The following is a 139,121-nucleotide window of genomic DNA, read 5'->3' as shown; positions in this document are numbered from 1 at the left end:
TATAGCGTTTTTTGAGTGAGAACTGATCAATCTCCTCATAAGAAAATATCATATTATAGCTTGAATGAAGCATCCTTCCTAATTCTCTAACCCATCCCTATTGCCAGTCTGTCAATTTTAAAGTGTTTCCATTGTTCAGTAAATCTTAACACGAAATCAATAAAAGTTGAGTTTTAATACCTAACCCTGGTGGCCAAAGGGTATTTATAGTCGCTGGCCGTGCGATTTTTTGGAATTTGAATTGAGTAGTTTATTTACCCAGCCACCACTGGAGTGCACACTACGGGGTCCACACAGATATATTCCCCCTCCCTAGCGGAAGGGGATACCTTGTTGTAATATAAATATTAAGTGAACACGGACTAAGTGTCATTTTGTGGATCCAGCACTACAGAAAGAACTAAACTGCTGGCTGTTTTCTGTGTGCCGATTCTGGTGCAGGAGGCTACCAGAATGAGATAATCAAATCACAAACCTGGAAAATCTATTGAATGAATGGAATACATTTATTAACATAAAATGTTTAAAATAGATAATACAGATATAAATAATACACATGTAGAAAATGTCTTGCAGGGCCCTTGCAAGAAAACTAAAAACTTAGAATATAATGTATCATAATACATGATATTGGGTACCTCACATTAAACAATATATCACAGATAGGTACATGTAAATAGATTAATGTCCTTACAAAAGACAATATGATTTCAAATGTATGTATGTAGAATATTAGCACAAGATTAGGACGGAGTATATACTCATGGTTAGAGCTTGTATTGTTAGAGCTTAAATTCACAATTGGAGCTCTTATTGTTTGTATATATTTGAATTTATACACACAGTAATGTCCATAAAAGGTACAAGAACCATCTAAACACGTATTGCTGTAGTAACACAAGTAGATCGGACCCCCGGAGCAAGTGAAGAAAGCCGGCTATGTTACTGATTGCGCGCATGCGCAGTGTGGTTCCAAGACGGACCTCAAGTTCCAGCCTGTGTAGTTTAACTGCAGATGATGTCGGAGCCTGTTTAAATGAATGGACGTCTTCCCAAATGAAGACTCTTCATACTGAGATGTAAGATATCTTGACAAATGAAGAGAGGCCCTTGCTTCTCCGTGATGGTTTATATTTATCAGCAATGCCTATGATTGGCAGCAGAGTTTGTTCAACCAGTGTCATCACGGTATTTGGCACTGCATCTTTTATAAACAACAGTGTTGCAATAAAGGCTGGATGGGAAAAGGTAGTGGCTAATAGCTAGACACGTTTCCTCAGTAGCTGTAAAACTTATGAACACACCTAGACCTATTTATTGACTAGTTGCTCTAGGTTGTATATAAAACCCGGACCAGATCTACCTACATCAATCTTAAGAACTTTGCAAATATATGACAAATAAATACATCAATCATAGTTTTAAAAATAAATAATAGGCTTATCAACACATATTATTTACTAAAAACAATAAACAGATATAATTTTCCAAAAGTGGTAGACATGTATCTCTTGATTTTATGGAATAGTAGTGAGGTTTTATGCAATAGAGAGTGCAATGGGTGCTGGATACAGCCATAACAATCTTGGATGCATCAGATCTCATATTTTTACAGAAAACCTCATATCTCAAAATTTGCATTAAAACCTTTTGGAACCAGGGACTCAAATTTATACATTTGGCCATAGACATATGATGAATATAATTTCCCCCTCGCCAGTCATTGGCAACATTATGTATTGCCAAAAAGATAAGTTTGCTTAGATCACAGTTATGTAAAATGTTTTATACAGGTTATGGGTCATTGTACCTTTTTTGATATTACAGATATGTTCACTCTGTCTTTATTTAAACGGTCAGATTGTACAGCCTATATATTGTTTATGACAGGGACACTATAACAAATAAATAACTCCTTTGGTGTCACAAGTCATAGTCTATTTAATATTAAATTGAAAAGAATTTACAGTAGACGTTAAAGTCAATGTTCTTCTTGTGAAGGTTGTAATGGAACACACCATGCAACGACCTCATCTAAAGAAGCCCTTCATGTCCATCCAAGTACCCATAAGCCTAGACATGCAGGGCTTCATTAGATGTGGTTGTTGCATGCGCACAATCAGTAACATAGCCGGCTTTCTTCACTTGCTCCAGGACACCGGAGCTACGTGTGTTACTGCAGCTGCACGTGTAAAATGTACACGTGTCAGTTCAAATATATACAAACAATAAGATCTCCAATTGTGAATATAAGCTCTAACAATACAAGATCTAACCATGAGTATATACTCTGTCCTAATCTTGGACTAATATTATACATAAATACATTTGAAATCATATTGTCTTTTATAAGGACATTAATCTATCTGCCTATATTATTGCATACAATTACATGTACTTATCTGATATATATTGTTTAATGTAAGGTATCCGATATGATGTATTATATGATAAAATATATTCAAAGTTTTTAGTTTCCATGCAAGGGCCCTACAAGATATTTTCTACAGCTGTATTATTTATATCTGTATTAACTACCGTATATACTCGAGTATAAGCCGACACGAGCAGAGGTACCTAATTTTGAAACAAAAAACTAGAAAAAACAATTCACTTCTGTATAAGCCGAGGGTAGGAAATGCATTGCTCCCAGCCTGCCCCCAGTATACAGCCAGCCAGTGCATACCCCCCAGTATAGAGCCTGCAGCCCCTGCCCCCCTAGTATACAGCCTGCAGCCCCGGCCCCCCAGTATACAGCCTGCAGCCCCTGCCCCCCCAGTATACAGCCTGCAGCCCCTGCCCCCCAGTATACACCCTGCAGCCCCGGCCCCCCAGTATACAGCCTGCAGCCCCTGCCCCCCCAGTATACAGCCTGCAGCCCCTGTCTCTAGTATACAGCCTGCAGCCTCCTGTCCCTAGTATACAGCCCCTCACCCAGTATACAGCCACTGCACAGCCTTCTGCCCCCCCCCCCTCTCCTCGGGAGGTCCCCTTCTGTCCAACCGCACGGAAAGAGGGAGCCAAAGCCAGAACATCGATGGACAGAAGAGGACCTCCCGGGGGTTGTTGGAAGGTGTGTACACTTTGTTTTTTATAGACTCGAGTATAAGCCGGGTTAGGGTTTTTCAGCACATTTTTTGTGCTGAAAAACTCGGCTCATACTCAAGTATATATGGTATTTTAAACATTTTATGTTAATAAATGTATTCTGTTGTTTAAATATTGCACAGTTCTGTCTACGGTGCCAGTTATCGGTTTTATTTGTATGTTTTTTTTTAGTTGGTGCTACCACAACACTCAAAAAAGGTGCATGTTTTTGTGTGTCTATAGTGGTAGTGCATCCCCAAGTTCTTTTTATTTAATGAATGGCACTGAGCTATGATTGTTGTATATGTTAGGTGATTTATTGAAAATTAAGAATTCCTATTTAAAAAAAACAACAATTTTTAAATTCCAATAAAATTAAACATGTTTGACATTGCAGCTTCAATTAACTACCAAAGTGTTCATTCCCCTCAAGGTAAATAACTACTGGCTGCAGCAGCACCTCCAACGTCTGTTGTGATTCTTTGTGTTGTGGCCTGGTCACCTTTTGTGTCCAGATCACTGCTGAGGGCAGTGATTTATCAAACAGCCCATCACAGCTGAGGGCTGTCATATGGAAGTCATGGCTGAAGCCCATTAAAGGTATCTGCACATGTTGTTCAATGGCTGCAGGATTTACTATAGTTCTACTCCCACATCCATTCTGCAAGCATCAGAAACAAGTCAGTGCTTGATTAGGATGATTTCCGCACCATGATCCATAGCAATAAATTACATGGAAAAGCGTTTCCACTGCATATTTTTTTTTCCTGCAAAGTGTTTATAGGATTGTCTAAAATCCCATGCACTACAATGCTATTTTATTAAGATGCAGAAACAGTGTGTGGCAAATCCACACAATAGGGGGAATTTATTAATGCACTTGCGCCAAAAATTCGGATGGTTTTGTGCCTTGCGCCACATTTATCAAGGCTTTTAGACATTTTTTTTTACCCTTTTCTGACTTGTCCAACTAAGGGGGCTTGGTCCTCAGAACATACCTTTACTGCTCCCCAGTGATGTGTCATATTTTATAGGCAATACTGTATTACTAGTTTTTCCAAGGTATATGTTACCACCCAGCACTGCTTCTTCTGATCTAGGAGCTGTTAGGCTACATCTAAATACCAAGAACATTTAAGTGAATTGCTTACCAAGAAGTATTCTGATTTATAATAAGATTATATCTATAAAGGGTTCCAACATGTACAGCATATTGTTATTGCTTGTCATATTGTAATAAAGTTCATATGGGTACTAGGAGCATTTTGTCACCTCTGATAGCTGATAAAATTTTGAGGCAAGCATAAGCAGGAATTAAGTATTATGCACTATGATATGCTATTAATGAGAATAGGGAATGTGCATAATACATCATCTTCAGCAATTTGCCCATTTGGTGTGCAGCAGACGTTTCATACCTAATGTCAAGTCAGCAATAATTATCTTGGGGATACATGATACTAAAGCAGTAGGCACTAATAAACTGTACAAACAATACAAATAAAGTGTAATTTTGTTGTTATTTAAAATTTTGCTCCTTTTAGCAGAAAAATGCTGTGGACATACACTCTGATGGACTCTCAATAGGCCCCAACACCTACCTGGCGAGCATAGATGTGGAGTCCCTTTATTCGTCGATCCCACATAACCTAGGCCTCCAAGCAGTAGACTTCTATTTGAACACTTTAGGCAAACAGTGCAAAGCACACAATAGGTTCATTTTGCGCTTACTAGAATTCTCACTTACGCACAGTTGCTTTACCTTTGACTGTACTGTGTACCACCAGCTCAGGGGCACCGCGATGTGTAGCTCTTATGCACCCACCTATGCAAACTGGGCTGGTGGGAACATAGTGTCGTCTTCTGTGATGAGCCTTTGGGCTCGCTATATCGACGACATCTTCATCACATGGGAGGGCTCAGAGGAGCAGTTTTTGACACTCATGGGTGACCTCAATCAAAACACCCTGGGCCTTAGATTTACTCACGAAATTCACACCACAACCATACCATTTCTGGATGTGTTCATTCAGAAAAAACATAACGGTGAATTAGATACCACAGTGTACAGGAAGCCCACCTCCACCAATTCCTTCCTGCGCTGGGACTCATTTCACTCACCAGCCCTAAAGAAAGGTATCCCCTATGGACAATACCTTAGGATGTGCAGGAATTGCTCATCCATTGGTGAATTCAGATGTCAAGCTAAAGACCTGAGATCCCGTTTCCGAGCCCGTGGTTATCCGGATCACATCCTGCGTTCAGCATACCAGCGAGCATTGGGGTCAAATAGGACTGATTTACTTACGCCACGTCCTACTTCTCCTATGCCCCAACTCATCCGTTTAATTGGCACCTATGATGGTGGTGCACAGACTGTACGTCAGATCCTCAACAAGCATTGGCACATACTTAAAATGGACCCAGATTTATCGACAGTGACACAAGACTATCCCACAATTACCTTCAGAAGAGGGCGGAATATCAGGGATAGACTAGTCCATAGTCAATTTGTCAGACCTAAACAGACGGGGATCTGGCTCAAACAGGACATAGTGGGAAGCTACCGATGTAGTGGGTGTGTGGCCTGTAAGGTCATAAAGAACCACAAAGTCTTTAATAGCTCTGTCACGGGGATTGCATATACCATCAGACAGTATATTAACTGTAAATGACCTGGGGGTCATTTACCTAGCCACATGCGGGTGTGGAAAACAGTATGTGGGCAAGACCTTTAGGGAATTTCGACGTCGTGTTGGGGACCATTTAGGTGACATTAGGCACAACAGGGACAAACCCCTCTCTAGACACATAGATGACCAACATGGGAGGAGCACGCAGGGACTTTCCTTTGGTTTCCGTTGGTATTGATTTGGTGAAACCCCCAGAGAGGGGGGATTGGGATCGCATTCTCAGACAAAAAGAGACACGCTGGATTTTCAAAACTGAAACCCCAAAAGGGTTAAATGCCTGTTGTAGGGATCACTAAAAACAATTGGTCTCATTTTGGAAGAAATTCCTTGGATATACTGTATTTTGGACTTGAGTAACAATGTAGGCCATGCTTGGCCAATTATACATATGCAACCTTCTGAAGTCTAAACGACTGATTGTAATGCAAAGGATTTGTTTGTTTGTGTTAAAACTCAAAAAATAAATAAAAATAAGTTTGATTTAAAAAAAAAAAAAACAATTGGTCTGCTCAATCATAGAAGCTCATATATAACAATAGAGGCTGCATAGGTACCCAAATGGGGTACATTTCTAACTTTTAAAACTCATATAAGGCTATGCTAGCTCATGCTATTCAGGATACTGGCACTAGTATGGCAGTGCGTCCCCTTTGCACTCACAGCTCTATAAAATCTTAGCTCCGGCCATGTGAGGAAGCATTGCGTCATTGGATAACCTTTGCTCGCAGAGAAGGAAGCGGACCTCCAATCAATGCATCAATGGGAGTAAATGAGTGCCTAACTACTAGTGGAGCCACACCACCTAAAGGAGCTGCTCAATGCGGACAATTGCAGGTACCTAGGAATGAATTAGCTGATGTCCATACTGGAAACATCAATACGAGAGGAAGGAAATTTATCAGAAAGTGGACATGAATAAGTGCAAAATAAAGTTTTACTCAATGGGAGATAAAGCAAGTAAAGTACTGACAAAGAGATGACAAAATGGGATATGCAAAGGATTAAATAGAAACCCTGCAATATCCAGAGAATAAATACAGTAAAAACCCAATTGAGATGGCGGAAGCCTTCCAATTGTACCATGCCAAACTATATAATTTAAAAGATGAAAATACAGAAATACAGCTGTCCCCAGCAAAGGTGCAAAGCTTTTTAACGTCTATAAATTTACCAAATCTTGTAGGGAACAGCAATCCATGTGTGGTGGGATTATCAGAGGAAGTCTTTGAACTAATTTCCTCTATAATGGGTGAAATTGCTGAACCCTCTCCCTTACAAGCAGCACTAAATATAGGGTTAAATAAATCCCCCCCAATACAGAGAAATAATAACACATACTTTGATAGCAGCAAGACTATGGAAATGGAAATCTATAGACATACCTTATATAATAGAAGTTAAAGAAACTGTTAATATGCAAATGCATTATGACATTTGGCAAACGGACAATGGCAATGGCAAGTTAGAAAAAAGATCTGGCACCCATGGGAGATAAATACTGATTCCACCCCGTAGCAGCTCCGCGCCGTAGCTGTACTGCGCAGCTTCCGACGATTAGCGCTCAGCGCAGTACAGCTACGGCGCGAGCGCATAGGATTTTAGAATTGTCACCACGTCTCGCGACGTGGTGACATCGGGACGAGAATTGGGTGACAGAGGCAGGAGGAGTTCCTGTCTCCGTCACCCGACCAATCAAATCGGTCCCGCCCGCCGATCGCCGTGATTGGCCAGTCAAACCTGACTGGCCAATTACAGCGATTTTGGGCTGAAAAACGTGGTTTTAGCCCCTTTCTCTTCCTCCAGCGGCACCATTTTGGTTTGGTATCGCTGGAGAGAGGAAAGAGCGTTACTGTGTGCACCAAAATACACTTTTACACTATAAATAGTGTTCTGATCCTTATCTGATCCCTATTGTTCCCTACAAATTCCCATCCTATCTGTTTTTTCCTGTGTCCTGTGTGTTCCCTGTGTGATCGCCTTGTGTGATCCCACGTGTCTTCCGTTTTTCCCTGTCTGTCCCTTCTGAACCCAAACGCACTTTTCAGTGCGCTGTGTTAGCGTTGTTCTGCACTGGACGCACTTTTCAGTGCGCCGTGTGAATAGCGCTGCACAGAATCTTTAGCAGTCTTAGCGGTAGTTAGTTTGTCTTAGGGCAAGCTAGGTGCATTTGTAGCGCCTTTTTGCGCGGTGCACATAGGTTTTTTTTCGGTGCCTGGTAATATTTTTTTCCAGAGCGCCGTAGGTGTACCCGTACGTAGCTACTTTTTGTGTGTGCCATCTGTGCGGCTTGTCCGTGTGGTTTGGTGTGCATTCTCTTTTTTTTTGTGTGCTATCTGTGCGGCTTGTCCGTGTAGTTTAGTGCGCATTATTTTTTTTGTGTGCCATCTGTGCGGCTTGTCCGTGTAGTTTAGTGCGCATTATTTTTTGTGTGCCATCTGTGCGGCTGGTCCGTGTGGTTTGGTGTGCATTCTCTTTTTTTTTTTGTGTGCTATCTGTGCGGCTTGTCCGTGTAGTTTAGTGCACATTATTTTTTTTTGTGTGCTATCTGTGCGGCTTGTCCGTGTAGTTTAGTGCACATTATTTTTTTTGTGTGCTATCTGTGCGGCTTGTCCGTGTAGTTTAGTGCGCATTATTTTTTGTGTGCCATCTGTGCGGCTTGTCCGTGTGGTTTGGTGTGCATTCTCTTTTTTTTTTTGTGTGCTATCTGTGCGGCTTGTCCGTGTAGTTTAGTGCACATTATTTTTTGTGTGCCATCTGTGCGGCTTGTCCGTGTGGTTTGGTGTGCATTCTCTTTTTTTTTTTGTGTGCTATCTGTGCGGCTTGTCCGTGTAGTTTAGTGCACATTATTTTTTTTGTGTGCTATCTGTGCGGCTTGTCCGTGTAGTTTAGTGCACATTATTTTTTTTGTGTGCTATCTGTGCGGCTTGTCCGTGTAGTTTAGTGCACATTATTTTTTGTGTGTGCCATCTGTGCGGCTTGTCCGTGTAGTTTGGTGTGCATTATATATTTTTTTTTTTGTGTGCCTGCTAGACGGTTTATCCGTGTAGTTTGGTGCACATTATCTAATTTTTCTAGTTATCTATTTTTTTTGTGTGCAATGTCTCAGAAGACGTACACCGTGTTGGAGGCATATAACATGCTTGCCTCTGACACCGAGTCAGCTAGTGGGGATGATGGTCCCTTTTACTTATCATCATCCTCCTGCTCATCTTCTAGTGACCTGGAAGGACCCCCAAGAAGGCGCCGTAGGGTTCCAGGGACTTCTGCAGGAGAAGTGCCTGGGACTTCTGCAGGAGAAGTGCCTGGGACTTCTGCAGGAGAAGTGCCTGGGACTTCTGCAGGAGAAGTGCCTGGGACTTCTGCAGGAGAAGTTTCTGGGACTTCTGCAGGAGAAGCGTCTGGGGCTTCCACTGACCCCACATGGGTAGCCCCAGATAATTATACCCCTCAGGTCCCTGACTTTACGGGCCATCCTGGAATTAACTTTGACACGACAGGGCTCAGAGCTGTGGACTTTTTTAAGTTTTTTTTTGATGAGGCGCTGCTGAATATTATTATATTTCAGACAAATCTCTACGCTGCACAACATATTGCCCAAAACCCCACGTCCTTTTATGCACAACCCTACAGGTGGACCCCTGTCACTGCAGCAGAGATGCACAAGTATTGGGGCATAATACTCCTTATGGGGATAGTAAAGAAGCCTTCAATCAGGGACTACTGGAGCACAGACATACTGTACCACACCCCCATGTTCCGCATGGCAATGAGCAGGATGCGCTTTGAAGCCATCCATAAGTTTTTGCACTACACTGACAACACACAGTGCCCACCCAGAGGTGACCCCAGTTATGATCGGTTATTTAAGGTCAGGCCCATATTAGATCATTTTAGTGCCAAGTTTGCCCAGGCATATACTCCCGCCAAACATGTAAGCATAGACGAGTCCCTAGTACAATTCAAAGGGAGACTTCACTTCCGCCCGTACCTGCCCAATAAGAGGGCAAGGTATGGTGTGAAGATGTATAAGCTGTGCGAAAGTTCATCAGGGTACACATACAAGTTCAGGGTATATGAAGGGAAGGACTCAACTATAGTGCCCCCAGAATGCCCCCCCTTCCTGGGTGTTACAGGGAAGATAGTGTGGGATTTAGTGCACCCACTGCTGGACCAGGGCTACCACATCTACCTGGACAATTTCTACACCAGCACCACCCTGTTCAAGTGCCTCACTTCCAGAAATACTGCGGCATGCGGCACTGTACGCAGAAATCAGAGAGGTCTCCCTAAGTCGCTGCTTGGGCAAAAACTTAAAAGGCACGAAAGCAGGGCAATATGCAGCGACTCTGTACTGTGTGTTAAGTACAAGGACAAGAGAGAGGTCCTTGTATTAACCACAATACATGAGCACACCACCACCCCTGTCCCAGTACGAGGTGCCAGTGCAGAAGCCCCCAAGCCAGACTGTATTTTAGATTATAATAAATACATGGGAGGGGTGGACTTGTCTGACCAGGTGCTTCAGCCGTACAATGCCATGCGGAAGTCGAGGGTGTGGTACAAGAAGCTGGCCGTGCACATCATGCAGATGGCATTGTATAATGCTTATGTGCTGCATCGATATGCCGGCCAGAGGGGAACTTTCCTGGAATTTCAAGAGGTGGTAATAAAGTACTTTCTTTTTGGAGACCAGGAAGGGGAGAGTGCTAGCACATCTGGAAGTGAGGCCACATCACGTATTGTACCAGGGCAGCACTTTCCAGGAGTAGTTCCCCAAACAGCCAGCAAGGGAAGGTCACAAAAGAGGTGCAGGGTGTGCTCCAAAAATGGCATTAGGAAGGACACCATTCATCACTGTGAGACATGCCCAGAAAAACCAGGGTTATGTATGAAAGATTGCTTCCGAATTTATCATACATCCCTGGATTTTTAGAGTACCCTGTTGTTACCCTGACGCACAGCTTATACATCATGCCGCATGCCGCATCTTCCCTTCTAAGCCCTGCCATGTGCCCAGCCTGTAGATTACTGTCCCGTATGCTTTACCCGGGAAAACATGCATCATGATTTTTAGGGTGTTTGTCTCCCGTGGCAGCAGCTGGGCACAAAATGACATAATGGATATTTTTTACTATGCACTATCCATTATGCACTTTTTCAGGGGTCCACCTGTGGGGTTAAAATGCTAACTATACCCCTAGATTAATTCATGGAGGGGTGTAGTTTCCAAAATAGGGTCAGTTCTTAGGGGTTTCTACTGTACTGGCCCCTATTGCCATCTACAAATCTTTCATGATGCCAAAAAGAAAAAAAAAAGTACAATGTCTGTGCTCCAACAAGTTATTCCCTTTTGAGCCCTGTCGTGTCTCCATCCTACAGATTATTGCCTCCTATGGGGTATTGCCCTAACCGGGGTAACCCGCAGAATGATTTTTGGGGTGTTTGTCTAAAGTGGCATGAGTTGGGCAAAATACTTTTGTCACTTCAATGGCATATTTGATAAATTGCAATACAATTGTTTCTCTGCACTACTCACTTTGTATTACATTTGAGCCAGCACCTTAGTGGTTAAAATGCTCATACAAACCTACATACATTCTTTGAGGGGTGCCCTTTCCAAAATGGGTTCACTACTTGGGGGTTTCTATTGTACTGGTACCTCGGGGGTACCCCCCATTACCAATCTAGTGAAAACGAAGCTTGAAAACCTAAATTGTGCTTCTTTATTCCTGACCCCTGCCGTGTGCCCAGCCTGTAAATTATTGGCACATGTGTGGTATTGCTGTACTCGGGACAACCCGCAGAATGATTTTTGGGGTGTTTGTCTAAAGTGGCATGGGTTGGGCACAGTACATGAGGCACTAAAATGACATTTTTGAGATAAAAACACAATTTTTACTCTGCACCATTTACTTTGCACTCAATTTTGGCCAGCGTGTTGGGGGTTAAAATGCTCATACAAGCCTACATACATTCTTTGAGGGGTGCCCTTTCCAAAATAGGTTCACTACTTGGGGGTTTCTATTGTACTGGTACCTCGGGGGTACCCCCCATTACCAATCTAGTGAAAACGAAGCTTGAAAACCTAAATTGTGCTTCTTTATTCCTGACCCCTGCCGTGTGCCCAGCCTGTAAATTATTGGCACATGTGTGGTATTGCTGTACTCGGGACAACCCGCAGAATGATTTTTGGGGTGTTTGTCTAAAGTGGCATGGGTTGGGCACAGTACATGAGGCACTAAAATGACATTTTTGAGATAAAAACACAATTTTTACTCTGCACCATTTACTTTGCACTCAATTTTGGCCAGCGTGTTGGGGGTTAAAATGCTCATACAAGCCTACATACATTCTTTGAGGGGTGCCCTTTCCAAAATAGGTTCACTACTTGGGGGTTTCTATTGTACTGGTACCTCGGGGGTACCCCCCATTACCAATCTAGTGAAAACGAAGCTTGAAAACCTAAATTGTGCTTCTTTATTCCTGACCCCTGCCGTGTGCCCAGTCTGTAAATTATTGGCACATGTGTGGTATTGCTGTACTCGGGACAACCCACAGAATGATTTTTGGGGTGTTTGTCTAAAGTGGCATGGGTTGGGCACAATATATGACGCACTAAAATGACATTTTTGAGATAAAAACGCAATTTTTACTCTGCACCATTTACTTTGCATTTAATTTTGACCAGCGTGTCGGGGGTTAAAATGCTCACCACAACCACCGATAAATTCTTTGAGGGGTCTAGTTTCCGTAATGGTATCATTTTTTGGGGGTTACTATTGCACTGGCACCTCACGGGCCCTGCCAACATGACATGGCACTCCAAATCCAAACATGTGAAAACGGAGCTGGAAAATCTAAATTTCACTCCTTCCGTTTTCATCCCTTCTGTGTGCCCAGTCTGTAAATTATTGGCACATGTGTGGTATTGCTGTACTCAGGACAACCCGCAGAATGATTTTTGGGGTGTTTGTCTAAAGTGGCATGGGTTGGGCACAGTATATGAGGCACTAAAATGACATTTTTGAGATAAAAACGCAATTTTTACTCTGCACCATTTACTTTGCATTTAATTTTGACCAGCGTGTCGGGGGTTAAAATGCTCACCACAACCACCGATAAATTCTTTGAGGGGTCTAGTTTCCGTAATGGTATCATTTATTGGGGGTTTCTATTGCACTGGCACCTCACGGGCCCTGCCAACATGACATGGCACTCCAAATCCAAACATGTGAAAACGGAGCTGGAAAATCAAAATTTCATTCCTTCCGTTCTCATCCCTTTTGTGTGCCCAGTCTGTGAATTATTGGCACATGTGTGGTATTGCTGTACTCAGGACAACCCGCAGAATGATTTTTGCGGTGTTTGTCTAAAGTGGCACGGGTTGGGCACAGTATATGAGGCACTAAAATGACATTTTTGAGATAAAAACGCAATTTTTACTCTGCACCATTTACTTTGCATTTAATTTTGACCAGCGTGTCGGGGGTTAAAATGCTCACCACAACCACCGATAAATTCTTTGAGGGGTCTAGTTTCCATAATGGTATCATTTATTGGGGTTTCTATTGCACTGGCACCTCACGGGCCCTGCCAACATGACATGGCACTCCAAATCCAAACATGTGAAAACGGAGCTGGAAAATCTAAATTTCACTCCTTCCGTTTTCATCCCTTCTGTGTGCCCAGTCTGTAAATTATTGGCACATGTGTGGTATTGCTGTACTCAGGACAACCCGCAGAATGATTTTTGGGGTGTTTGTCTAAAGTGGCATGGGTTGGGCACAGTATATGAGGCACTAAAATGACATTTTTGAGATAAAAACGCAATTTTTACTCTGCACCATTTACTTTGCATTTAATTTTGACCAGCGTGTCGGGGGTTAAAATGCTCACCACAACCACCGATAAATTCTTTGAGGGGTCTAGTTTCCGTAATGGTATCATTTATTGGGGTTTCTATTGCACTGGCACCTCACGGGCCCTGCCAACATGACATGGCACTCCAAATCCAAACATGTGAAAACGGAGCTGGAAAATCAAAATTTCACTCCTTCCGTTTTCATCCCTTCTGTGTGCCCAGTCTGTAAATTATTGGCACATGTGTGGTATTGCTGTACTCGGGACAACCTGCAGAATGATTTTTGGGGTGTTTGTCTAAAGTGGCACGGGTTGGGCACAGTATATGAGGCACTAAAATGACATTTTTGAGATAAAAACGCAATTTTTACTCTGCACCATTTACTTTGCATTTAATTTTGACCAGCGTGTCGGGGGTTAAAATGCTCAGCACAACCACCGATAAATTCTTTGAGGGGTCTAGTTTCCGTAATGGTATCATTTATTGGGGTTTCTATTGCACTGGCACCTCACGGGCCCTGCCAACATGACATGGCACTCCAAATCCAAACATGTGAAAACGGAGCTGGAAAATCAAAATTTCACTCCTTCCGTTTTCATCCCTTCTGTGTGCCCAGTCTGTGAATTATTGGCACATGTGTGGTATTGCTGTACTCGGGACAACCTGCAGAATGATTTTTGGGGTGTTTGTCTAAAGTGGCATGGGTTGGGCACAGTATATGAGGCACTAAAATGACATTTTTGAGATAAAAACGCAATTTTTACTCTGCACCATTTACTTTGCATTTAATTTTGACCAGCGTGTCGGGGGTTAAAATGCTCACCACAACCACCGATATATTCTTTGAGGGGTCTAGTTTCCGTAATGGTATCATTTATTGGGGGTTTCTATTGCACTGGCACCTCACGGGTCCTGCCAACATGACATGGCACTCCAAATCCAAACATGTGAAAACGGAGCTGGAAAATCAAAATTTCACTCCTTCCGTTCTCATCCCTTCTGTGCGCCCAGTCTGTAAATTATTGGCACATGTGTGGTATTGCTGTACTCGGGACAACCCGCAGAATGATTTTTGGGGTGTTTGTCTAAAGTGGCATGGGTTGGGCACAGTATATGAGGCACTAAAATGACATTTTTGAGATAAAAACACAATTTTTACTCTGCACCATTTACTTTGCATTCAATTTTGACCAGCGTGTCGGGGGTTAAAATGCTCACCACAACCACCGATAAATTCTTTGAGGGGTCTAGTTTCCGAAATGGTGACATTTTGGGGGGTTTTCTATTGTACTTTTACTTCAGGGGCTCTTCAATTACACTGTGGCACCACAAAATATTTGCAGCCAAATTGGCCTTCCAAATTCCCGGTATCGCTAACTCTGTTCTGGACATCGATGTGCGGGGAAACAGCAGCTGACATCCACATGTCTGGTATTGCCGTACTCGGAAGAAGCAGGGCAAGAAATTAGGAATATATATTTACCTCAAATTCCTTCTGAATGTATCCGTTTTAGGGCTAAATTGGAAAGATTGAAATCAAAAATTGAAATTTCAAAATTTCCACTCCATTTTCATATGCTTCCGGAAAAATAATTAAAGGGTTAACAGACTTCTTAAATGCTGATTTGAATAGGTTGAGATGTTAGGTTCATAAAATGGTGTTACTTGTGGGGGTATATAGTACATAAGCCTTTATAGAGCACTTCCAAACTGAATTGATCACCAAAAAGTTCGCATTTTTCAAATTTCAAGAAAATCTGAGAAGTTGCTACTAAAACTTCAAACCTTCTCACATCCATAAAAATAATGGAAACGTAAAACAAATTATGGATATAAAAAGAAGACCAATGGCAAAAGGTTTCTATCAAAAAAAATTTGTGGTATCACTTTTTGTCTAAAAATTATAACATTTGAAACTTTGAAAATAGTCATTTTTTTCAAATTTTTCCTAAATTTTTGAATTTTTACCCCCCAAAAAAGGAACGGATCACTGAAATGACACTACTAACATAAACTACAATGTCTCACGAGAAAACAATCTCAAAATCACAGAGATATCTTAAAGCGTTGAAAAGTTATTACCACAGGAAGAGACACTGGTCAAATTTCCAAAAAAAGTTGCGAGCCTTAACCTGCAAACAGGCTGCGTCCTTAAGGGGTTAAAAAGTAAGCTGGGGGGGATTAAGATAAATATAAAAGGATAACAAATTCCAGGATTGGACCCGAAACAATGCCAGTTTTACACCATGAATGAATATGGGATTTATGTTTTGTAACTTGTAAGGATAATGTAATTCTATACTGTACTGTTAATATGTAAAATTAAAAAAAAAGAAAAAAAAACTTAGCAGAAAGTGTTTCATGATAACCTACACGAAAAAGAATAAATATCAAAGCAATTTAGCTGTATTTGGTTACCACACACAGTATTTGTAAAAACACCTCAAACAAATGTTTTAGTCAGATTCTGTTAGGATGTTAGGTATAGTGTGTTGTATCGGCGCCTGAATTTATACATTTCACAGATCTAGATCATCATGAAGGGGCTGCTGTGTGAGATGTAACATACACACTCCTAAGCCTGTATAGTTACATATGAACTTCTATGATTCAGCAGCCGATTAATTTTAAACATATCAATAAAAGATTGTTTTTAGTGATCCTTATTACAGACAGTAGAGTAACAAATAAAGTACCAATGGGGCTTATTTACTAAGGGTCCGCGCATGCACTTTCGTCATACTTTCCGGCATTTTTGGGATTTGCACGGCTTGGACAGGTATTTAACAGGGGTCTGCGTTAGCATTGTGTCGCACACAATCGTTTTTTGGCGCAGCTGCACTGGCTTCCATGCGACACAAATTGGACAATCCGACTGATTCGGACTGAGCACAGGATTTAACTTTCAAATTGTGTTGCAGGACAATGCACTTACATGCATCACTAAGAAGAACGTGAACTATGTCGGACATGAGCGGGGAAGCGACACATGCACAATCTTAGTGAATCGCGGCACATTGCATTATCGTCAAACAATGCACTTTCGGGGAACTTTGTCGGACAGGTAAGTAAATGTGCCCCAATGTGTCTGCTAAGAAAAATAAGGTCCAACATGTATGGCATAAACTCAAAAAGGAGTAATGACCATATAATGGGTAGTCAAAATGACACTAGTTATCACACACACAGATACAAGAAAAGGGGAAGGAATAGGGGTATAAATATGCTGTTAATATGTTAAAACTACCTCAACCTTTAAAATCAATGAGGGGGAATCACAGCAGTGCGGTCTCTTATTCCTAAGGTGCCAAGGCATCTTTTAGATTCAAAAATTATATACGGTCTATTCTGAAATCATCTTGAGATATCCGTGGTAAAAGGGCAGGAAATAGATTCACAGCAGCTTTGCAGAGGTTGGTGATGGACTACTGGAGGCCTCTAATCCGAAGATAACCTCTCTTGTTATGGCTCTCTAAATCTTCGCATTTCACCTCAAGTTGCTCCAATTAGGACTGCAGAGAGTACTGAATCCTATTTTCCAGTGTATCAACAATATAATCAGTTTTCTGTTGAAGATCCATTGTCATCTGCCAAAAGTCTTTTATCTGAGATTAAATGCTGGTGACATCTGCCGTTAGTTCTGATCTGAACATACCTCATCTGGGAGAGAGCTGCATCATCCATGGGTGCAGGTACTGTGTAATTTGAAGGCCAAGTATGGGTGACATCGATTGAGTCAGGACATCACTCAAGAAGATGGAGCTTTGTGAGACGATGATGCCCGATCAGCAATGGGAGCCCTCAGGAGTGTCTTTGCTTTCTTGGAGGATTTCCCCTTTTTTCCAGCCTTCTTTTCTCCACAGATTATATCAAAATGTGCAAAACGGGGTCTCACTAGTGCTTATTATAGCTTGTTCTGTGGAGCAATGGGCACAGGACTTATGAAAACATAACATCACCTATGTGCTCTACACTTATGTTGTTCAGAAAATGCCTAGTGACAGGGAATGGCCCTTTAAATATTGGTTGCAGGAGGGTGAGGTAGCCAAACAAAAATAAAGACCGGTCTGGAGCTGCTAATTAGGCCTTAGAGAATACAAAAGTGGCTGGTCCCAAAGAGCACAATCTAGCCAATGAAATGCCTGGGGAAGGTGAGCCAAGGGGCTGTTTCAGGGCAAGTTGAATATCCAGGAGGCCGCATCTGGCTCCAAGCAGGGGAAAAACTCCTGAAATACTTCAGTTTAGATGCAGACCACACTTCCTTGATTTGTTGTGGAGCCCTTAAAACTGCTCCAAGCCATCCAGAGTGTGATCAGGTTTGTGCTCAGGCTCCATGGATGACGGATTATTCAAGGAGTTAAGTGGAGATGGGCCAGAGAGGTCCGGCAGGCCACAATGCGTGGCAGCCTAAACAAATGGTGGTATTGCTCTGCTGGAAGTGGCCTCGGGTGCAAGGTGTTGGTGGCAGATGGGCACTCTAGGGTTCAGTTGGCACAGAATGGCCGTTGATCTGGTGCCAATGGCCACCATGCATCTAACCTGTTCAGCTGTAAGCCATGCCCATCTTGTCCATAGATTTGAACATCAGTGCAAGACATCTCACTCAGGGCAGGGAGGCAGGTGCGGTATGACGTAACACGCCGCGCCCGCGAGATGGCCCCGCCCCCCACCATGAAGAGGGTTGTCAGCTGCCACGGCCACGAGCTCCTTGACCGACTCCTCCAAGCGTGAGCCAGCACCTTGCCGCTTGAGAACTCTTTCTCCTCTGGATCGCTCCCCCTCCCCTTACGCGGTCAAGAAAGGAGCTCCCGGGTGCACTAACTGGACGCACCGACCGGCCCACAACGAGACGACCGTGGAGAACATCGGTCCAGCTGCCCTGACATAGTGCCGACAGTGCCTCCTTCGCTGATCTTCTTACCGTCTCTGGGCGGCTCACCTGCGCTAATCGAGATAGGAACAGACGGGGGCGTTTTTCGCTCTGGAGAATGTACCGCTGATTGAGAGGGAGCGCGTCTAGACTGCCTGGAGTTTGGTAATGTAGGAAACATCCTTACATCTATTTGTGGCCCAGGGCCCAGTATCTATCGCTGTTCCCTACCACGTGCCACTACGGAATTGTGTTTGCCCGGGGCAGCGGGCCGCCTTGCTTGCTGGAAGGCACTCAACGAGGCCCGAGAAAGTAGCGGAGTGACCAGATGCCCCTCAGCACTGGGGGCAATGTGGGGGAGTAATGTGTCTGCTGGTCCTGGAGTGTGGGCATAAATAAGTTGGCTGCTCACCCTGTCGGTGGTGCAGCCGTATACCCCCCCTATTGTCGGGTATTGACTTGACCTATTGCAGGAAAAAGGGACCAGAGTGACATTTGGATCTCCTGAAATCGACCTGGCTTTACATAAAGGACAGCATCCGTCCTGGCGAAGTCGATACCTTTGCTCACACTTGACTTTGGCTTTGTTCGGGTATAGTACTCTTGGGCGCCCCTCACCACGCACCACCATCGAGCTGTATACGGTGGGGGTAGCGGGCCGTCTTGTTATTTGGATGGTGGCTAAAGAGACATATATATCCGCAGGGCGAATTGCTACCCCGTCAATATTAAGATAGGGGGCGGTGTGGGAGAAGACGGCCTTGCCGGGCCGTACAGCTGGCTGCTAACCCCGCTGGTGGTGTAGTCATACCCCCCTCCCCCCTCCTACAGCCGGGACCTGTTTGAGTCACCACGGGAGAGTAGATCACAGAGCTATCAGACCCCCCTGTGGAGCAAAGCCGTTCTGGGTTTAACATCAAGGACTGCACTCCACCGGAGACTCTGTCACCCTGAGACTACGCAGTAGTTCTATTTGGCGCTGCCTATTTGGCACCTGCCGGGTAGGGGGTTTTCCTTTTTTTTTTTTTTTTTTTTTCCCTTTTCCTCCTTTTGCTATAAATGACATCTATACTAACATGGAATGTTAGGGGATTAGGGGAACGGATAAAACGACGTATCGTTTTTTGATATTATTCAGAAATATCTCCCTGCAATAGTATGTTTATTAGAGACTCACCTCAGCAAAGACACAGTGAAAACTATTAGCAAAAATTGGGCCGTAGAGGAATACCATTCAATTTTCTCCACTTTTTCTCGGGGAGTGAGTGTCTTCGTACACAAATCAGTAAAATTCTCAATTATTGCAAAACAAATTGACTCGGAAGGCAGATATGTTTTTCTTTATGGTAAGCTTGATGGGCTTACATGCATCCTTGCCTTTGTATATATTCCCCCCCCTTTCTCCCTACAAGTGCTGAAGGCATTGTTGGTCTTCAGAGACCAGAGGGATAGATGCCCTCTTTGGATCTCCGGGGACTTTAACTGTGCCATGACCCTGACCTTGATTGGGTGGGAAGCGGTAGGAGTGGTGGCTCGAGGTCTGCTACTTCGCCCCTGTACAAGTTTTGCCTGGAAACAGGATTTAGAGATGTATGGCGGGAGAAATATGGGGACAAAAAAGCTTTTTCATGTTTCTCCAGCTCTCTCAAAGTAATGTCCCGGATCGATCTTATCCTGGCCTCAGACAACGCATTCCCCCACTCTGATCACTCAGTATTGGTGCTGGAGTTAAAACTAGATAATACGTATAGAAGGAAACCACCTAAGATAAATCCCCATTGGCTATCTCTTCTTTCTAGCGATGAGAGAGCTGAGGAGGAGATTCTTACCTTTTGGAAAGACAACTTTGGGTCCACCCATATTGGAGTAGTCTGGGACGCACTGAAAGTACATATGCGATCCTGGTGGCAGTCGGAGATCCGTACCAAGAAAAAGGCCTTTCGCCAAAAAGAAAATTCATTATTAAATACAATGACCAGGGCCCAAGAGGAGTATTTTAAACACACCTCAGAGATCCAACAGGAGGCTCTGCAAAAAGCTAGAATAGCATATGAAAAATTTCTTGGAGAGAAGGCCCAACAGCAAGCCTTCTTTCAGGGACAAAAACACTACTGTGAGTTAGGACGACCAGGGAAACTGTTAGCCTCTACAGTCCAGTGCCAGAGGGAAGCTCAACATATAAACCAGATCCTTAATAAGAATAACGAATTAGTAGACTCCCCCCAGGACATTAGTAAAGCTTTTGTGGACTTCTTCTCCACACTCTACTCATCCGAACTCAAAAAAGATGGCCCCGATCTGGACCAATACCTCCCAAAAATTCCCCTCCCTTCTCTTACACAGACACAAATACAGCTACTGAACCTCCCATTGACCATCGAGGAAATAACAGAGACACTTAGATCTATTAAAGGCAATACGAGCCCCGGGTCTGACGGCCTTCCATTTGAAGTTTACAGGAGATTTAATAAAACATTGCTTCCTCTTTTGCTGGAAGTAATTAATGAGAGTAGATTGAAAGGTGAGCTTCCGGAGTCAATGCGAGAGGCCTCAATAGTCCTCATCCCAAAAAAAGGCAAGAACGCCATAGAGAGGGAGTCTTATAGACCCATATCCTTGCTCAATACTGATGCAAAGATTTTTGCTAAAACCCTGTCACGGAGACTCCAGAGGGTAATACATGATCTTATCCATCTAGATCAAACGGGATTTATCCCCGGGCGGCATATAAGTGATAATCTCGATAGATTGTTCTTGAATATGCAACTGGGGGCTGGGGTTGGGGGTCGCTCCATCCTGTCATTAGATGCAGCTAAAGCATTTGACAGGGTGGAGTGGCCCTTTCTTTGGGCTGTTATGAGGAAAGTAGGTCTTGGAGAAGATTTCATAGCTTGGGTCCAGTTGTTATATAAAGATCCAGAGGCTAGGATTATTACCAATGACGTGGTTTCAGAAAAAATTAAATTACAAAGAGGAACCCGTCAGGGATGCCCCCTATCCCCACTACTTTTTAATATCTTTATGGAACCCCTGGCTGCCTTGGTGAGATCAAACCCAGGCATAGTCGGTTGTGGCTGTAATGGAAGTTCAGATAAACTGTTACTCTATGCGGATGACATCCTGCTGTGCCTGGGAAACTCGGAACGCTCCGTCCCGAACGTAATCCAGATACTACAAGAGTACGGTAGCTATTCCGGATTAGAAATAAACTGGAAAAAAACAATACTGCTCCCCATTGATGTATTCTCAATTGAGAACACGGGGGAATTACAGATACTGGAGCCACATTCAGCATTTGAATATCTGGGGATACGGATCTCCGCTGACCTCAGTCGATACGCTGAATTGAACATCCTCCCAACGATTGTAAGAATAAGATCAAAAATATCAGTATAGGTCAAGTTGCCCTTGAGTAGAGCTGATAGAATAGGCCTCCTGAAGATGGTGGTATTGCCACAATTACTTTACGTGCTCTCAGCGTCTCCGGTTTGGGTGGAAGAGAAACTTTTTAGATTAATCGAGCGACTCTGTAATGATCTCATATGGGGGAGAAAACATGTACGAATGAAAATCGGTTATCTATACTGGACACAAGCAGAGGGAGGATTAACGATACCTAATTTTAGATTGAACTTTGTAGCAGCCAAAGTGCGCTTTATAACAAAATGGTGTAGAACATGGGCACTTACACAGATTTTCAAAAAAACTAGGAGCAATATTCCCTTTCCAGAGGTTTGTGAATCAGGTCAGTTGTCAGGGCGACTGGCACAAAACTTCCCGGTCTGTAAAATTATCAACGAATGTTGGAAGCGCCTGGGGAGGCAGGGGGCAGGGATGGGGTCATTGGAGTTTACCCCATTATGGGACAACAAAAACTTGAAGGAATTTTGGAAGTGAACAGACATACAAATTTGGAAGGAATTGGGGATCACGAGGGTGGGTCACATATTTAAAGATGGAATATTACTCTCTTACAGAGAATTGGGAACACTATATGGGGTGGGCAGAAGCACCTTTCTCCATTATTTGCAAATATGGGATGCATACAATAAGACACAAGATAAGAATCACTTTATTATTCACAGAAGTACGTTGATAGATCAGATATTCTCCAACTGGAGGGGGAAGATGTCGGTCTCGAAAATATACAAAATATTAATTAGAGAAAACACTAAGGACACAGTATTGAAGAATGTTTCACAGTGGGAGTTGGATGGTATTCACCTCACATTAGACCAATGGAAGGAGACATATCAAAACGTGGCTCTTTCGTCATTAAACATGAATCACAGGATGATCCAATTTAATTTTAGTCACAGGTTGTATTACACCCCAGTACGTCTCAAAAAGATGGGGATATATGAGGAGGCCAAATGCCGACGTTGCGGGGACCCACATGCAGATATTATTCATCTTAGCTGGGCATGCCCAAAAATAAACATCCTCTGGAAAGAGGTACACAAAATAATTGAGGACCGTCTGGGTTTTGGAATTGCTTTCTCTATGGAGGCTCTCCTATTGAACCACTTACGGGTGGGACATAAGAGGGGGCTATCAAAGACCCAAAGAGCTATTATCTGTAGAATGACACTCATCGCCAAAGTGCTAATCGCAAGGAACTGGATGAGACCACAAGCCCCAACCTTAGTACAGTGGGAAGCCCTACGGGCCAAAATTCAGCTCCATGAAAAACTTTGCTTTGGTAAGCAGAACAGAATGGATCTATGGGAGAAGATATGGGGGGAAGAAACAAGTAAAAAAAATTTTTTTTTTTCTTTTTTTTTTTTTTTCTCTCTTTTCTTTTTCTCTCTCTCGGCAGGGGAGGAAGGGCGGGATGGAGTTATAGGGTGGGGGCACCTTAGAGGCATTGAAAGGCCAAGATACTTAGGTACCAATTGGTTTCTCTTTTCTTATTTATGCCATCTTTAAGTACACTCTGGGCCAATCGGAATCTTACGAATAAGAATGGAATGGCACTGCTTTCTTTGATAATACTCTAGTAGCTGGTAACCTTTAATATCTTGGATAAGAATCTCTTTTTCTTAATGTGTTTTGTGCACCTCGTTTTTCTGGGGGGGTGGGGTGAGGGAGTAGGGGTGAAAAAAACTATGTTACTAAGTCATGTAAAGGAGTTGTACTTTACGCGTTCCTTGGATATTTATGTTTTAACTCAGTATATTGATGAAGGAAAAATTAATTTAAAAAAAAAAAAAACATCAGTGCAAGACCCCATTAGCTATTTTAAAAACAAATCTGGTCTCCTGGTTTTTCCTCAAGAAGTACTGTCCTTACACTAGCCATTCCTCCAATATATGGGAAAACCCCTACAAATGTCTAAACTGCTGGTTTTGCCATTTCGTTTGCTGTCAACAAAGATGTAAAAATAAAAAGACTATTGAAAACACTGGAGAATAAAACTCCTCCTCTGTGGAGAACTCCATACAACAAATTACACATCTCCTGAGCCCGTTCTGACATAGATGGACAGGCAGAAGACAGCCAGTGATGTGGAATACAGATTTAGCTGTGGTGAGGCAGTACAGACAGTCTATGGATAGCAAGGGTATCTTAGCTATAACTAAGATAAGTAGGATTAAACCATGGGAAAAGTTTAAGCAAAACATGCAAGCATGTACCAGAGCCACTCACCGCGTAAACGTAGAAGTTCCAGTCCAGCAAGTGCAACAACAGGGAAGCCTGATAATACAATCGAAGGTTAGGAAGACCTGCACAACCATCAGACTCGCGGAAGATCAAAAACCTCCAACCAATGCTGGGGTGACCAGTGCCCTATATGAAATGGCAGATATAGGCAGTATGGGCAGGCGACCAGGTCTTTGGCTTCCCAGGGGCCCATTCCCGGACTTTATATGAAGATTGCTTGGTTAAAAAAAAACATTATACTCACTTCCAGCTTCTCTTGCATCTTCCCCTCTTGCGGCCCGAGCACATATAGTATAACGTGGTAGGGTAGCGGTTGCGTGATGTCATAGTGTTGCGCAAGGGCTGGAAGAGGAGAAGACAGAGCCGTGGGGAGAATAAGTCTGAGGTGAGCATAGCGTTTTTTTAATTGGGCTAAATGTAAACATTTCTGTATAGGGGGCTCTGCTGTGGACATTTTTATAAAGGGGAGCTCTGCTGTGGACATTTCTTTAAAGGGGGATCTGCTGTGGACAGTTATTTAAAGGGGGTCAGTAAGGCTGCAGTGGTGTCATTTGGCGGAGTAGATTAGGCCTCTGGGCACGAGGTTGGTTTGGGCGATGGGGGGCCCTAGTCGTGTGAACAGCCCAGGGCCTATGGGACACTTATTCCGCTACTGGAAAATAAGCATGGACATTTACAAGGAGCAGATGAAAGCTTGTGGGAAAAGCAGCAGGAACTGTAAAATATATAAAGAAAACATCTATCTTCTGGTACAAGGAAAAACAAATGTTGAGATTTTCTTTTAATATATGGGAAATTCATGGTTATTGTAATTGCACAACAGATTATTATTTACCTCATTAAATCCATTTTAGCTATGATAGTACTCAAAAAATTCTGTTGATTTCACCTTGAAAGTATTGCCAGCATACGTACGTAATGTTCTCATGTGGTTTTGCATTTCGTTGTTTCATCTATGCGGGTTACAAATAGTGTCAAGGCAGTTTATTGTAAGTAGACAATGATTCAGTTTGACAGAATTAAATTACAAGTAAGCGGTTTTTATCAGCTGCCTAGATTATTGTCATGGTCTGTTAATTGTCTAAACTGATCTCAAATTCTGAAACTGGGCACAAAGGTGCACTGTCCCAAATGCCCAGGGAAGGCAGTGCTTTGATTTTAATAGTCATTGCTATGTGTTTGGTATATTCATTGCTGGAATACATTTTTGTGTTAGTTACATTTATTGCAGGTATATATTTATATTTGTGGTATATACATTTGTTGGTATTTTCACTGGAGGGACATATGTTTTTATAAGAGCAATATTTACTGCTGGTAGGACTTATTATAGATGATCCCCTAGCGGTGGGCCTCTTATATTTCATTCTTATGATTTTTAATGTGACGAGTATTTGATTTTTTTCCCTCAGGATTGGCCCTTATTCTGTTCTGTTTAGTGTTCAGTTTTACAGAGGTCTCCCAGTCCTGACCACCTCTACAGGTACACTGAAGATGCTAAATGACCTCCCCTATTGTTTCCTGTGATGTTGAAATACACCCAGTAGACCCAGTGACAGAAGAATCAGGTGGTTCCAGAGGGATGGGGTATATGAAGGTAAGTACTATGTTACTGGCTCATTGCTGTGTTTGAAATGAATCCCCTTTTTCCTAAGGTAAAAGTATTAAAGGTGTTTTCACAGAAAACAAGTTAGGCCCTACCCACAGGATAGGGCCTAACTTGCAGCATAGGGTCACAGTGATAGGACCCCCCCAAATCCCAAGAACAGGGGTCCGATGTACCCTAGTTGGACCCCTCGTAGCCCCCGAGATGACCGGAGCAGCTGGTCACGCATAATTGGACTGCCAGTTCATCTTTATGGAGCTGACTGAGATTGTTGTGCGATGGGAAAAAACATTTAACCCCTTAAGGACGGAGGGTTTTCCGGCTCTTTTCTCGCTCTCCAACTTCAAAAATCCATAACTTTTTCATTTTTCCGTGTACAGACCTGTGTGAGGGCTTATTTTGTGCGTAACAAATTTTACTTTCCCGTAATGTTATTTATTTTAACATGCCGTGTACTGCGAAGCTGAAAAAAAATTCCAAATGTGGAAAAATTGAAAAAAAACCGCACGTGCGTCACGTTCTTGTGGGCTCAGTTTTTACGACTTTCACTCTTCGCTCCAAATAATACGCCTACTTTATTCTTTGGTTCGGTGCGATCGCGGTGATACCAAATTTATATAGGTTTTATTGTGTTTTAATACATTTTCAAAAATTAAACGAATGTGTACAAAAAAGAAAAAAAAATTTTTGCCATCTTCTGACGCTAATAACTTTTTCATACTTTGGCGCACAGAGATGTGTGAGGTGTCATTTTTTGCGAAATGAGGCGACGTTTTCATTGCTACCATTTTGAGGTCTGTGCGACATTTTGATCATTTTTTATTTCATTTTTTATGTTATGTAAAAAGGTGTAAAAGTCGCATTTCGGACATTTGGGCGCCATTTCCCGCCTCGGAGGTCACCGCCGCCTGTAACCGTTTTAATATTTTGATAGATCGGGCATTTTGGGACGCGGCGATACCTAATATGTTTGTGATTTTTACTGTTTATTATGTTTTATATCCGTTCTAGGGAAAGGGGGGTGATTTGAACTTTTAATATTTTATTAATTTTTTTTATTTTTTAAACTTTTTTTTTAATGTTTTTTTTCACTATCTTTTAGACCATCTAGGGTACATTAACCCTAGATGGTCAGATCGCTCCTACCATATACTGCAATACTTCTGTATTGCAATATATGGCATTTTTGCAGCACATTTATTACAATGAGCCACTGGCTCATTGTAACGAATCTGCAGCTGCCAGATAGCCTCGTGTCAAAAGAAGACACGAGGCTACCATGGCAACCGATCGCCGCCCCCCGATGACGTTCGGGGGCGTGGCGATCGGAAAAAAGATGGCGGCGCCCGCGCGCCGCCGTCTTTTAAACGCCGCCGGCGACTTTGCCGGCGGCGTTGAAGGGGTTAATAGCCGCGATCGGTGCAAGCACCGACCGCGGTTATTAGCGGTGGGGGTTTTGTGCAATATGCAAAAACCCCCACCTTTGTATGAAGAGGACTCAGCCCGTGAGCCCTCTTCATACATCCCTTATACCTCTGCGCCGTAGAGCTACGGCGCAGAGCGTTAAGGGGTTAAGCATCCATTTTGTTGTTTTGTCTTATGCCAAAAAATAAAGACGACCGTTTTGTTCAACATTTCTCTGGAGGCTACCATTTGCGTTGAACCCCAGAGAGTATATGCATATATGCAGCAGTGCTGTGTTTTTTTTTTGTAGCAAACTTACTTTCTTACCAACCATATAACACCAAGAATAACAAGAAAGGACGCATTTTACTAAAACCCAGAAATTACTAACATCGTCAAACTGTAAAATATTAATTAGAAATACATTTTACTGTGATTTTAAGACTGTGGTACAGTTGATTATTAAAGAACCGCAACAGGGTTTTTATTTTAAAAAATGCTATGGTTTATATATAAATTATAAATTATGAGAGGGTGAATTTATGGCATGATAATCATTATAAATATTAATTATAATTAATTGTTGATTGGGCAAAGCAATGAATGAAGGGTGCCTGATGATGGCCTCTGGGTCTGCCAAGTATGGAAGCCTATTATTATTATTAGCCAGAGGATGGGTCTGAAAGGTTGAATGCCAGTGTAAAGCTGACAGAGTTATAATACACAATACTGAAGTACTGCAGTGTATTATATAGGCAATTAAGGTCTCACGTTTGTAAATCCCCTAGTGGGATAGTAAACAAAAAAATATGAAATAAAGATTTAAATACAATAATTATATTGTAAATAATAAAATTTAAAAACACTCCAAAAATTATCCTTATCACCATATGTAATTAGATTTTAGGTAAAAAAAATAATACTAAACATAAACCCCACAAAATGGATATTGCCGCATCCATTACTAACTTGGCTAAGAGAATGGTATGTTATTATACCTGTAATATGGAGGCTATAAAACACAACTCCTGGTTTCACCGCCCATATGACTAGACGTTAATAAGTGGAGCTGCATCTACCCAGTCGCATAACAGGGGCCACAACCAAATGCCCAAAGGGCTATATGTAAAACTTCACCACCCCAACCCCGTGTGCATGGGACTCTCCCCAATACATGGATAGGTCCCTGAGAAAAAACGGGACTCCAGACGCATCACACCTGCCACCATTATCTAAGCACAGCGCACGAAGGCCTCCAAGATGGTGTTGGAACCCGAGAAAGCAGTTTGATGAGGTCTTATTCCCAACCTCCAGCAGTGGCAGCATGAAGTGAATCAGAAGTAGAGGAGGTGTTGCGAGGATTGAATATAACCTGTAAGTTACTGACAAATGAGGTGGAAAAATTGTTGGCTTATATTACAGCATTGTTAAAGGTCACTATTTAACAGTACTTCATAAGATACATGCCTATGTAAAACGCCATGACACTCGTCCTTTGGCCTTATCAGTTGGTTCTCTACCACTGTGCTATGTAGCGTGATTTTTTTATACCTGTCTTCTTGTTGCTGGTGTTTCTGCATTACCTGCTGCTGTTATTAGGTATCAGCTGTGTTCATTTGTATTATCCTATGAGGAGTGGCTGGGCTCCATGTATGGCCGGTTTCATTCAGCTAGGTATTGTTGTATCTGCAGCTTATCCCTTGCTCTATTCTGTTGGAACATCTATACTTTCAAGTAGCTTGTTTTTTTGACAGTGGTGAGAGATTCTGTGAAGTTTGTCTGTTCTCTTGTATTCACTCATCACTTTCCTGTCTGTTCCCTTTGTATGTGTTTATGTAATAGCGAGTGTTTTGCGGATCTGCTCTGGTTGTTACCCAGTATTCCTTTACTCCCTATTACCGTCCTTCTTGTATTCAGTCTCGGTTGTGTGTTTGTGTGCATGCTGGGATTGCTAGTTCGCCAAGTTTTTCTTGTGGAAATCGTTTCGTTAGGGGGGCCCAAATTTAGTACACTAGACGCTAGTATCATTTAGTCCTGTTCTGGATTTTCTTCGTGTTCAGAGAAGTTGTTGGGTCTGGAACTAGCCCAGGTAAGCTGATCATCACCCGCAGGCTGGGACTACCTTAGGCTTAGAGTAAGGGACATTTTTCCTTTGCCTGTTTCCCTAGTTCTTACTGCTCTCTTTATTCGGTTCTCTGCTTCCTTATAAACCATGACACTGGGAAGTGGCCAAATGTTATGTTGATAGTAAATGCTCAACTATTTGAAAAGATTGAAGACCTGGAAAATCGTCACGCCTGCGGATTATAGGGCTGCCAGAATTTGTACCTCTGAGTCAACATGTGCAGTGGTGTGCAACAAAAATACCCAAAATGCTCCGACTTGTCACCCCTTTGAAAGTAGAGGGAGCACGTCAGGTGGGGCTCCCAGACCAACGACAAACAAAGACTAAGTGAGACCCCATCCAGCACATTCAGGAAATACACTGGTCCACTGAAATATGAGGAACTTTGCCTCCTTATTTTTGGAGATCACTCTTCAGAGTCCAGAAAGCGCAGAGCCTTCAGTCAAGTTCACACAGTGTTGGTCAGGAAAAAGGTCAGGTCAGAGAACATGCACTGAACAGGAGAGGAGGACCTAGACCGTGAGTAAACACAATGAAAAAGGAAAAGACGCGTGCCGTGTCAACGGACTGCAGCATACATAATTTGGACATTATGGCCTGCAGCATACATAGGCTACTTATGTTTTGAATGTGTTTACAATGCTTAGTTGTGTGAGCAGTACAACATGCACTCTAGAGGGGGGTAGCCGGAAGAAGGATAGTGAGACGCACATTAATACAGTCTAGGATACTGATGATTAGTTTTCAGTAGCTACATCAGCTCAAGTGTAGAAGAAGTCAGATCCAAAAGTGGATTTTTCCTGATTTGCTACTAAGTTTTATTTTCTTTTTACATGTTTCGTGCATTTCTCAATGGCGGGAAAGTTTGTTGGGTCATAGGGGAGGGAAGCCAATTGGAATAACATGTAAATAATGGTCAACTTATGAGAATGAATGGAGATCTCATCTTAAAAAATTGGAGGTAGATATAGAGTTTTTACAGGAAACGCATCTTGAGGCAGGAGACTTTGACACAATGAGGCTCATTTACTAAGGGTCTCGGAGCGCACTTTCGTTGGACTGGGCACCTTTTTTGGGGATTACATGGCTTTGACAAGTATTTAACAAGTGTCTGCGCTGGGATTTTGGCGAACGCAATAGTTTTTTGGCGCAGCTGCGCTGGCTTCCATGTTCCACAATTTTGGGGGTGTGCTGTTGCACAATCCAACTGGCTTGGACTGAGCGCGGGATTTAACTTTCAGATTGCGTCGCAAGCCAAAGTACTTACATCCACCATGAAAAAGATGGTGAACTCTGTTGGACCTAAGCGACACATGCAGGATATCGGAGGCATGATCTTTGTGAATCGCAGCACAGGCATTATCATCGGACAATGCACTTTCGGTGAATTCCAGCGCCGGCTAAGTAAATGTGCCCCAATTTATAGATTATGGGTTGGCACAATGCTGGGCTTCCCACCAATGAACGAAAAGCAAAGGGGTGCTTAATCTTCTCAGATGTAGTCTCCAATGTAAGGTGCTCTCCCAAGACCATGACAGACTAGGTAGGTACTTTCATGCACTGATTGATAGTATGGCAGGAGTTATTAGTATGCATTGTGTCTATGACCCTAATGAAAACAATAATCCCTGAATTCCATATTACAGGCGGTCCCCGACTTAAGAACACCTGACTTACACACGACCCCTAGTAACAAACGTACCTCTGGATGTTGGGAATTTACTGTACTCTCATTTACTGTACGAATCACTCTCATACTCGACCTATTTATTATTTTTTGGGAGGGAGCAATAATTATGATCAGAGGTCTATATGATCGAGCCAATTTGTTCCATGCCATATGGCTCTGCTCAAGTATGCATGAATTTTGGGAAGGCATACAAGAAATTCTGAGAAAAATTTGTAGGATAGTAATTCCTTGATGAAACTTTAGCTATAATTTTTCACTTTATACTGACAGGAGAAGGGAAGTGACCATACAGGCGGTCCCCTACATAAGGACACCATAATTGCAGATGACCCCTAGTTAAATACGGACCCTCTGCCCACTGTGACCTGTGGTGAAGCTCCTTGGATGCTTTACTATAGTCCCAGGCTGCAATGATCAGCTGTAAGGTGTCTGTAATGAAGCTTTATTGATAGTCCTTTGTCCCCATTGCAGCTAACATTTTGAAAATCCAATTGTCACTGGGGCAAAATCCAATTTGTCTGCAGCTACAGTTTCGACTTACATACAGATTCAACTTAAGAACAAACCTAAAGAACCTATCTTGTACGTTACCCAGGGAGTAGACAAAAAGTTTGTTCATCTGGTTATATTAGTAGCAGAAAAAATGGCTGAAACCAACAGTTCCTTCCAATACTGAGGTTATTAGTGCATTGAAGCAACTTCTATTACATGATTGAGAGACATAAGGAGAGGGACACAGATAAGTTCTTCAGAAAATAGAGGGGTTTTATTGAAAATTATTACACACAGGAAGAGACTTTCTCTTATGAGAATGTGTCAGTATACTTCTTGGTATAGCTATCAAGCACTTAGAGGTCGCTTGAGGAGATTGGAGTTTAGGGACAAAACACAGAAGTCACCAGAAGGGAAGAGGTTTTAAGGGTTTATTATCTTTTATTTGTGTGATGGAAAATCTATGTTATTGTAATATTTGTACAAGCATGCAAAATGACGCATGCATCTTTCATTAAAGAAGACCTGAGGACACTCCTCTGCACATTAGAAAGTGTTTATTTTGTGCTTTTGCATGATAAAGTATATGCTATTGTGTTAGAGATTTCTAATAAATTGTGCTTTAAAAATAAATAAACTATGTAAAAAAGTGCCATTTTAGTTTTTCCTACCAAAAATGTAATAAAAAAAACTCCCATTGGCTTTCCTGGCTAAAATATTCTTTTTAACATATGTTTGTCCAGAAAAGTCTGTGTGTATGTGAGGGTATACTGTAAATTATGAAATCTTGTCTGTGCAACATAGATTTGTTATACATTACACCTTGCATATTAAATTAAATGAAACAGCTTGTGTATTAAGTTTTTTTTTTAAATAAAGCTCATAATAGCGGTTACATGTACATTGAATTATGCAATGGACAATTCCAAGCAATATCAGTACACTGCAGATATTGTGCCTGGTCTTAGTTTGTTAGTATTGGGAAAAATTGCAAATTACAGGAGCTGTTGATGGAGGTCATCTAAGGATAAGCTGTACTGGTTTCTTCATATAATGAGCACGATCACAGAACTGGAGAAATAAAAGATGTATTGCAAAGCAATTTGAATGTGAGGATTTGTTATCCAATTAGGTATATATGTTCTCAAGTGGTGGTGTTTGACTTTTTTTGTAGATAAAATCCCATTATTTTAAACTTTAAAGGGAACCTGTCACTAGGAGGCCTTTTGTATTGAACATATTCTGAAAGACACAGTAAGGTACATGGTAATCACATTTTTCAATTAAGTTTGTCTGCAATGGTTGGGAAAATTAACTATATTAAATGTTACCTGGCTTCCTGCCAGCACTGAGAAGCGAGTCCCTGAGGCATGTGGGTATATGAGCAGAGTCCCCACTCTCCTCCTTTAATTCTCATCCTCCTTTTTATTCAAATGCAACAAACTCTTCTCTTTGCCTCTCTTCCCCTCATTCCCCCTTTCCTTAGCTTGGTTAGCTGCTTCCAGTAGCCATTCCTAAGTGAACTAGTTGCATATCCTGCTCACTACCTAGAAACCTGCGGTGGGGCAGCTCGACTTCATAGCTTTCTGCGCATAGCAACTAGAAACAGCTGACCATGTTAATTTTCCTATATGCCGCAGAGACTCGCTTGTCAGAGCTGGAAAGGAGCAAGGTAACCATTGCACACAAAATTAATTGAAAAACATGATGCAAAACGGATACCATTTGTGCGATGTTTGTGAGTTGCTAGGTCCGTAAGATATAACAGTGTGTGTTTCACAATGTATGGCAAACTTTATGTCAGGGCACAACTGCGAGTCACCTCTCGATCTCGCAAATCCACAGTCAATACAAGCAATTAGTACCACTGACTGAATACTTCACATTTTCTCTGCTCTCTGCAGGTAAATACTTTAATTTTGTGCAAAAAATGTTTCCATAAAACATTTTCATCTTGTGATGAGCAGAGCGTGGCAAAAAACTTTAGGGTACTCATCTTAATCCACAAGTCCATAAATGTTAAAGCGCCATACCAGACACAATAGCAGGCTGTTTCACCGAAGACTCCGCATACCGTGTGACATTTTGGAGGTCACGCCTCCTTCCTCAGATTACTGTGCCTGGTCTTTCTCAGATGTCTGTGGAAGGAGGCGTGATCTTGCTGATCGCAAGATGAAAATGTTTTTGCACAAAATTAAAGTATTTACCTGCGGAGAGCAGAGAAAATGTGAATTATTGAGTCAGTTGCATAAACTTGTGTTTATGGATGACACATGGTCCATTTTTGCCCACCTACTGCTCAGAAACTATAAAAAAATATTGACAAGAAAGCAAATACATATACAGTCATGGGTAAAAAAAAAGAATCATTATTTAAATTGTATAATTATACATACTAGAATATAATAAAACAAAACATCCGCTATTGGAAGGGCTTACACACCTATTTTCCACGATAATGCCCATGCCTTCTTCTTCAATTCTATTTATTTGATTTCATATGTAATACTGAAAAACCTTTATTAACCCTTTCGGTACAGTGCACTTAAAACTTTACATTTGTTTTTACTAATACAAATTTTCAACATTTATCATGGAACCTATATAACAATAAAAAAAAGTTTTACTCTGGGTCAATACCAAACAGCAATGCCAAATTTATAGCTTTTTTTTTTAAATGACCTTCATTTGTACAATAAAATCCTGGGAAAAATGTGTTGCGCTTTTTTTTATCTTCAAAGCGCCATAACGTTTGTAATTATTTGTCAATGTGGATGTATGATTTTTTACATAAAGACCTGTAGTTTTTGTTTGTTTTTTTTTTTGTTATATAAAACTTATCACACAGATCCTTCAGTGGTCTGCCCTGTGATGTCATCGGCACTCCTGATGGGTGACAGAGCTCATTCCCTTTGCACCCACTTAGACGGTGCAGTCCATGTTTCAGCATGGTATATAAGTTTTTATGGCTTAAATGTCTGACTCCGATTGAGTCACAAGGCAAAAAGCTTCGGGAAGTCTCTCTCTTTCGAGGGTTTGATCAGATTGACATGGAAGATCTGAAAGGGCTTCCTCTTCCCTTGCTGATGAATCCTATAGTTGACCTCCCCAACCTTTTCCACTATATCATAGGGCCCCTGCCATTTCGCTAGGAACTTGCTTTCCACAGTAGGGACTAACACCATTACGTAATCTCCTGGATTGGATTATAGGGTGTGACCTCACTTTCCCAAGTTTCTTTTGCTACATCTAGACCTCTGGGTTGCCTGCCTTAAAGTAATTCAAAAGGTGAAAACCTGATGGAGGTTTGGGGCACTTCCCTGATCGAAACCAAAAGATGAGGTAAAAGACAGTTCCAGTCTCACCCTTCCTTCTCTACCGCCTTTTTCAGCATGGCCATTAGGGTTTTGTTAAAACGCTCCATGAGACCATCTGTCTGGGTGACCTTTAACACCTTACACAGCTCCCTCATCCCCTTTGACATGAATGGGGTTCCCTGGTCTGTTAAGATCTCCTTGGGAATTCCTGTGCGGGAAAAAACATAGAATAATTCCCTGGCAATATTTCAGGAGGAGGTGTTCCTTAGGGGGACAGCCTCGGGGTAACGTGTAGCGTAATCCTCAATGCCCATGATGTACTGATGCCCCCGAGCTAACTTCAATAAGGGTCCTGGAAGAAGCTGTTCCAGGCGAAACTCGAAGTCGAGCGTGTGTTATTTATAGGCCTTTTTAATCATCACCTTTGTGAGTATTCTTAATAAAGAAGTTTTAAGAAAGATTTCCGGATCTACTGCACTATTGTGTACCTTTCTCCCTATCCCCGAGAGAAAAAACTGAAAAAGAGCCAAACAAAGCGGAACTATTGTGGAGGAGATCGAGTTCCCCGGCCGGAGGAATTTTGTGGTAACACAGGAACTCTCCACTACCGCTGGGACCTCAAGGGAGATGTCGCTTTAGAGTGGGGATACCGCAAGAGGACACAATGGTATTTTAAAATATTGGAGATACAAGATAATAAATATAAGGACTATCTTTCCATGTGTGAGTACCTTTATTGTATATTGAAATAGCATATGTCTTTTTATATTAGGAGAACGCAGAGGTAGAGGAATAACTGTATTTGTATTTGTTTCAAATGTGGTGGTCTTTCTGGACCTTTGATCATCTTATTCCTCTCAGCGCCGTTTGTCCTTTTTCGTGAGTTTTTTTCTGCGAACATAGGGAACTATTTTGTGTTTTGTAATTTCACTAAGGGTCCTACCTTGCTATGCTTTCAAATGGAACCTCAATAATTGGCAAAGAGGAGTGCGGAAATGTGCTACTGGGGATGTGACTGGGCAGGTTTGAAAGTAATCCCTGATTTCCTGGTAACATCCTGGCCAATAGAATCTTTGTAGTACCCTCTCAAGTGTTTTGTCCACCCCGAGGTGACCTCCCAATGTGTGAATGGGCCATATCCATAACCATACGCCTATATGGAACAGGGACTAGTAGCTGCTCCACTATCTCATCCCTTATCTTAGTCAGCTGATATAAAAGGTCCTGATTCAGGGCCAAATGTGGGAATCAGTTGTCTGCCCTAGGTTCTTGAAGCGCCCCATTTAACAGTGTTACATTCTCTAGGGCCCCTTTTAAGGTAAGGTCACGGAGTTGGGCCATGACAAAATTTCCCCTGGATACATTTAAGTCAGGGACAGCTGCCTCCTCTGAAGTTGGATCTTCCTCATTCTCCCCTATTAGGACATTTAGAGGAAACCCGGGGCTCTCCTCAGGATTCCCATCAACAGGGTTGACTGGGTTCTCTGGGGAACTTTGCAGAGCTGCCTTGGCCCGTAGGCACCAGAACAGGGGGCAATCACGTCCAAAAATTACCTCATACATCAGTTGCTTAACAACCCCCACATTGTGTGACACAGTACCCTGGTATGTCCCAAGAATAAGCTGAACCACTAGGGAAACCTTGCTGTATGCATGTGACATTTTTCCCAGGGACCATAATGTGAGGGAGAGTGGCCGAAATGAGAGTGACCAAACTCCCTGAGTCGAATAGTCCTGAAACAAGAGTCCCATTAATCATCAGGGTACACATCTGTGCTCCCTCTTCCTTGGCTGGTATGGCATTACATGCAGGCTGGGCAAAAAGGGAGCTGCGGCAACCCGCATAGCAATCCATGGGCTCTGTGGTTAGGAGGCACTGGGCCGCCATATGACCAAGAGGATGACATCTCCAACAGATTACCTCCTGGGGAATCCCTTTGGCCACTGATTTGCGCCCCCCTTTGTCCTTGGTGCAACCATAATGGGGGTTTTTAGGCCCCAGTCTCTGACAGTCCAAGTCTTTTTGGGGCTCCCAGTATGTGGATTTCAGATCCTCTGGATTTCCCAGAGATTTCTCCATAGTGTGGAACCTCTCCACCAATCCCACTAGATCATCTGCATTCTGGGGGTCACCCTGTGCAACCCAGCACTGTAGGGCATAGGGAAGCAAGTGAATAAATTGGTCCACAACCACTCATTCCACACCCTGTGCTGGAGAGCAGGCGTTTGCAACCACTTCTGGACTAGATGCAACAGGTGTCATCATGGCGGCTTGCCCCGGCTATCCCGGGGTACTCCTTGGCTTCCTGCATGGCCAGGTTGTAATATGCCTTTTGGGGCTCCCCAGTTAAATACGAAGCCAGTACTTCAGCCCAATGATCTGGGGGCAGTTTCTCCCGGTCAGCCACTCGGTCAAATACTGTGAGGAACACCTCAATGTCATCCTGCGGGTCATGCTTCCCTTACAGTCTTTCTGACAAGGTGACCATCATCTTGGTCTGGCAGAGCTGGACCGTCCCGCATGCGGACGGCGTCTGTCAGTACTGCCATCTGCTGGACAAGGAGCTTGTTGGTCTCCTGTTGGGCTTTCAAAGCCTCAGCATGTGTTCTCTGTTGCTGCAAGTTTGACCGTACAAGGTGCTTGATCACCTCCTCCATGGAAGTTGCTGTGTGCTAGCTCTGAGCTGAAGCCTTTGCTCTGAACAACCAGTATATCCAGGGGATTGTGCCCGCATCCGAAGCACCAATTGTAAGGCATAAACTCTAACGGCAGCTACAGTAACAATCCAGGTAACTATTTTATTTCTTTCCAAAGCAGAACAGAAGAGCTTGCTTCAGCATATAATAGAAAAAAACAGTACATAGAAACAGGCTCGACTCACAGTCCTTTTTAGGTTGTGTATCCATCCACCAGCATGAACAGACAATGGGGCTCATTTACTAAGGGCCCGAATCGCTCATTTTCGTTGGGTTTCCTGAAAATTACCGGTTTGTGGCGGATTTCTCCGGGATTTTGGCGCACGCGATCAAATTGTGTCGCATCGCGCCGGGTGGCATGCGACGGAAATCGGGGGCGTGGCCATCAGAAAGACCCACGGATTCGGAAAAACCGCTGTATTTAAAAAAAAAAAATTTGCTTGACACGCACCAGGAATAGGATGGTGAACTCCGGCGGACCTCGGTGCAGCAGCGACACCTAGTGGACATGGGCGAACGACCTTAGTGAATCGCCGGAAGACCTGAATCCTCGTCGGAGAACACGCCGCTGGATCGCGACAGGACCAGGTAAGTAAATGAGCCCCAATGTCGCTATTGCTGATCCTTGGCTGTGTTCCACCTACAGCTCTGCACGCAGTATAGCAGACTCCCAGACTGCAAAAACACACCACAGCTCACCTGAGCTTCATGGCTTTATCTGTGAGCCAAAACCTGGCCTGGATATCTGGAAGTAGTCACCCCCCCTGCTCTTTGATTACTCCAATGAAAGCTGTCCCGGACCAACTGCATTAAGCAGCATTGCTACATTAACAACTGTCAGAAACCTAAGACTTCTGACCAAACATTAACAGGCTCACTTCACTGAGGCCAGGCACCTCGGTGACATATATCTGCCATCAATAATGGCCGCTTCTCAAACTAAATATGGAAAGAGGGGCCCTACATTTAATTTAAAAATATCCCTTACTTGAGCAAATGATAGAGAGAGACAGTCAAAGATAGACAGTCAAGGACAGACAAAGAGACAATCAAAGACAGAGAGGGACATATACAGTCAGAGACAATCATAGATACAGTCAAAGGCTACATTCACACGATGTATGCCCGCTGTACCATAGTACGGCGGGCATACATCGGCGCTGCGGAGAGGAGCAGGGGATGAGCACTGCTCACCCCCGCCCCTCTCCATAGGAAGATAGGGAAAAGATAGGACGCTGCACTGTACCGCTCCCGTACAGGGCCGTGAGTCCATAGAAGTGCATGGGGGACGTATATCGGCCGCATATACGTCCCCCATACATGTGTGTGAACGTAGCCTTAGTCACATATTTGGTAGCGCTGCGTCCATAACAATCTGTATAATAAAACAGAATTGTTATTAGACCTGCACAGTGAACCCCCGTAAAAAAAAAAACCTGAAAACTTTCAGAAAAAAAATCATTTTTATCAATACCCTTGAAAAGTTATTAAAAAGTTATATGTCCCAAAATAAGACTGTTAAAAGGAACAACTCTTCTCGCAAAATATAAGCCCTTAACCAGATTTGTCAACTGGGAAAAATAAAAATCCATATATATAAAAATAAAAAGCCCTTATATATTCACATTAAAAAGAAAGAAAATTATCGCTTTTGCAATGTGACTGTGCATATCAGGTCTGGATGGTGCTCCTTCTATTCTATGCCATGTGCCCATACAGCAGTTTACCACCACACATGGGATATCGGCATATCAGAGAAATTTGGTATGAAATGTTCTGGAGCTTTTTGTCCTTTACTGCCTTTATCCATTGTGCCCCCTCCAGTCAGGGAAAATTAAGGTATTATTATACCCATGACCACAAATAGGGTGGAGGTGACACACTGGGGTCCCTGGTGGTGTTGTCACTCTCTTGGGGGATGGTTTCCCCGGGAGGGGTTAACCATTCCACCCCTGTCCTGGTCACATTGTTCGCTATATGCATCCCATATCTTATGACTGGGGTTCGGCACATTTACAATATCCTGGGCCATATGGAAGGGTACTATTATGCTCTAGTGCCTTCTAGTCACAGCTTTGGCCGAGGTACATACCTTATAGTTGGAGCGATCTACAGTGATCCACTTGCGAGTTTTGTTACTGGGTTGCCATGACTGCTGAGTGGTTTCTATGGCGCTTGTTCGGCTCCACAACGACATCGGCGCATGCGCACTGTGGACTTGATGGCGTGCGTTCCACTCAACGTTGGACTGGCCCACCGGAGTACCGGTGGGCCCTGGTGCCTGCCGGGTCCCGGTGCTCCATGTCTGCGCGGCCCCGCCGCTCTCAACTCTGTGTGGCCGCATGGTCCCGGCGCCCGATGCCTGCTTCCTGCTCCTGTGCTCGCTGGTACCTGAGATGGCGCGTTCCCGCGGCTGCTGCACATGGTAAGGCCCTCTGTGTATGTCTGTCGGTACTGGGGTGGGGAATGAGGCCCTTTTTCTATCCTGGGGTTGGGGATGAGGCCCTATTTCTATCCTGGGGTTGGGGATGAGGCCCTATTTGTATCCTGGGGTGGGGGATGAGGCCCTATTTGTATCCTGGGGTGGGGGATGAGGCCCTATTTGTATCCTGGGGTGGGGGATGAGGCCCTATTTGTATCCTGGGGTGAGGGATGAGGCCCTATTTCTATCCTGGGGTGGGGATGAGGCCCTATTTGTACCCTGGGGTGGGGGATGAGGCCCTATTTCTATCCTGGGGTGGGGGTGAGGCCCTATTTCTATCCTGGGGTGGGGGGTGAGGCCCTATTTCTATCCTGGGGTGGGGGCAGGCTCGGACTGGCCTGCCGGGATACCGGTCAAAACCCCGGTGGGCCCTTATCATAAGTCACCATCTCCTATCTGTGTCTGTGCAGGCACATTCAGCTGAGGCTTGAGGAGGGAGGTAGCAGGGGGGACTATGACGTCCTGCAGGAGGGAGAGACAGGTTCTCTGCTCTTCCCATAGCAGCGCTGGGGCAGTGAGTAAGACATTTACTCCTCACTGCACTGAGCACCTCAGCCCCTGCGTCACTGCAGGAGAACATGGCCCCTGATTCACTGGAGGAGCAGACAGTGAGCTGTCACTAATTACAGACCAGAGGACGTGGCCCCCTAGTTGTCACAGTGGGCCCCCTTCCTCCTGGTCATGCTGGAGTGTCCTCACAAGCTGCCCTCATGTGCGCAGGGGCACAGGATGGATGAGGAGCTGCTGATGGCTTCCAGCACAAGAAAAAGGTACAAAATAAAAGTACATCACATTTACACACACACAGTGCACCTTATGACATCCCTGCAATGTATATTGTTAGGGATTTTTATGCAGGGCCCCAACAGCCCTCTTGACCTTTGTAAGGTGAGTCCTAATTAACCCTTGATTGAACATAGAGACCAAGACATACGTCAATCTCTTAGTCAAGATCTTCTCCCCTTTAATAATCAAAATGCATAATATATATATCAGACAGAAGAGTCATCAAAGGGGTGTGAATAGTATACTGCAAAGCTATTGGTCATCAGCATATTCTGGGGAAAAAAAAGTGAATTAATTGTGCTCAGTTCTCAGAGACCTTGTACACAGATATTGTTTATACTAGTTTGCTGAGAAGGAGATGATAAGTGGCTCCAGAATCATATTATTATGCAGCATCGAGGACAGACTGGCTTCTCATTAAATGTCAAAGGGTATTAGCTGACAGGCGAGCACACATGTTACATAAAATGAAGTTTGAATCATGACATTAACTTGACAATGGTCAGGGAACATGGCCGCTGTATCTAAGATGGCGGACAGTAGTCAAGATGGCGTCCGAAACCAGTGCGACCTCCTTAACAATTCCCCCCTTTGAGCTTTGCTGGCCTGTAACTCCATCCTGAGCGACCTCCTCAAGCTCCAGGTACCCACAGGTAGGCTAAGCCCGTACCTGCTGGACTTGTTAACTCTTCACCAGATCCCCTGGAGGCTGGTCACTCAGGGGTTACAGGCCCGCACACTCAAATCACATCACTGAGTTCCCATAGTCCATTGGTTTGTAAACAGGCAGCATCATCCTCCGCTCCGGGCACTTCTCCTGTCCTGGTTCTTACCGCCTGGACGGCCATCTGGGACATGGTGGACTTGATGAGGGGGACCTCACGACACGCAATAAGTGACAAGAGCAAAATCACAATCCCCAATATCACCCCCACTTAAAGGAAACCCTTCCAATCCCCCAACCACAAAGTGAAGGACAAAGTGTCCACCCCAGAGTTTCTCTTGAGTTCCCTGGACAGTCCTTCAATCTTTTCACGAGCATGGGTAATGGATCCATAGGGGGCGATGTCATCCGGGATGTATATGTGACAAGCCACTCCCACCATCTTACAGACTCCTCCCTTCTCAGCAAGGTTCATGTCCAAAGCCATGCGGTTCTGGGAAGCATCTCCGATATAATTCACAAATCTCTGTTGATTACAATAAAAACCAGTTACCCAACTAACATCTTTACTCATAGCTCTCTGGGGAATAATGGACTCTAGTCCTGCCCATATCTGATTGTGGGCCTTGTACTCACAGTGGGAGCACCAAGGGGGGTCCCAGATATCTATATAAACGTTGTCATCTAGGTGCTTCTCTCAGACCTCCAGAATCCTTTGGGATTCTCTACCTTTTCTTATGTGTCTGATCAACCTTATCCCTGGGGATCACGAGGAAGGAATGCACAGGTTTTATCACAGCACACTCACCTTCCCAGCCTCTAGGCCTGACCTGACTCTCCTATCCCCACAAATCCAGTACATCAGCCACTGCTAATACAGGGTTACCTGTGCTGTCAATGTTAAAGAAGGTCATTGTCTTGTTGCACCAACCGTAGGTAAAGTCTCCTACCCTGGGGGCATCCTGGTCAGCCCTATAGTTACAGTGATAGTCATGGTTGGGGTGTCCCTGAGCATACAGTCGGTCAGACGAGACCAGCTAGCAAGAAGAATAAGTAAGCATGGAATAGAAAGCATGGAAGCGTGCTGACTTCCCTCTAGCTTCACAGACGTGGCACTGGTCAGCAGGACTTGGAAAGGACCATCGTAGCGAGGCTCCAGACTCTCTCTTTGGTGTCTCTTCACCACCCGTAGTCTCCAGGCTTCAGGTTATGCGTCCTGAGGTCTCTGTCTGCATCTGAAAAAGGAATCAGAAACACTTTTGCCGACCTTTTTCAAGGCCTGGCTCAAATGTGTGGCATGTTCCACCTGGTTTCCTGCCATCATCTCTAGGGTCTGTGGGAAGTAGGGGCCTAGTCTGGGTGCACAGCCAAAAAGTACTTCAAAGGGGGACAATCCCATCTTTCTGTTGGGGGTGGTCCTAACTGAATGGTGGGCAGCAGGAAGGCACTCGCACCATGGTTTCTCTGTTACTTCCATGGCCTCCCACATCTCTAACTTAAGAGTGCCATATAAAGTATCTCAAACGCACCACCAACTTGGGAAGGGCAAGGGGTGTGCAGGGCGTGTTCTATACCCAGGAGGGACAAGGTTTCAGGTCTTTACCTGTCCAGTGAAGTGGGTTCTGCGACCGGACTCTATGGTCTCTGGAAGGCCAAACCTGCAGAAAAATCTCACTCACCAACTTCTTGGCTGCAGCTCTGGCAGTAGCCTTGGTCATGGGAGAAGCTTCTGGCCACCCTGGAAAGAGATCAATGCACACAAGCACGTACTCCTACGTACCACTTTTTGGTAGCTGGATAAACTCCATCTGCAGTCTTTGGAAGGGATACAGCAGCTTGGGTGTCACCTTCCGTGGGGTCTTTACCACCTTACCCGGGTTGTGGCGGGCACAGACTATACAGGCTTTCACTAGTCTAGTGACAGGGGTAGTAATGCCCGGGGCAAACCACTTGCGGTTTATGTGCACTAGCATGGCCATTTTGGATATGTGTGTGTGTCCGTGGGCTACTTGACTTACTGTCGGGTGCAGGGCTCTGGGCAGGCACACTCTCTCTCCCAGCATCCAGGTCCCATCGGCATCTGGGCTCCAGCTCTCCTCCACACCTCCTTCACTTCTGATGACTCTCGGGCCACCAGGGACTGGAACACCTGTGGATCAAACTTTTAGCTCAGAACTCACCGGTGAGACTTCAGGACAGTTTCCGGGCTCCATCTGTGCAGCTGCCTTAGCCATCCCGTCAGCCACATACTTGCCCTTGGCTTGTGGAGTTACCAAATTGTGTGTGCTTTTCCTTTTATTATCCCCACCTCTTTTGGAAGTAAGAGAGCATCCATGAGCTCTTTAACCAGCGTGCCATGCTTAAAGGGGGTCCCTGCAGAGGTGAGGAAATCTCTAGCCTTCCATATGGGTTCATAGTCGTGTTTAGACCCCAGGACTATACCTTGAGTATAGATGTTTGCCCTTTTACCTTCCACCAGCTGTAGCACTTCCCTGAGTACCATCACTTCACCTCCTGCGCTGACCTGTGTGGAGGGAGTGGTTCTGCTTGTACTACCTCATGTGCGCCACTGACCACTGTATATCCAGTGTAGAACCGTCTGTCTTCTCCTGCAGACCTGGAGCCATCTATGAGAAAAAACTCAACATCTGGGTCAATCACCCTTCTCTCCCCCCTCTCTGAATCCTGGCAGACTGGCGATAGAATGAAGGATTCAGAGCTGTGCACCTTATCAGTGTATCCTGGGGCATCAGGAGTGCACACTGGAGTCTGAGCATTCTGCCCTTTGCTCAGATGCTTGGGCTGTAATTGGGTGAGGACACTGTGCAAGGTATGTGGGGTTTGCACTGTAACTGAGTGATCTGGGATCTAGGATCAACTCACTGGCCTTGCTGAGCAGATTGCTGGCTGCAGCTACTGACACATGAGGGGCTCCCCACACGACTGAGTCTAACAGGGCCTAATAGTGGGCCACTGGGGAGGCCACCACGTTCCTGGGCTAAGACACCTGTCTCCTAGATACTCCGTGCAAAATAAAATAAAAGGTCTGGTTCAGTGGCATGTGCCTAGGGCCGGGGCAGACAGGACTTACCAGCTTAGGGCTATGGAATGCATCAATTGCCTCCTGACTAAGGGCAAATGGGGAAGAGGCAATGCAGTCAGAAAGGGGCAGCATCAGGCTGGAGGCAGCAGACCTTATCCCAGGCCTGCAGGAGCTGGCCAGTCCTAGAAAGATGTGAAGAGGCTTAGGGCCTCAGGGCAGGGGCACATTCTGGACTGCCAGCTTTCTTCCCTCGGTCAGGTGTCTGCCTGGGGCTGAGAAGCAGTGGCCTAGGAAGACCTCCTTCTCCTGGCAGTACCGGAGTTTGTCTCTGGGAACTTTGCAACCCTTCTGGAACAGAAAACACATAAGGTCAATAAATGCATCCTGGCAAACAAAAACAGTAGGTCCTCCGCATACTGAAAAGGAGAACATCCAGTAAGGGGCTAGTCTGCCAGTCTACTCCCTGTAGGGCCATGGGGTACTGGCTGGGTGAGTTTTACCCCCCTTGTGGGAATCTACATCAGATATACTGGAATACTGAACTGGTAAAGGCAAATAGGTACTGGCAATCTTCATGCAGGGGCACAGAGAGGAAAACATTTGCCAAATCAATAACAGTGAATAATATGTCACTCTCAGGGACTGCTGCCAGTTTGGGCTAGGGACCACTGGGCTTCAGTACACTCATTGGCAGCTTGGAGGTCATGGACCATCCTACATGTATCCGGCTGTTCTTTCTGAGTCTTTTCTTGACCGGGAATGGGCTAAAATCATCATCGGACTAGCAGGGGAGAGTTCTACAATGAAAGGCGATAACTCTGTTTGGGGGGGGCTGTTCTCGCTGACATCCTTGTCCGTAACCACCCCCCCTTGTCTTGCCCTGTGGGGGCCGTCTCCGCCACTCACTACAGTAATGTCTCCTCCCCGCAACGCCCACTTGGGTCGGTCGGTTGAGACTTCCAGAGATGTTGTCAATCTCACTTTGGTGTGGTCTGTGAAACATCCTCTATTCCCTCTGAACGTCAATGTCAGAGTCCCTCCACCACATCTCCAGCCCAGTGTTCTGTGCTACCTATAAAGTTCTGGCCAGACTCCAACGTCTCAATAAAATCCAGGTACACTTAAGATGGTTTTTAATCAAAAAGGAACAAAAGTCAGTCATAGGCTCTGTAATACAGTTGGGGGGCTCATTCTTGCTTAGTCTGTTCATGGGGTACACAGGAGGACATCACATCATACTGTATTCTTGTTCCACAATCAAATAAATTCCTTCAAGTCTTTTTTTAGATTGTCAGGGAGAAGTCTAAACACAGCGATCTACCCCTCCCAAATGTAAATGTTCTCACTAGCCTGTAAACCACGAGATAACAGAACACAGATTCCAAGCAACTCAATATAGAGAAATTCAGTTTTCCACTGAACATCAAGGTCACAGTCTCTCTCGTAGATAAGACAGACACAGCACATGTCAGTTCTTCACAAAACAAAATGCAGCTCCAACAGCCCCCACCCTTTTGTTAACCCCTTTAATGCCAGAAAGCAGGTACCGGAGACATTGTAACACTTTTTCATAGTAATTTTTCTCTAATTGTCGGGATCAATAAATTTTAGTAATACTCAAACAACCTCCCACACTCCAAGACCCAAGCAGACGCCCCAAGCATGGTCAGCTGTTATCCTACAAAGCCCCACAACAGCTTTTATGGCTGCCAACAGCAATCAACTTCCATCGACTTGAAGGGAATATAACTTAAAATGGCCGCCACTGAAAAATAAACTGACTTAAGATGGCTGCCACTGAAGAATGGTAGGGCGTGTCATCTTCTCTAACCACCAGATACGGGGGTGGAGTCTGGATTACAGGGGCCATTTTTCACTCCAAGGAAAATATAATTAAATCTCTTTTTCCTCAAATTCTTTCCACATCAAAAACTTTGAAATGTCCCTTATCGCCCGTCTCTTTCTTCATTGGGCACTCTGAAGGATTCCTGTCACTCTGTCCTGGTCCGTCCGTCAGTCAGAGGCTCTAAGTGTCTGTTTCCTAATCTGATCAAGTTTTCTCACTTGTACAATCATCAGATCATCTAACACATCCCAAAACCTTCAATACTACTTTTCATTTCAACACAAAACTACTAGCCTTATGTCCGATCATGTCAACTTGCACTTTTCCATCAGTCCTACTTAACTCAACAACCTTCTATCTCTGTGCATCTTTCCCCTTCATGTGGGACACAATCTGAGTAGCTTTTCTAGGTCAGCACCCTTGGCTTACTTTACTTTGCTTACTTCCCATTACAAATGTCTACAACTGCAACACTGCCCCCACAGATACAACGAATCCGACACCTTGTGTGACCGACCCCAAAGAAACTAGATACCAGACTTCCACAGAGGACTCTTTACCAAGTCTCCCTTATTGACTCTTAACCAAATCAACTCTCTTTACTGAACTACTCTCTCCTTGACTCTTTACCAAGTCAACTCTCTTACTGACTCTTTACCAAGTCACTACTAGTTCTTACAGTCATCCACAGTCGTTCAGACTCCAAAATGAAGCTAAACGCCCACTTGATCAGAGTGGGTCTCCGCTGCACGTGCACAAATTGAGCTCTCTACCTCTATGGGCAACCCTATTGACACTAGTCAAACAGTACTATAGACACTATGATAATCTGACAATCACAACAAAGTATCTCCTACTTTAGCAGTGCGGACCTCTAAGGGTTACTCCCTCCCGTCCCACAGTTTCAGCTAACACCACAGACTGTCTGACCATCCGTCACTGTCCAGTCTCTGTCAAGTCTCTGTCCATCACCTTACAAAGTGGTTCTTTGCCAAAAACTATGAGCTTAGGTTACAGTGAACAACAGTGGCAAATACATAACACAGAGACAGTCTTACCTGGTCCGTCCAACCAGTGAACCAGAAGTGACATATCAAGGTAGACAAGAAAAAATTAATATCTTACCCTGAGAGCTCTCTGGTCAGTTCTGTTCACCAAGCCGGCGGGGACTCTTCACGGAGGCTGTCTCGGTGTTGTTGTTGTTTACTTCTAAGCCCACCCAGGAAAGGACGCCAAATATTGTTAGGGATTTTTATGCAGGGCCCCAACAGCCCTCTTGACCTTTGTAAGGTGAGTCCTAATTAACCCTTGATTGAACATAGAGACCAAGACATACGTCAATCTCTTAGTCAAGATCTTCTCCCCTTTAATAATCAAAATGCATAATATATATCAGACAGAAGAGTCATCAAAGGGGTGTGAATAGTATACTGCAAAGCTATTGGTCATCAGCATATTCTGGGAAAAAAAAAGTGAATTAATTGTGCTCAGTTCTCAGAGACCTTGTACACAGATATTGTTTATACTAGTTTGCTGAGAAGGAGATGATAAGTGGCTCCAGAATCATACTATTATGCAGCATCGAGGACAGACTGGCTTCTCATTAAATGTCAAAGGGTATTAGCTGACAGGCGAGCACACATGTTACATAAAATGAAGTTTGAATCATAACATTAACTTGACAATGGTCAGGGAACATGGCTGCTGTATCTAAGATGGCGGACAGTAGTCAAGATGGCGTCCGAAACCAGTGCGACCTCCTTAACAATACATACATATAGAATAACAGTGGACTCAAGAACTGCAACTCCCAGCAGTTGAATGAGATGCTGAAAGTTGTAGTACTTTGATTGACTGTATTAAGTATTGCTGTAGAATAAGGAGTGATGTCACACGTAACACTGACTGTGTTTAGAATTGGAATCAAAGCGCACGGGGGCAGGATGGGCTTCTATGCAAACGCATGTGATGGATAACCCGCACCCAGTGTCCTGTATTGTCCAAATGCAAGGGCTGGAGAAAGCGTTACGTGTGACCGCAGCCTCAGTATTACCAGTACACTCCGTGTTACGTGTGACCGCAGCCTCAGTATTACCAGCATTCTCCGTGTTACGTGTGACTGCAGCCTCAGTATTACCAGTATACTCCGTGTTACGTATGACCGCAGCCTCAGTATTACCAGCATACCCCGCGTTACGCGTGACCGCAGCCTCAGTATTACCAGTATACTCCGTGTTATGTGTGACCACAGCCTCAGTATTACCAGCATTCCCCGTGTTACGTGTGACGGCAGCCTCAGTATTACCAGCATACCCCGCGTTACGTGTGACTGCAGCCTCAGTATTACCACCATTCCCCGTGTTACGTGTGACCGCAGCCTCAGTATTACCACCATTCCCCGTGTTACGTGTGACCGCAGCCTCAGTATTACCAGCATACCCCGCGTTACGTGTGACCGCAGCCTCAGTATTACCAGCATACCCCGTGTTACGTATGACCGCAGCCTCAGTATTACCAGCATACCCCGCGTTACATGTGACCGCAGCCTCAGTATTTCCAGTATACTACGTGTTACGGGTGACCACAGCCTCAGTATTACCAGTGTACTCCTTGTTACATGTGACCACAGCCTCAGTATTACCAGCATACCCCGCGTTACATGTGACCGCAGCCTTAGTATTACCAGCATTCCCCACATTACGTGTGACCGCAGCCTCAGTATTACCAGTATACTCCGTGTTATGTGTGACCACAGCCTCAGTATTACCAGCATACCCCGCGTTACATGTGACTGCAGCCTCAGTATTACCAGCATACCCCGCATTACGTGTGACCGCAGCCTCAGTATTACCAGCATACCCCACACACAAAATTTTTTTTTGTTGCAGAAACTTAAAGTTTGTGTGCTGAATGGCAAAAAGACCTGCATTCAAATGGAAGAGGAACAGATAGTCTTTCCAAAGCGTTGAAAACGCAACAAAGAACGCAATGTGTGAACATGGCCACAGGCTGCATTCACACCTTGCATTTCCAGCACTTTCAGAAACGCAATGAAAATATACATGGGGGTGGCTCGCATATATCAATGAAGCAGCTGGTGGGCCCCCAGAATTAATTTCACTGGTGGGCCCTTGGCACCCCAGTCCGACCCTGGGTGGGGGTGAGGCCCTATTTCTATCTTGGGGTGGGGGGTGAGGCCCTACTTCTATACTGGCGGGGGGCTGTCTTTATAGTAAGGTGGGGGGAGGCCCTGTCTCTATGCAGCCACAGTACACAGCCATACATGGAGCTACAGCCACAGTACACAGCCAAACATGGAGCTACAGCCGCAGTACACAGCCATACATGGAGCTACAGCCGCAGTACACAGCCATACATGGAGCTACAGCCACAGTACACAGCCATACAGGGAGCTACAGCCACAGTACACAGCCATACATGGAGCTACAGCCGCAGTACACAGCCATACATGGAGCTACAGCCACAGTACACAGCCATACATGGAGCTACAGCCACAGTAAACAGCCGTACATGGAGCTACAGCCACAGTACACAGCCGTACATGGAGCTACAGCCACTGTACACAGCCATACATGGAGCTACAGCCGCAGTACACAGCCATACATGGAGCTACAGCCACAGTACACAGCCATACATGGAGCTACAGCCACTGTACACAGCCATACATGGAGCTACAGCCGCAGTACACAGCCATACATGGAGCTACTGCCGCAGTACACAGCCATACATGGAGCTACAGCCTCTGTACACAGCCACAGATGGAGCTACAGCCACAGTACACAGCCATACATGTAGCTACAGCCGCAGTACACAGCCATACATGGAGCTACAGCTGCAGTACACAGCCATACATGGAGCTACAGCCGCAGTACACAGCCATACATGGAGCTACAGCTGCAGTACACAGCCATACATGGAGCTACAGCCACAATACACAGCCATATATGGAGCTACAGCCACCATACACAGCCATACATGGAGCTACAGCCGCAGTGCACAGCCATACATGGAGCTACAGCCGCAGTGCACAGCCATACATGGAGCTACAGCCGCAGTACACAGCCATACATGGAGCTACAGCCACAGTACACAGCCATACATGGAGCTACAGCCGCAGTACACAGCCGTACATGGAGCTACAGCCACAGTACACAGCCAGACATGGAGAGACAGCTATTGTACACCGCATATATGGAGCTACAGCCGCAGTATACAGCCATACATGAAGCTACAGGAGCAGTACACAGCCATACATGGAGCTACAGCCGCAGTACAAGCCATACATGGAGCTACAGCCGCAGTACACAGCCATACATGGAGCTACAGCTGCAGTACACAGCAATACATGGAGCTACAGCCACAGTACACAGCCATACATGGAGCTACAGCCGCAGTACACAGCCATACATGGAGCTACAGCCGCAGTACACAGCCATACATGGAGCTACAGCCACAGTACACAGCCATACATGGAGCTACAGTCACAGTACACAGCCATACATGGAGCTACAGTCACAGTACACAGCCATACATGGAGCTACAGCCGCAGTACACAGTCATACATAGAGCTACAGCCGCAGTACACAGCCATACATGGAGCTACAGCCGCAGTACACAGCCATACATGGAGCTACAGCCGCAGTACACAGCCATACATGGAGCTACAGCCGCAGTGCACAGCCATACATGGAGCTACAGCCACAGTACACAGCCATATATGGAGCTACAGCCACAGTACACAGCCATACATGGAGCTACAGCCACAGTACACAGCCATACAGGGAGCTACAGCCACAGTACACAGCCATACTTGGAGAGACAGCCATTGTACACCGCATATATGGAGCTACAGCCGCAGTATACAGCCATACATGAAGCTACAGGAGCAGTACACAGCCATACATGGAGCTACAGCCGCAGTACACAGCCATACATGGAGCTACAGGAGCAGTACACAGCCATACATGGAGCTACAGCTGCAGCACACAGCAATACATGGAGCTACAGCCACAGTACACAGCCATACATGGAGCTACAGCCGCAGTACACAGCCATACATGGAGCTACAGCCACAGTACACAGCCATACATGGAGCTACAGCCACTGTACACAGCCATACATGGAGCTACAGCCGCAGTACACAGCCATACATGGAGCTACTGCCGCAGTACACAGCCATACATGGAGCTACAGCCTCTGTACACAGCCACAGATGGAGCTACAGCCACAGTACACAGCCATACATGTAGCTACAGCCGCAGTACACAGCCATACATGGAGCTACAGCTGCAGTACACAGCCATACATGGAGCTACAGCCGCAGTACACAGCCATACATGGAGCTACAGCTGCAGTACACAGCCATACATGGAGCTACAGCCACAATACACAGCCATATATGGAGCTACAGCCACCATACACAGCCATACATGGAGCTACAGCCGCAGTGCACAGCCATACATGGAGCTACAGCCGCAGTGCACAGCCATACATGGAGCTACAGCCGCAGTACACAGCCATACATGGAGCTACAGCCACAGTACACAGCCATACATGGAGCTACAGCCGCAGTACACAGCCGTACATGGAGCTACAGCCACAGTACACAGCCAGACATGGAGAGACAGCTATTGTACACCGCATATATGGAGCTACAGCCGCAGTATACAGCCATACATGAAGCTACAGGAGCAGTACACAGCCATACATGGAGCTACAGCCGCAGTACAAGCCATACATGGAGCTACAGCCGCAGTACACAGCCATACATGGAGCTACAGCTGCAGTACACAGCAATACATGGAGCTACAGCCACAGTACACAGCCATACATGGAGCTACAGCCGCAGTACACAGCCATACATGGAGCTACAGCCGCAGTACACAGCCATACATGGAGCTACAGCCACAGTACACAGCCATACATGGAGCTACAGTCACAGTACACAGCCATACATGGAGCTACAGTCACAGTACACAGCCATACATGGAGCTACAGCCGCAGTACACAGTCATACATAGAGCTACAGCCGCAGTACACAGCCATACATGGAGCTACAGCCGCAGTACACAGCCATACATGGAGCTACAGCCGCAGTACACAGCCATACATGGAGCTACAGCCGCAGTGCACAGCCATACATGGAGCTACAGCCACAGTACACAGCCATATATGGAGCTACAGCCACAGTACACAGCCATACATGGAGCTACAGCCACAGTACACAGCCATACAGGGAGCTACAGCCACAGTACACAGCCATACTTGGAGAGACAGCCATTGTACACCGCATATTTGGAGCTACAGCCGCAGTATACAGCCATACATGAAGCTACAGGAGCAGTACACAGCCATACATGGAGCTACAGCCGCAGTACACAGCCATACATGGAGCTACAGGAGCAGTACACAGCCATACATGGAGCTACAGCTGCAGCACACAGCAATACATGGAGCTACAGCCACAGTACACAGCCATACATGGAGCTACAGCCGCAGTACACAGACATACATGGAGCTACAGCCGCAGTACACAGCCGTACATGGAGCTACAGGCACAGTACACTGTAATATAATATGATGTTTTCCCAGCGATGATTGGACACAGTTAGTGTGCATTCACACTGCCATTGTGGGGACGTATATATGGCTGCAACCTTGGCTACAGTAATGTATGGACCTCGATTCTGGCTCTGTATCTAATGTTTGATAGAACGTGATTTACACTTCAATTAGGAGTAGTCTGGTAGTCTTTTTTTATTACATGAAGGGTGGGCCCCCACCAAAATTTTCTCTGGTGGGCCCAAGGTACACCAGTCCGACCCTGGTTCCACTGGTGCGTTCCAGTGAGGGCGTTTTGTTATTCAAGAGTTCCAGACAATATTACAAAGATCGGAGTCCGCAGCTCAACCGGGGACACATCAACAGTTCACAGTAAGAGGATACACTTGATGCACTTTGGCACTTAATCACTTTTATTGTGGGGGATCCGCTGTATATCAGTATATGGCACATGCACTTTACATGTATATTTGTCTAATATTATTATAATTCTATTCACTATATGTATATATCTAATTTTAAATGTAAATCAAATTCATGTACTATGCTATTGTATTGATTTTTGTATTTTAACACAAATATGATAATTGGATGGGCGGCACTTATGAGGTCATGTGACCTCTCACAATTGTATATATGTCCACCATTCACACTTGTTTAATGGCTTGAAGAAGGCTACTTGAGCCGAAACGTCGCTGTTGTTATTGAATATGGAATAAATCAAAGGAATATTTTTTTCACCTGACCTGGTGTGCTGCGCAATTTCCTTTTGTATATCGCTGAAGGACTCAAGGCCCAGTCCTATGAAGCTTGCACCCACCAACAGACCCATTGAATGTGCTGCTTGGACTCTCTATACGTATCTATCTATCTATCATTATGTCATCTCAGATGCTTTCAACTCTGGCTGTGACTGGAGTATCAATCTTCCATTAAAATTCCATTTTTATTAGGCAGCATATGTGTGGGGTAATCGGGCACATTTACTAAGGGTCCCACGCTGCACTTTTGTCTGACTGTACACATTCATCATGTCTTGCACAGGTATTTAAGAAATATCTGCGCTGCAATTGTGTTGCACGTGACCCTTTTGTGTCGCAACTGCGCTGGCTTCTGTGTGACACAAAATAGGGGGCATGCCGACTGATTTGGACCGAGCGGCTTATTTAACTTGCAAATTAACTTGCCCTATGTTAAATGTGCACCACTAAAAAGATAGTGAACTCTGTCGGACCAGGGCGGGGAAGCGACACATTCATGATTTCTGGCGCACCATCTTAGTGAATCGCCGCACAAAGTATTATAGATGGACAATGCACATTTAGTGAACTCTAGTGACTTTGTAATTAACTGTGCCTCAATTGTTTCCTCCATTTCTGATGCTTACATCATCTGTGAAACCTCAGTCACATCCAGAGCTGCAGTCTTATCCTTGCCATTCATATCCAAAGCTGTAATCATTTATCTATTGTTAGATAATTTCGGATACTCCAGTCACATTCAGAGTTGCAATCATCTCCATCAACAAGGCTCAGGGACAGTCTTTGAAAGTAGCAGGAATTGATTTGAAATCTCCATGCTTTTCTCATGGTCAGCTTTATGTGGCCTGTTCAAGAGTTGGAACTGCCAAAAAACCTGTTTGTCACTGCACCGCAAAGGAAAAACAAAGAATGTTATTTATCAATAGACTCTGGAATAGTTCCAGATAAAGTACTTCACATTACCTGGCAATTATTTAGTTAATCTGTGTTACATATCTGTGGTGTTAAATATAAGATTTGAAATGCCTCTATTATTTTTTTATGTTTCATAATAAAATGTCTGTCTGATTTGTCATCTTTATGTGGACAATATTTTTTTCCATTCCATTTTGCTATAGCTAAGAGTATTTATTTAGTATCTCAGGAAATGCCAGGGGCTACAGCTAGTATATATGTATATATATATATATATATATATATATATATATATATATATATATAGACTTATATAGGAAAATATATGTTTGCCCATATACAGTATGTAATGTTTCATATGTAGTCTATTAAAAGAAATAAAATTAAAATAATGGCTGTATTAATATAAAAATGTTATCAGGCAAGATTAAATGATTGTAATCTTTATAATCCCGATTTACTGATCCTTGTATGTTTCAGCATTTATAGTAGAACAAAATATGCTTAAACTATAAAACCAGAGGCATATACCAGTGGTGTATATATGTGGTATATGGTCTGTGCATTCATGATCTGTACAGGAATCTAGAACAGCAGCCTGTTGATAGGACATACTGGAGTGATTTATCAGCTCTCAATGGCTTAGACCTTAGGGACAGTCTCATGGTCCTATTATATTGTCAAATTGTACCCAGAATGCATGTCCCCTACTATCAACAAAAGTCAATTGGGGCTCATGTAAAGGGCCTATATAGGCCCAATGAAAACCTTTCTGGGAACAAACAATGGTTAATCCATTAATTCTGTCCCTATGGTTTGCATCAATGCCTGTAGCACATCTTCATTTTCAGCAGCAACTTCTTGTGTAGGCAGGAGATTGTTTTGGTCCAAATAAAACATGCTATTAGTGAATAAAAGTCTCTGCCCTTGTAAAAGGCCAATTGGACAACTAACTTAAATCAACTCCCCAAAACCCCACCAGCTTCTCTGACTCACATTTCCAAGCCAGTTGTCATTTTAGAAAAAATATTCCGTATAAAGGGATATTCTCATCTGGACACACATTTAATTTAATTCATCTGCCATATACATAAATTTCTTCAATTGCATGCATGTTATTTAACATTCTTATTTAACATGCATGTTATATTAACATTCTCACACATACGTGTGAGAATAAGTTCCCATAAATGTAGTTATATGCTCCTTTAGAAACTAGATGGCTGACATGGGAGGGGCTATGGTGGAAGATACTAGCAGTTTCTAGCAGTATTTAGGCACTTCTATGATATGTTGTATTCCAGAAGGGCAGTTTTCTCTGCCCATCACCTGGAGGAGCTTCTATAGAATGTTACTATACCAGGGTTGCCTCGTGCGGAGGCAAGAGGAATGATAAATGAGAACCCTATTACTTTCGAGGACTTGGAGAAGGTAGTTGCGAGGATGATGGAGGATAAATGGGATTCCTGCTGAAGTGTTCAGGGAATATGGAGTCATTTTTCTGCCACAGTGGTGGGAAAACATAATAATAATAATAATAATAATCTTTATTTATATAGCGCCATCAAATTACGTAGCGCTTTACAAATCATAGGGGACATATACAACTATATTACATTACAAAGTACAAACAGTCATATGGAACAATAGGAGTGATGGCCCTGCTCACAAGAGCTTACAGACTATGAGGATGAGGGGGTGACACAAGAGGTTGTATAATGGTCCAGCCATTCTTTATAAGGGAACAATATAAAAATAATTTAATAAATAATTTACTAAACAACGATGTTGCTGCTTGTACCAGCCATCAGCCGCCATCTTATTTACAGGGTCCTAGGTGAAAAAGACTGCATCCAAGCCTGGAGCTTGGTATATATCAGCTGTTTGCCAGATAACAGATAGGATGGATTAGTAAAGGGAGAGTTGACATTTCATGCGGTTAGCGAGTGTGATAAGCTTGCCTAAAGAGATGGGTTTTAAGAGCACGTTTGAAGCTTTGGAGAGTGGGTATTAGTCTGAGAGTCTGGGGAAGAGCATTCCAGAGAATTGGTGCAACTCGGGAGAAGTCCTGGATACGTGCATGGGAGGTTCGAATTAAGGTAGAGATTAATCTAATGTCACTGGCAGATCGAAGAGCACGGGAAGGGCGATAGACTGAGATGAGAGAAGAGAGATAGGGAGGTGCAGCATTATTCAGAGCTTTGTGGATGAGGGTTATTATTTTAAAGTGAATACGGAAGGAGACAGGTAGCCAGTGCAGTGATTGGCACAAACTGGAGGCATCTGTGTAGTGTTTGGCCTGAAAGACGAGCCTGGCTGCTGCATTAAGAATAGATTGTAGAGGAGAGAGTTTAGAGAGTGGAAGACCAATTAGTAGGGAGTTACAGTAGTCTAGTCGAGAGTGAATAAGTGCAACAATTAGCATTTTAGAAGTTTCAAATGTCAGAAACGGCCGTATTCTGGAGATGTTTCTGAGATGCATCCGGCAAGAGCGAGCAATAGATTGAATATATGGTGAAAAAGAGAGGTCAGAGTCCAGCACAACCCCAAGACAGCGGGCCTGCTGCCTCGGTGCTATAGTGATCCCACAGACCGAGATGGAGAGGTCAGGGGTGGTTTGGTTAGTAGATGGTGGAAAGACAAGAAGTTCAGTCTTAGAAAGATTAAGTTTCAAGAAGAGAGAGGACATGATGTTAGAGACAGCAGAGAGACAGTCACTAGTGTTCTGGATTAAGGCCGGGTTGATGTTACGTGCTGAGGTATACAGCTGGGTGTCATCAGCATAAAGATGATACTGGAAACCAAATCTGCTGATGGTTTGTCCAATGGGGGCAGTATAGAGAGAAAAGAGAAGAGGACCTAGGACTGAGCCCTGAGGAACCCCGACACTGAGAGGAAGATGAGAAGAGAAAGATCCAGAAAAGGAGACACTGAAAGTGCGGTCAGAGAGATAGGAAGAAAACCAAGAGAGTGCAGAGTCCTTTAGGCCAATGGAGTGAAGCATCCTGAGGAGGAGCTGGTGGTCCACAGTATCGAACGCTGCCGATAGATCCAGGAGAATGAGGAGAGAATAGTCACCTTTAGATTTTGCAGTGAGGAGATCATTGGAGACTTTAGAAAGAGCAGTTTCAGTGGAATACATAGAGCGGAAACCAGATTGTAGGGGATCAAGGAAGGAGTTAGCTGAGAGATAGCGGGTTAGTCGAGAATAGACCAAGCGTTCCAGGAGTATGGAGATGAAAGGGAGGTTAGAAACTGGTCGGTAGTTGGTAGCATTGGATGGGTCCAGGGAAGGTTTCTTTAGTAAAGGGGTAACAATAGCATGCTTGAAAGAAGAGGGGACGACCCCAGAAGAGAGAGAGAGATTGAAAATTTTAGTTAGGTGAGAAGTGACTGCTGGGGAGAGAGACTGTACCAGATGTGAGGGGATGGGGTCACTGATGCAGGTAGTGGGGCGAGCAGAGGAAAGGAGCCTAGACACTTCTTCCTCTGTGACTGGCTCAAAGGAAGAGAGTGAACAAGATAAGGTACCAGAGGGAAGGGGATTGGAGGGGTGAGTGGATTGAGCAATTATTTCCTGGCGGATACAATCAATTTTATCCTTAAAATAGGCCGCCAGATCTTCAGCCCCAAGGTCTGTGACAGGTGGCTGCACCTTTGGTGTTAGTAAGGAGTGAAGGGTATCAAAGAGCCTTTTGGGGTTGTTAGAGAGAGAGGATATGAGATTAGTAAAATAGACCTGTTTAGCAAGGTGAAGGGCAGAGTTATAAGTTTTTAGCATAAATTTGAAGTGTAGAAAGTCTGCAGATGTGCGCGATTTTCTCCACAGACGTTCAGCAGTCCTGGAGCACTGCCGAAGGAAACGAGTTTCTTCAGTGTGCCAAGGTTGCCTGCGTGCGTTTTGAAAATTTCGGATAGTGAGTGGTGCCATCTCATCTAGGGCGCTTCTGACAGTGTGATTATAGTGGTTAGTAGCCAGGTTTGGACAGGTGAAAGAGGAGAAGGGGGACAGTGCAGACTGTAAGTTTTCTGTGAGTTTATGAGTATCTATTGCACGTGGGTTCCGGTATGAGTGATGGGTGGAAGGCTTCTGAGAATGAGAAGGATTATTGAAAGTAAAAGAAAGGAGATTATGGTCTGAAAGTGGAAAGGAGGAATTGGTAAAATCAGATATTGAAGATGGTCGAGAGAAGACCAAATCAAGGATGTTTCCCTCACTATGAGTGGGGGAAACGCAGAGTTGTGAAAGACCGAGAGAAGTAGTCAGTGCTAAGAGCTGAGAGGCAGGAGGGGAAATGGGAGTGTTAACAGGGATGTTGAAGTCTCCCATGATGATGGTTGGAATGTCACAGGATAAAAAGTGAGAGAGCCAAGAGGCAAAGTGGTCAAGAAACTGATAGGGTGAGCCAGGAGGACGGTATACTACTGCCACACGAAGAGGGAATGGGCGGAAAAGTCTGAGGGTGTGGACCTCAAAAGATGGGAAAGTAAGAGAAGGTACAGGAGGAATGACCTGGAAAGTGCATTGTGGAGAGAGTAGTATGCCTACCCCTCCTCCCTGCCTATTCTCAGGTCTGGAACAGTGCGAAAAATGTAAACCGCCATAAGACAATGCCGCAACGGAGGCAGAGTCATCCTGCTGGATCCATGTTTCCGTAATGGCAATCATGTCAAAAGACTTAGAAAGAAAGAGGTCATGAACTGATTGTAATTTATTACACACAGAGCGGGCGTTCCATAGGGCACATTTAAAAGGGGTTACGGGTGGAGAAGGAGAAGAGGGGATACACTGAATCTTTATAAGGTTAGCAGGGTTTCTGTGTGAAGTGTTAAAATAAGCAGAAGGTGGGCCTGGGTTAGGAGAGACGTCACCTGCAGCAAGCAGAAGGAGAAAGAAAAGAGACAAAAGATGCTGCAGAGATTTATAAGAAGTTATTTCTTGCTTCACAGCAGAAGACTGTTATAAGTTAGTCTGGTTACATAACGTATAGAGTGTGTGAGTGGTAAAGAAAGGTGAGTGAAGAAGGGAGGCATTGATATGGATAGTTGTTACTGGTGGAATAGATGGACGGTGGGCAAGTAAAACAACCATGGCAAACAGGGAGAAAATGGAAAACATTTTGAGACAAACATAATTGTTCATTTTTCTCTGCCATCTTACCTGTCTCCTGCCCTGTCTAACTGCAATGTCTAACTGCAGTTTCATACTTCTCAGAATATTATTTTACTTAGCAGAATATTATGCTAAGCAAACAAGGAATGCAAGCAACTTGGAATGCAAGCATCCTATACCATCACTAAATTTATACCCAGAGAAGACAAGAGACCTGGCCCTCATTTAGCTCATAAAACAATTAATCTAGGACACTTAACACATGTGGATCAAGTTCTGAACAGAGAAAAACAAACTCATTGAGGGGCAGAGATGAACATTAAATCAGGTAGGACAGAAAAGGGTCAAATGTTACAGAAAGAAACAGACACATGCAATACTAGGGCAATCAGAGATATATACCATTGCAGAGAGTGAGACTGGATTTAAAGACACAGTAGATGGGTGAAAAATGATTCAGCAATCAGAGATATATACCATTGCAGAGAGTGAAGACATGAAGAAACATGAAGAAAGTATTTGATAAAGGGAGACTACCAGTGTCGTGTTATCAAGCGATCATTAGAGATGAGCGAACACACTCGTCCGAGCTTGATGCTTGTTCGAGCATTAGCGTACTCGTAACTGCTCTTTGTTCAGACGAATACTTCGCCAGCTCGAGAAAATGGCATCTCCTGCCGTTTTGATTTTTGGCGGCCAGAAACAGAGCCAATCACACCCAGCATGACGTGGTACCCTTACACGTCGATAGCAGTGGTTGGCTCGCCTGATCAGGTGACCCTGGAATAGACTAGCCCCAGCCCGCGCTGCTCGCATCATTCTCTGTCTGGATGCAGTTAGGGAGAGAGCTGCTGCTGCTGCAGGGATAGCGTTAGGGTGTTATATTAGCTTACTGTTAGGCAGGAGTGAGTCTACAAGAGCCCAACAGCCCTTCTTAGGGCTAGAATAGCGTTATATTTTCTTTTTTTTTTTAATTTGCTTGTGGCTGGGCTTGCTGGCACTAGTAGTGCAGCTAGTACTATATTGTGAGGAATTTGCAGGGAGACTTGGGAACGTTCTATTTAGCTCTTAGTGACACGCATATCCATCTCAAACACCTAAGTGGGACAATTTATTAGGTAGGGGTTTGATTGAATTAGGCACTTTTGTTTTTTTTTTCAAAACTAAAAGTCATCACAGGCAAAGCACAAAATCCAGTTGTGTGCTGTCAGTGTAGGTTACAAACTAGCCAAAGCAATCATCATCAACTTCTGTGGTTGCTGTGTGATTTCTTCTGATCGTTTTGTTAAAAAAAAAAATACAAAAACATTAAAAAAACACAAAAAAACACAAAAAAAAATAACAGTTTACACTTTAATTTTGAAAATGTTGAACCCGAGGGCTAGGGGTAGAGGACGAGGGCGTGGGCGTCCAACTACTGCAGGGGTCAGAGGCCGTGGTCCTGGGCGGGTGAGACACTACCTGCTGATGAGGGAGCAGGGGAACGCCACAAAGCTACACTCCCTAGGTTCATGTCTCAAGTTACTGGGACTTGTTGTAGAGCACTGTTGAGGCCAGAACAGTGCGAACAGGTGATGTTGTGGATTGCGGACAATGCTTCTAGCCATTTGTCCACCAGTCAGTCTTCCACGCAGTCCACCCATGTCACCGAAATCAGCACTCCTCCAGCTCCTCCACCTCAGCCTCCTTCCCCCCAGTCTGCCCCCTCCCAGGAAAATTTGGCATTTGAACCGGCATACTCTGAGGAATTGTTTTCTGGACCCTTCCCAGAGTCACAAACCACTTGTCCGGTTGCTGCTGAGCTCTTTTCCGATGCCCAGGTTTTCCACTGGTCGCAGTCTGTGGGTGACGATGACATTGTTGACGTAGTGGAAGAAGTGTGTAAAGAGGTGTCGGACGATGAGGAGACACGGTTGTCAGACAGTGGTGAAGTTGTTGTCAGGGCAGAAAGTCCAAGGGGGGAGCAGACTGAGGAATCGGAGGATGATGTGGTGACAGACCCAAGCTGGGTTGATAGGCCGGGGGAACACAGTGCTTCTGAGACGGAGGCGAGTCCTCGACGAGAACAAGTTGGAAGAGGCAGTGGTGGGGCCAGACGGAGAGGCAGGGCCAGAGCTGGTGCATCAGCGCCAAATGTTTCACATAGTGAAGCTCCTGTGGCGAGGGCTAGATTTTCGGAAGTCTGGAGGTTCTTTAAAGAAACACCGGATGACCGACGGACTGTGGTGTGCAACCTGTGCCACACCAGGATCAGCAGGGGTTCCACCACTACCAGCTTAACCACCACCAGTATGCGCAGACATATGAATGCTAAACACCCCACTCAATGGAACCAAGGCCATTCACCTCCGGCCGGGCACACCACTGCTCCTTCCCCTGTGTCATCTGCTGCCTCTGCTAGTCAGCCCCCTGCCCAAACACCTCCCGTGCGAAAACCACACCTTCGCCTCCACGATCCTCCACAGCATCCACCAATGTCTCCATTCCACTGTTCAGCTCTCCATACCCCAGACACTGGAGCGCAAGAGGAAGTACAGTGCAACCCACCCACAAGCCCTCAACGTCCACATCTTCAAATTACTTGGCCTGGAGAGGCTGCCCTATAGGCTGCTAAAGACCGTGGCCTTTTGCAACCTCATGGCGGCGGCCAGCCCTCGGTATTCGGTCCCCAGCCGCCACTACTTTTCTCGATGTGCCGTCCCAGCCCTGCACCAGCACGTGTCAGACAACATCATCCGTGCCCTGACCAACACCGTTTCTGACAAGGTCCACCTGACCACGGACACGTGGACAAGTGCTGCCGGGCAGGGCCACTAGGTATCGCTGACGGCACATTGGGTTAACTTGGTGGAGGCTGGGACCGAGTCTGACCCTGGGGCTGGTCATATACTGCCGACGCCGAGGATTGCGGGGGCCTACCTCGGTCCAGGTCTCTCAGGCCTACTATGCCTCCTCCTCCTCCCACCCCTCCGCCACCACCTCCTCCAAATTACCATCCGTGGGCATGGCGCCATCAGTCGGTAGCTCTAGGCACAGCAGCAGTGCTAGGCGATAAAAGGCACACCGCCCAAGAGCTATTACTGGGCATCACGGCGCAGACTGATCTGTGGCTGGCACCGCTGAACCTGAAGCCAGGCATGGTTGTGTGTGACAACGGCCATAACCTGGTGGCGGCTCTGCAACTCGGCAGACTGACACATGTGCCATGCCTGGCCCATGTGTTAAATCTCATAGTTCAGCGGTTCTGGCGCATATGGCAGATTTCATGCTAGGCTGCCTATCCCGTGACCCTCGCGTTCAAAGAATTTATTCCAGCACCGATTACTGGGTATCCACTCTCCTGGACCCACGGTACAAGCAAAATCTTTCCACTCTCATCCCTGAAGAGGAAAGGAGTGTGAGAATGCATGAATACCAGCAGGCCCTGGTGCACAAGCTGAAACAGTATTTCCTTCTGACAGCGCTAGCGGCAGAGGGCGTACTTCTGCGGGACAAGTAGCGAGGGAGAGTAGGCGAGCAGGCAGCTTGTCCAGCACTGGCAGGGGTACGCTTTACAAGGCCTTTGCCAGTTTTATGTCACTGCAGCAAGACACCGTCACCTGCCCCCAGTCTCGGCAGAGTAGCCTTGGAGGTTCTTGCCTGCCCTGCCCCTAGCGTGTTGTCCGATCGGGTTTTCAGTGCAGCTGGTGGCATCATCACCGATAAGCGTACACGTCTGTCGACTGACAGCGCTGACAGGCTGATGCTTATCAAGATGAATAAAGCCTGTATTTCTCCAGATTTTCATTCTCCACCAGGTGAAAGAAGCTCAACCTGAATAATGTATGCACTCCTCCTTCTCATTGTCCTCCTTCTCCTCCTCTTTGTACACTAAAGCAGTGGAAACTGGCTATTTTTTGCCAGGGCCAACTGGCTCTAGCTATAGTACTCTATGTATTTAATTTTTCTGGAGGGCCACCTAGCCGGTCCTCTGTTTTAAACAATTTTTGGGAGTGCCACATACAGGCACTCAATCTATTTAATTTTTCTGGAGGACCACCTACCTGCTCCTCTGGTTTGAAAACTTTTTGGACTGCCACATACAGGCACTCAATTTATTTAATTTTTCTGGAGGACCACCTACCTGCTCCTCTGGTTTGAAAACTTTTTTGGACTGCCACATACAGGCACTCAATCTATTTAATTTGTCTGGAGGACCACCTACCTGCTCCTCTGGTTTGAAAACTTTTTTGGACTGCCACATACAGGCACTATCCAAATTAAATTGTCTCCATAGCAGCCTCCACACGTCGTCTTTTTAGCTGCCTCCACACGTTGTCTCCATTGCTACCTCCACACGTCATCGCCATAGCTGCCTCCAAAAGTTGTCCATATAGCTGCCCCCATACATGGTCTCCTTATCAAACGAACTGTGTCAGGCAGAATTTTGGGTTGTTTTCATGGCTTCCACATCAAACTTGTTAACTTGGACAGGGGCTTGGATAGGCGAAAGCTCGCCTGGCAGCGGAGCGCCAGCTCCATCCCAAGATCCAACTAACATAGTTTTAACTGCAGCACCTTTAATCTACTACTAGTTCACTGCCTCCATACATGGTCCCCTTATCAAACGAGCTGTGTTAGGCAGAATTTTGGGTTGTTTTCATGGCTTCCACATCAAACTTGTTAACTTTGTTGCCACCCTGCTGTGCAATCCACAAAATATACTGGCAAAGTTTTATCATTTACCGATATTATTTCAGCGCTTCTTGTGCATCTGTTTACATTCCCCTCACCCGCCATATCCCAAACTTATAAGAACACTACTACACTTGATCTTATACAAAAGGTTCTTAGAAGTGCTGTTTGGGGAGTAGCCAAGAGACAGGGGCTTGGATAGGCGAAAGCTCGCCTGGCAGCGGAGCGCCAGCTCCATCCCAAGATCCAACTAACATAGTTTTAACTGCAGCACCTTTAATCTACTACTAGTTCACTGCCTCCATACATGGTCCCCTTATCAAACGAGCTGTGTCAGGCAGAATTTTGGGTTGTTTTCATGGCTTCCACATCAAACTTGTTAACTTTGTCGCCACCCTGCTGTGTAATCCACAAAATATACTGGCAAAGTTTTATCATTTACCGATATTATTTCAGCGCTTCTTGCGCATCTGTTTACATTCCCCTCACCCGCCATATCCCAAACTTATAAGAACACTACTACACTTGATCTTATACAAAAGGTTCTTAGAAGTGCTGTTTGGGGAGTAGCCGAGAGACAGGGGCTTGGATAGGCGAAAGCTCGCCTGGCAGCGGAGCGCCAGCTCCATCCCAAGATCCAACTAACATAGTTTTAACTGCAGCACCTTTAATCTACTACTAGTTCACTGCCTCCATACATGGTCCCCTTATCAAACGAGCTGTGTCAGGCAGAATTTTGGGTTGTTTTCATGGCTTCCACATCAAACTTGTTAACTTTGTCGCCACCCTGCTGTGTAATCCACAAAATATACTAGCAAATTTTTATCATTTACCGATATTATTTCAGCGCTTCTTGCGCATCTGTTTACATTCCCCTCCCCCGCCATATCCCAAACTTATAAGAACACTACTACACTTGATCTTATACAAAAGGTTCTTAGAAGTGCTGTTTGGGGAGTAGCCGAGAGACAGGGGCTTGGATAGGCGAAAGCTCGCCTGGCAGCGGAGCGCCAGCTGCATCCCAAGATCCAACTAACATAGTTTTAACTGCAGCACCTGTAATCTACTACTAGTTCACTGCCTCCATACATGGTCCCCTTATCAAACGAGCTGTGTCAGGCAGAAGTTTCAGGTGTTTCACCAGATACATAGTGGAACTCGGCCCATCTGTCGCCGCCCTGCTGGAGACCTGAAGTTGCAATCATAGCAGCGCAATATGGATGCCCCATACTGTCGCTCTTAATCATGGAAGCATTTCCGAAAAAACAATTAAAAATAGAACCACTATGCTATTCCATTATTCCTAGGTGAAATATTCAAACGACCCGGCCTGCTTTGAAAATTATAATTTTTTCAAAGTAAACGCTTCTGGTCCCCAGACCCATTTTGGGTGGGGAGGAGCCGAGAGACAGGGGCTTGGACAGGTGAAAGCTCGCCTGGCAGTGGACCGGCAGCTCCATCCCAAGATTAGGCAGCCTCAGAGGCATCCATGCATGCTGCCCCTGCTGTTTCCTGTCCATTTTGCCTCCACGATCCTCCACAGCGTCCACCAATGTCTCCATGCACAACTTTCAACTCTCTATACCCCAGACGCTGGAGCACGAGAGGATATGCAGCACATCATCCCCTTATCAAACGAGCTGTGTCAGGCAGAACTTTCAGGTGTTTCACCAGATACATAGTGGAACTCGGCCCATCTGTTACCGCCATGCTGGAGACCTGAAGTTGCAATCATAGCAGCGCAATATGAATGCCCCATACTGTCGCTCTTAATCATGGAAGTCGTCTCCATGGCTGCCTCCACATGTCATCCCCTTATCAAAAGAGCTGTGTCAGGCTAATTTTGCGGGTGTTTCACCAGATACGTTATGGAACTTGGTCACTATGTCGCCACCATGCTGTGTTATCAACTAAATATACCGTCAACCTTTTGTTCACATAGGAAATAATTTCAGCGCTTCTTGCTCACCTCCTTTGTTTCCTCTCTGCCACCCATTGGTTTGAAACCTGAGTCCATTTAGGGTATGTCGCCATGAGACTCTCTAGCCTGGCACTGCTGCCGCTGCCTCTGCATGCCGCCTCCTATAGTGTCAGGGTCAATTATTGGATGTTTTAGATGCTATCTAGCCTCATTCGGTCACTCTGTCATGGCCATGCTGTTGCCCATAATTTTGGCATAATGGTGCGATTAAGCAGCCTCAGAGGCATCCATGCATGCTGCCCCTGCTGTTTCCTGTCCATTTCCGTGTTGTTTCCATCCTTTTCTGAGGTTCCCAGGTGTTTGGCCAAGCTTCCCTGTGCAGAGCCTTGGTCCCCTTGAAAAATGCTCGAGTCTCCCATTGACTTCAATGGGGCTCGTTATTCGAGACGAGCACCGGGAAAAGTTTGTCTCGAATAACGAGTACCCGAGCATTTTAGTGCTCGCTCATCTCTAACTAAGAGGCATCGGCCTATTGGTAGAACCGGAAGAGTTCTCCTCAGGGTCAAACCAGTTTAGACCAGGTCTTACCTTAGTATCCACTGGTTATCTATCCTTGCCTACCCACTCATGCCTAAAAAGTCATGCAGTGTGAAATTCAGACAACACTGTTGGAAAGGGTGTTTGTAAAATGCCTTCTCAGCCAGTTTCTTGGATAGTAGATTCCTCCAATTGTGTCTAGAAGTAGTTAGTTAACCCACTAAAGTTAATTAATCAGAACATGTTGTACTTCATGTTACTTTTGGTTGATATTTTTTACATTTATTAAGAAAAAAAATTGATGAAATCTTTATAAAAATTTGCCATTTTCAAAATACAAAATTATCTCCTATTCAGACAGTTTTATCATCCAAATTAGTTACTAAATAACATTTACCATATGTCTGCTTTATGTCTTCATTGTTTATAACCCCTTATCACCAATGCTAGTTTTACCCCCTTAACGACTTGACCTTTTTAGTTTTTTCACTTCCATTTTTCACTCACAACTATAACTTTTCCACATAAAGAGCTGTGTGATGGTTTATTTTCTGCGTAACAAATTGCACTTCATAGTGATGGTAATTAATATTTCATGCCGTATAGTGGGAAGCGGGAAAAAAATTACAAATGCTGTGAAAATGGTGAAAAAACACATTTGCAACATTTTCTTGTGGCCTTGGATTTTACAGCTTTCATTGTGCTCCGTAAATGACATGTCTACTTTATTCGTTGGGTCGGTACGATTACGGGAATAACAAATTTGTATAGGTTTTATAATGTTTTCATACATTTACAAAAATTAAAACCTACTGTTCAAATTTTTTTTTTTGGATTTTGTCATCTTCTGGTGCCAATAACTTTTTCATACTTTGGTGTACAGAGCTGTGGATGGTGTCATTTTTTTGCGACTTTAGATGGTGGTTTCATTGCTATAATTTTTAGGACTGTACGACCTTTTGATTAATTAATTTTTTATTAATTTTTTTATATTTTTCGAAATGGCAAAAAAGTGCCATTTTCGACTTTTTTCGACGCAGTGAAAAACCGTTATATTCTGATAGATCGGGCATTTTCGGACGCGGCGATACCTAATGTGTTTATGATTTTTACTGTTTATTAATATTTATATCAGTTCTAGGGAAAGGGGGGTGATTTGAATTTTTAGGGTTTTTTATTATATATTTTTTTTAAACTTTTTTTTATTTTTACTATTTTTCAGACTCCCTAGGGTACTTTAACCATAGGTTGTCTGATCGATCCTATCATATACTGCCATACAGCAGTATGGCAGTATATGGGGATTTTCCTCCTCATTCATTACAATGTGCAATTACTTACCGGCTATGGAGAGGGCTCGGCCTTCCATCGGGAAGTGGTTAAGCTTAATGACCAGACTCTATTTTTAGAATCTGACATGTGTGACGATACTTGGTTATAACTTCGGAACACTTTAACATATCCAGGTGATCTTGAGATTGGGGCTCATTCATCGTTTTCGGAGATAGCACGGCTTGGACAGGTATTTAACAGGTGACTGTGCTGGGACTGTGGCGCACACAATTATTTTTTGGCGCAGCTGCGCTGGCTTCTATGTGACACAAATTGGGGATGTGCCGACGGACGATCGCCCATGCACTTACATGCACCATGAAAAAGAAGGTGAACTCCATCAGACGTGAGCGGGGTAGCGATACATGGAGGATATCGGGCGCGCGATCTTAGTGAATCGTGGCGCAGTGCATTATCGTCAGACAATGCACTTTCAGTGAACTCCAGCGGCCGCATAAGTAAATGAGCCCCATTGTACTTCATGTTATTTATTAAATGTAATTGATAAGTTTTGCGTTTCGTTCTGAAAAAAAATGAAAATTTGGCAAAAGTTCATAAAAATTCTTCATTTTCAAAGTTTTAAATGTTCTGCTGTGTAAGGGGTTAAACATGGGGATCGGTGTTTTTCTGATCCCTGGTGTTAGTAAGGAGACAGCCCAATCCCGGCACTTACAGGACCTGATGCCTGACCATCTTCTTCGGCTGTGTTGACATAGAAAGGCGGTGCATCAGAAGAATACCCTTTATGGCCTTAAATGGGTAAGATTTCGCAGGAAGTGAGTTTTTATACTTTTTCCTTAGGGGACTAGTAGTTTAGTTGGGTAAAAACTGGTGACAGGTTCCCTTTAACCTATGAACTTTATTTATTTGAACACAGTTTCTTCCTTTACTAATTGTTTTAGATAATCCTGGCCTCCCCTTATTGTAGACAGCTTCTTTCTCTCCAGACACACACAGCCCATGCTCTGTAACCCCTGGTACACTGCTGGTTCTAGGTGCAGTGCACCCGCCGCCAGGTCCTCCCGTAGTCTCCCGCGCTACGGCTGCCATGTAGTACAAGGACCACTTACAGATAGGTGGTTGTCATGGTTTCTGGGGGCTGCGGTAGGCGGAGGATGCAGTGCTAGTGCTGGGGAGGATGCGGAGGGCACCGGGGGCAGGCGGCTGCTGATTCTCTGTGCCAGTGTCTGCCCGGGAATGATGTGAGCAGCGGCGTGGGAAGGTGCACTGCATCATTATACGGCGGCGGAGGAGCTGTGGATGGGGCCCCCTCCCGCCGGATTGTGCCAGTGTTGTCTCCGTCCTCCTGCAGAGAGGGGCTCTGAGGATTGATGCCCTGTCCATTACGCCTCGGGCCTGCATTGTGTAACTTGAGCACATCCTCTGCACATCATGTAGCTGCAGGGCTGCAGGTGTATACAGAGGATACCCAGGTATATACCCCCAGCAGGTAATCTACCACTGTCAGCCCCTATAAGCCTGTGACACACTCATTACCTGGAGCAGCTGCCATTGTGCAGCAGCCTGTAGATCGCTTCCCATAGAAGGGACTGTTCCCATTCTTCAGCCATTAGTCCTTTGTGTACGGCTAGAGATCTGCTCCGTCTTGTCCCCTTCTTTCCTCATCCCACCGTCGCCCCAGGGATGAGTATAGAAATCCCAGAGGGGCTGACGGAGCTGCTGCAGAGCTTTACTGTGGAGGTGCTGAGGAAGCAGCCGGAGGACCTGCTGGCATTCGCCCTGCAGTACTTCACCCAGCTGAAGGAGTCCCAGAGCCAGGGGGCTGCCCTCAGCCATGGCACCGGCTTACCCTTCACACATTCCAAAGGGGTCAATTTTGCTGAGGAGCCCATGCAGACCGACTCCGAGAATGGAGACGAGGAGGAGGATGACGAAGAATTTGTTGGTGAGTGTCACTCATGCGTTTTCTGTAAGCTGAATAATGCACTACTGTGTGTATGTACAGTATATATGTGTGTGTAATATGTATAGGCAGATAGATGTCTACGGTATTATATGATTACACACTTAGGCCTTGTGCACACTGCATTTAAGCCTTTGCTGAATGTATACATAAGGAATATTTTCCAATGTACTGTGTGTATCTGTGTGTATGTGTACTGGCATACTGTACAGTGTTTTTATTGCAGTAGCCTTTTGTATAGAAAAGCACAATCCGATTTAAAATAACATATATTCACAACCCAAACCAGCCTGACAGTGCATATGTCTCACATACAGAGGGGTAAGTGAGGGGTAAGTGAACAGTCAGATCTTAAAGGGCAAACAGGCAAATGTTGCAGTCTTAGGCCCCTTTCACACTTGCGTTTTTCACGCGCGTTTTCTGCGCGTGCTTTTGACGCGCAGAACTTGCATTGCACTCTGACCCATTGTAACCAATGGGTCTTTTCCGACTTGCATATTTTTTCACACACACGCGCGTTTTTTTAACGCGCGTTTAAATCTCGACATGCTATACTTTTGCAAGTCACGCGCACCATACAAGACTATGGAGATGCATCAAAAACACATTGCACTCTGAGACACTTGCAAGTGCAGTGCAAGTGCAATGCGTTTTTCACACATCAATTGCCATAGAAAAGATAGAGCTCAGTCCTGAGTCCATTTCACGCGCATTTTCTGCGCATGAAAAACGCATTGAAATTGCATTGAAAACGCGCATGAAAAACTGAGACACTGAACAAACTCTGACTGAAAACTGGTGCAAAATGTGCGTTTTTCACTGACCAAAACCTGATCGCACCCTGATCAAACTCTGACGTGATCTGCAACGCAAGTGTGGAAGGGGCCTTACTATCTGTCGGATAATCCTGCTTATACCGGCGGCACCAGCTGACATATAATGTGTATGAGGTCCACCAGACTCTCCCCAAATAAGACATATGAGAGGAGAGAAGGGAGGGAGGGTTTGCATTCTTACTGCCCATTTCTTTTGTTCTTGTAAGTGTTAGTAAGTATTCTTAAAAGTATCAGCCGCTTTCAACAGTTTGCTAAATTTGTTCATGAAAGTCTTAGGAAAATACTAAAGATTTTAAAATGATTGCTTGGCCTCCAATTTCCTCTATTCTCAGTGTATGATTGTTTTCTAGGTGAACCCTAGGAACTGCAAAGTGGGAGTCTATTATATCTGTTATTATGCCAATTGGTTACAGTGAAACTTATACTTTTTATATATATTGACATGGTAAACATTTTTTTAAAACAACAAAAAAAGATATGTTTAACATAAAATCTTGGGTAAATGGTGATTTTCTGATGACACCTATCCTATGCCAATTTCTATGGGTTTCCTATGGAAAATATAGTTGACACCAGTAAAACCTCTATGTATTTGTTATCCATGATTTTATGGTGGCCTGTCCTATCCTACTTCCGACAATTTCTTTATCTGCCACTATATCTCTAGTTTTGTAGCCCCTAAATTCCTGGTGCAGTTTAAAAGCTTAGTTTATCAACTCTTAAGTGGCACTGTACCTGAAATTATAGTTATAGTTGACATTGATCATATGAAATAGTTAGGATGTATTACATATGTCCTTCACTACAGAAGTGCCTCTCTGCCTGGAAGAATGAGATAAATCCTTGTCAGGTAAATGTTTAAGGGTATTTCCATGATTTAAATTTGGATAACCTTTTGTTATGATAGTCCATCAATAACAGTTCAGTGAGGCCCACCGTGAAGCCTCCTGCCAAACAATAGTTTAATGGGGACACATCACTTGGCCTAACACTGTAGTCCCCTCCCCTCAGATGCTTGCTTGTTTAAGTCCCATAAAGGGACTATAAAGAAATGTAAAAAACACAGTGTCTGTAACATCTTGTACAATAAAATTAAATCATCACTTAACCCGCGTTGTGATCAACGTAAAAAAAACCTAAAAATGAACACCAAAAATTACGTTTTTTACCCAACTATCACAAAAAAGTGGATTAAAGTATAATAAAGTCACTTTTGTATTAGAATATGGTGATGCAAAAATAAGTGATTTTTTTTTTTATTTTTTAAAAACTACTCAAACTGCAGTAAGAGTAATGTATAAATTGTGCAGGCAGAGGTTGCACTAACTTTTTTCTGGCAGAGTAAAAATACTCCTTTTAGCATTGCTAAGGAGTATTTTTAGTCAAGGAAGGGTATGGCATTTCTAGTAATATGGTCGCACTCCCGTCCATGGAGCTGTCCTCATTCCATCCACTTTGTTGCTAATGGAAGTCGCTGTATATTAGACAATTCCTATGTGTCTAACCTGCAGCCATGTGTCTCCTGGCTTAGAGATGCTCTTATATGGGGCAGTTACTCTGCGCTCTTTAATGTATTGCAAACACATTAGCCCAGATTTCTGTCGGGCTTTGCACATTCTTTTTAGTGCAAACTACTTGCACATATGTTTAAGACGTGTATGGGAATAATTTATCTTTAGTCAGGACATTTGTGTGTGTGTTTTCTTGTTTTTTTCTGACTTTTGGGCTTGTTTGCATTATCTGAAACCATCCTATCATAAATAATAAATTAGGAGGAAAAATACCTTTTCGATAGATACTTTAACATTCCCAATAGCCCATTTATAACCTGATCCCATACATTTGTAGTGCCTCATCTGTCCAATTTGCAGATAAAATACTTTTTGTCCTACATCGGCTTCTGTATTTGAAGTGGTGAAGACTAGGTGCCACTTAGACTCCGGTCCCAGGTGTTGGCCAGTACCATCATCTCCCGTGGTGGTCAAGAGGTCCACTGACTCTTCCCCAAGAGACTCTGACAGTTCGTCCCTACGAACTGTGACAACAACTAAGGGAAATAAACCTTATATTTTTAAATAGATATTTCTAGCAATTAAAATATACCGTATATACTCGAGTATAAGCCGACCCAAGTATAAGCCGAGGCCCCTAATTTTACCACAAAAACCTGGTAAAACCTATATATTTTTTACTGGAGTATAAGCCGAGTTTGGGGTTTCAGCACATTTTTTTGTGCTGAAAAACTAGGCTTATACTTGAGTATATAAGGTAAGTATGTTGTTAGCCTATTAGACATGTTATGTAACAGCTCCTTGCCATTGGTCAACTAGATGTATATGTCTGGGAATTTTAAATATCGAGGCAGTCTCCTGCAACAATAGGTCAATGTATAATGTATGGATGTGTGGTCCAGATCTTTCTCTCTCCAAATGGTTGTACAGCTTCAGATGTATTTGCCTAAAATGTCTGGTTGCTTATGCACTTTATATACATGATATAAGTACTTCCATATGTAGCCCTGCCTGACCAGCGGGATGTTACAGATTTTACACCAATGTGACTACTGACTATGGATTTTCAGCACGTAAACCCCAGCTCCCAGTTCTGTGGTTGATCTGTGGCCACATTTTCCTCTGATACAGCCCCAGCCTTTGAAATGTGCAGCAACTATAGTCCAGAGACATCGGCATGTACAGTGGGCATGGCTTTTGGTAGGTCCGCCAACTTGGGGTTGGCTAAAGAGAAGCAGCATTAGGTCAGGGAGGGGGCTGTATCCGGGTACGGTATTGCTCCGGGCCTTGGGCTCACACACAGAGCAAGGTCGGCTTTGCCTGTGTGTATGTGCGGAGCTGTCGGGTGCTGTAACAGCTGTTCTACTATGTCCTGCCGTCCTTAGTCACCCATGATACAGTGAATAGTCAGTGCGCTTTTAATTGCACAGGGCATTTTTCAAGGAGTAATACTGCCTCTAGCATCTATAAAGCTTGTGGAGGGTCTAATGCGACCTCTGTGTGTGGGATTACAACAGTCTACACCACAGGTTTAGTATTTATAGGGAAAAAGAAACAATATTTGACTTTCCCAGAACACACCCCCTTTCAACCTACAGATTAGTATATAAAATTTCAGGATTTGGTGCACCCAATGTCCATCCCACAACTTATAGAACCTCTCTTCAGCATCCTCATTCATGGAAAACAAATTAATGCTCACTATACCTCATGATAAATTCCTTGAGGGGGTACGTTTCCAAAACAGCAGAAGAGGGTACCGTCCACATGAGCTCCAATTAAAATATATCCAAATTTATTGATTCCATAATAACGATAAAAACACTGCTATGGACCCCAGAGGTACCTGCTGGCAGTGCCTGAAAGATGGTGTCAGTGACGTGCATAGGCTGACACTGATAATACTATTTGTATTATCATGAACAAGTAAATAAAAGTAAATCATTATTGAACCTGCACGATGAACACGTTAAAAAAAACTGTTAAAAACCTGCCAAAAATGATTATTTTTACTTATTCAATCTTACAAAAAATGCAATAAAAAGCAATTAAAAAAACATATGTACTCCAGAATCATACTGGTGCAAAGTACAACATATTGCTCAAAAAACAAGCCATCAACCAGCTCTGTAGCCAAAAAAGTAAAAATGTTATGCCACTTGGAAGATGGCAATGCAAAAATGATAGATTTTTCCCCACATTAGGGTTTTATTTGACAAATTTAGTAAAACGTAAGATTATCTCTGGCACTCCTACATCATGTGCATTAGGTGAGCTCCATCTCTGCCACACCTAGGGCAGCAGTCATCCCCGTGGAGGCCTGCCCTGAGCAACCAGTGCGGTGTGCGATACACCCTATGCAATAAGTAGAGTTGTGAAAGTTGGTGGGCTTCACATAGTGTTAGTGACGGGACTCTCTCCATTATATCCGTTCACTGCCTCCCCTCTGTATTGCACTTTTTGGGCATGTCTAAGGTGTAGGTATTGATAAAAGAACTTGTGTGGAAGGTTGAACTCTTCACGCAGACGTTCAAACGTTTTTTACCAACCCTCCTTCGTATAATTGAGTTAAGGTATGAACCCCTTTATTTTCCCATCTCCTAAAGCCCTCTAGTGGCATAATTTCTCCTAGACTGGGGTTCTGCCACAATGGAGTGAATGGAGTGATACCCTCTATTCTCAGAGTTACCTTAACCTTCAGATTTTGCTTATCAGTGTCATTGTAGGTATGTGGTCTAGTGGCCTACCCTCTGCTCCCAGCTCAAGAATGTACAGTGGGGGCCTCCCCCCTCCCAGATGTCTTAACAGCTTTTCAGAGGTACCCTGACTTGTATTCGGACCCCATCCTTTGAGATGCTGGAGCTGTGCGGCTCAAAAATATAGCCAAGGGATGGGGACTGCCACCCCCCCCCTGAGTTTTAGCCCTTTGCAAGGTCTCCAGCTTGATCCTCGCTATTTTTAGGGATCTAAATCACTTCTGGATACCAGCAAACAAATGTACAGGTATCCACACTGTTGAGTTGTGTAGCATGTATATAAAATTGGGGCATGAGCACCATTTTGCACAAGTTTCCATTCTGGAAATTTGCCTAATTCCTCTGCTACTCTAATAACTTCCAGTAGTTCTGGCAGTAAGAGGGAACCGTATGTTTTGTACACCTCCCCTGGAAGGCCAACTGCCCCTGGCGCCTTTTGTTTGGATATGCCTTTAATGCTGACTCTAATTCTGCTAGGGTGAGTGGGGCATCTAAGGCTCTGTCTAGAAAGGTCTCCATCCCCCCTGATGCCATCCCTTAAGCTAGATGAATATATGTCCTCATAAAAGTTCCTAAGGGTCTCCAGAATTTCTTTATCAGTATGGACCTCTATTCCTTGAGCGTTCATAAGTGCTTGGATATGTGATGAGTCCCTTTGCGCCCTAATGACTTAGGCTAGCAGTTTGGGATTTTAGTAATTCCTGCGCTTCTATCCAGTACCTCTGGGTTGCCTCCGACCCAATGTTTACATATTCTCTGTCTGTTTACTGCACCCTCTCCTGTAGGGCCTGCAAGTACTCTTTTTGTTTAATTTTATGTGTAATGATGTGTTTTTTAAAGCAATCCTTTATATGCAATTTAAGAGCATCCCATATTACCAAGCGAGAGGCCGACCCTTGATTGCTCTGAAGGAACTCCTCAATTTCCCCAGGCAACGTATCTGAAGGATGCATGATTTGGATCCAGAATGGATGGAGTTTCCACAGGTGCTGCCCCCCCCCTGTGTCTGCAGCCATTCTAAGCGTAACCAACATGGGGGAGTGGTCAGACACGCTTCTAGGTGCATACTCAACATCCTCTGTCATCGCTATCATCCTGACATTTACTATTGCAAGGTCAATTCGTGATAATGAATTATGAGAGCTGGAATAACAGGAATATTTCCTAGTTGTAGGATATCTATGCCTCCATATGCCGCCAGCGCCATCTGTTTAAGATTATTGATGAGTAAGGTGCCGAGATGTAAACTGTTATGAGAAGAATCTCCCAATAATATAATTTGCATCTTAAAGCTACAAACAGCCTTTCAGAGTCCATGGTGCTCTTTATGTCCTGGAAGGGTATTGATTTATGTATTAGTATGCTCACTCCCCTTGAATGCGAGGAGAATGTGGAGTGGTAGTTGGCCCTACCCACCCACAGTCCAAGTTTGTCACAGTGGTGTCTGTGAAATGCGTCTCAGAGAGACAGAGCACCGCTGACTGATATTGCTTCAGGGCAGTAATAGCGTATCTTTTGGCAGAGTCCCCCAGCGCCCTTGTATTCCATGGAATTACAGGCAGTCCCCGGGTTACATACAAGATAGGGACTGTAGGTTTGTTCTTAAGTTGAATTTGTATGTAAGTCGAAACTGTATATTTTATCATTGTAGTTCCCGACAATTTTTTTTTTTTGCCCCAGTGACAATTGGAGTTTCAAATTTTTTTGCTGTAATAGGACCAAGAATTATCAATAAAGCTTCATTGCAGACAATTTTAAGCTGATTATTGCAATCTGGGACTATTTTAAAGCATCCAGAGAGCTTCACCAGAGGTCACAGTGGGCAGAGGGGTCCGTCTGTAACTATGGGTTGTCTGTAAGTCGGGTGTCCTTAAGTAGGGGACCGCCTGTATTCTCAATTTAGCCGCCATCGCAGTCACAAACTTTCCTAGCTATACAAGAGTACATTTTACCCTTATGCATGTGTTCGGACAAAACAAATACAACCAACTTTACATGCAAACATGAACCCTTGTGCCGTTGGCACAACCTGGGGAAAAACTATAGTCCCAGACTGCAATGATCAGCTGTATGGTGTCTGTAATGAAGGTTTATTGATAATCCTTGGTCCCATTACAACAAAAAATGTTGAAACTACAATTGTCACTGGGACAAAAACATTTTTTGTCTGGATCTGCAATTATAAAATATACAGTTTCGATACAAGTTCAACATAAGTACAAACCTATGGAACCTCTTGTAACCCAGGGACTGCCTGTATATGGTAATTTTTGTGGGAATTGGTTTTACATATGAATATAATATAGCAAAACATGCTTTTATAATTACATGTTTCAGGCTCTGAATTTTACCATTATTATAGTTCCCAAAAGGCAATTAGCCTTTATATCATTTAGGAGTGTGTGTTCCACTTTTTATTTTGGTTGTTTTTTTTATTTTGTTGTTTTATTCAGTGGTTAAAAAGAGTTTTTTTTATAAACCACTATACCTTAGATGAGTGGTGACGAACCTATGGCACGCAATCCAAATGTGGACAGGACTCACAGAATCTTCCAGGGTCCTCAGTTGCCCTAACTCCGACTCCCACATACACTGGACATGTTTAAGTGATAAACTGATGTAATAATAAGGCTTTTTATCAGCATTATGAGACTATAAACAAGTTCTTTAGCTAAAACATAAATCTTTTTTATTGGAATACAACCTTAAAACTTTGAAATTATACCAAACACTATGTGGAAAAAAACTGTTTTCAACAAAAATTTACTGAATGATATTTGTTTGAGTCTATGAATTTGTTCTTAGAAACAGTATTGCCTCCATCGGAACCTCCTTCATAGATTATTTCAAGTCTGACCTAATTATTGTAAGGCTAGAGAACAGCCTCTCTGCACTGACTTTGGTTGGTGGCATTGCAATAACCACATGGGCAACATCTCTAACAATTTCTGGATATAGAGGAATTGCCTCATGAACAGTCAGTTTTGATGAACGGTTGAACTTTCAATGTCAGGCTTTTCTCTAGGAACAGCTCACTAAGTCTTTCACATCACAATACCGCACAGTCAGGAAGTGCTAGATAACATGAATGCTTGGCTTCGGTTGTACTTTCATGTGTGTGTTTCTATATTTCTAAATTTGAGATGTTAGAGTTGTTATAAGATGTTAGAGTCCATCAGTGCATCTAACCTCTACAAACATGAGGAAAAGCGAACTAAAACAAAAAACGGTATACAAAGAGAACATACACTGGAAATTGTGCTTAATCCAGTTTTCCTGTTCACTCCAGCAGTTTTAAGATAAGTGCAGACATTAATGCCCCTCTGATCTGTACGGGAGGAGTTCTGCTCCGCTTTCTTGATATGTAAAGTGAATCCCCCTGTCTTTTACCTCATCAGCCAGACATTCCTATTTATAAAATGGCCACAGATGGAGGGTCTTGTGACCTATATTTGTCCATGAGCTATCACTCTGACATTACCTTAGTCTTATATTGAATGAATACTATCATATGGCAGGACAATTGCTCATGTACAGTTAGAGATCACAAGACCCTCCATCTTGTGGCCATTTTATGGTTAGGAATGCCTGGCTGATGAGGTAAACTGAATACAGGAGGTACTGTGAGCTGTGACCAAAAATTGACCTAGTAAGTATTACCAGTATTTCATCAAGCAGTTTAGCATCTTTCAGTTTATGATTCTTTCATGGCCCAGTGTGGTGACATCACCCAGAAAAACAACTTTTAAGTGAGATGTATACTGATTGTATAAAGGCAAGGAGGGCCTGGATGCCTCCTTTGCTGATGCCCTTATATCAAGGACGATCACTAACCAACTCTCTCGTAACCTGGTGCATGACATCACTCACAGTAGGGGAGATGTGCTGATGAGGAGAGAGCTTGACTTCAGGGCTAAACTCTCTGCTTCAAAATTGATTTTGTGGATGATGATACCACACCAGGCCATGAAAGAAACTTCATCTGGTTCCCTTTAATTACTACACATATATTTGTCCTCACACTTGTTCACAATGTGCAAGGCTTACTATACGCCAAAGCGCCTGATGAGGTCCAGGGTAAGATATAGCAAGTGTCTTTGTTGAATGATGAAGCAGACTTAGTCCATATGATCTGGAGATGCCCTAAATGTCAAAGATATTGGGAGCAGATTATGGTTGTATTAGAGGCACTTAATGGAACTTTAATAACATTAATTATTGAACATAACTATTGATTCTTCAATTGTTGCTCCTATATAACGTAAAATAGTTTTGTACTGAAGGCCTTGTTATTTAGGATACAGAAAAGGAAGCCATTTACTGTGAAGCAGACCATATACAGCATTGACATCCCCAAAGGTATTCTTCGACTTAAATATTACACATCACTTGCTTCATATTCTTGCTTTTTTCATAATATGGAATATTCTTGTCATTACTATGCCATTTGTCTCTATCACAATTGTTACATTAGGTTGCTGATTCAAAAGACTAGCCAACAGCTATGCAAAAGCCTGACCCAAAAAAGAACAAGAAAGGCTTTAAGTTTATAAGATGATGTCCCTATGAAAAAGCTTATATTCTTAGTATTCAATGTGTGACCTATTTCATAGCAAATGAAAAATAGTTTACCGTTTACTTCCAGTACATTTTCTTTTAATGCAAAAAGCTTATTGGGATGTAAAGAGGCAGTGCACCACCCCTGGATTGCAATAACGCTGTGTATCTCATACACCCAGGTATAAGGACCGAGCCAGCAGTTAATTAAGGTATTGTCTTGTTTTACGGAAACAAGTGGTAGATAGGGTATTGCTACGTCTATTAAATTCTGACCTGGCCTTTAAGAGACTTCAAGCAAAACCCACTTATTTATCAGGAAATGCTAACACATCAATTTAAGCTTTGTTCTTCCACAACTTTAAATAGTATAAGCCACTTATTAGGACCGCAAAGGTCAGAAACGCGTTAGATTTTATTCCAATTTTTTGTATCGCTACTTCCATGCGTTAATAAAGTTTTTCATATTTTGGATACAAGCAAGCCAGAGTGCGACCCTCATCCTTTATCTATTTGCTTCTATTCGTGTAAGAGGACAGAGGCGTCCTCGGAGGATAACGCACCGGGAGTAGAGCAGGTCTGTATCATGTGATCATAGATCACCACTGTCTGGACTTTGTTTCTATATGCTCCCCAAGATACACAAAGATGGCAATCCAGGAAGGCCTATTATTTCTGGCATTGGCACCTTGACGGAAAGTATCTCAGGTTGGGTGGAAAATCTCCTTAAACCCCTGGTCAGAAATACTCCTAGCTACATCCAGGACACTACTGACCTTTTAAATAAACTCAAGACTGTAGGCCCACTTCCTGATGGTACAATTCTGGCCACCATGGATGTGGAATCTTTATACACTAACATCCCCCATAAAGATGGAATAGCAGCATGCCGGGCACACATGGAGAAGCACAACTTACCAACAGAACTGATCTCAGCTCTTATACAATTTGTGCTCACCCACAACTATTTTTCATTTGGAGAGGATCTGTACCTACAGTGTATGGGAACATCGATGGGTTCAAGGTGTGCACCACAGTACGCCAATCTTTTTATGGCTGAACTGGAAGGTGCTTACTTATCCACATGCACCACAAAACCCATGATCTATCTCCGTTATATTGATGATATTCTGATCATCTGGACTGCAGGTGAGGAGGCCCTAATTCAATTCCATGAGGGCTACAACAACTTTCACCCCACCATCAATCTGAAACTAAGCTATTCAGACAAGGAGATACACTTTCTGGATACCACCATACAGATTAAAGACAGCCACTTAACCACATCCATATTCCATAAACCTACAGACAGAACGGCCTACCTGAGAAATAACAGCTTCCACCCCAAACATATCAGACAATCCATCATATACAGCCAGGCCATACGCTACAACCGTATATGTTCAGACAAAAAAGATCTGGAAAAACACCTCCTAGAGCTCAGGTCTGAATTTCTCCAGTTGGGCTACAGACCAAAAGTGACTGATAACCAAATAGGTAAAGCAGCAGCCATCAACAGAGATGATTTACTCAAATATAAGGAGACCCAACAGGAGGCCAGAGTGCCCCTAGTAGTCACTTATAGCCCACAACTGGAGATCCTACGTCACATTGCCAAGGAACTCCAACCGATTCTGCATAAAGACACAAGATTAAAAGAAATATTTCCAGTCCCTCCTCTCCTGTCCTTCCGGCAACCACCAAACCTGAAACAACTGGTTGTCCGGAGTGCCCTGAGACCCCCATCAGAAAATGGTACCTCACCCTGCCTGCAAAGCAGATGTAAAACGTGCCAGCACATCCGCACAGGTAACCAGGTACCTGTACCCCAATCACAGCAGGTACATCAGATCAAGGGGACCTTTTCCTGCAGGTCCTCTAATGTGGTCTACCTTATTATGTGTCAGCAGTGTCCAACCACAGGCCTTTATGTTGGAGAAACAGGTCAGAGACTCCATCAACGTATGAACTCACACAGAGCTGATATTAAAAATGAAAGGAAAGATCTGCCAGTGGCTGCACATTTCTCCAGAGAGGACCACACTATGGAAGATTTGCAGATTACTGTTTTAATGGGACATTTTAAGACACAGAGGGAAAGGAAAGAATGGGAGTATAAATTGATGATGAGATTCAACACCTTGCAAAGTGGTCTTAACATTCATGCCAGCTTCATGACCTCCTACCTCTGACCTGGAGGCCACAAGCAGATAAGAGCCAGGGCTCATGTGTCTTGCCTCATAGGTTTTTAATGTTTTTATTGCCATCCTGTTGTAAATAAGATGTCCCTGTTTTTATCAATCTGTTGTTTTAGAGGTTTTTTTAATATCCTTTGATGATCACTGTTTAGTGTGTATAAAATGCTGTGAATTTTCTGTTTCATGCATAACATCATGTCTGACGAAGAGAACTAGTATTCTCGAAAGCTCACCATCAAATATACTCAGTTAGCCTCAAAAAGGTATCGCCTGATTTCTTCACTCTTCTTGAGGACACCAACACAGTTGAAGGGAGGCGGGAAAATTCAGACTATCATTGTAGATTCTCTCCAGGGTCCCTATGTACAAGAAGAATCGTGAGGCCAGCAGAAGGACCTCCAAATATAATCCACGCTGTCCACGCATTCTCACACTTCCTGCAGACCCAAGCAGCCAAGATCATGATGCTTTAAAATGAGGTTAAATCTTTTAAAGGGGCTGCCAATTTTACGCCAAGTGTTGTGCAATGTGTAAGTGTGGGGGGCTGGATATTATGTTATTTTCCAATATACATCTATTAAAAGTTCTGCACCGCTTTCATGATATATAAAATGAATTGTTAGATGCTAGCTTTAATGCAATATTTTCCTTTGGAAAGCATTGAAACCAAAGTCCACTTCCAGCTGTTTCCTAAAATCTTGTAGTCCACCATATCCAATGTCAGCACCAGTTTATACAATTTAAGCACACCAATCTCCCACCAAACCAAAGACTGAAGGATAAACACCCTCTTATTCCTAGTTTTGTTCTTAGTGACTCCCACACCCACCGTATAAGAGATATTGTGGGCAACCTTCCCTTATTAACAGAATAGAACATCAAATAATATAGCCAAACAATATAGCCATATAACAAATGCTTCTTGTGCTCAAAATATGGAATAAATTCACAATCCCAATAAATCAAGTGTTTTCTTTGAGGTACTCCTTGATTCTTAGTGTGATGGTGAAAATCCAACCTAATCCTTGGCCTTTTGCCATTTCTTAAATATTACCTGAACAGGTTATCAAAAGTGTTTAACAAACTTAAATCGCAAGGTTCCAGAACTTTAGTGGTTCGGGTCCCCCGGTCCTAACCCCGAACTTCATCAGAAGTCCGGGTCCCACTCAACCCATCAGCGAGTGCGCGCTGACGCTTACAAAATGGTAACATTGCGTGCTGCCACTTTAGGGAGGGTTGGCTCTACCCAATGACATCATGGGGAGCGACAACATTTTAACAGTTAGCAAACACGAATGCCAGCACTGTTACATCAGTTGAAAACATTATTCCTAATTACTTAAGTGGTTTATGGATGTTATCCCGCTCAATTGTACCCATAGGAAAAGGAACATGATCCGGATAAGGCAGAGCAGATTTTGACCTATTCACCAGTTACCCTGAGAATTACCTTACAACAGGCACCAGAGGCGTCAGCCAGCAGTATCAATAAGCCATCACTGGCATCATAGGGATGTATATATACGGCCGACGTATATACGGTCGATATACGTCCCCAATAAATCGCAATGGGCGCACGGAGCACAACGCGAGCGGTACGGTGCAGCACACGTGCGGCATCGTACCGCTCCGTACCCCGTAGAAAGATAGGACATGTCCTATCTTTCAATGGAATACGGCGCTGTACGCCATATATTCCTATGGAGAGGAGCAGGGTTGAGCGGTGCTCTCCCACGATGCTACGGTACGGCGGACAACGGCAGTGTGAATGTAGCCTAGCACTGTCTGTAATCGGCTCCGTGAGCAAATAGCCTAGGTGCAGCCTTGTGTATTCTCACTGTGAAGAGCAAAAGCGCTAGCAAAGCCATTTTTTTAATTTTTTTATTTATTTTTATTTAACCATTTCAGTATACATACCGTATATACTGGAGTATAAGCTGAGGCACCTAATTTGTTCACAAAAAAATGGGAAAACCTTTTGACTTGAGTATAAGCCGAGGGTGGGAAATGCATTGGTCACATGCCCCCCCAGTATATATCCTGCAGCCCCCCAGTATGTACCCAGCACCTGCCCCCTAGTATATAGCCAGTACGCCTCTGCCCCAATTATAAAGCCAGCAGCCTATGTCCCCCTTGTATATAGCCAGTGCCTGTCCATTGTATATAGCCAGTCAGTCCCTGTATATAGCCAGTGCCTGCCCCTCAGTATATAGGTTTATAAACAGTCTTTTGCTTCTTTGTACAGTATTAAAGGGGGCAAAAGATAAAGCCAACAATTAAGGGATGGGAGACAAATCCCATCATGCAGCACAATAGACAGTTAAATATACTCAAATATTCAAAGTTTACAAGGACAATATGCAGGAAGATAGGGGAAACAGACATCATATAAAAGGAAGACAGACTAAGGAGAGTGGCTGACAAGTGAAAAATACCATAAATAGATAAAGATAAAGAATATGCAGAATACATGCAGAAGAGGAAAGTAAAAAAAAATATTTCATACCAACCCATGAGGTTTTAAATTAGGTCAATTTGTGCTCACAGTTTCCTTGTTTGGCCTGTGAGCCAGCCTAAGAATATACATCCCAGATCACTGAAAACCATCTTATAACTTTGACTCTGTCTGGAAACCTGTAGTTGGCAATATGTGTACTGTTATGTAACTGTTAAAGCGAACCTATCATTAGCAATTGACCTACTAAACCACTACCAGAATATAGTCATGCAGCGCAACACCTTCTAGTTATTGTTTCTTTCATGGCTCATTGTGGTGGCATCATCCAGAAAATCAACTTTGAAGTGAGCTGTAAATTTGTTGTTTAAAGTCAAGGAGGCAGAAAGTTTAACACTGAAGTCAATGTGGGGGGCCCCAAATGCCTCCTCCTTTGTGATTAAAAAAACATGCATTGGACTTCAGGAGATCTGGTTAGTGATGTCTCTGGATGCAGGACCATCAACCTACAATGAAGGGGGCATTCTGAGTAAGAGAAAGCTTGACTTCAGTGTAAACATCTCTGCATCCTTAACTTTAAACAATCAATTTACATCTCACTTCAAAAGTAGATTTTCTGGATTCTGCCATCACACTGGATCAGGAAAGAAACATGATCTGGAAGGTGTTCGGCTGCTTGGCAACATACTGGTAGCGGTTTATCAGGTAAATTTCTGCTGACAGGTTCCCTTTAAGTAAGGGGAAAACCCCTGGATTTCCACTATAAATAAAGCAACTTGGATGCCTTTGGGGATAAAGCAGCAACGTAACACCTGTGTGTTCTGGAAAAATGTTAGTGCGACCTCTGGGGACAAGAGAGTCAGCTCATTACTGGGAGCAGAGCATGCAAATGAGGAGCTATTACTGAGAGAACTGAGGGATCATGGGATTTGTAGTATCCTGGTGGCCATCTTGCAGATAACTACTTTAGAAAGCCTATAACATTTTGTGAATCATACAAGTAAGTAATTTAATCTATCTTGTGGTTAATGACATTGAGTTTCGTTGTATTAATTTATTTGTAGCAACATGGGATTTTGTATCAGATGTTCATAGTTAAATATCAAATTGATCAGTCATTCAATCTTTTTATGATTATAGTTTATGCAAATAGTTATCTTTTTATGTTTTATAAAATTTTAGCTCTAGTCTTGTGCATTGCACATAATTTTACTTTGTGATGTGAACAAGTAAAGTAGAGGTTGTAGCTAAGATTTAGTTCATGTTCATGTATTATATTGTTTTTCGTTTGGAGCTTTTTTACATCACCCTGCATGCTCTGTTATAAGATGTAAGGTTTTCACACAAGACAGAAATATGTTACCAGGGCTGGAGAAGGCATTTTGGTGCCCTAGGCAGGCAAGCAAAATTTTGCGCCCACCTATCTGTAAAATTGTAGCAAAAATGTTACAGTATCCGTGCCGATCTGTTGTGTTTTATGACATAGAGTCTTCCATGTTTTACTTTTAAACCATTTTCTCTATTTGTTCATTTGTTCTTTTGAGCATCACATAGTGATAAAGGCACTGCTAATCAGCATTGTGATTGTAACCTATAAAGGGAAAAGAGAATATTTCCATATAATGACTTTTTTATGGAACTGTCAAAATACTGAATTTAAATATAAAGTACATTCAGAACAAAGGCTTGTGGTAAAATGCCTTTATTTTATGCACAAGTAATTATTTTTATGTTTAATACCTTATTTTGTTGCTAATACCTTCCCATGGATACAAGCTACATGTCTGTATCAGATGGACCAATTTTTCTTAACCAGAAATATGTTTATACTAGTTATTCTACAAGCAGGTCATTCCTAAGTAGTTTTGAATGATTTGTTGCAGGGCAGAAATGCAGGTAGAATAGCATCTTTAGAATACCGTAATAGTGATATCATTCATAGCATTCTTGTGATCAATAAAGTAAATATACTTCATAAAATAGGTCAGTAGTGAAAGATATTTGGGTTCACCAGAAATGGTTTGTTCATTTGACATGTATAACCTGGTTCTGTGACTGTGACTTACCCTAGTGTAACACACCTCTGACAATTTGTTTTCGGTGATATAACTGTTCATATGTTGTGATATAAACATGTAGGTTAACATCTACATTGTCAGATTTTGAGGGCTGAACCCTCAGAAAAACGGATTGAAAATTGTAGCAATTTTACAAACTCCATTTAGATCATAATATAATACGTATAAGAGGAAACAAAATGTCCAGGCCCCACTAGATGTATCATCCTATTGTTATTGATGTGTAACCTGAGTTCTCCTTGGCTAAAAATACATTTAGTGCAGGAAATATTGAACAAGCCATACTTGACAGTTTATGCTTCACAGTGAGACAGGCAGATTCTTCAGGCTGCAATTTGCTTCTGTATTGTCATTGTGTTAGGTATGTAATTAATGAAAATCTCTTCTCTTGGATTGGCCATCAATTACTTGCCTGGTGATTCTAGACACAGCTAGGTTTGGCTACGTCACAGTCCATGCAGTTACAAAACCTGATACTGGCATTGAAGCGAAAAGAGTAATGATCATGCTGCTGCTGTCCCATTTCCCTGTTAAAAATGACTTCTAAATCTGGAATTAACAATATGAAAAAGGACACCCCATCAAATGGTGAGTGCAGAGTAAAACTCCATTTTGGGGACATCATGTTCCTGATCATCTTTTTTTATTCTTGTTTTATTATGTCGATCATCGTTATATTCTTTGTAAAATGATCTATCTATAGAGGGACACTAGGAAATATTATTGTGTTACGTTCATTTGGGGAATGTCTGATGGAATTATCATTATGTATTTGTCTAGTAATGTATTAAATTATTGAAATAAATGCCTTGATATGGATAGCCCTGAAAATTTATATTAGAACTGCTGTCCTTGTATACTTTACTTTTTTCCTTTTTGTTTTCTTGTTTATGACAGGCATTATAATGTATCAAGAGCAATGTCTTTGAAATGATCAACGCTAATTTAAAATTTAGATAAAGAAAATGCAACACATCCTTAGTACATTTCTTTACATTACCAGTAAAAATTCTTTCAGCTTCAGTTTCCTAGAAATAGAGATTTGCATAATATTTTGTCTGTCATTTTGCATACCCTTCCATACCTAATTTGTATTTGTTAAAGATGATCTCACATGCACTGTACGTGTTGTGTATATGGACTACAAAAAGTGGCTGTAGAGCTAACACAGTTGTTATTGTGGAGTCTGTATGCCTTGTCCCTTTATATATAGCGTCTTTTGCTACAGATATCTATTATAAAATGTGTATTAGTTGACAACAGTTTTATTGAACATAGTAAATGATTATGGGCTTTTCCACATCTTTATGAGAGGCTCTGCATACAGTGATAGGTTGTTCATCAGAACACCTTAAAGACCTCATTGTGTTAGTAGGGCCATCAGACAGAGGTTGCAGTTAATCAAACATAATAATTATATGATGTATACATATTTATATGTATTAGGCATGAGACTTTTTCCCAGCTTTTGAGGAACACTGTTGACGATGCCAGAAACAAAGCATTATTTCTGGTGGTCGATGGGTCCAATAACAAAACTGTACTTGCATCCAATGGTAAGCTATCAAAAAGGAGCTTTCTCTAGTAAGTAGGCTCAAAGCTTAGCTTAATTTTACTCATAACAAATGTGCAGATTCTAAAACAGACATTGCTAGTGTCCATAGTGTATTGGGAATGATTTTGTGAACCGAGCCTTGCCCATGCCTACAAATGGGATCTTTACCTAAAGGCTAAGAAGTGGAGAGAAGGCCCAGTTGGCCACTAACTTAATACTTTATGTTTTCACCACAGTTTCTTAAAATGCATTTAGAACTTATCTATTCACCTCTACACCAAAATCATTAAACTTTTGCGTTGCTCCAAAATGTTTAGGGAGTATATTAAGTCATGTTCTTCACAGTTTATCTGGTTTTGTTCTAGACAAACCAATATATTTTCAATTCAGTAGCGTATGTGTCAAACCTACTGATGTATTGGGAGTCACTTAAGCAGTTTTTCAAATTAATTTTCTGAGGTAATTCCTCTCCATAAAATGCCAAATTAATAAATAATAATAATAATTTGTCAGATAAAACAATAGGAATAATAATAATAAATTATATCACCTTTGCTTGCTTTCTGGAGCAACAAATTATTTACAGCTTGAAGATGCAGAGATGCAGATAGAGAGGAACAAAAAAAGTGCAGGGATGTAAAATTTAGTAATACTTGTTTAATTACAGAAGAAAGATACTTGTCTATTATACAACCCTATAAGTACCCTATATACTATTATAGAATATGCTAAAATCTATATAACATATAGTGTGTAAAGGCTAGTTATATGATTCTTATAATTGTGGAAGTTATTAATACTACCATATTTGGTGTTCTTCCAATATGGTCTCATTTGTCCACATATATATTATCTTCTTCTGTGGTTTGCCCTTTGGAATGCCAGTATATTTTTTCTGAATCCATATTCTTTCAGTCCAAGATTTGTATATGGTTTCCTGTAGCTATTGCACTTGTATTGTAAACCATATAACACATCCTGTAACCATCCTGTAACATACAAAACTCATTTAAACATTAATTAATTCTCAGCTCAAGTATGCAGATAAATAATATGATATGCACAGTACCACAAGTAGGCCTGCTTCAAAGAGGGATTATCACAACATGAGTCTCAACCTTGCTTGTTGTGAGAGTCTGTAAATGTCACTGACTATATTTGCTCTTTATCTATTTTTTGCCATTATGTTCTACTGCTTCCTGTTCTCCCTGCATGGAGGAAGGAGCTTAAAAGTAAAAGCGTCTCTATATACCAACAACTAGGACTTGCTTCAGTACAAGGCCACATAATACTCTATCCTCCACTTTCAACAAATATAGTATATTAAATTAAATTTCAAAGATTTGTAATGAACATACGGAGGATTATTGTAAGAAAATGTTAGGTCTTGAAAATGCATTTCCTTTTTATTTTAAATGTGAAAGTGCATGATGTATTTTAAGCGTGGATGTCCTCTGTTAAATATAATCTTCAGTATTCTGTGTTACCACACAATGTAAGTCTCTGTTCCATATGGGAGCAGAACAGTACAAATGCTGGCAGTGCTCGGTCCATGATGTAACAGAACCTGATGCCACCCAACATAGCCCACTGGCTTTAGTTATGTTCATTGGGTTTCTGTCATAATATCCATTGTTTTCTCCCCACTCACTTTTAGCAGAAAAGCAAACTCTTGGGTTGTGGTCACAGGTACCACTAGCGCTGCGATTGATAATCAGAACCCACAGACTTACATTAAAACAATGCAAGACACTGAGTTCTGGTTTCCGATCACTTCCGTTTCCATAGAAAATTTTTAACCCTTTGATCACAGCTGCCCCTCTGTAATCACCCCCCAAAACTCCCACACTATAAGGGAGTTCCCAGTTGTTGTTTTTTTGTAAAAAAAAAAACGTAAAAAAAAAAAAGTCATTGTTAGTATCAGTGTCAGTCGGTGTCAATCAGCGTCAGTGAGCACCAGTCAGTGCCCTTCAGTGTCAGTGTTAGTCAGTCAGTGAGCATCCGTCAGCAAGCGTCCGTCAGAGTCAGTGAGCGTCCATCAGAGTCAGTTAGTGTCAGCATCAATAACTGTCTGTCTCACTGATCAGTCCTGATAACTCCTAATCTAAGGGAGCTTTCAGTATCTTTGTTCTTTGTAAAAAAAACTTGTATATAAAAAAAAGTCAGTGTTAGCTACTGTTATAATCAATTAGTGTCAGTAATCATCCGTCAGTTAGTCACCATCCGTCAGTGAGCGTCCATCTCTATCTTTTGGCGTGTGTGCGGCCGTGCGCCGCTATTCTCTATGGAGGGAGGAGGGGTCACCTCCTCCTCCTCTCCAGCACACGGCGGTATGCCCGTACGGCGAGCATACCGCGTGTGAATGGACCCTTAGCCTCAAACACAGAATCAGCGAGTGAGGGAGGCTCAGAATTTGTTCTGTCCTCCTCTTCTTCTTCCTCATCTGATAGTGAAGAAACCCCTCACAGGGTAAGGAGGACCATAATTGCAGTTTTACCTCCACCTCCAGAAAGTAACTGGTTTCCCACAGCCTCCTATGTCCCCCATGTACTTCACTTTACCGCTGTTCCAGGAGCCCAAGTACAAACAGCAGGGTTATCTGAAATTGGCCATTTCAAATTATTTTTTACAGATGACCAACTTATATGCCCAGCAATTTTTAGAAAACAACCCTAATTCCTTTTATGCCAGGCCATATAGATTGTATCGAACCACTAAAGAAGAAATAAAAAAATTTGGGGGATTGCTATTGAATATGGGCCTTACAAAAAAAATCATCCCTAAGGGACTATTGGTCTAAAGATCTCTTACATCATACCCCCTTGTACGGATCAACAATGCCCAGGGCTCTCTTTGAGGCCATCCAAAAAATTTCTCTATTTTGCTGACAATTCCCAATGCCCCCCCCCCCCCAAATAACCCACCCCAGTATCTATGAGGGAAGGGACAGTCAAATTCAGCCCCCTGATTGTCCTCCATCCCTAACAATAACTGGGAAGATTGTCTGGGACCTCCTGCATTCAGTGTTTGACCAGGGGTACCACGTGTACCTTGATAATTGGTACACAATTGCACCCTTGTTTCAGTGCCTGGCTGAGAAAAAAACACTGGCACCTTCCCAAGACCCTAATAGGCCAAAGCCTGTAGGTTGGGGAGAGCAGGGCACTAAACAGTGATATTATTTTATCCAAATGGCATTGTACAACTCCTATGTCATCTTTAGGAGCACTGGTCACCAGGGATCATACCTGGAATACTAGGAGAAGATAATTAAATGTCTTCTCTTTGGTGATAATGCGGCAGAGGGAGGAGAAAGTTATTCCTGGAGTAGTGCCCCCCACCGCTAAAAAAGTCACCCCTTGTCTGCTTCAAAAATGGCAAACGCAAAGACACGACATATCAGTGCGATACATGTCCCTCCAACCCTGGTCTTTGTATAAAAAACTGCTTCCACATTTAACACACATCCCTGGACTTATAAATTTCTTTTTTACTTGTTTTTTTTTTTTTTATTAATTTGAAAACTCTAAACCCCAAATCTCCTCCACCTCAATAATTCCCATTATACCCCTAGATGAATAACAAGTAAATGAAGGCGTCAGAATCCTTGTGGCGTTCTATCACTTCCAGGCCCTGCCATGTGTCCAGGCAGTATGTAAGGGCAATTTAGTTTTTTTTTTATGAAAGCAGGAGAAGTACGGTAACCTTATAAATGTAAGCGTATATTTTCCACATTTATGCTGTTGCATGAAAATTATGTCCTACGTGGACATTTTAGATAAAAAATGTGTTTCAATATTTCAGATATTCAGCACATCGGTTCCAAAAAACAAGAGAACAATACAAACGTATATACAAAATATTTAGTGTGGTCTGTGGTTATAAAACAGAGGTACTTCTGGCTATAAGGGCCAATGTAAATCAACTGGGACCTGCAAAACATATAGGGAAATAGCAAACAGCTTAAAAATTCTAGAATTGTCCTATCACTTCCAGGCCCTGCCATTTGTCCAGTGAACATATTTATGCCACTTTGGGGTTCTGAGTTCTGATCTCAGGAGAAACAGCACTATAAAAACTAGCCCATTTGCTTCACTTTCATGCTCTGCATCTGAGAAATCTGTCTGAGAAATCTGATGAATTTGTAAAAAATGTCACAAATTTCTTTTTCACGCTACATTTCAACAAAAAAAAACCATAGCATCAAAAGGCTGATCATAACCATAAATAAATACTTTCAGGAGTGTCGTTTCAAAATGGTGTCAATTCTGGGGGGTTTCCATCATTCTGGGGGTCCACGGTCTCTTTGAACATTACTTGGGGCTGGTGAATCAATCATTCAAATATTGGTCTTTGAACGCCTCAGGTTGCTGCTTCACTTGCAGGCCCTGCCATTTGTCCAGTGAACATATTTATACCACTTTGGGGGTATTTATGAACTCAGGAGAAACAGCACTATAAAAACTAAGCCCATTTGCTTCACTTTCATGCTCTGCATCTGAGAAATCTGTCCTATAAATGATGAATTTGTGAAAAATGTCACAAATTTTTTATTCTCGCTAAATTTCAACAAAAAACTGTAAAAAAAACCATAGCGTCAAAAGGCTTATCATAACCATAAATAAATTATTTCAGGGGTGTAGTTTCAAAAATGGTGTCATTTCTGGGGGGTTTCATCCTTCTGAAAACCTCAGGAACTTTTGAAATGTGTCCAGTCACTTGAAAAACAATTTTGCCTAATTTGCCCTCCAAAAGCTCAATGGCACTCCTTCTATTCTTTACCCTTTTGTGGGCTAAGAATGCAGTTTATATCCACATGGGGATTATTGCCATAGTAAGAAGAAACTGCACAAACAAAATCTGAGAGGTTTTTACCTTATATCCTGCATGAACATATGTATTTATTAACTTTATTGTAAAAATTGGAAAATTCCAAATGGAACCTCTGTCTTGTTTCAATTCATATTAGACACTGAAAGGGTTAACACACTTATCAAAGAATGTTCTGAACAGTTTGAGGGGTGCAGTTCTAAAAATGGGATGATTTGTGGGGAGTTCCACAAAATATAACTTCTGACATCAGGCTATCTGATTGGTCAGTGTTTATTTAAATGTGTACTTGCTCCTTCATACCGGCACTCCCCCAGAGGAAGCCATTCCGTGGTGAAACACATGTCGGGGCTCTTTCTATCTTGGTCCATGGTTGGTAATTATTTCCATCATGTTTTCCTGTAGGTTTTAGTTGTTAAATACATATTTATCTTTGGGTATTTGTGTTAATAGCCACTATATCTCTCTACATCCTGCTTGATATAGCATGACATTTAAATGAAAACTGGTGCATTTATTAAGAAGTTACTTCAGACACTTAATACATTAATTAATTGCAGTTAACCCCTTTGTGTCTAAGCCATTATATAGATTCAGGACCAAGCATCCAGAGAGCTTCACCAGAGGTCACAGTGGGCAGAGGGGTCTGTCTGTAACTATGGGTTGTCTGTAAGTCGGGTGTCCTTAAGTAGGGGATTGCCTGTATATAGTAAGCATAGTAAGTGTGTCCTGTCTGGTCTCAACAGAATCTAGAGATCCGGCGCATCTTATGAGACCAGAACCATGATTCTATGACCTCCCATTGAGTAAGAACTCGTCCAAGGTCTTGGGTCTGATTCGAGGTGGGATGTTCTCTAGAGCCACCTAGGGAGTGGGAATGGGGTGTGTCTACACCTAATATAAGCAACCTTTTTCCCCATTAGTACAACACAAGGTAACTGACTCACCGAATTGCTTATATTTGCAGTGTTACACTTGTAATCTGCACTCTGTTAAGGGCTGCGCTTATATTAAACCAGAGTAGGGTCAGTCTACTGTACTGATAAGGTTCTGTTTTCTGTTTCACTGAGGCTATTGAAAACAAAAATCAGTTGACCTTGCATACCATTCAGGGGTCCAGAAAGTCACAATGAAACTGGAAGGATTTTAATGAATTTTTATCTAGTTTTTCTTACATAATACATACTTACTTTTGGGGAAAGGACCAATTTTTTTTTTTTTTAGAATTTTTATTTCTTTTGTTTTTTTATAAAATATTTTTGTACCTTTTTTATTTCCCATTATCAGACTTGCATCTACACTGCAGCACAAAATTATTTCAAGTATTATACCTCACATTGGCATATGAGATAAAGCCTCTCTCTGGCAAACCCACTATTGCTTGACAAGAGGCTGTGGGGGCAATAGAGAGAACCACCTTCTCTGTCTGATTCCTTAGCTGAAGGTCGACGTAAATACACGATGGCTGGTCATGACAGGGTGTATTGAGAAGACTCTCCATGTGCACATGTACACAGCTGACACCTGCCAGTACCTGCCATGGTCAACACTGGCACTGATCATGGAATTTAACCTGTTAGGAGCTGTGTTCCATGGTCCATGTCAGCCCCCCATGTGACGTTATAGAAAAAGTGGCCCACATTTATCAATTTGTGTGCAATTTGCCTGTAGAGGGTGCAGTGTGTGACAGATTCATGAAAAGTGTTGCAAGTTCTTCAGGAATCTAGTGCCCCCTGCACTGCTCTGACAGTAGACACAAGGCAATTTTGTTTTTTAAATGCAAGGTTTTTAAGTAGTTTTTAAAGGTATTAAGATGTAACTAAACTATATAAATTTAGTATATCTGTGATCATACTAATCAAGTTGTCATCTTTATCATACTTTGAAAGATCTGAATATGGTGCAACAATACCTGTAGCATGCTTCTGTCTTCTTCTTATCCTAAGATTTAGGGCTTATAGATATATATGAGGCTATCTGTAAAATCCTCTCAGCTTTTCCTGAACTGGGTGGGACTTCCTGGTTGTGACATCAGCTAAGAGCAGTGATGCCAGAGCAGTGAGGGCATTTACATAAACATGCACAAACCCAGCCAATCAGGAAACAGAATCAGTGTTGCTGCTTGCACAGAGATCTAGTGCAGATTAAGGCAGGGAAGACAGGTCACCGGAGCTCTGCATCATACAGTAATCTATATATACAGTTATCTCTGCACTAACCTTGCCCCACAGACTCTAAGTAATAGTGGGACAGTGGAGGTGCTAACAAGTAATATACAGTTGCCTAACCTGTACCAATATACAAAAAGGGATTGAAATGAAAACACCTAGCACCAACTCACACTTTACACTAGATATACAAGAAAAATGTTTATTGGACCTAAAACAGGAACATGTGAGTTGTATACAATTCTATGTTCAAAATGTGAGAACATATAGGACCTGCAATATAAAAAAGAAATATATACCTAAATCTTTACTTAAATTCTATGATGACCTATGTGACCTAAGTAAACTAAGTAAACATCTCATTAAATGTGTTTAAGGCTGGGCGAGCGGCAAGGTGGCACTGAAGGGCCCAAGTGCCCACCTCTACAAAAAGTGTGAAACTGATTGAAAATGATGAAAAATATGAAAAATATAAAAATAGCATACCATATACTACATGGGGGCTGGCTGTATACTACATGGGGGCTGGCTGTATACTACAGGGCGGCTGGCTTGCAGTATGCTAATGGATTCTGGCTCTATACTACATGGGGGCTGGCTGTATAATACTGACAAATGCATTTCCCAATCTCGGCTTATACACGAGTCAATAGGTTTTCCCAATTTTTGGTGGTAAAATTAGGGGTCTGCTTATACTTGAGTATATACGGTCGATGATAAAATATGGATTTTAAAATCATAAAATCATATATGTTCGTGAAAAAGTCCAGAGAGCGAATTCTTTGTAATTCATATGCTTCTTGTAAACAAATGAAAAATAAAACCATAAAAATTTGTTGTAATATTGAGCTTTCTATTTGCCAGGGAGCTATGATGTTATTCCAAATCAGACTGTAAATCAGAACCTGGCCGTTCAGGATATAAATGTTGCGTTCTCAACTTGATACTGGTTCTTGTTGCGACATTAGTTGTGTATCCTTTCGGCAGCTCAGATAATGTGCTCAGAGCTCACGTGAGGTCCAGATACATGGATGGTAAACAGTCATATAGGAGAAATGGTGGCTGGGGTGGAAATGTCACTTCTATATGGTGATAATAAACAATAAATATATTTTGAGCTGTTTTCTCCTACTAAATATGGGGACTCACGTTTTGTCGACCACTTTCATGTGCTTTCTTCTTGTAACAGAGTACCGCGATTGTGCGGTATGAAGCCACAGGTTCTTACCTCGGCGTTTTACTTTTTCACATGCGCATGTGTGTATCTTCCTAGTCTACTCAGCTGGGTTGTAATTTCCACGCTGTTGCTTCAATCAACTCAGCTGGGTTATGGTCTCCACAGCAGAGGCTCCTCTTTGCTGGATGCCAAATGGGTTTATCCAACAATCTCTCCACTGACAAAACTTGCAATAAAAAAGCTGTAAGCTGCGCTGGTGTATGGCTCTCTCCACAGAAAATATTTCTTGCTAGATGCGTTTCGGAGCCTCTTCTCGGCTCCTCCACCTGGTATGTAATTGAAAGAACTGAAGCATGTGATTAGTCACATACTTATGACATCACTCAAGGTCCTATCAATTTTTTAATGTTGCGAGGATTGATAGTCTCCTGATCAGCTACTGATCAGGAGAGTGCACATCTGCTAGTACCCCCTCCCAACAACATCCACCCATGTATATAGAAAAGAAAAATTTTTTTTTTTGTTGCTCACCCACTTGATCCATACACATGTGCAGGAGATCCACACCGATGTAGTGTATATCCAGGACCTTTGTGGAGAAAGAACGGAGCTCCGCACCAGTGATGAGGTAAAATAGTTTCTTGTCCGTCCGGACTTTATTTCATATATATGTTAAAATATACATGGCATGTCCCCTAGACCATATAGAGGAAGGTAACCTATGCGTTTCAAGTACACGTGGCACTCTTAGTCATGGTTAACTTGTTTGAAAGAGATGCCAGGATATGTACCCGCCTCCCGGAACACCTTGGTCACATGACCCAAGGTGATCCTGAAGACATGGAACAGACCGAGGAAGTATAAAAACATGGTAAATGACTAAAAAACGAAAATTGTGTACCCTAGATGAGGACCTATACAGTGTTAGTTCAATCAGTATTAACAATAGCAATAATCTTAATCATTCCCTAAAAACTCTTTGAAAAGACAGCGTAACATCCTTCTGATGTCCCCATTATAATGATTCCGTGTGATTTTATCCCGATGAACCGATGCCAAAACTTTACCCCATGGGGTCTAAAATTAGTTGAAAAACAAGAATAAAAATCAATAAAATAATTAATAGTGATAAAAATCGTAAAAGTTTTAGTTATTTCTGCATCCCAAAAGTCCAGATCTATAAATATATAAAAGTGGTTATTACCAGGAGTGGATAGCACCCAAATGTCTGAAATGGCACTTTTTTTTGTCATTTTGCAACTCATTAAAACTTAAATGAAGAGTGATCAAAAGAACTGGCATTTAAACAGTCCTCCTCATCATGCAGTTCTCCTTTTGAAATCACGTAACCAAGACACCTAACAATTTATCAATATTACCTTACAATTTCGGGGCTTCAAGCAGGATGTTCTCAATGGAAGTGACTACTGAGTTTAGAGTTTCGCAGAGTCAGCAGGCTGTACCAGTGATATTGAGAAACTGGTTGAGTCACGGAAAGGCATAGAAGTGGCTATAGTGGCTTTGGCTATATTGCACATTTATGACCGCCTCACTGTGAACAATGCACTGCAAAACAGATGATGAATGCTTGATGTTAACAGAGCTGACTTACAAGGTAGCTAAAAGAGGCTTGGTTTTCCTTATCCTGGAAAACGTATTTGCGTATTTTCCCAATATCCCCTAGTAGAGTGTCAATGGCTATAAGTCTCCACATGTCTACAAGGTGGCCTTAATTGGCAAAGTTTCCTTAAGGATAACTCTTACTTCCCGTCCCTAGTCAAAAGCCTCTCACTATACTGGTTTGGTTTAATCCCGCATAATTTCATTAGGCTTCCTGAAAGTCATTCTTGATGTTGATGGGGCTGCATTTCAAGGAATTTGCTTATTTTCCCACAACTCCAGGCACATTTTATGGTGAGAGACACCCAAGTGTCAAGTCAGAACATTCAAAACTGTTTACATCATTGTAGTCTGTGTGCTGACCACACCAGTTTGAAATGAGGAAACCACCATTGCATGCTTCTACTTAAATGTGTTAAATTACTGATATAACATCATTGTAGCATGAACTTTTTATGCTTTCCATAAATTTCACTCCCTAACTTTTTGTAAGTAGTTACATGTACTTAGGCCCCATGCCATAACCAGAATCCAGTTTGGGCAAAAACACGGCCGTGTGAATGTTAAATGTACGCAGACTGTTAGTTACAAGGAAAAGGATAAGTTACTTTAAAAGTACATTCACAGAAAGTGCTAGTCTTTACAACATCACCACAGAATGACAGTAGTTGCACTAAATAGTGTAATCAGGTCCCTGATTAGAAGACATACCCATTGCTTCTGTAGCTTCTACCTGAATTGCTACACTTGTCTAAAATGTCACCGCAAACAGACAGGATTTCTTGATTTTTTATTGCTGCTACCCATGAAGTTTTTTTCTTAAAAGTGCACTAACGCTTAAACTGCACCAGGGCTGTAAAATCATAGTCTTTCTTTAGTGCACTACAGTACTGAGAAGCATGATAAATATTGACAGATGTATGAATTACATAGGTAGTTATTTTAAGGAGAACCTGTCATGCAAATTAACCTATCAAAAATAAAGACTTCGTTAAAAACTAAAATTTAAAAGGATTGCCATTATCCCTAAATGATTCCATGGCTGCAATGTTACAAAAATCAGTTTGTAAACTTATATGCAACTCGTCTGATGTGAGTCATTTACACTAAGTGAGTCCTACATATTAAAATTTACTTGCATTGCCTCCTTGTTCCTGAGGCAGAACTCATGTGAATAGGATGACATCATCAAAAGCCTTGTTATTATATATGCAATGTCTTCCTAATTTTTTTTAATCACATGAAATTACAGCATGCCTCCATGGAGAATGGGGAAAAGTAGGATCATAGCTTTCTTTGAAGTCAGTCTAAAACACTGTAAAGTTTGAAGTTAAAGTGGTTGCCCGGAGTATTTCAATTTTTTTTTTATCAATGGCCTTGAGGTTGGAAAAAAGTAAAAAAAACAAAAAACACATTCTGGGGCTTCAGCTAGTATTCTGGCCGTATTAGGTTTTAGCTGGTACACAATGTTTATGTGAGGTCACTGAAGCCCGAAGCAGTGGGAGAAGCCCAGTTGGACCAGAGCAGATGAGAAAACCACAAAGGCCACTAAGAAAAACAAATAATCCCTAATGACCCCTTTAAAGTTACATAGCATTTCTCATTACAGTTAGTACAGTTAGGATGGATGTAGTAAAGTTCATTATTGTTTGCACTTCTTAGATATGCACTGCTAGAAAATTTTTTTTTTGCTGAGCTGCTGGAACTACTCCTTGGGTATCACTTAGCATCTGCATAGAAACAGGAAATTTATTAAATTATTTTTCCTTAGATATCATACACAGTTATTACTAAATATGCCGTTACACAATGGAACACAATGGAAAGCTGTGTTTAACCACATTAATATGAAGGAATTACTGGACAATAATGCATTCTAGCTCCAAATCCTGTGATACTTTATTTACCGATGCTTCTTAGACATGTCACAAGAAAAAAAGTTCTGTACCGTGTTAGCCAGTTGAAGAAATTCCTGTTGCTTTTGATAGGTCAAATAAAGTAACCTTCTAGAGATTGATACCTTTTAATGGCTAACTGAAATATAAGATGTTACAAGCAAGCTTTCGGGACAGCTTAGGTCCCTTCAGGCATGGTATAACAGGTTTTCTGAAGTGACACATCTTATACACCATCAACGGAGAAATTTTTGCATTATTGAATCGTTGGTACTTTTCCGATACAATTCCCCTGCAAATGGTTCAATACCAGGATTTCCATGGCTGCGATACTAAAAAAAAGTACTGTGCTGTATGCCGCCGACAGCATTAACCTCTTCTGCAGGACAGAGCTGCCAGCATTGCTACAGTTAACCCCTTCTGCAGGAAAGAGATGGCATCAATCTTGCAGTTAACCCCTTCTGCAGGACAGAGCTGGCTTCATTCCTAAAATTTTAAATTTTTAAAATGTGATTAGATGAATGGTTCCATAAAGTTAGTGGTTGTCCGCTTTCAGCAAATAATGAATATGGTTTGTGTAATGAAAAGGTATACACTTTTCCAATATACTTTCTGTATCAATTCCTGTCGGTTTCCTAGATCTCTGCTTGCTGGCCTTCTACAAAAAGCCCCTATGTTTACTTCCGGTGTTTAGAAATCTCTCCATGGACTTGTGATGGACACGCAGGTGCATGAGCCGTTCACTAAGAGTCTCTGACCTCTTAGTGAATATGGGCACAAACTCCACCAGTTCCAATCTGTGGACAGGGCAGAACTGGCAGAGTCTTTTGCTGTAGTCTTTGCAGGTTTTCCAGCGGAGACTATAGTAAATTTGGCAGGCCAAGCGTTCATGTCTATCGCCCGGTCTCGCTCCCTGTGGCGGGGAGAGGGAGGTTTATATGGTTTCTCCGCCAGAGAAGCAATAGTAAATCTGGGCCACTGTGTTTTGAAACACAATTAAAGTAGAAGAGAAGAGCTTTTCCTAATTGAGATGTGTTTAGACCTAGAACACTGGTAATCAGGAATAAGCAACATGTGTTCTGCATTGTTTCCTGCCAAAAAATGAGTACCTTGTTACCAATCACAAGCACTTCGATCAAAAATGCTCCCTGCAGTGCCTGGCTTGCATTAAAAAATGGAGTGTGTAAATGCAGCCTTAACCCCTCAACGCCGAAGCCACTTTTCACCTTCCTGACACGGCCCATTTTTTCAAATCTGCCCTGTGTCACTATAAGTGGTTATAACTTTGGAACGCTTTAACATATCCAAGTGATTTTGAAATTGTTTTCTCGTGACATATTGTACTTCATGTTAGTTAAAAAATCAGTGGATAAAATACCAAAACGCTTAAAAAAATTTGATACCCAATCTCTCCCGTGTATAACAATACCCTATATGTGGTGGTAACCTGCTGTTTGGGCACACGCCAGGGCATTGAGGGGGAACTGCGCCGTTCAGAGCAGATTATGCATTGTCACCTTATAATGGCTATACAACCTTTATTTTTTGAACAATTTGGACATATAAGGGCTTATTTTTTGCGACATGAGATGCACTTTACAACTACTGCATTTTAGTGGGTCTGTAGCTTTTTGATGAGATTTTATTAACTCTTTAATGTATGGAGGAAAAGAAAATTGTCAATTTTGGGTTTCTTTTTTTTGTATATTTTGGGGGTTGTACACCGTACACTAAAAATACTATGATATTTTTATTCTATAGATCACTACGATTACGGTGATACCTTTTTTTTTTTTTATGTATATTTTACAATTTTACAGGAAAAAAACGAATATAAAGAAAATGTTTTTGCATTGCCATCTTTTCGGAGATATAACTTTAATATTTTTTGGTTGACAGAGCTGGTTTAAGGCTTATTTTTTACGTGTTGAGTTATCCTTTTCAGTGGTACCATTTTGGTGCACATAACTTTTTTTTTATCACTTTTTGGAACATTTTTGTGCAGGGATTTTATGAAAATTTACATTTTTGGCGAGTTTTTCGCGTTTTGTTTTTACGGCGTTCACCGTACGGGTCCAATAATGTTTCTGACTTATTGTACAGGTTGTTACGGACGCGGCGATACCAAATATGTGATTTTCAGGTTTTTTCACTTTATTAGATGTGCATAGGGAATGTTTGTGTTTAGGGGTCTTTAACTTTATTTAATCAATTCTTTTTATTCAAAAGTGTGTTTAATTAGTGTTTTTTACTTTTTTTTATTTACTTTTACAGGTTAGATTGAACAAGTGATCCACTGATCACTTGTTCAAGCTATTCTTCACCTAATACAGTGTAATACAGATATATTACACTGTATTATGTGCGCATGCTCAGTATGTCACAGCCGAGTCCTGCCGGAAGCAGATCGCGCAGCCCCGGGCACTGGCAGTCCCACTGAGTTAACATAATCAGAACAGGAAACAACATCCCAGGGATGCTAAAGTATTGTGCTCACTCTATAGTAAATAATAATATGCCTGGGTATAGTCACTGAAGTTTTCTGCACATTAATTTATAAAAAATAGTGTCAAGTTCATGATGAATCATTGAAACATTCAATAGTGCATGCTACTCAAGGTCATAGTCACTAACACAGAAACTGAGAGCTTACGTATGGCAAGTGACAGTAGAAACTTCTACTACTCTGACAAACACCCCAATGCGCAATTTGGCAATGATGCCTTCGTCTGGGGTACTGTACCCTGCTGTTGTTTGTACTGTAGGCTGCAATGAATAATGCAAGTAAACTGCAGCAGTTTTCTGATGCATTACCAATATTGCAAGTTTTTGAAAACTTTTTGGCCAGACATAGAAGTTGGAGGTTCCAGTTAGCTATCTTAATTCTCTCCCAACAAATGATGTTGGAGCAAAGAAAGATCAGGTATGTTGAATTTTAACACTTATTATATAGTTATAATACAGTGACCTGATTTAAATTTTCTTCTTCAACACAATTCATGTAATCTAGTCTCATGTGTGGAACTTGTATTGCATGTTACAGAAAGATTGCATGTGTTTTATAGTTTGGCTTCAAACACATAAATGATATCTTGCTGTAATGGATGTTAAGGTAAAGGTATGGGTAAATCAGTACCCACAGAAACCGTTTGTATGAGTAACTACCGGTACTTGCTATTTTTTACTCATTGCTTGTTGATTGACTTAAAGGGAACCTGTCATGATGATTTAGGACACTAAACCACCCACAGGCACTTTTAAATTTATCTTAGACCGAAGCTCTTGGCACCTGCGCAGTGATTCAGTGATGCCGCCGTAGTACATCATGATATCACTGGGCGTGTGCCGTAGGTAGTGATTTTGCGCAATAAAAGCTGTTATAGGGCAATTTTGGACACTACAACTCAGGTACATAAAGCCATAGTTGGTTAGTGTCCCAAAAGATGTGGTGCCTAACTGAAATGTTCCATATTTATTTTCTACAAAAAATATTGCTCAAAAAAATGTTTAATTTTAAAAGGATGTGTAAATAAACTTTTCATTTCATAAAATGTCTTTTTTGTATTTACAGCTCCAGTCATAAGCAGGTTTTCAAGGCGTGCATCTGGTAAGGATATTTTACCTTTTATGTAATAGAATCTATATATTTAGTGTAAGTGTGCTGTTATTCCCTGATGTGTGTATTTATTGTATTACCAATATTTGATTGCTTGATTCCTTTAATTCTACCATCAGTACGTAATACAAAAAACAATCCTTAGAAGGTCTTGAGTAAATATAACCGCAGTTGCAAAACACAAAAATTCCAATGACAAATTCCACGGTGTCATTATTGATTTAACCTTTTAACTCTGCAAGCCTTTTCCATTTTTGTTTATCTAATTTTTACCTCTTGCTTTTAAAATCCATGACTTTTTATATATTTTTTGTTTACAAAGATGTATGAGGGCTTCTTATTGGTAAGCAAATTGTGCTTTCTATTGGCACTATTTATTAATACCATGATGCTGGCAAAAAATTTAAAACAGTGAAATTGATGAAAAAAAATGCAGTGGCACCATTTTCTTACGAGTTTAAAGGAAATCTACAGTGTAAGAACCAGTGATGCTGCTACACAGAGGGAAAGCCCTCAGGGTAACACCTCCAGTAGCCCTTCAGCCCTACTTTTAAAAGAAGGAAGAAGTCCTTGGATAACAAATATAAGAAGACTACCACAGTCACAGTGCCTATATCCATCAGTTAGGTGTCTCTGATTTATCATGATTTACTTAGTTGGTAGATTTCCTTTAAAATAAATTAGAAACTTTAGTTAAAAATTAAAAAGAAGGAATGACTTAACCCTATTTTTCTATTTTAACCCATCAAGGAACCTATCAAGGGGAATGGGTGTTCCATAAAAGATATTAACATTGGGTAGGGAAAATGAAAAATTACATTTTTGTTCAATAAAATGTTCTCAAGGGACTAAATTTGTTGATTTAGTGGATAGAGGCACAGTATATGGAGGTTGTGAATTCAAATCGCAGCTGGACAAAAATATATTTAACCGGTTAAGGACCGAGCCCTTTCCTGTTTTTTCATGTCCATTTTTCACACCCCACCTTCAAAAATCTATAACTTTTTTATTTTTACACGTAAAGAGCTGTGTGACTGCTCGTTTCTGCGTAACAAATTGCACTTCATAGTGATGGTATTAAATATTCCATGCCATGTACTCGGAAGCGGAGAAAAAAATCCAAATGCAGTGAAAATGGTGAAAAACGCATTTGCGCCATTTTCTTGTGGGCTTTGATATTACGCCTTTCACTGAGCGCGCCAAATGACATGTCTACTTTATTCTTTGGGTTGGTACGATTAAGGGGATACCAAATTTGTATAGGTTTTATAATGTTTTCATACATTTACAAAAATTAAAACCTCCTGTACAAAAATTATTTTTTTGATTTTGCCAACTTCTGGCCCTAATAACTTTTTTTATACTTTGGTGTACGGAGCTGTGGGTGGTGTCATTTTTTGTGAAATTTGATAATATTTTCAATGATATCATTTTTAGGACATTTTTACGACCTTTTGATCACTTTTATAGATTTTTTTATATTTTTCAATATGGCAAAAAAGTTCCATTTTCGACTTTGGGCGCTATTTTCCGTTACAGGGTTAAATGCATTGAAAAAACTTTAATATATTTTGATAGATCGGGCATTTTCGGATGCGTCGATACCTAATGTGTTTATTTATATTTATGTCAGTTCTAGGGAAAGGGGGGTGATTTGAATTTTTAGGTTTTTTTATTATATTTTTTTTTTAAACTTTATTTTTCTTTTTACTATTTTTCAGACTCCCTAGGGTACTTTAACCCTAGGTTGTCTGATCGATCCCAACATATACTGCCATACTACAGTATGGCAGTATATGGGGATTTTCCTCCTCATTCATTACAATGTGCTATCAGCACATTGTAATGAAGGGGTTGAAACAAAATAGCCTCGGGTCTTCATGGAAATGAAAAAAAAGGCCAGGTCGTTAAGGGGTTAATATAAAGGATTAAAAAGAAATAAATAAATTAGTTATTATTATTAAAAAAACTGTGGGATAAAAATTAAAATACATTAAAAAAAAACACAAAATGACTATTGTCGTGTCAATAGCGACCTTGGCCAAGAGGATATCATGCAATTATACCTGTACTGTGGAGGGCTTAAAAAATATGTCAAAATTGTAGTCCTTTCTATCTCTGGAAAAGTTGTAATAAAAAAATCAAAAAGTCAGCAGCAAGAAACTGGCTGTTATACACAACCTAGACAATTAAACACATGAGTTTTACCAGAAAAAATAGGCCATTGAAAAATACAACTCTGACTGTAAAAACAAGCCTTTATTATGTTATATTACAGAAAAAAGATACGTCTTCTGGAAATCAAACATGGAGAAATGAAAAAAGTGCTCTGTCCTGTAGGCCAAAAAAGGCCTTGACCAGCTACATACTGTTTTCTTTTTCTAGGGACTGAAGGGGTTGCACCACCCCCATGGTCTCAGGGGGGAAAATTGCATGTTTTGTCCTTTCCCCATACAAAACCCCAACAAAATACCATCCCCCTTTACGCAATTGCCCCCCGAATAATGCTCCCTTTCCTGCATTTATGTGATCTGTCTTTATAAGGAGGAGAATACAAAAACAGGGGTCATTAAAAGGAGGGGGATACAGAAAAGGGTACATTATAATGCTGACAATTTAGTAGTCCTCTCCAACATTAACAATGGTTTCATCTGCAACCACTCCCACCCTCTCTTCTTATATTCGATTCGAAAAATTATAAATAACAAAAAAATCCTATACTCATCTTTCCTGGCAGTCCTCTCCTGAACTTCTCTGTGGCAACTGTATGCAGCTCTGAAGTCGGCAGATGCTATGAGGTCATCACATTGCGTCTGTCGGCTACAGCACTGTGTACAGCGCTGCAGAGAAAAGAGGGTAGAAGACTACTGTCTGCATCCAGGGAGCCAGGAAAGGTGAGTATGATTTTTTTTTTTATTCACAAAGTCATTTTACCTCAGCCCAGAACCTGAGTGCTCCATGGACGACCGTGGGCCATTGACCTGCGGTTGGGGACCGGTGCAATAATGCATTGGTGCTTTTTTCAGTCAAGTTAATGGGGTATTCCTATCTGGGCATTAATTCATTTGCCTTATGTAACCATTTCTTCAATGGGATGTTATTAAAAAAAATGTTCCTGTGTGAAGACAATTTATCATAAATGTAGCCATGCAGTCCCTTAGAAACGAGATGGCCTCCTCGGATAAGACCACCTCACATTTTGGCAACAGCGGCCAGACATGCGCTATTGACCCCTGCCTAACCACACGGCTTCAGCAATCATTACCACAGGGCGGCTGTAGGATATGCAGTAACTCCGGACATTTCATATACAAACACCCTTTGTGTCTTTGTGCAATCCCTCCAGCAAAGGTGGCCGTATCCGAGGAAGCCTTCTCGTTTCTAAGGGACCATATTACTACATTTATGAGAAATTATCTTCACACGGGTAAAAAAATTTTTTAATAACATCTAATTGAAAAAATGTTTATATATGGCAGATTAATTAAACTGAATGTGAATGCCCAGACGAGAATACCACTTTAAGTAGTGTCAGAATTTGGGCTCTGAAAGTGATCTTACCACAGCATTACAAATTGCAAAGAAGTGTGATAATGTAGGTAGAAAAAACTTCCAAGATAATAGTAATATGTTAGGGGCAACTCATAAAATTTGGCGCATACTTACGATGCCCCCTGGTTGTACATCATTTTTAATTCACAGTTGTTTTCTAATCTGTTATACCTTAGTAATTTTTAAGGTGCCAAAAAGTATTTTATTATGTGTGCTGTTCATGAACTGGTGTTCCACAATTACATGTTAGTAAACAGAATTTTCCTCTTGACCTCCTTTATATAAATATACAAATATTTTGAATTATTATTTCAGTTCTGTTTAACAACTGGTAAATTCATTTCCAGTAGAACATGTTTTGCTAATTTAGCCATCTGCACATTGCTTGTATTCCAAGAGAGATGCACAAAGGAAATTGCTGAACACAACATACTTCCATCATTTTATATAAAGTGGGTATCTTTCTTGTTTTATTCATCAATACTGTATGTCTAAATAATTTTACCATTTAGCCCCACATAAAAATTTTAATTTAAGCTTGCAAATTCCCAAAATGGGATCATTTAGAACATAAACTGGTCCCACAAATAATTATCTCTGACACAGTAACTTAGACTAAAGCTTAAAAAGTAACATGTGTCAGAATATTGCAATATGGAGAATGTATTTTCTCTTCCAAAAAAATGTTTTAAGATATGACAAATAATATATATATTGGTATCTACTTGATTGCATTGACCCAAAGAATAAAGGTAATGTGTGAATTGCACTGAAAAATAAAAATTGGAAATACAAAGCCTGTAAGAAGATAAAAAAAAATTATTTGTTAATTTTACAACATTTATAATTTCAGTTCAGTCTCCTTGTACATTTTACTGAATATTAAATGGTTCCTATGGGAGATTAGATTTATTAAACGGATATGCCCACTAAGACAAGGTTCTTAAATGTACTCAGGATAACAAAATAACTCATTCTCTAATTCACTGTTATTAACAAAAATGCATCATTTTACAGATATAAGTCCAACCTGTCTATCAGGCCTGGTGTTTACAAATTGGTTGTTCCTGGATCTGACCAAAAACTCCTGACTATGGTTGGGCCGGTTCTTCTCTTGTGTTGCAGGAGACTGAGAAGGCAGAGAGCATACTACAGACACAGGCACTTTCTTGTTAAAGCAGGCTTTTGAACTTTTCTCAGCAGACTGGAGAGGAGACAGCAACAGCAGCACTTCAAAAAAGATTAGGTCTTGATCCTAAAGGAGGGGGTGACATAGCAGTGTTGACTGTAAGTTGTATTGATTAAGTGAGGCAGCAGAGCTGAGTGTGTCATTTCCATATCATGACTTTGATCCGTCTCATCTATCTTATTCTATAATATTCTGTCAGATATTAGTAGACTGTTCAGAAGCTAAATGAAAGTGTAGCTAAACCCTGTACCCTGATAATATAAGCACATTGTCCGCACATTATAGCACAGAGGAATTATGAAGTGTCTGGTTAGCTAGTTCCTGCCCACACTCTGGAATCTTACATTGACCAGCCTATGCAGTGTTAGAAGCAAAAACAGCAATGAAATTGACTAACATTGCAAAGTAAGGGATTAAAAATTATCTTTATTTTGTAAACATCACTAGGTGATTAACCCTTTTACCTGCCAGGCATTTATGAAAATTTTGTCGGTTTTTAGGCCAGAGCAGTTTTTACAGTTTTGATGAGTAAAAATGAAACCTAAATTACAGCATAAAGAATGAAACTAAACCCCAACAAACCATATATTTCCTGAAAGTAGACACTTGCCCCATTTTCAAAACTGCATTAAAGAGTTGATATACCTAGGCACCTTCATGCAATTTTGATTCAAAGTGTAATTTAAAAAAAAATGAAATGTATAAAAGTACACCTTGCACCTTGACCTATTGTAAGGCATTTTCCAATGTTTTTCAAACAATAAAACCTTGTTGAAACTAAAAAAATGCATGAAAATTGACTTTGATGGTAAACAATGTGCCCCAAACAGAAAATATATAGCTTCACATTCCCTAAATGTAATTGAAAACTGAAATAACCAAAAATCTGCTTTTCAGCTAGAAATTTTAAGACCGTCACAACTCGCAAAATAAAACAGATTAAAATATAAAGGCAACCCCACAACCTATATATATTTTGTAAGCAGACCTGGCCATAGCATTTGTCTTGATTAACAGTTGACAGCACGTAACACCATCATGCAACTTTGTGACAAAAATTTTTTTTTTACATAAAATTCACATCAAAGCGGAGGTTTATGCACAAAAAGGAATTTAAAAATAACACAAAGTTGGCAGATTTATATATACCACAATACACATCAACAATAATTTACACTCCCAAGAATGCTTCAACAAAACCCATGCAATATTTGGTTGCAATCCACAAATATGTTTAAAAATATATAACACACAAAGTAAAAAGCTGCTATTCTGTCAAAATCATAATTTTGTCAGAAATCCCTGCCTATCATGTATACAAAAATTACTTTTTGATTCATACACACCACCAACTTAATACAACTTTGCGGCAGTAAGATGTGAGGACGTTAAATCCACAGGGGGCACCAAACATTTTGTGCAGAAAATTGCACTAGGCTTCACACAAATATATTATTGTATTCTCCCTTACACAATGGTCACCAAAATAAAAATATCAATAAACCAAGCTAATGAGATAACAAAAATCACTTTTACATGTGCGCCATTGTATTAGCCACACAATAATGGAACTTTCCATGGTTCATAAGAATTTGCGTAAGAATGCCATGGGTGTAAATGATGAAGGATGGTGTGAAATAAAAACTTTATTCAGGAGTATGCTTTTTATATATAAACTTTTTGGGCATGTTCTGGGTTGCGGTGTTAATATGTAGCCACATTAGGCAAAGAGGATGGAACATTGTTTTGCTGCATTTACATTAACCCCTTAAGGACTCAGGGTTTTTTCGCTCATTTCTCGCTCTCCACCTTCAAAAATCCATAACTTTTTCATTTTTCAGTGTACAGAGCTGTGTAACAAATTTAACTTTCCTGTGATGTTTTTTATTATTCCATGCCGTGTACTGGGAAGCAGGAAAAAAGTTCCAAATGTGGAAAAATTTTACAAAACTGCATCTGCGCTCCAAATAACACCTCTAATTTATTCTTTGGTTTGGTACGATCACGGTGATACCAAATTTATACAAGTTTTATCGCGTTTTAATACATTTCCAAAAACTAAATCCAACAGATGGGGGAGCTAAGGATATGGGCACCAAATCCAAATGCCACTGTAAAATCCTGTGCCCCAAAATGTAAGTATCAAAAAATACAAATTGGTACTATGCTCACAAGCAATTATAAATATTAAATAAATTTTATTAGTTATGCAAAAAATTATTAATAACAGCAAATTTACATAGCATGGTAGTTGTACAATGGGAATACATGATTAAAAACAGTGCATAGCCACATATAGAACAAGCAAAGTGCCATAGGGAATAAAATGAATCCGTATGGAGTAGGAGACCTAGTAACTAGAGGTAGAAGACAGCTATATACAGTACAAGCCTTAGCTTGCTAACATGAACGGCTCTAAAACAATACTAGAAAGTCATTACCATACCAGGATACCGGGTGTGCACTGTGTAGCCCCAACACGTGTTTCGCCCACTCGCTTTCTCAAGGGGAGTGTCAGATTCAGGTGAGTCATGGGTTATATATCACTCTGAACCAATAGGAAGATAGAGAGCAATTAGGATACAGGTGTCCTGTAGACATGACGACAAACAAAGGGAAGTGAAGATAAAATAGCTGGCGACTGATTAGCCCCCAGAAATGTCTATCAGTTGCATTGGCGTCTAAAATATGCGCGCATGCGCCAAACGGTAAATGAGAACTGCCTAAAGATCGCGGGAGCTCGAAATAGAGCTTCACCGCGCATGCGCAGATCGAAGCCAGAAAAAACTGGCGCACGCGCCTGATGCCCAAAAAAAAAAGAGTCGCGGCTATCGCGTGAGTTCTGTCACGATTACGAAAGTAAGGGGCAAGTGTGCCTGAGCAGAATAGTGTAAACATAATGTAAACATTATATTGCATACATTTGCATACTATCTTGCATTCATTTTATTCCCTATGGCACTTTGCTTGTTCTATATGTGGCTATGCACTGTTTTTAATCATGTATTCCCATTGTACTACTACCATGCTATGTAAATTTGCTGTTATTAATAATTTTTTGCATAACTAATAAAATGTATTTAATATTTATAATTGCTTGTGAGCATAGTACCAATTTGTATTTTTTGATATTTCCAAAAATGAAACAAATGTGTACGAAAAAGGAAAAGAAAATTTTGCCATCTTCTGACGCTAATAACTTTTTCATACTTTGGTGCACGGAGCTGTGGGTGGTGTCATTTTTTGCGAAATGAGCCGAAGTTTTCATTGCTACCATTTTGAACTGTACGACCTTTTGGTCACTTTTCATTACATTTTTTATGTCATGTAAAAAAAAGATGCAAAAGTCGCATTTCGGACATTTGGTCGCCATTTCCCATTTCGGAGGTCACCACCGATTATAACCATTTTTATATTTTTTAATAGATCGGGCATTTTGGGACATGGCGATACCTAATGTGTCTGTGATTTTTACTGTTTATTATATTTTATATCAGTTCTAGGGAAAGGGGGGTGATTTGAATTTTTAATATTTTATTAATTTTTAACATTTTTTTAAACTTTTCTTTTTTTTTTTCCCCACAATTTCTTATACCCTCTAGGGTACATTAACCCTAGATAGTCAGATCGTCCCTACCATATATTGCAATACAACTATATGGCAGTATATGGTGTTTCTGCACAGTATACGTTACAATGAGCCACTGGCTCATTGTAACGAATCTGCATAAACCATTCAGCCTTGGGTCTGACTAAGACCCGAGGCAGTCATGGCAACCGATTGCCTCCCCCCTCCCCCCCCCCCCGATGCCGTTTGGGGGAGGAATGATCGGAGGTAACATGGCGGCTCCCATGCGCGGCCATGCTTTCATTGCCACCGACCGTGGGTTATATGCAATGGGTCTCAGCCCGTGAGCCCTCTTCACACACGCTTCATAGCTCTGTGGCGGATGTATCTGTCGCAGTGCGTGAAGGGGTTAAAAAACCCATCACTCAATATATGAGAATCATAGAACAAGTATGTTCTCAGATTCTTCTGAATAGGAAGTTTTAATAACATGAACATTAGTTAGTCTCTCTGCTGTTTAGTGTGTTGCTTGGAGACTACAGATGCTGGCTTACCTATTTTGGGACAGTTGTACAGCCACATTTTGGTGGTCAGCAATGTTTTGGGAAGCCCACATGGGGAAAGGTTAGTGCAGTCAATGGAAGTCAGGACAGAGTTTGCAGTGTGCAGCACATGCCTTGAGACTGAGCCAGTAAAAGGGCTGGTGGTTACAGGCTGAGGTTGTGGGCCAGAAAGGTTGGTAGACAGCTGCGGAATGGACGCGACTACTTTTTGGGGGTCAGGAGTCTTTGGGTGTGGATAGTGGCTCAAAGAAGGAGAAGAAGAAAGGCATACAGTGGGTGAAGCTAGCATGCTACCAGACGTGTCAAGTACTATTATTATGGAAGGCACGGGTGGAAGCATCTGCTACAGAGGAAAGAATATAGCAGGCTGATCTATAGCTCTGCAGGAGTTCTCCTGGGAAAGTGGAAGTGCCAAGATTTGCTGAAAGGCTTCAGGTAACTAGGCCAGACTCTGCTGGGTGAAAAACAGGCTAGAAATATGTCAATGGAGTCAGCGGGTAGTCTTCTTATTTTTGTGTAGTATACTCAAGTTTTTCTCCATCTAAGGTAAGTTTCAGGCCTTGAATGGCCTTAAATACTAATCTCGGTATAAACCCTTAGTGCTTTTACAGACTATACATTTCATTAAACCATTTCACTTGGTTTCTACTACTTATTCCATGTTCCCCATGTGATAAAATTTATCAGGCTAGGTATTTTTAATGTAATAACTGACACTACTACTCTATGCTAGCACACTACTCTGACTCTTCCCCACGGCAATAGTTTGAAAAAAGGCACTGTAGGCTGAAATGTCACATTTTGGTTTAAGCTTGCTGTGCTTTCACAATAAAAGTTATTGCATCTAACACAAGTGCTTACACTTTATGTTCCTCACATACTGTGGAAAGATCCTAGGTCGGAGTACCCAAACTGTGACCACACAACTGTATATAAGCTAGTCACTTACTGTACATATATTCTGTATGTACACATTGTGCAGAACTCATTTCAATTACTTCTGATAATTTACTTATCAGAACAAAATGTTTAAGGTTCTGAGGACTAAATGCAATAAACTCAGTTCTAGGGCTCAAGATATTCACACAATTCTCTGATGCTTGGTTTTTTGACAAGTAGCTTTAGAACAGAAAAAGGAGAATAGCACCAAATGGAAATTGTTCTGTTTATTTTGAAAGGAGGAAATCAGATATAACAAATTGTTAAAAATCATTACGAACTCATAAGTTAAAGTTAAGTAAGACCTGTTAAAGTTAACTGAGACCTGGGAACTAAAATCTATTGAAACGCTATTGATTGCATGGTTGAAGTACTTGTACAGTCTGCCCCAGGGGCTTTTTTGTTTGCCTTGCCTTATTGCTGTAGAGTTATAGGTTCATTGGTTCATTGGAGAAAAACTAACTACTTAGGATTGCTCTTTTCAACCAACCTGTGTCAAGATACAAAATAGAAGATCTTAGATTGAGAGTTTATTACTGATTTCATATATTGCAGTTTGATAGAGCTAAAAATTGCACAGCTAGATGATCATTGACATATTGCCTGCTGACAGTAGAAAAGCCCATGTATTATTCAATAGTCAAACTTGCCCCACATGCTGTGACTATGCCACTGCTTCGTCTGCTTTGTATTCTTATTGTGTAGATGGAAACCCAGTACTACAATGTGTACTGTAGGACAGTATTAAGCAGCTTCTGTACTAAACATGGCCTGTGCTTTATAAAAATGCTGTTATATTAAGTAATTAAATAGACATTAATTGTAAGCACATTTTACTGACACATTAATATTCAAGTAGACATTCAGAGTGGTTAACAGGTCATTATTTGCCTATATATCTTGTATCTGTGTAGCCATGATCATGTTTGTCTGTTTCTTATAAAACATTTTACACTGCATATCCAATCTCTTACAGGAATTAGTGCCTTCTGCTTAAGGAGACTAAGCTGCTCAGAGCTTTAAAAGTAATAATGTAGAAAGCGTTAAACTCAACAATTGTTTTTATATGGTTTCCTTCTAGTTTAATGAAAATTAGACAAACAATATGAAGATATATACTCTCATACACACATATCCTTTCTTTACAATTAATTTTAGAATATTATTCATTTTAGAATGTCAGCACAGAGCTTTAATTTAGATATTTTGTGCATTAATTGTACATATGAAAATTATCCAAGAAGGACCTAAATGGCCTTTTTCATGTTTGTCTTAATCACCTTCTTTCCCTAGAACAGAAATAAACATAAATGAGCACAATCATAAACATGCTAGGTATCCCCACATCTCAAAATGCCAGATATATCAAAATATAAAACAATAAGCCCTCAAACATTTCATTGTAAATGAAAAAAATAAAAGTTATAGCTTTCAGAAGGTAGGGAGTAAAAAACACAAAATTGAAAATGTGCCAGATTGTTAACAGTTTCAGGGGCCATAATCTATTTCCTGAAAATATAGCAAGACTCAGTCCCCCTTGGGCATTTTAGTCCTCATTTGGTGATATATACTGGATTGGCAGGCAGCTCTGGACTGTAATTTAATAATAAAGCCCTGAGTAGTGACCCCAGTTTGAAGAATACACCTCTAAAGGTATTTATCAAGGGACTGATTATTTTAACCCTACAGATGCCTTCTATAAATGAATGCACAATAGCTGGTAAAAAGTGGAAATGTATATTTTTCCATAAATAACACAATTTTATTGCCCAATATGTCATGGTCACATTATGCCATGATGTAAACTCAGACACCTGTTGACAGAAGGTGAAAATGAAGGCTCGCAACACTCCTTGATAAATAACTGTATATACACGAGTATAAGCCGAACAGAGTATAAGCCGAGGTACCTATGTTTAACACCGACCTGAGTATACGCCGAGGGTAGCAAATTCATTGGTTCCAGCTTGCCACCAGTATACAGCCAGCCAGTGCATGCCCCCCAGTATACAGCCTGCAGCCCCTGCCCCCCAGTATACAGACTGCAGCCCCTGCCCCCCAGTATACAGCCTGCAGCCCCTGCCCCCCAGTATACAGCCTGCAGCCCCTGCCCCCCAGTATACAGCCACTGCCCCCCAGTATACAGCCTTCAGCACCCGCCCCCAGTATACAGCCTGCAGCACCTGCCCCCTAGTATACAGCCTGCAGCCCCTACCCCTACAGTATACAGCCCTAGCCCCCCAGTATACAGCCTGCAGCCTATGCTCCCAGTATACAGCCAGCAGCCCCCTGTCCCTAGTATACATCCAGCAGCCCCCTGTCCCTAGTATACAACCCCTCACCCAGTATACAGCCCCTGTCCATCCTATAAGAAAAACAAAAGTGTACTCACCTTCCGGCTCTGTGGATCTGTGATCCACAAGCCAAATAAAGCTTATTTCCCTCTGTACCCTTCTATTTTGTCCAAAAAGAAGTTTATGCCCAGGTATAACCCAAAAAGTGGGTTATCTCTAGTACCAGACTGTCATGTATTTGGGTATAAATAGCCCGGTGGGAACAATACATGGCGCCGAAGTAAAGGAAAACTATTTGAATAACACTTTTTGAATTTTGAAAAGCAGATTTAGCTGATTTGTTTTTGGTTTCTGTAAAGTAGAACCCCAGTCAAGTGACTGCATTTTTAAACTACACCCCTTTAAGAATTCACCAGTGGGTGTACTGATCATTATTAATCCACTGATGTTCCATTATTTTCCAAGCTATGAAAAAAAATCTAAAAATTAGCTCAGTCAGCCGGTGTTCATAGAAGGCTCATGGGCTGAGTTCTATGATGAATGTTTGCTACATATTGCAGCTAACACCCGCTATCAGTGTTAAGCCTGCGATCGCTGCCGGTGGCTGTGACAGGCCAATGGCTATGGCAGGCTGTATCACATCTGATCATTGGTGACATTGTGCCAGTGGATCAGTAAGATTAAGAGCAGTAGGATCAATCAGACAACCTATGATTAAAGTTCCCTAGCGGATCTGAAAAATAGTAAAAATAAAATAAACAAAAACCTAAAAATTCAAATCACCCCCCATTTTCCTAGAACTGATATAAATAAACAATAAAAATCATAAATATGTTAGGTATTGCTGCGTCCCAAAATATCCAATCTTTAAAAATGTAATAATGTTTAGAATTTTTTCCGCTTCCCAGTACATGGAATGGAATATTAAATACAGTCAATATGAATTGCAATTTGTTATGCAGAAAACAAGACCTCACTCAGCTCTTTACATGGAAAAATAAAAAAGGGGAAAAATTTAAAAAGTGGTGTTAAAAATTAAAACTTAAAAACAAAAAAGGGCCTGGTCATTAAGGGGTTAATGATGTAGCCAATTGCAACAGGTTTTTTTTTTTTAATTCTGACATCTGTTACTACCATTTACTTTTATGCATTATGAAGCAAACATACCTTGAGAATGCTGTAGCTCCACTGATGCAGAAATATATCTTGTTTAATCCCTGAACTGAGTGGTTTTGCTGAAATAACAATTATAACATTATGATAATGAGGCTCTGTCTCTCCTGTGGTTGCTTGGCGCTCCCCTCCCCTAATTATGTACTGCTCCAGCCTTGTTCCAGCATAAGCCGAGAATATGTCATCACTGTATTGTCCCTGACAGACAGAAGTAATCAGTTGCTGCACCATCCCCGGCTGCTGTGTATGAGTCATGCAGCTCAGGTTGATTAGTCCTGTCTGGACTGGTTTAGGCAGCAATCCTGCATTGGGCTAACGTCCTGAATTTTATAATTGTTTGAATGAGTAGTTTTGAATGAGCTTTAAAATATCTTTATACAATAAACCGCCTATAAATTTCCCATTTACACAACTGCACTCTTCAAATTATTAAAACAGCTTTTTGGGAAGTAGTTAATACCTTAAGAATGAGAATTGCAATTTTTCTTCAATTTAGCAATTTCAGTGCTCACAATGGGCCACATTTATCTAAGGCTATATTCACACTGCCGTTGCCCGCCTGTACCGTACCGTAGAAGGCAACGGCAGTGTACGGGGAGAGGAGGCGGAGGTGAGCGCAGCTCACCCCCGCCCCTCTCCATAGGAAGTTATGGCGCACGGCGCCGTACTACGGACAAAGATAGGACATGTCCTATCTTTTTCCGGGGTACGGAGCGGTACGGTACCGCACGTTTGAAACATAGATTTCAGTTGGAATGGTGAATACTTTCCTTTTTTCAGTTTTTCATTTACAGAGAGATGTATGGGGACTTGTTTTCTGTGGAACAAATTGTACCTTCTGGTGGTACCATTTAATATTCGATACTATGTACTGGGACCCTGTAAAAAAAGTAGTGTCAGCTGTAAAAATACCTTTTAAGGTATTGATTGATGTAAATCATCACTAGTCTGAGTGGCTTTAGCTGTATGATCATAAACGTGTCCTATGGAACATTATTCAAGTCATAAGAGTACAGGCTAATGTGACTCTAAACCTGACCCCTAACAGATCATTGTGATCATCTCCCTGGTTATCATGTTGGTGACAGCTTGAGGACCTAAATTCTTATGAAAGGTTCACTTAACCCTTTCACTGCCAGGCATTTCTGGAAATTTAGTTGCATTATTGGCCAAAGATATTTTTACATTTTTGACGTTTACAAATAAAACCAAAATTACAGCAAAAAGAATTATACTATACCGCAAAAAATTATATATTTTCTGTAAGCACTTGCACTATTTTTAAAATTGCATGAAAGAGTTTATAGACATGTGTGCCTTCATGCAATTTTGATTCAAAGTGTACAATTTTATAAAAAAATACATAAAATTTTACTTTGATGCCAAAAAATGTGCTCCAAATATTTACTTTCACATCTTCTAAATGTAATAGATGTGTAGACTTCAGAGACACCTCATAGTCATATTTTTCACATAAATAAATCATGATATTACTTAAACTGAAATAACTAAATTTCAGCTTTTCAGCTAGAAATTTTAGGACAGTCACAATCTGCAAAATATAGCAATAAAACAGAATAAAAAGCGATGTGCACTTTACATATTAAATAAAGCCTACATATTTTTTGAAAGAAGACAACCAGGCGATTGCATTTGCCTTAAACAAAAAATGCATTGAAAATGCCATGAAGACATACGTTTTTACATAAAACTCACATCAAAGCGGAGGTTTACGCACATATAGGCATTTAAAAATAATAACACAAAGTGAGCAGATTTATATATACCACAATACACGTCATCAACAAGAATTTACTCTCCCAAAAATGCTAAAACAAAAACCATGCCATATTTGGTTGAAAAATATATTACACACAAAGCAAGAAGCTCCTATTCTGTCAAAATATATTTTTTTCAGAAATCATCACCTACTATTTACACAAAAATAACTTTAAAATTCATGCACTCTACCACCTTCTTGCAACTTTGCAGCAAACAGTAATAAAATGCAAAAATTACATGGACATTCTAAATTTCATCTAAAATATGTACAAAGAATACTTATATAAAGTAAGATGTGAGGAGTTAATACATACCCCACATGTGTATATTCACCAAAATATGCAGCAAAGGGAACATTAAATCCACAGGGGGTGCCAAACATTTTTTTGCGGAAAATTGCACTGAGCTTCCCACAGATATATTATTGTATGTTCCTTACACAATGGTAACCCAAAGAAATAACTATATATCCACTTACCAAGCTAATGAGATAACTAAAGTCACTTTTAGATGTGCACCATTGTATTAGCTGTGCAAGTAAGAACGCCATGACTTAAGTATAAATAATGGAGGATGGTGTGAAAAAAAATCAGGAAAGTGTGTGTGTTTTTTGTGTTACATATAACTGTATGGGCATGTTCTGGGCCATGGTGTTAATATGTAGCCACATTAGGCAAAGAGGATCGAATGTTAATTGTTCCACTCAATTTTCATAAAAAAAACTTTCCAGATTTATATAAAAAATCAAGCGTGTTCTCAAATTGTTCTGAATATAAGAGGGTTAAAAACATGAACATTAGCTGAGATTATCCCTTACCAAAATTTACTTAAAGTCACTATAGACATAATCTTTGAGGTGCAGCAGCTCCTGTGTGCAGCAAATTCTCCCTGCAGCCTGCTGGCTAAGAATCTGGAGGGGGGCGCACTTCCTTTCACACACTTCTCTTTCATATGAATCTAAATTTGTGTTTCTAGGTGACAGGAAACCGGTCAGTGTGCCGTCAGGAGTAATATTTATATATATAGAAATCACACCAAAATTATCAATTTAAATGTGAATATCTCGATTCCCTGACACCTAGAAACACCATGTTACATTCATTGAAAGAAGAGAGAAGAATTGTATTTCTAGGTACTACAGAGCCCATGTTATAACCATTTGAAATGAGGATGTATAACGCATACGCATGAAACAAGGCTTAAAACAGTATGTATGGTAAATATTGATCAAATAATGTGTCTGATCTTTTTTTATTTTGTTTTAGTGTGTGCAGAAGCATATAATCCAGATGAAGAAGATGATGAAACAGAAAAAAGGGTTTGAACAATTACTTTATTATTAGAGATAATTGACTTTCATTGACACATTTGTTGGACCGTTGGCTTACTCGTAACTAGTTTACCGCCTTACTCTTGTACTTAATAGGACTGAATGCGGTATTAAATGTGTCGAATCAGTAATCTATTGGCACTATGTGCCCCTTTTAATAACCACCAACCTCTTAGTAATTCTGGCACAGTACTGGTGCTCAATAGAATTGAGATAGCTGTAAGTAGTGACCAGAACCAGAATTCTCAAAAAGTCTAAAAATCTGTGGCATGTGCTTGGAGTTGCAACTTTTCCATGCCTTGTATGCCAGAAAACTGGTGTACAAGGCTGATAAATCTCACCAATATCTTTACCGCAGTAACATTCTATAGTAACCTATAAAACTTTTGGCTGGTTTGAATGGAAGGGAATAAAAGGCATACAAGATTTAATGACACTGAATTAGTGAAGTGATAATTGTGGGGAGGTATAGGTATAGTGAGGTCAATCTTTGTCACCGGAGAACCCCTTTAACTGCTGAAATGAGTGGAGGAGTACATCTATACAGTCATCCCTCATCCCTCCATGTAGCCCCACTAGGAAGCAGGGAAAGTTCTAAAAGAGCAGGGTCATTCCACTGGGGGGTCAAAACCAGTAGCAAACCCAGTAGCATAGTAGTGGGAGCAAACTCTTGTCCAAATCAAAATAGCAGCAAGGGGATGTCCCCCTGGTCTTTGTTTCCCCTCAAATAGATGTTCAGGTGAAGTACGTAGATTAGAATAGGGGCCAACAAGAAGTGCCATGGTACGTGGTTTTTCAAGGTGGAATACCCAAGAAAAGTGGGACAACTGGGCTGCCTATTAGTATATCTTACAATTGGAAAGACTTCCCTACCTTCTCCCTGGAGCGAAAAAGCAAGCGGGTGGCTATTCTTAACCACCCCCTCCCAAAACAAATAGGGCAATGCAACTATCAAGCTTCTGAAAGAATTGGCACAGTATATACACTGTGTGACTGAAGCAGGACATAGGTATGAGAACCATTTTGAGTTAACACGGGCAGGAAAGGATAGAAAAAGTTTAGACCATGCTCTCTTGTGCAGACACGCCAAGGCCAGTAGGGGGAATAGTAGTAGTACACAATAAAGTGCGTAACCTGCACTCCTAGGTATGTGATCTCCGATATAACACAGAGAGGTTGAGCTGCAGCTTCAGCCGTGGGAACTAAGTGGTCAATAAGGAGTATATACAACTTAGACCAATTAATCTTGAGGCCTGAATGGGTGCCAAACTCCGTATCTACCTCTAGCACTGCACTCAGAGAGAGCCCCGAGTCTTCCAAATAAAGCAAGGTTTCAGTGTATAGGCTAATCGTCTCCACCTCCCCACCCATTGTCAACCCTCTAACACCAGGCAAGACCCGCACAGTTAACGGTTCTTAGGGTATAGCATATAGCAGTGTGTATAGGGGGCAGCCCTGGCGGGTTCCTCTAGCCGGCGAAAACTGCCTGAAGGGGAATGCATTTACCAGAACAGAAGCCATGGGGGAGTGATACAACAGGCGAACCAAGGCCACAAACTCCCTAAGGAAGCCAAACCATTCCGACACTAGCCAAAGGTAAAGCCACTTCACCCAGTCAAAGTCCTTGGTCGCGTCCTGCGAGGCCAAGACCCTCGACCCAGTATTGTCATAGACTGCCTGGAGATTCAGAAACAGTCTGCACAGGTTGTGAGTGGTAAATTTACATTTAATGAAACCATTGTGGTGGGGCTTATAATTGACAGGATAGCAGGATTAACTATACATGTCAAGACATTAGCTAAAATTTTTTATCTACCTGAAGAAGGGAGATGGTCCTATAGGAATTACAATAGGTGGGATAATTCCCTGGCTTGGGGATGACTACGATACATGCCTCAGTCATAGAGTCTGGCAGTGAACCCAACTCAAGCGCCTCTCTATACAGTTTACACAGTAGGGGGGCCAGGACGTAGGTATGTTGCTTATAGAGTTCAGCCAGTAGGCCATCAGTGCCAAGATATTTGCCGTTAGCTAAGAAAGCGATAGCCTCAGCAATTCCATGCTTCCTGATAGGGGCCACTGAGGTAAGGGAGGGAAGGGAGCTAAGGTAGTCAGCAGTCTCCCGAGCAGTCACTGTGTATGTGGAGGAATACGGGGATGCGAAAAAGTCTCCAAATGCATCCGCAACCCTATCAAGGTCACGTAGCAGAATTGCAGAGTCACCTGGATAATGGACCTCAGTAACCAGAGTAGGGGCAGAGTCTCTGAAGAAAGACAACGATCCAGCTTAATGGAAAGTAAAAGAAGAAAGCTGGATTGTTGTCTTTTTTCAGAGACTATGTCCCTACTCTGGTTACTGAGGTCCTTTATCCAGGTGACTCTACAACCATGCAGCCTCAAAAATGTCCCAAAAGGCCACCAAAGGCCTCAGGTTCATCGAGACCCCACTGATGTGCCTACTGGAGGGTAAGATATGGTCTGGGGAGTCCCAATGGAGCTGGAGGGAACGTCCCAGGGGGCATGGGCTGGAAGATGAGGGTCTTCGCAGGCCGATGGTGAGGTGAGGGCACCGTGTAGGGCTGGTAAAGGACCCAATGGCAGCAGATATAGAGTCCCTCCAGTGGAGCTGCCTCAGATGCCATGTTCGCTGCTACCCCCCCACCAACCCAATGTTTAAAGGACATCTACTAACAGCTTAGCTGATGGTAGATGATTATTACTCTCTTCCCCGTCCTGTCCCTGAGTACTCCATGCTCAATTTCTCATAACTTTGTATGCCCGCATTTTGGAGAAAAATTATTTTATACCAAATGCAAACTAGCCTGTGGTGCTCTACCGAGTACCAGTAGGCTCCACCGCCATATAATTTATGGACATCCCAGTGCAGGTGGTAGGGCCCCAAGACCATTCTGAGAGACAGTGATGTCTAGCTTTGGAAATGTTCATTCCATTATAACTGATCCTTTGTCTCTCAGTCTGCATATTCTTATGTGTTTCACTGTTATTAATATTCATTGTCTACAGATTCTCAAAACTGAAGTCCTAAAAAATTACACACTGAATTTATTATTCACTAAAATTACATATGAAAATTTATCAATCACTGTTAATCGGTTACTTTTGAATAACATATGTATATCTTTTACTGTTTAAATAGATTATCAACCCAAAAACAGATGATCAGCGATACAGATTGCAAGAAGCTTGCAAAGACATTCTCCTTTTTAAAAATCTAGATCAAGTAAGTAAAATAGTTGAAGTGATGTTTTCTCCTTTTTTCTTAATAAAATTAGATCCATCATTTACAGGCACTGATGTGTTTTAATTTTTCTTTTTAAGTCCTTACGGGTAAAGAAGAATGAATAAGTTGTGATTGAGGTTTATAAGGAAAAATTCATCAGAATTGCCCACTCTCCCCTCCTAAAAATGCCCCCCATAGCAAACGGTCTGGGATCTAGTTTACAAAATTACTCTGTGCAGCTTATACATTCATGTTTTGCCCCCAGTAAGCATTCATAGAAAAGTTTTTGGAGTATATGGGGGATATGTATCATACGCTGGCGCTCGTGTGCCGCCGCTGCAAGTTCGCAGCCCGATACATCAAGAGGCTTGGCATAGAAAGAACCGCAGGCGGCGACTCATCCCTCACGTATGAAAGGAATGATGCTAGGAATCAGCCGTCCCTCCCAAGGTTCCTAGTGGCCGCCCGTCCATGATGTATAATAATTTATGTATAAAATTGACATAATCTTAAACAGAATGTACCGTACTGAACTTATCTTTTACTGTTATGTAGTTCTTTTGTAAATATTTCTTGTATTTTTTAGGAACAGATGTCACAAGTTTTAGATGCAATGTTTGAGAAGTTGGTTGAATGTGGAGACCACATAATTGATCAAGGTGATGACGGGGACAACTTTTATGTTATTGACAGGTACAGAGTTCTTAAAACTAAAGGGAAAGGATCTGAGCATTGAGACGTCAAAACATATATACACAGAAACATCTACCTTCATACGTTTGTTAGCAATTTTTGTATTGTGACTTGCCTAAGATTACAATAAATAAAAATCCTAACGTATTTTTCATAATGAAGTATTGTAAATGCATCTAAAATAAATAAAAATATTTGGTCACTATGAGAGAAATATTTTTATGCAAGTCTCATACAGCAGATGATACCTCTATTCCCTCTTTCACCAGCACATATAGAATGGTCTGTTCTTGGCATATCATACCCTTTTACAGACCGGATAACTTGCCACCCGTCCTGCACTGAATCGGTCCTCAGCTGTGCCTAGTGTTGCGTGTCCACCAATTTAATACTAGTAAGATAATTAGAAGAAACCCAGAAAAGCCCTAATCCTGACAGTGTGTTACCTAATATGCTGTTTTCTTATTTTTTACAGGGGGACATATGATATTTATGTAAAGGTAGAAGGTGTGGGAAGATGCGTTGGTTGTTATGACAACCGAGGAAGCTTTGGGGAACTGGCATTAATGTATAACACTCCGAGAGCTGCCACAATTGTAGCTACGTCCCCTGGAGCAATATGGTGTTTGGTAAGTTGTGTTTTTAATAATATTTAAAAAAAAATGTTTGATTTCAGAACTTGCCTCCTACATGCGTGAGCATGTTTCAGAACTACAATATTAAGTAAAAAAAGGTTTTTGTTCCACACAGAAACAGTTAAGAAAATCTAATCAATAAGAGCATCAAAAAATAAATGAAGAATCTAAAAAGTGCAACTCGTCACACAAAAAATATGCCCTCATATGAACACATTAACAAAAAATCAATAATGTTTTCGCCTACCCTTCAAAGATCTGTCGTGTGCCCATACGGCACTTTACCATGACATATGGGGTATCGGCATACTCGGGAGAAATTGAATATCAAACTTTGGGTAAAATTAATCCATTGTGAATTTGTAATTTCTTGGCTACGTATATACTCAAATATAAACCACCTGAGTATAAGCCTAAGACGTCCTGAGACCCCTAATTTTAACAAAAAAAAACTGGAAAAACCTATTGACTCGAGTATAAGCCTAGGGTGGGACATGCATTGGTCACAGCCCCCCAGTATATAGCCTGCCAGCCCCTGTAGTATGTAGCCTGCCAGCCCCCTGTAGTATGTAGCCTGCTAGCTCCCTGTAGTATATAGCCATCCAGCCCCCTGTAGTATATAGCCTGCCAGCTCCCTGTAGTATATAGCCTGCGTTAAGCAGATATTTGGTAAATGCTTAAAAAAGTACAGTATGTCACAGAAAAACAATCTAAAAATCTCTTTTGTCAATTTAAAGTTTCCCAGGTCAGATTTAAAAAATAGGTGAAAAGTGACTTTGGATCTAAGTGGTTATGATTTAGGTCTTCACTCTTACTAGAAACTTCATGAAAGTTCTGAACTATAAATGTAGCTAATTATTAAAACTACAAACTATGCAATGCTTCTTATAATGGACTTTTTGTGGTGAATACATCTACAAGCTTTGGTAGATCACATATTTATTAAGATCAGCATATTCACAATGTTGTAAATTGTAGTTGCTGTGCAATATACTACATTATAAAATATAGTGAAATGAAAAAACAATAAAAAAATCAATTTGGGTTATGCTATTGGGATGTTTATTACAATGACGGCTTTTATGCAGGAAATTACTGAATCAATTAGATGCATTATGAATTATTTATTAGTTATTACTTCATTGACATTATGATACATTTAGGAGCATGAAATTAGAACAGTTTGGACCCAGTTACAGTCCAATTGTGTCGCTAGTTGGGCTCTGCTGGATCTAGACCAAACAACTGCCTCTTATCCCATGGCATCCTGGCGAACACTTGTTCAATTATCACAGGGATGAATTGCGGTAGCAGACCTACTATTCTACTATTTCTGCTATGTATGCAATGTGTGCTATGCATGAGAGCTATGTAAATACCACTTTTGTCTTCTCTCCAGGGTCTCCTGAAATGGGGACCCACACTCAGCTTCCCAATCACTTGAGCAGCCTTCGAGGCCTTAGACCTGAACGCAGTAAATTTACCGTGGGCGGTCCAGAGCCAGTTGAAAGCTTTTTGTGGTGGTACTTGGTCCCCACTAGAATTGCACGCATGGTGCTTGGGTACTCCCCCGATAGCCTAAAAGGCTGAACTGTGGCATTTGATATTCTTCACATCTGGAGGTCTTCCCCTAGAGCTAAACGCCTGTGGAATCTGTAACATTCATTCTGTTACAGGACAAAATCTCAGTAAATACCTCTGGGAGGCACACCCAGAGCCTTGCAGCATTTTATTTACCATACTTTTTTTCTGGCCACCAAACAGATCATGGCTGCTGCTCGGAAGAACCCGGGCATTGATTTCTTGCTGTTGAAACAGAGATTGAAATTGTACATTATCAATGAAAAACTCACCTCTATCTTGCATGACAGGAACAGTAAATTTCTCTCAAAATTGAATGGTTAATCTTTCTTTTCCCTCTTCTATAAATTATAGGACAGAGTGACATTCCGGAGGATTATTGTGAAAAACAATGCTAAAAAGAGAAGAATGTATGAAAACTTTATTGAATCCCTTCCATTCTTAAAGTCCTTAGAAGTAAGTTTTGGATATTAGAAAAGTAAACATTTACTTTGGTGTGATCCGGCAACAATTATAATTCCAAATCTTTTCATTTATACCTAGGTGTCAGAACGTTTAAAGGTGGTAGATGTCATAGACACCAAAACCTATGTTGATGGGGAACAAATTATTGCTCAGGTATTTTTTCTAACTCTCAAATATCCAAAACAGGTCTTATACTATGGGGCACATTTACTTACCAGTCCGACTGAGTTCACCTAAAGTGCATTGTCCGACGATCATGCACTGTGTCGTGCTGATTCACTAAGATCATGCGCCCGATATCCTGCAAGACTTATTATTATTAAGTGTTGCTTCCCCGCTCAGGTCTGCCGGAGTTCACCTTTTCCTTCCTGGTGTATGGAAGTGCATTTTCTTGCTACACAATTCTAAAGTTAAATCCCACACTCAGTCCAAATTAGTTAGATCGTCCGACGGCATGCCCTCCCGATTCCTGTTGGCTGTGTCGAAAACCGATAGTGTTCAACACAATCCCAGCCATACCCCTGTTAAATACCTGTCAAAGCTGCGCAAATCCGAAACCAACAAACAGTGCAACGAAAGTGCAATCCGCGACCCTTAGTAAATAAGCCACTATGTGTTCATTCAAAGCTGATCTAGAATGTAATATATTATTCTTACTAAGAATGTGGTGATTTTTCCTATGGACTTCATAGATTTTACATTTACTGTAAGAATTATGAAACATAGGCAGGAAGTTATATAGTCTGTGTTCCATGTGGATTAAGAGTAGAACTGATTTCTCTGTGAAATTTTATTTTGTTGAATATAGTAGGGTGGCATTTCTGCCAGAGGTATTGATTACATACATTCCATTATGTTTTACCACAGGGTGATGGAGCAGACAGTTTTTTCATTGTCGAGAGTGGAGAAGTGAAAATCACAATGAAAACCAAGGTATTGTCATATTTTGTATTGTTGAAGTTATTTTTAAGGACATCTACCATTTGTTTTCATGCATTGTGAGCCAAACATAAATTGAGAATGCTATAGCAACACTGATGCAGAAACATATCTTATTTAATCCCTGATTAAATATTCAGGACCTTGGGAAAGCTGGGCTGCAAGCTGGCTGCCATTCATAAACACATTACACTGAGCTTCCTGAACTGTCCAGACAAGACTAATCAACCTGAGTCAGGATGACTCAAATACAGCAGCTGGGTGATGGTGCAGTGATTGATTACTTCTGCCTGTCAGAGAGAACACAGTGATTATAGCATTCTCTGGAGCAGTGCAAAATTAGGATGAGGAGAAGCAATGAGTCAGCCACAGGAGTGACAAAGCCTCATTATCGTAATTTTAGAATTTTTTTTTCAGCAAAACCACTCAATTCAGGGACTAAACAAGATATGTTTCTGCATCAGTGTAGCTACAGCATTCTCAAGGTATGTTTGGTTCACAATGCATGAAAACAAATGATAGATTTCCTTTAAGCCGCGTGAGACGTTTTCTCCTTAGGTGGTCTGAACGTTCATACAGTATACTGCAATACAACTGCCAAAAGCAGGGTGTAATAGGTATCTCTGTATGACATATAAAGAAAAAACTTATTTAAAAAAAAAAATCGATAACTTTAACTATATTTTTCAGTGCATAGAGTTGTATGAGGGATTGTTTTTTGCCGGACAATTTGTTCTTATTAATACAATGGCACTGCTAAGTTACCTACCGTATATACTCGAGTATAAGCCGACCCGAGTATAAGCCGAGACCCCTAATTTTACCACAAAAAAATGGGAAAACCTATTGACTCGAGTATAAGCCGAGGGTGTAGTATACAGCCTGTCCCAAGTAGTATACAATCAGCCTGCCCCCATGAAGTATACAGCCTGCCCCCATGAAGTATACAGCCTGCCCCAATGAAGTATACAGCCTGCCCCAATGAAGTATACAGCCTGCCCCCATGAAGTATACAGCCTGCCCCCATGAAGTATACAGCCTGCCCCAATGAAGTATACAGCCTGCCCCAATGAAGTATACAGCCTGCCCCAATGAAGTATACAGCCTGCCCCCAAAAAGTATACAGCCTGCCCCCAAAAAGTATACAGCCTGCCCCCAAAAAGTATACAGCCTGCCCTCAGTATAATAAAAAAAATAAACTTAATACTCACCCTCCGACGATACTCACCTTTGATTTGAAGTGGCGGCTCCCGGTCCTCGGCGGCGGCTCCCGGTCCTCGGCGGCGGCTCCTGGTCCTGGGCGGTGGCTCCCGATCCATTGTGGCGGCTTCTCTCTTCGATCTTCACGTGCCGGCAGTCGCGTCCATGCGACTTGCCGGCGGGCGCACAGTGCGATGCGGCGGTGTCGCCGCTGATGACGTCGTCAGCGGCGACACCGCTACATCATATTATGCGCCCGCCGGCAAGTCGCATAGACGCGACTACCGACACGTGAAGATCGAAGGGAGAAGCCGCCGCAGAGGATCGGGAGCTGCCGCCGAGGACCAGGAGCCGCCGCCGAGGACCGGGAGCCGGAGGGTGAGTATTAATTTATTTTTTTTTTTTATTAACTCATGTTTTTTTTTATTAACTCGTGTATAAGCCGAGATTAGGTTTTTCAGCACATTTTTTGTGCTGAAAAACTCGGCTTATACACGAGTATATACGGTAATCAATAAGTCAGTTCTGCTATAAAGACCTTATCTTGCCTGTAGCTAATAGAGTAAGTATCTGCACACTGCTGAATGCTGGCAGGAAGTGCCTATGTCTGACCATAGTCAGAAGATTTACGGTCATATCCACTGAACAACCAAAATTGTATAAACCAGGACTGATAGTGACAGGTTGGAATAATATCTGTGAAATGTTATTTTTTGTAAATAACAATTAATTCAAGATTGTGTTATTTTGTTATCCTCAGTATATTGAGGAATCTGAGGGCATTTAAAAAATATAAATCTAAAGACCTTTAATAATTATAAAACATTCAAACTAAAATTTTTAAAAAGGAAATAAAATCAGCTAAAATACACATTTCAAAGGCATGTTACCAAAGATGGCAAAATTATTTAAGTATATAAATTTGGGGGAAAAAAAGATGTAGTAGGTGGAGAGTTGGTAACTTCTGTTAAAAGAAGGCCGAGATACTGAACAGGTTTATTTAACTGCTTTTGTGCAATATAAGAACATCTGCTGTGGGTGGTGCCAGTGTGTGTCACGCATCCTGTAATATACTCGACTGGATTAATGTAGACATGATCCAATCTAAGGTTACATTCACACACATTTATGGGGGATGTACCGTATATACCGGCGTATAAGACGACTTTTGAAGACTTAAAAATCTTCTGTCCAGTCTGGGGTCGTCTTACACGCCGGTAATGTTTCTCACCTTTCCCGCGATCCACCGAAGCTCCGCTGCCGGTCAGTCAGAGGCCCGCACCTGACCCCTGCGCTGCGCTGATAACTCGGCGCAGCACAGCGGGCAGATGTTTTGAATTGTGACAGCCGCGGGCCTGCCTCTTACAGCGCACGGACTGTTCTGCATCTGGTCCGTGCGCTGGATCAGGGAGTGCCCGGAGCTGTCATAATTCTAAATTAGAACGGGCCCCCGATCCGCCCCCGTCCCACCCACCTCACACTACTTACCCGCCATCGACCCCATCGCTGACGCAGGAGATGTGACGCGTCTGCCTGCGCCGGGTCTGCTGAGGTCTATGACCCGGCACCTGACCTGCAGACGCGTCATCAGCCGTCGCCTGCACCGGATCCCCTGATGAGAGGCAGCACGAAGAGGAGCGGGATAAGGTAAGAATTATGTTTTTTAGTTAGCTTAAATATATAGGGCCCTGTTTGGTGGTGGGGGACATTATTTATGGCTACTGGGGGTGCAGGACAGTAATTATAGCTACTGGGGGGCAGGACATTAATTGTAGCTACTGGGGGCAGGACATTAATTATAGCTACTGGGGGGGGCAGGACATTAATTATAGCTACTGGGGGGGCGGCAGGACATTAATTATAGCTACTGGGGGGGGCAGGACATTAATTATGGCTACTGGGGGGCAGGACATTAATTATAGCTACTGGGGGGGGGGCAGGACATTAATTATAGCTACTGGGGGGGCGGCAGGACATTAATTATAGCTACTGGGGGGGGCAGGACATTAATTATGGCTACTGGGGGGCAGGACATTAATTATAGCTACTGAGGTGGGGCAGGACATTAATTATGGCTTCTGGGAGGGGGGCATAATTTTAATTTTTACCGGTGTTTTGTATGCGTTGGAAAAGGGGTAGTCTTATACGGCGAATATATCTTAAACTCTATATTTTAAACAGGAAAGTAGGGGGGTCGTCTTATACACCAGGTCGTCTTATACGCCGGAATATACGGTATATACGGCTGACATATATACGGCCGATATACGTCCCCCATACATCACTATGGGGTCACGGCCCTGTACAGCAGCATTACGGTGCAGCACACGTGCCGCACCGTACCGCTCCGTCACCGGTAAAAAGATAGGACATGTCCGTGCGCCATATATTCCTATGGAGAGGGGCGGGGGTGAGCGGCGCTCATCCCCTGCTCCTTTCCGCAGCGCCGATGTATGCCCACTGTGCTACGGTACAACGGGCATACATCGTGTGCATGTAGCCTAGGCTCAATAAAATAAATATATAGAAGGCTTCTGGACAAAATGTGTTATACCCCAGAGTTTCTAAAGATCTCAGTTTTGCTATTGCTGTGCCCCTGTTTAAAAGTTTTAGATATTCCCTATCGACTGGTAGTATGCCAAATTTTAGCACAGGGCAAATGTGGTGCCAGTTTTCCGAAAGGGCGCTGGCTCCTCACCAAGCAACAGACCAGTGAGCTAAAAAGGGTATTCCCATTTCAGCAAGTAATGGATATTGTTTGAGTAAAGCTATACAAATTTCTAATAGACTTTCTGGATCAATTTGTCATAGTTTTCTAGATTTCTGGTTGCTGCTATTCTATTGGAAATTTTTATTTTCAATGTACAGAAATCTGACATCTCGTTATATCACACAGCTCTGATTGCTCGAGCTGTGCACCTTTGTGACCTTTAATTTGCCTTTGTGGGAATACCCCTATAAACGGGTTTTCCCACAAAGGCAAATTAAGTACTATCCATCGCATAGGGCCTAACTTGATGGTTTGTTGGAGTCTCAGTGCTGAGACCCCCACAAATTGCGAGAACGAGGGGACCGACCGTCCGTTACTCGCATGACCGCTCTGCTCCATTAGTCTCTATGGAGCATATGGAAATTGCAAAGCGCTGTGCTCAGCAACTTCCATCAGCTCCATAGAGATTAATGGAACAGAACGTACTTGCTCCGCCGTCTGCTCTATTAGTCTGAAGAACGGTGAGGGATCAGTCGGACCCCTCGTTTTCATGATCTGAGGGGGTCTCAGCACTGAGACTCCAACAAACCATCAAGTTAGGCCCTATCCGATGGATAGGGCTTAATTTGCCTTTATGGGAAAACCCGTTTATAGAACTGAGACCACCACTGAGCAGCAAGTTAGGCTATCCCATGGATAAGGCCTAACTTGCCTTTGGGGGAATACCCCTTTAACTTCCATAATGAGAAACATCTTGGGGCTATCAAAAGACTCAATAAATCAAATAATAACATAAGAGATAGTCGGCATGGGTTTACTAAAGAAATAACCAACCTAATCTGTTTTTTTCAAGAGGTTGCATATATTTGGTTTTATTGGACTTTAACAAGATAGTTATGTTCCATGGGGGAAATTGTCTGAGAGCAAAACTTTTTTGATTGCTTGTGGCAACAACTATGAGCCCAAGTTTAATTTTATAAACTACTGTGGGAAAATTCAAGCTGAGCTCTGATTGGTTGCCATAAGCAACTTGAACAGTTTTGCTCTCAGACACCTCTGAGGTGTCGATTCCTCCTCAGCGTAGACCAGTTATAAGTGGTTCTGCATTGGGCCCACTATTATGCACCTGGGGCTAATAATCCACATGCAACATATGCTCCTGGAGTAAATTTGCGAGAGTTCTTTATTAAGAAGGAGCTTGGAGTACTAATAAATCATAGATTAAATAACAGCATCCAATGCCAATCAGCTGCCTCTAAAGCCAGCAGGATGTTATCATTTATCAAAAGCAGTATGGACTCTCGGGATAGGGAAAATAATATTACCACTGTACAAAGCTTTGCATTGCAGGTGTTATATATGGCAATACAGAATATTGCATTTTTTTCAAAGAGTTTATTTTAAGTTTTATTAATAAAAAAACTTTTTTTAATGGTTCCCTTGAATCTTACTGACTGGGGATATGTCTTTTGGATTGCACTATAAAAGCTGTAAAATGTACAACCCTTAAATGGGAATTGTGATCATTTTTTATTACTTTGATGGCAGATGAATATTTTTCCGGCTTTCCACTACATGGATTGTCCAGTGCATTGATTATTAAATGGTGCCACTAGAAAGTAATTTGAAGTTTTGTTTTTTACATTTTTATTTGAGTTCTGCAGAACAATTGTTTTAAATGTATTTTTTTTGTGCAGGTGTTGGGACCCTAGGGTACCTGATCATAGATATTTCTGTATTGTAGTATATTGTGAATATACTCCACTTCTATTATATACTGATCACCGCACTCCATGAAGTTCTAACTACCAGTCATTGATGGGATACTGTTGCTTGGAAACAAATTAAAAAAACTGTGTAGTTGTAAAGTGAGACAGAAACCTATGAGACTAATTGTCATGCACATTACTGTATGTGAGCTAGATCATGATGGCAAAAGTCCAAATTGTGTGGGAAAAACCATTTTGTAAAAAAAGGGTGCAGTCACCTGTGCTATTACAAAAATCAGGAACAGCGGTGAAGAATGGGTAATTTGGCCTAATGCCAAACACCCATTGGGCGTCTTGCACAAATTCTGGGGCGGAAGGTCAGGAAGCCTCCAATTTAAGACCTTATAAGCAACAGATGTTTTCCTGTTATTATATGGATGCTGTTTTTCTCATGACCAGGCTTTACTAGCTGTATTATTGTTCTAATTGTATACATGAAAAATGTTTTTTTTATTTCAAATAGTCAACCTGTTATTTTATCTTTTTATTTTCTCAGAGTAAAGCAGACGTAGAACAGAATGAAGCAGTTGAAATTGCTCGATACTCCAGAGGGCAGTATTTTGGGGAACTTGCCTTGGTGACCAACAAACCTAGAGCTGCCTCAGCATACGCTATCGGAGGTGTAAAATGTTTAGGTAACATAAATATTAACTATTCATAGTACAGAAAAATGTAACTGCATATCCAAGGAAAGAGAGAAACTTAAGGGAAATATATCCATTTTGTTATTAAAAGCACATTACAAAAGATCCAGCTTGTTTCTAATCAGTTTTTCTCTGATTTGTATATTTTTTATTCTATTTTCTGTACAGTATTATGCATACTGCTTGTACTATGCTCATTTAACAGCATTTAGTTATTTGCTTTGAAGCAGCAATAGACTAGAGTAGATTCATTGAGGTCTATGTAGGATATTTATGTATCATCTGTGCAGAGATGTGAGTGACATCATCGGTAGTGGAGACAATTGTAGCGTTGTCTCTAGAGGTGTCATCTATTCACAGCAATTTAGTGAGATTTTTTCAGAAGTTCCTTTGAGCAAAATTGTTCTAGTTGCTCATGGCAACCTATCAGAGATCAGGTTTCATTTTCACACAGCTGTTTAAAAAAAAAATGCTGAGCTTTGATTGGTTGCCAATGCCAACTAGAACAGTTCTGATCTCAGACACATCTGTTAAATCTCCCCCATTATGTCCTGCCAGGGAGGACTGCTGCAGAGAAAACCTCTTCAGAATTAGGCCAAGTTCACACAACCTCTTAAATTTGAGTTATGCCTTTGCATGATAAAAAAATCTGACAGAAACTATATTCTGATTCTTATAGGTACACATGTACTGAGAGCACCCCTCTGTCATGTTTCTGTTCATTATAATGACAGTTATTATGTGAATTGCAACGCTATTTATGCAATTATAGACAATGGAATGAGGGGGTGGCGAAGATGTGAACTAGTCCTTAGCGAGTGTCAGGACCTGTGTCTAGATTGAAATTTGATAGATTTTATTTAAACATAACATTTCCCTGGAACCATTTTGTAGGAAATTAACAAAATATTACAGTAGAATTAGCCACTTTGTATTCTCTCCTCCCACAGTCATGGACGTGCAAGCTTTTGAAAGGCTCTTGGGACCATGCATGGAGATAATGAAAAGGAACATTGCAAATTATGAAGAACAACTGGTTGCACTGTTTGGAACAAATATGGACATAACTGACCCTATTTCCTGAGTAAAAATCCACAATGCTGAAAAAAGAAGAGGAAAAAAATAGCACAGCTGTGGTCAGTCCACAGAGAATGTGGCTTTTTTGTGTCGACGCCAAGCATAATCTGTGATTTTTTTTGTTTTTCATTTTTTATTTACCATTAGCCCCTTTAGTGGCAGAAGAGCTTGCAATCCACAACTGCTTTGCAATAGCTTGCTGTTCACACCTAAAGTGATATTTTTAACAGATTTTTTTTTATAGAAAAGAGACTTCATTTTCAATTCTTCCTCATTTAGATGAAAATAAATCAGTATTCTGATAGATGGAGCAGTAGTATCTATTTTACTAACTGTAGATTGCTAAGCTAATGGATCAAATACATATGCTACATGATGCTTCCCTATCAATCAGATAGGCTTAGCATGGTTTTGTGCATTACCTCAGTAAGAATGAAAGTAAATTCACTAAATAAACCCAATGAGCATGCCACATCATTGAATACAGATACCATTTTTATATAGGATTTTTATAGAGTGACTTTACTTTGCTTTATATTTACTTTAAAGTCAGATAAAGATTTTTTTGTATAAGGAACTCATATGGCATAAAATCAACAAATAAACACAACCAAAAAATATTGCTTCAACCATTCAATATTACAACAGCTTTATCATCCAGCATCAGACACAGTGAGAAATCTGCTGCATGTAAGACTGTCTAGCCTAACTTTGCACTGCTTTACATAAATCTCCCTCAATATCTACAGTGATTTTCATTCATAAATCAAACCTGTCACTGAAACATGGGCAGTGCCTACAGTGCCTTGCAAAAGTATTCGCCCCACTTGAAATTTTCTACCTTTTGCCGCATTTCAAGCTTCAAACATAAAGATATAAAAAATTTTTGATGAAGAATCAACAAGTGGGACACAATTGTGAAGTGGCACAAAATTTATTGGATATTTTAAACTTTTGTAAAAAAAAATAATAAACTCAAAAGTGGGGCGTGCAATATTATTTGGCCCCTTTACTTTTAGTACATCAAACCCTCTCCGGAAGTTCAGTGAGGGCGCGTTCACACGTTGCGTTTTGACCTGCGTTTTCATTGTGTTTGAAACGCATATACAACAGCTGAGAAGGGGTGATTTGCCCAATTACATCACTGTTAACATTTCCATTTACAAAATGCATCGTAAACGCGATGTTAATGTATATGTTAACAACGCGTTAACGCATGCGTTAACATTGAATTTACAAACATAATGGTAATGTAATTAGGCAAATCACCTCTCATCAGCTGTTATATATGCGTTTCAAACGCAACGTGTGAACGCGCCCTCAGACTATCACAGAGCAGGTGTATTTATACGGAGGTGGATTATATTTATCATCATCAGTCATTTAGGAGAACATTTGATCATTTAGAGAACCTGAGGGCGCGTTCACACGTTGCGTTTTGGTCGCGTTTTCATTGCGTTTGTAATTAGGTAATTTGCCTAATTACATTACCGTTTATGTCTGTAAACGCAATCTTAACGCATGCGTTAACAAAACACATGCGTTAACATCACGTTTACGATGCGTTTTGTAAATGTTAACAGTGATGTAATTAGGCAAATCACCTCTCCTCAGCTGTTGTATATGCGTTTCAAACGCAATGAAAACGCAGGTCAAAACGCAACGTGTGAACGCGCCCTCAGGGTTCTGCATCATGAAGACCATGGAACACACTAGGCAGGTCCTTAATGCTGTTTTGGAGAAGTTTTAAGCCGGATATAGACCAAAAAAGATTTCACAAACTTTAAACATCCCAAGGAGCACTGTGCAAGTGATCATATTGAAATAAGTGGTGTATCAGACCCCTGTAAATCTACCAAGACCTGGCCGTCCCTCTAAACTTTCATCTCAAACAAGGAGAAGACCGATCAGAGATGCAGCCAAGAGGCCCATGATCACTCTGGTGATCTACAGCTGAGGTGGGAGAGTCTGTCCATAGGACAACAATCAGTCATACACCGCACAAATCTGGCCTTTATGGAAGAGTGGCAAAAAGAAAGCCATTTCTAAAAGATTTCCATAAATAGTCTTGTTTAAAGTTTGCCACAAGCCATCTGGGAGACACACCAAACATGTGGAAGAAGTTGCTCTGGTCAGATGAAAACAAAATCAAACTTTTTGGCCCCAATGCCAAACGACATGTTTGGCTTAAAAGCAACACAGCTCATCATCCTCAAAACACCATCCCCACTATCAAACGTTGTGGCAGCATCATGGTTTGGGCCTGTTTTTCTTCCTCAGGGACAGGGAAGATGGTTAAAATTGATGGGAAGATGGAAAGAACCAAATACAGGACCATTCTGGAAGAAAACCTAGATTTATCTTCCAACAAGAAAATGATTCCAAACATAAAGCAAAATCTACAATGGAATGGTTCACAAATAAACAGGTGTTAGAATGGCCAAGTCAAAGTCCAGACCTGAATCCAATTGAGAATGTGGAAAGAGCTGAAAACTGCTGTTCACAAATGCTCCACATCCAACCACACTGATAGAGATCTGATACCCCAAGCGACTTGCAGCTGTAATTGCAGCAAAAGGTGGCGCTACAAAGTATTAACCTAAAGGGGCCGCAGTTTAAGTTTATTATTTTTGTACTAAAGTTTCAAATATCCAATAAATTTCATTCCACTTCACAATTGTGTCCCACTTTACCAAAACAATTACAAATTTTATATTTTGTATGTTTAAAGCCTGAAATGTAGCAAAAGGTAGAAAAGTTCAAGGAGGCCCAATACTTTCACAAGGCAATGTATATAACATTTTTGTACAAAGTACAATGAAGCTTAAACTGTCAGAAAATCTCATGGAAAAGATCGCCACCTAGCTGTTATTACTTTATGTTAAATGATTACGCTATCTATGTTATAAAGGAATCATCATATTTAGGAAATATCAAATCAAATTAACTTTATTTGTCCATAGAGCTCTGAAAGCTTTTTTCTGCATATGTTTATGGAAAGGTTGATAATAAATCCCACATTATATAGAATATTGGCAATAATCTATTTTTAGATGACTCTGTAGAGTTACTTAAAACATGAATGTGGTCCCCCATGATCTCTGCTGTCGAACCTCTGTGACTGGGTGCTGGATTGTAGCTAACACCATCCATTTTTTTTTGCTAATAGATCCAGCAAAAGTAATTCCACCTACACATAACATGTATAACTTTAAAAGTATTATCCAGATTTAAATGTGTATTCCAGGAATAAGCATAATTAAAGGGGTTGTCCAACAGGATTAAAAAAACTTTATTATTACTAGCCCCCTCCTGGCCATCACTAAACATTTATTACCTCCACAGTCCCTCCCAGCGTCCCGCGCTGTCATCTCTCTGATCCGTGGCAGGGGCACGGAAGCCATGCTGTGTACAGCCTCCAGCTGGCCAAGATGGGCGGCTACATCCACCCATCCCGCATGATACAGAGCTGGGAATAGGGACAGGTGGGCGTGGCCTGTTTGTTTACATGGGGCGTGGACCAGAGTGATGTCAAAGTGCGATACCGTGAGGGACCGCGGAGGTAAGTAAATGTTTATTTTTTTAACCAGCCACCAATAGATTTTTTTATGCCGTTGAACAATCCCTTTTATATTCAAATGATTTATTAAAATTTAAGCTGATATGTAATTAGTTGGCAGAAAGATGTTGTGGAAATACACTATAATGAACAATTAAAATGCTACTGGCCCTTTAATCAGTCCTGTGACTTTGTCCCAGTGTAAGAGGCACAGGACAGAAGACTGCTGCTGGTAACATATCCACATCACATGTTCTGCACTTGCCTGGGCAGGTCATGTGATCATCACTATGTTTGGCTGAAATCAGCCTGCAGTGGGTTTAATGTCACTGAGGGGGAAGCAAGTTAGGGGGCGAAACCATCTTCTTGGAGCAGAGAATCCTCAGCTATCCGTGCTGAGGGGTCAGTTAATGGAGTAAAATGTGAAGGTGTGTGAGACAGGACAGGAATGGACAATAGGGATGTCATTTATTCCGGGTGAAGGGACAGGAAATACTGCCTGTACCACGTGCCACACCAGAAAGGCAGCGGGAGATCAGGGAGGTAAATAAGTGGCTCAAAAGTTGGTGTAGGAAGGAGGGTTTTGGGTTCATGGAGAACTGGGATGACTTTTCTGTCGGCTACAGGCTCTACAGTAGGCAAATAGACAGTGTAGATAGAGAGCTGGGAAGAGTCATAGTCCATGGGGGAGGAAGGGAGGCTGGAATGAGATTGGGGAATAAGTACAAAAGGAATACGGACAGGGAAAACCATATAAAGTGTATGTACACAAATGCCAGAAGCCTCACAAACAAAATGGAGGAACTGGAACTCTTGATGTTGGAGCGGAAATATGATATAGTGGGAATCAGCGAGACATGGCTGGACAGTAGCTATGACT

The 139,121-nt window shown here is 41.9% G+C and overlaps 1 protein-coding gene and 1 long non-coding RNA gene across 3 annotated transcripts; one reads left to right on the top strand and one right to left on the bottom strand.

Annotated features, from left to right (window-relative positions):
• Positions 1-40,931: 40,931 nt before the first annotated feature.
• LOC140127017 (uncharacterized) lies at positions 40,932-43,588 on the bottom strand. The gene is made up of 2 exons (XR_011854937.1): positions 43,118-43,588; positions 40,932-42,673 (listed from the first exon to the last, which is right to left on the bottom strand). It is a non-coding gene; the product is annotated as an uncharacterized lncRNA (long non-coding RNA).
• Positions 43,589-69,181: 25,593 nt separating this feature from the next.
• Positions 69,182-138,915, top strand: PRKAR2B (protein kinase cAMP-dependent type II regulatory subunit beta). Of its 2 annotated transcripts, none has more exons than XM_072147163.1 (11): positions 69,182-70,068; positions 103,294-103,329; positions 119,664-119,716; positions 122,886-122,969; positions 123,556-123,662; positions 124,138-124,291; positions 126,233-126,334; positions 126,422-126,496; positions 127,211-127,276; positions 133,458-133,596; positions 134,556-138,913. In XM_072147163.1, the coding sequence occupies exons 1-11, from the start codon at positions 69,807-69,809 to the stop codon at positions 134,687-134,689; spliced, it is 1,212 nt and encodes a 403-aa protein (XP_072003264.1). In that variant the 5' UTR covers positions 69,182-69,806; the 3' UTR covers positions 134,690-138,913. The 2 variants fall into 2 exon arrangements, with proteins under 2 accessions (XP_072003264.1, XP_072003265.1); XM_072147164.1 differs by lacking the exon at positions 69,182-70,068 and adding an exon at positions 86,958-87,065 and having other exon boundaries at positions 134,556-138,915.
• Positions 138,916-139,121: the final 206 nt, after the last annotated feature.

The sequence above is a fragment of the Engystomops pustulosus genome, chromosome 4 (genome assembly GCF_040894005.1).
Source record: "Engystomops pustulosus chromosome 4, aEngPut4.maternal, whole genome shotgun sequence".
In the NCBI taxonomy this organism is placed as follows: Eukaryota; Metazoa; Chordata; class Amphibia; order Anura; family Leptodactylidae; genus Engystomops; species Engystomops pustulosus.
This window is presented reverse-complemented; position numbering and strand designations above follow the sequence as displayed.

Excerpts from the sequence above, each read along its gene's own strand:
- PRKAR2B (XM_072147163.1), top strand. The coding sequence starts at position 69,807 with ATGAGTATAGAAATCCCAGAGGGGCTGACGGAGCTGCTGCAGAGCTTT. Across the intron at positions 126,497-127,210 it reads GGGAACAAATTATTGCTCAG|GGTGATGGAGCAGACAGTTT; the intron begins GTATTTTTTCTA and ends GTTTTACCACAG. Across the intron at positions 133,597-134,555 it reads CGGAGGTGTAAAATGTTTAG|TCATGGACGTGCAAGCTTTT; the intron begins GTAACATAAATA and ends CTCCTCCCACAG.